This window comes from Symphalangus syndactylus, chromosome 4, assembly GCF_028878055.3.
Source record: "Symphalangus syndactylus isolate Jambi chromosome 4, NHGRI_mSymSyn1-v2.1_pri, whole genome shotgun sequence".
Taxonomy (NCBI): Eukaryota; Metazoa; Chordata; class Mammalia; order Primates; family Hylobatidae; genus Symphalangus; species Symphalangus syndactylus.
In genome coordinates, this window is record NC_072426.2 from 4,202,679 (window position 1) to 4,346,857 (window position 144,179).

Below are 144,179 nucleotides of genomic sequence, written 5' to 3' on the forward strand. Positions count from 1 at the left end.
TGAGCATTCAGCTAACAGAGTTAAACCATACTTTTGATTGAGCAGTTTTGAAACACTCTGTCTGTAGAAAATGCAACTGGACATTCGCAGCACTAAGTGGGTAATAGTGGAAAAAAGAATATGTTCAAATATAAACTACACAGAAGCATTGTATGAAACTTCTTTCTGTTCTGTGCATTCAACTAACAGAGTTGAACCTTACTTTTGGTTGAGCCGTTCTGAAACTCTCTTTCTGTAGAAACTGCAATTGGACATTCTGAGCGCTAAGAGGCCTATATTGGGAAAAAGAATGTCTACAAATAAAAACTACACAGAAGAATTGTGTGAAACTACTTTCTGTTCTGTTTGTTCAACTAAAAGAGTTGAACCTTAGTTTTGATTGAGCCGTTCTGAAACACTCTTTCTGTAGAAAATGCAAGTGGAGATTCGGAGCGCTAAGAGGGTAATAGTGGAAAAAGGAATGTCTCCAAATATAAACTACACAGAATCATTCTGTGAAACTTCTTTCTGATCTGTGCATTCAGCTAACAGAGTTAAACCATACTTTTGATTGTGCAGATCTGAACACTCTTTCTGTAGAAAATGCAACTGGACATTTGGAGCGCTAAGAGAGTAGTAGTGGAAAAAGGAATATATTCAAATATAAACTACACAGAAGCATTCTGTGAAACTTCTTTCTGATCTGAGCATTCAGCTAACAGAGATAAACCATACTTTTGATTGAGCAGTTTTGAAACACTCTGTCTGTAGAATATGCAACTGGACATTCGTAGCGCTAAGTGGGTAATAGTGGAAAAAAGAATATGTTCAAATATAAACTACACAGAAGCATTGTATGAAACTTCTTTCTGTTCTGTGCATTCAACTAACAGAGTTGAACCTTACTTTTGATTGAGCCTTTCTGAAACACTCTTTCTGTAGAAACTGCAATTGGACATTCTGAGCGCTAAGAGGCCTCTATTGGGAAAAATAATATCTTCAAATAAAAACTACACAGAAGCATTGTGTGAAAGTTATTTCTGATATGTTCATTAAGCTAACAGAGTTAAACCATACTTTTGATTGCGCAGTTCTGAACACTCTTTCTGTAGAAAATGCAAGTGGACATTCGGAGCGCTAATAGGGTAATAGTGGAAAAAGGAATATATTCAACTATAAACTACACAGTAGCATTCTGTGAAAATTCTTTCTGTTCTGTGCATTCAACTAACAGTGTTGAACCTTACTTTTGATTGAGCCGTTCTGAAACACTCTTTCTGTAGAAACTGCAATTGGACAAGCTAAGCGCTAAGAGGCCTACATTGGGAAAAAGAATATATTCAAATAAAAAGTACACAGATGCATTCTGTGAAACTTATTTCTGATCTGTAAATTCAGTTAACAGAGATAAAACATATTTTTGATTGAGCAGTTATGAAAAACTCTTTTTGTAGAAAATGCAAGTGGAGATTCGGAGCGCTAAGTGGGTAATAGTGGAAAAAGGAATGTCTTCAAATATAAACTACACGGAATCATTCGGTGAAACTTCTTTCTGATCTGTGCATTCAGCTGACAGAGTTAAACCATACTTTTGATTGAGCGGATCTGAACACTCTTTCTGTAGAAAATGCAACTGGACATTTGGAGCGCTAAGAGCGTAGTAGTGGAAAAAGGAATATATTCAAATATAAACTACACAGAAGCATTCTGTGAAACTTCTTTCTGATCTGAGAATTCAGCTAACAGAGTTAAACCATACTTTTGATTGAGCAGTTTTGAAACACTCTCTCTGTAGAAAATGCAACTGGACATTCGTAGCGCTAAGTGGGTAATAGTGGAAAAAAGAATATGTTCAAATATAAACTACACAGAAGCATTTTATGAAACTACTTTCTGTTCTGTGCATTCAACTAACAGAGTTGAACCTTACTTTTGATTGAGCCTTTCTGAAACACTCTTTCTGTAGAAACTGCAATTGGACATTCTGAGCGCTAAGAGGCCTATATTGGGAAAAATAATATCTTCAAATAGAAACTACACAGAAGCATTTTGTGAAAATTATTTCTGATATGTTCATTAAGCTAACAGAGTTAAACCATACTTTTGATTGCGCAGTTCTGAACACTCTTTCTGTAGAAAATGCAAGTTGACATTCGGAGCGCTAAGAGGGTAATAGTGGAAAAAGGAATATATTCAAATATAAACTACACAGTAGCATTCTGTGAAAATTCTTTCTGTTCTGTGCATTCAACTAACAGAGTTGAACCTTACTTTTGATTGAGCCGTTCTGAAACACTCTTTCTGTAGAAACTGCAATTGGACATGCTAAGCGCTAAGAGGCCTACATTGGGAAAAAGAATATCTTCAAATAAAAACTACACAGATGCATTCTGTGAAACTTATTTCTGATCTGTAAATTCAGTTAACAGAGATAAAACATATTTTTCATTGAGCAGTTATGAAACACTCTTTTTGTAGAAAATGCAAGTGGAGATTCGGAGCGCTAAGAGGGTAATAGTGGAAAAAGGAATGTCTTCAAATATAAACTACACAGAATCATTCGGTGAAACTTCTTTCTGATCTCTGCATTCAGCTAACAGAGTTAAACCATACTTTTGATGGAGCAGATCTGAAAACTCTTTCTGTAGAAAATGCAACTGGACATTTGGAGCGCTAAGAGAGTAGTAGTGGAAAAAGGAATATATTCAAATAGAAACTACACAGAAGCATTCTGTGAAACTTCTTTCTGATCTGAGCATTCAGCTAACAGAGTTAAACCATACTTTTGATTGAGCAGTTTTGAAACACTCTGTCTGTAAAAAATGCAACTGGACATTCGTAGCGCTAAGTGGGTAATAGTGGAAAAAAGAATATGTTCAAATATAAACTACACAGAAGCATTGTATGAAACTTCTTTCTGTTCTGTGCATTCAACTAACAGAGTTGAACCTTACTTTTGATTGAGCCTTTCTGAAACACTCTTTCTGTAGAAACTGCAATTGGACATTCTGAGCGCTAAGAGGCCTCTATTGGGAAAAATAATATCTTCAAATAAAAACTACACAGAAGAATTGTGTGAAACTTATTTCTGATATGCTCATTAAGCTAACAGAGTTAAACCATTCTTTTGATTGCGCAGTTCTGAACACTCTTTCTGTAGAAAATGCAAGTGGACATTCGGAGCGCTAATAGGGTAATAGTGGAAAAAGGAATATATTCAACTATAAACTACACAGTAGCATTCTGTGAAAATTCTTTCTGTTCTGTGCATTCAACTAACAGAGTTGAACCTTACTTTTGATTGAGCCGTTCTGAAACACTCTTTCTGTAGAAACTGCAATTGGACAAGCTAAGCGCTAAGAGGCCTACATTGGGAAAAAGAATATCTTCAAATAAAAACTACACAGATGCATTCTGTGAAACTTATTTCTGATCTGTAAATTCAGTTAACAGAGATAAAACATATTTTTGATTGAGCAGTTATGAAACACTCTTTTTGTAGAAAATGCAAGTGGAGATTCGGAGCGCTAAGTGGGTAATAGTGGAAAAAGGAATGTCTTCAAATATAAACTACACGGAATCATTCGGTGAAACTTCTTTCTGATCTGTGCATTCAGCTAACAGAGTTAAACCATACTTTTGATTGAGCAGATCTGAACACTCTTTCTGTAGAAAATGCAACTGGACATTTGGAGCGCTAAGAGCGTAGTAGTGGAAAAAGGAATATATTCAAATATAAACTACACAGAAGCATTCTGTGAAACTTCTTTCTGATCTGAGCATTCAGCTAACAGAGTTAAACCATACTTTTGATTGAGCAGTTTTGAAACACTCTGTCTGTAGAAAATGCAACTGGACATTCGTAGCGCTAAGTGGGTAATAGTGGAAAAAAGAATATGTTCAAATATAAACTACACAGAAGCATTGTATGAAACTTCTTTCTGTTCTGTGCATTCAACTAACAGAGTTGAACCTTACTTTTGATTGAGCCGTTCTGAAACACTCTTTCTGTAGAAACTGCAATTGGACATTGTGAGCGCTAAGAGGCCTATATTGGGAAAAAGAATGTCTACAAATAAAAACTACACAGAAGAATTGTGTGAAACATCTTTCTGTTCTGTTTGTTCAACTAAAAGAGTTGAACCTTAGTTTTGATTGAGCCGTTCTGAAACACTCTTTCTGTAGAAAATGCAAGTGGAGATTCGGAGCGCTAAGAGGGTAATAGTGGAAAAAGGAATGTCTCCAAATATAAACTACACAGAATCATTCTGTGAAACTTCTTTGTGATCTGTGCATTCACCTAACAGAGTTAAACCATACTTTTGATTGAGCAGATCTGAACACTCTTTCTGTAGAAAATGCAACTTGACATTTGGAGCGCTAAGAAAGTAGTAGTGGAAAAAGGAATATATTCAAATATAAACTACACAGAAGCATTCTGTGAAACTTCTTTCTGATCTGAGCATTCAGCTAATAGAGTTAAACCATACTTTTGATTGAGCAGTTTTGAAACACTCTGTCTGTAGAAAATGCAACTGGACATTCGTAGCGCTAAGTGGGTAATAGTGGAAAAAAGAATATGTTCAAATATAAACTACACAGAAGCATTTTATGAAACTTCTTTCTGTTCTGTGCATTCAACTAACAGAGTTGAACCTTACTTTTGATTGAGCCTTTCTGAAACACTCTTTCTGTAGAAACTGCAATTGGACATTCTGAGCGCTAAGAGGCCTCTATTGGGAAAAATAATATCTTCAAATAGAAACTACACAGAAGCATTTTGTGAAACTTATTTCTGATATGTTCATTAAGCTAACAGAGTTAAACCATACTTTTGATTGCGCAGTTCTGAACACTCTTTCTGTAGAAAATGCAAGTTGACATTCGGAGCGCTAAGAGGGTAATAGTGGAAAAAGGAATATATTCAAATATAAACTACACAGTAGCATTCTGTGAAAATTCTTTCTGTTCTGTGCATTCAACTAACAGAGGTGAACCTTACTTTTGATTGAGCCGTTCTGAAACACTCTTTCTGTAGAAACTGCAATTGGACATGCTAAGCGCTAAGAGGCCTACATTGGGAAAAAGAATATCTTCAAATAAAAACTACACAGATGCATTCTGTGAAACTTATTTCTGATCTGTAAATTCAGTTAACAGAGATAAAACATATTTTTCATTGAGCAGTTATGAAACACTCTTTTTTTTTAGAAAATGCAAGTGGAGTTTCGGAGCGCTAAGAGGGTAATAGTGGAAAAAGGAATGTCTTCAAATATAAACTACACAGAATCATTCGGTGAATCTTCTTTCTGATCTCTGCATTCAGCTAACAGAGTTAAACCATACTTTTGATTGAGCAGATCTGAACACTCTTTCTGTAGAAAATGCAACTGGACATTTGGAGCGCTAAGAGAGTAGTAGTGGAAAAAGTAATATATTCAAATTGAAACTACACAGAAACATTCTGTGAAACTTCTTTCTGATCTGAGCATTCAGCTAACAGAGTTAAACCATACTTTTGATTGAGCAGTTTTGAAACACTCTGTCTGTAGAAAATGCAACTGGACATTCGTAGCGCTAAGTGGGTAATAGTGGAAAAAAGAATATGTTCAAATATAAACTACACAGAAGCATTCTATGAAACTTCTTTCTGTTCTGTGCATTCAACTAACAGAGTTGAACCTTACTTTTGATTGAGCCTTTCTTAAACACTCTTTCTGTAGAAACTGCAATTGGACATTCTGAGCGCTAAGAGGCCTCTATTGGGAAAAATAATATCTTCAAATAAAAACTACACAGAAGCATTGTGTGAAACTTATTTCTGATATGTTCATTAAGCTAACAGAGTTAAACCATACTTTTGATTGCGCAGTTCTGAACACTCTTTCTGTAGAAAATGCAAGTGGACATTCGGAGCGCTAAGAGGGTAATAGTGGAAAAAGGAATATATTCAAATATAAACTACACAGTAGCATTCTGTGAAAATTCTTTCTGTTCTGTGCATTCAACTAACAGAGTTGAACCTTACTTTTGATTGAGCCGTTCTGAAACACTCTTTCTGTAGAAACTGCAATTGGACATGCTAAGCGCTAAGAGGCCTACATTGGGAAAAAGAATATCTTCAAATAAAAACTACACAGATGCATTCTGTGAAGCTTATTTCTGATCTGTAAATTCAGTTAACAGAGATAAAACATATTTTTGATTGAGCAGTTATGAAACACTGTTTTTGTAGAAAATGCAAGTGGAGATTCGGAGCGCTAAGTGGGTAATAGTGGAAAAAGGAATGTCTTCAAATATAAACTACACGGAATCATTCGGTGAAACTTCTTTCTGATCTGTGCATTCAGCTAACAGAGTTAAACCATACTTTTGATTGAGCGGATCTGAACACTCTTTCTGTAGAAAATGCAACTGGACATTTGGAGCGCTAAGAGCGTAGTAGTGGAAAAAGGAATATATTCAAATATAAACTACACAGAAGCATTCTGTGAAACTTCTTTCTGATCTGAGCATTCAGCTAACAGAGTTAAACCATACTTTTGATTGAGCAGTTTTGAAACACTCTGTCTGTAGAAAATGCAACTGGACATTCGCAGCACTAATTGGGTAATAGTGGAAAAAAGAATATGTTCAAATATAAACTACACAGAAGCATTGTATGAAACTAGTTTCTGTTCCGTGCATTCAACTAACAGAGTTGAACCTTACTTTTGGTTGAGCCGTTCTGAAACACTCTTTCTGTAGAAACTGCAATTGGACATTCTGAGCGCTAAGAGGCCTATATTGGGAAAAAGAATGTCTACAAATAAAAACTACACAGAAGAATTGTGTGAAACTACTTTCTGTTCTGTTTGTTCAACTAAAAGAGTTGAACCTTAGTTTTGATTGAGCCGTTCTGAAACACTCTTTCTGTAGAAAATGCAAGTGGAGATTCGGAGCGCTAAGAGGGTAATAGTGGAAAAAGGAATGTCTCCAAATATAAACTACACAGAATCATTCTGTGAAACTTCTTTCTGATCTGTGCATTCAGCTAACAGTGTTAAACCATACTTTTGATTGTGCAGATCTGAACACTCTTTCTGTAGAAAATGCAACTGGACATTTGGAGCGCTAAGAGATAGTAGTGGAAAAAGGAATTTATTCAAATAGAAACTACACAGAAGCATTCTGTGAAACTTCTTTCTGATCTGAGCATTCAGCTAACAGAGTTAAACCATACTTTTGATTGAGCAGTTTTGAAACACTCTGTCTGTAGAAAATGCAACTGGACATTCGTAGCGCTAAGTGGGTAATAGTGGAAAAAAGAATATGTTCAAATATAAACTACACAGAAGCATTGTATGAAACTTCTTTCTGTTCTGTGCATTCAACTAACAGAGTTGAACCTTACTTTTGATTGAGCCTTTCTGAAACACTCTTTCTGTAGAAACTGCAATTGGACATTCTGAGCGCTAAGAGGCCTCTATTGGGAAAAATAATATCTTCAAATAAAAACTACACAGAAGCATTGTGTGAAACTTATTTCTGATATGTTCATTAAGCTAACAGAGTTAAACCATACTTTTGATTGCGCAGTTCTGAACACTATTTCTGTAGAAAATGCAAGTGGACATTCGGAGCGCTAATAGGGTAATAGTGGAAAAAGGAATATATTCAACTATAAACTACACAGTAGCATTCTGTGAAAATTCTTTCTGTTCTGTGCATTCAACTAACAGAGTTGAACCTTACTTTTGATTGAGCCGTTCTGAAACACTCTTTCTGTAGAAACTGCAATTGGACATTCTGAGCGCTAAGAGGCCTATATTGGGAAAAAGAATGACTACAAATAAAAACTACACAGAAGAATTGTGTGAAACATCTTTCTGTTCTGTTTGTTCAACTAAAAGAGTTGAACCTTAGTTTTGATTGAGCCGTTCTGAAACAATCTTTCTGTAGAAAATGCAAGTGGAGATTCGGAGTGCTAAGAGGGTAATAGTGGAAAAAGGAATGTCTTCAAATATAAACTACACAGAATCATTCGGTGAATCTTCTTTCTGATCTCTGCATTCAGCTAACAGAGTTAAACCATACTTTTGATTGAGCAGATCTGAACACTCTTTCTGTAGAAAATGCAACTGGACATTTGGAGCGCTAAGAGAGTAGTAGTGGAAAAAGGAATATATTCAAATAGAAACTACACAGAAGCATTCTGTGAAACTTCTTTCTGATCTGAGCATTCAGCTAACAGAGTTAAACCATACTTTTGATTGAGCAGTTTTGAAACACTGTCTGTAGAAAATGCAACTGGACATTCGTAGCGCTAAGTGGGTAATAGTGGAAAAAAGAATATGTTCAAATATAAACTACACAGAAGCATTCTATGAAACTTCTGTTTGTTCTGTGCATTCAACTAACAGAGTTGAACCTTACTTTTGATTGAGCCTTTCTGAAACACTCTTTCTGTAGAATCAGCAATTGGACATTCTGAGCGCTAAGAGGCCTCTATTGGGAAAAATAATAACTTCAAATAAAAACTACACAGAAGCATTGTGTGAAACTTATTTCTGATATGTTCATTAAGCTAACAGAGTTAAACCATACTTTTGATTGCGCAGTTCTGAACACTCTTTCTGTAGAAAATGCAAGTGGACATTCGGAGCGCTAAGAGGGTAATAGTGGAAAAAGGAATATATTCAAATATAAACTACACAGTAGCATTCTGTGAAAATTCTTTCTGTTCTGTGCATTCAACTAACAGAGTTGAACCTTACTTTTGATTGAGCCGTTCTGAAACACTCTTTCTGTAGAAACTGCAATTGGACAAACTAAGCGCTAAGAGGCCTACATTGGGAAAAAGAATATCTTCAAATAAAAACTACACAGATGCATTCTGTGAAACTTATTTCTGATCTGTAAATTCAGTTAACAGAGATAAAACATATTTTTGATTGAGCAGTTATGAAAAACACTTTTTGTAGAAAATGCAAGTGGAGATTCGGAGCGCTAAGTGGGTAATAGTGGAAAAAGGAATGTCTTCAAATATAAACTACACGGAATCATTCGGTGAAACTTCTTTCTGATCTGTGCATTCAGCTAACAGAGTTAAACCATACTTTTGATTGAGCAGATCTGAACACTCTTTCTGTAGAAAATGCAACTGGACATTTGGAGCGCTAAGAGCGTAGTAGTGGAAAAAGACATATATTCAAATATAAACTACACAGAAGCATTCTGTGAAACTTCTTTCTGATCTGAGCATTCAGCTAACAGAGTTAAACCATACTTTTGATTGAGCAGTTTTGAAACACTCTGTCTGTAGAAAATGCAACTGGACATTCGTAGCGCTAAGTGGGTAATAGTGGAAAAAAGAATATGTTCAAATATAAACTACACAGAAGCATTGTATGAAACTTCTTTCTGTTCTGTGCATTCAACTAACAGAGTTGAACCTTACTTTTGATTGAGCCGTTCTGAAACACTCTTTCTGTAGAAACTGCAATTGGACATTCTGAGCGCTAAGAGGCCTATATTGGGAAAAAGAATATCTACAAATAAAAACTACACAGAAGAATTGTGTGAAACAACTTTCTGTTCTGTTTGTTCAACTAAAAGAGTTGAACCTTAGTTTTGATTGAGCCGTTCTGAAACACTCTTTCTGTAGAAAATGCAAGTGGAGATTCGGAGCGCTAAGAGGGTAATAGTGGAAAAAGGAATGTCTCCAAATATAAACTACACAGAATCATTCTTTGAAACTTCTTTGTGATCTGTGCATTCAGCTAACAGAGTTAAACCATACTTTTGATTGAGCAGATCTGAACACTCTTTCTGTAGAAAATGCAACTTGACATTTGGAGCGCTAAGAAAGTAGTAGTGGAAAAAGGAATATATTCAAATATAAACTACACAGAAGCATTCTGTGAAACTTCTTTCTGATCTGAGCATTCAGCTAACAGAGTTAAACCATACTTTTGATTGAGCAGTTTTGAAACACTCTGTCTGTAGAAAATGCAACTGGACATTCGTAGCGCTAAGTGGGTAATAGTGGAAAAAAGAATATGTTCAAATATAAACTACACAGAAGCATTGTATGAAACTTCTTTCTGTTCTGTGCATTCAACTAACAGAGTTGAACCTTACTTTTGATTAAGCCTTTCTGAAACACTCTTTCTGTAGAAACTGCAATTGGACATTCTGAGCGCTAAGAGGCCTCTATTGGGAAAAATAATATCTTCAAATAGAAACTACACAGAAGCATTTTGTGAAACTTATTTCTGATATGTTCATTAAGCTAACAGAGTTAAACCATACTTTTGATTGCGCAGTTCTGAACACTATTTCTGTAGAAAATGCAAGTGGACATTCGGAGCGCTAATAGGGTAATAGTGGAAAAAGGAATATATTCAACTATAAACTACACAGTAGCATTCTGTGAAAATTCTTTCTGTTCTGTGCATTCAACTAACAGAGTTGAACCTTACTTTTGATTGAGCCGTTCTGAAACACTCTTTCTGTAGAAACTGCAATTGGACATTCTGAGCGCTAAGAGGCCTATATTGGGAAAAAGAATGACTACAAATAAAAACTACACAGAAGAATTGTGTGAAACATCTTTCTGTTCTGTTTGTTCAACTAAAAGAGTTGAACCTTAGTTTTGATTGAGCCGTTCTGAAACAATCTTTCTGTAGAAAATGCAAGTGGAGATTCGGAGTGCTAAGAGGGTAATAGTGGAAAAAGGAATGTCTTCAAATATAAACTACACAGAATCATTCGGTGAATCTTCTTTCTGATCTCTGCATTCAGCTAACAGAGTTAAACCATACTTTTGATTGAGCAGATCTGAACACTCTTTCTGTAGAAAATGCAACTGGACATTTGGAGCGCTAAGAGAGTAGTAGTGGAAAAAGGAATATATTCAAATAGAAACTACACAGAAGCATTCTGTGAAACTTCTTTCTGATCTGAGCATTCAGCTAACAGAGTTAAACCATACTTTTGATTGAGCAGTTTTGAAACACTGTCTGTAGAAAATGCAACTGGACATTCGTAGCGCTAAGTGGGTAATAGTGGAAAAAAGAATATGTTCAAATATAAACTACACAGAAGCATTCTATGAAACTTCTGTTTGTTCTGTGCATTCAACTAACAGAGTTGAACCTTACTTTTGATTGAGCCTTTCTGAAACACTCTTTCTGTAGAATCAGCAATTGGACATTCTGAGCGCTAAGAGGCCTCTATTGGGAAAAATAATAACTTCAAATAAAAACTACACAGAAGCATTGTGTGAAACTTATTTCTGATATGTTCATTAAGCTAACAGAGTTAAACCATACTTTTGATTGCGCAGTTCTGAACACTCTTTCTGTAGAAAATGCAAGTGGACATTCGGAGCGCTAAGAGGGTAATAGTGGAAAAAGGAATATATTCAAATATAAACTACACAGTAGCATTCTGTGAAAATTCTTTCTGTTCTGTGCATTCAACTAACAGAGTTGAACCTTACTTTTGATTGAGCCGTTCTGAAACACTCTTTCTGTAGAAACTGCAATTGGACAAACTAAGCGCTAAGAGGCCTACATTGGGAAAAAGAATATCTTCAAATAAAAACTACACAGATGCATTCTGTGAAACTTATTTCTGATCTGTAAATTCAGTTAACAGAGATAAAACATATTTTTGATTGAGCAGTTATGAAAAACACTTTTTGTAGAAAATGCAAGTGGAGATTCGGAGCGCTAAGTGGGTAATAGTGGAAAAAGGAATGTCTTCAAATATAAACTACACGGAATCATTCGGTGAAACTTCTTTCTGATCTGTGCATTCAGCTAACAGAGTTAAACCATACTTTTGATTGAGCAGATCTGAACACTCTTTCTGTAGAAAATGCAACTGGACATTTGGAGCGCTAAGAGCGTAGTAGTGGAAAAAGACATATATTCAAATATAAACTACACAGAAGCATTCTGTGAAACTTCTTTCTGATCTGAGCATTCAGCTAACAGAGTTAAACCATACTTTTGATTGAGCAGTTTTGAAACACTCTGTCTGTAGAAAATGCAACTGGACATTCGTAGCGCTAAGTGGGTAATAGTGGAAAAAAGAATATGTTCAAATATAAACTACACAGAAGCATTGTATGAAACTTCTTTCTGTTCTGTGCATTCAACTAACAGAGTTGAACCTTACTTTTGATTGAGCCGTTCTGAAACACTCTTTCTGTAGAAACTGCAATTGGACATTCTGAGCGCTAAGAGGCCTATATTGGGAAAAAGAATGTCTACAAATAAAAACTACACAGAAGAATTGTGTGAAACAACTTTCTGTTCTGTTTGTTCAACTAAAAGAGTTGAACCTTAGTTTTGATTGAGCCGTTCTGAAACACTCTTTCTGTAGAAAATGCAAGTGGAGATTCGGAGCGCTAAGAGGGTAATAGTGGAAAAAGGAATGTCTCCAAATATAAACTACACAGAATCATTCTTTGAAACTTCTTTGTGATCTGTGCATTCAGCTAACAGAGTTAAACCATACTTTTGATTGAGCAGATCTGAACACTCTTTCTGTAGAAAATGCAACTTGACATTTGGAGCGCTAAGAAAGTAGTAGTGGAAAAAGGAATATATTCAAATATAAACTACACAGAAGCATTCTGTGAAACTTCTTTCTGATCTGAGCATTCAGCTAACAGAGTTAAACCATACTTTTGATTGAGCAGTTTTGAAACACTCTGTCTGTAGAAAATGCAACTGGACATTCGTAGCGCTAAGTGGGTAATAGTGGAAAAAAGAATATGTTCAAATATAAACTACACAGAAGCATTGTATGAAACTTCTTTCTGTTCTGTGCATTCAACTAACAGAGTTGAACCTTACTTTTGATTAAGCCTTTCTGAAACACTCTTTCTGTAGAAACTGCAATTGGACATTCTGAGCGCTAAGAGGCCTCTATTGGGAAAAATAATATCTTCAAATAGAAACTACACAGAAGCATTTTGTGAAACTTATTTCTGATATGTTCATTAAGCTAACAGAGTTAAACCATACTTTTGATTGCGCAGTTCTGAACACACTTTCTGTAGAAAATGCAAGTTGACATTCGGAGCGCTAAGAGGGTAATAGTGGAAAAAGGAATATATTCAAATATAAACTACACAGTAGCATTCTGTGAAAATTATTTCTGTTCTGTGCATTCAACTAACAGAGTTGAACCTTACTATTGATTGAGCCGTTCTGAAACACTCTTTCTGTAGAAACTGCAATTGGACATGCTAAGCGCTAAGAGGCCTACATTGGGAAAAAGAATATCTTCAAATAAAAACTACACAGATGCATTCTGTGAAACTTATTTCTGATCTGTAAATTCAGTTAACAGAGATAAAACATATTTTTCATTGAGCAGTTATGAAACACTCTTTTTTTTTAGAAAATGCAAGTGGAGATTCGGAGCGCTAAGAGGGTAATAGTGGAAAAAGGAATGTCTCCAAATATAAACTACACAGAATAATTCTGTGAAACTTTTTTCTGATCTGTGCATTCAGCTAACAGATTTAAACCATACTTTTGATTGAGCAGATCTGAACACTCTTTCTGTAGAAAATGCAACTGGACATTTGGAGCGCTAAGAGAGTAGTAGTGGAAAAAGGAATATATTCAAATATAAACTACACAGAAGCATTCTGTAAAACTTCTTTCTGATCTGAGCATTCAGCTAACAGAGTTAAACCATACTTTTGATTGAGCAGTTTTGAAACACTCTGTCTGTAGAAAATGCAACTGGACATTCGTAGCACTAAGTGGGTAATAGTGGAAAAAAGGATATGTCCAAATATAAACTACACAGAAGCATTGTATGAAACTTCTTTCTGTTCTGTGCATTCAACTAACAGAGTTGAACCTTACTTTTGATTGAGCCGTTCTGAAACACTCTTTCTGTAGAAACTGCAATTGGACATTCTGAGCGCTAAGAGGCCTATATTGGGAAAAAGAATGTCTACAAATAAAAACTACACAGAAGAATTGTGTGAAACTTCTTTCTGTTCTGTTTGTTCAACTAAAAGAGTTGAACCTTAGTTTTGATTGAGCCGTTCTGAAACAGTCTTTCTGTAGAAAAAGCAAGTGGAGATTCGGAGCGCTAAGAGGGTAATAGTGGAAAAAGGAATGTCTCCAAATATAAACTACACAGAATCATTCTGTGAAACTTCTTTCTGATCTGTGCATTCAGCTAACAGAATTAAAACATACTTTTGATTGAGCAGATCTGAACACTCTTTCTGTAGAAAATGCAACTGGACATTAGGAGCGCTAAGAGCGTAGTGGTGGAAAAAGGAATATATTCAAATATAAACTACACAGAAGCATTCTGTGAAACTTCTTTCTGATCTGAGAATTCAGCTAACAGAGTTAAACCATACTTTTGATTGAGCAGTTTTGAAACACTCTGTCTGTAGAACATGCAACTGGACATTCGTAGCGCTAAGTGGGTAATAGTTGAAAAAAGGATATGTCCAAATATAAACTACACAGAAGCATTGTATGAAACTTCTTTCTGTTCTGTGCATTCAACTAACAGAGTTTAACCTTACTTTTGATTGAGCCGTTCTGAAACACTCTTTCTGTAGAAACTGCAATTGGACATTCTGAGCGCTAAGACGCCTATATTGGGAAAAAGAATGTCTACAAATAAAAACTACACAGAAGAATTGTGTGAAACTTCTTTCTGTTCTGTTTGTTCAACTAAAAGGGTTGAACCTTAGTTTTGATTGAGCCGTTCTGAAACACTCTTTCTGTAGAAAATGCAAGTGGAGATTCGGAGCGCTAAGAGGGTAATAGTGGAAAAAGGAATGTCTCCAAATATAAACTACACAGAATCATTCTGTGAAACTTGTTTCTGATCTGTGCATTCAGCTAACAGTGTTAAACCATATTTTTGATTGAGCAGATCTGAACACTCTTTCTGTAGAAAATGCAACTGGACATTTGGAGCGCTAAGAGAGTAGTAGTGGAAAAAGGAATATATTCAAATATAAACTACACAGAAGCATTCTGTGAAACTTCTTTCTGATCTGAGCATTCAGCTAACAGAGTTAAACCATACTTTTGATTGGGCAGTTTTGAAACACTCTGTCTGTAGAAAATGCAACTGGACATTCGTAGCGCTAAGTGGGTAATAGTGGAAAAAAGGATATGTCCAAATATAAACTACACAGAAGCATTGTATGAAACTTCTTTCTGTTCTGTGCATTCAACTAACAGTGTTGAACCTTACTTTTGATTGAGCCGTTCTGAAACACTCTTTCTGTAGAAACTGCAATTGGACATTCTGAGCGCTAAGAGGCCTATATTGGGAAAAAGAATGTCTACAAATAAAAACTACACAGAAGAATTGTGTGAAACTTCTTTCTCTTCTGTTTGTTCAACTAAAAGAGTTGAACCATAGTTTTGATTGAGCCGTTCTGAAGCACTCTTTCTTTAGAAAATGCAAGTGGAGATTCGGAGCGCTAAGAGGGTAATAGTGGAAAAAGGAATGTCTCCAAATATAAACTACACAGAATCATTCTGTGAAACTTCTTTCTGATCTGTGCATTCAGCTAACAGAATTAAACCATACTTTTGATTGAGCAGATCTGAACACTCTTTCTGTAGAAAATGCAACTGGACATTAGGAGCGCTAAGAGCGTAGTAGTGGAAAAAGGAATATATTCAAATATAAACTACACAGAAGCATTCTGTGAAACTTCTTTCTGATCTGAGCATTCAGCTAACAGAGTTAAACCATACTTTTGATTGAGCAGTTTTGAAACACTCTGTCTGTAGAAAATGCAACTGGACATTCGTAGCGCTAAGTGGGTAATAGTGGAAAAAAGGATATGTTCAAATATAAACTACACAGAAGCATTGTATGAAACTTCTTTCTGTTCTGTGCATTCAACTAACAGAGTTGAACCTTACTTTTGATTGAGCCGTTCTGAAACACTCTTTCTGTAGAAACTGCAATTGGACATTCTGAGCGCTAAGAGGCCTATATTGGGAAAAAGAATGTCTACAAATAAAAACTACACAGAAGAATTGTGTGAAACTTCTTTCTGTTCTGTTTGTTCAACTAAAAGAGTTGAACCTTAGTTTTGATTGAGCCGTTCTGAAACACTCTTTCTGTAGAAAATGCAAGTGGAGATTCGGAGCGCTAAGAGGGTAATAGTGGAAAAAGGAATGTCTTCAAATATAAACTACACAGAATCATTCGGTGAAACTTCTTTCTGATCTGTGCATTCAGCTAACAGAGTTAAACCATACTTTTGATTGAGCAGATCTGAACACTCTTTCTGTAGAAAATGCAACTGGACATTTGGAGCGCTAAGAGCATAGTAGTGGAAAAAAGGAATATATTCAAATATAAACTACACAGAAGCATTCTGTGAAACTTTTTTCTGATCTGAGCATTCAGCTAACAGTGTTAAACCATACTTTTGATTGAGCAGTTTTGAAACACTCTGTCTGTAGAAAATGCAACTGGACATTCGTAGCGCTAAGTGGGTAATAGTGGAAAAAAGAATATCTTCAAATATAAACTACACAGAAGCATTGTATGAAACTTCTTTCTGTTCTGTGCATTCAACTAACAGAGTTGAACCTTACTTTTGATTGAGCCGTTCTGAAACACTCTTTCTGTAGAAACTGCAATTGGACATTCTGAGCGCTAAGAGGCCTATATTGGGAAAAAGAATGTCTACAAATAAAAACTACACAGAAGAATTGTGTGAAACTTCTTTCTGTTCTGTTTGTTCAACTAAAAGAGTTGAACCTTAGTTTTGATTGAGCCGTTCTGAAACACTCTTTCTGTAGAAAATGCAATGGAGGTTCGTAGCGCTAAGTGGGTAATAGTGGAAAAAAGAATATCTTCAAATATAAACTACACAGAAGCATTGTATGAAACTTCTTTCTGTTCTGTGCATTCAACTAGCAGAGTTGAACCTTACTTTTGATTGAGCCGTTGTGAAACACTCTTTCTGTAGAAACTGCAATTGGACATTCTGAGCACTAAGAGGCCTATATTGGGAAAATGAATGTCTACAAATAAAAACTACACAGAAGAATTGTGTGAAACTTCTTTCTGTTCTGTTTGTTCAACTAAAAGAGTTGAACCTTAGTTTTGATTGAGCCGTTCTGAAACACTCTTTCTGTAGAAAATGCAAGTGGAGATTCGGAGCGCTAAGAGGGTAATAGAGGAAAAAGGAATGTCTCCAAATATAAACTACTCAGAATCATTCTGTGAAACTTCTTTCTGATCTGTGCATTCTGCTAACAGAGTTAAACCATACTTTTGATTGAGCAGATCTGAACTCTCTTTCTGTAGAAAATGCAACTGGACATTTGGAGCGCTAAGAGAGTAGTAGTGGAAAAAGGAATATATTCAAATATAAACTACACAAAAGCATTCTGTGAAACTTCTTTCTGATCTGAGCATTCAGCTAACAGAGTTAAACCATACTTTTGATTGAGCAGTTTTGAAACACTCTGTCTGTAGAAAATGCAACTGGACATTCGTAGCGCTAAGTGGGTAATTGTGGAAAAAAGAATATGTTCAAATATAAACTAAACAGAAGCAGTGTATGAAACTTCTTTCTGTTCTGTGCATTCAACTAACAGAGTTGAACCTTACTTTTGATTGAGCCTTTCTGAAACGCTCTTTCTGTAGAAACTGCAATTGGACATTCTGAGCGCTAAGAGGCATATATTGGGAAAAATAATATCTTAAAATAAAAACTACACAGAAGCATTGTGTGAAACTTATTTCTGATATGTTCATTAAGCTAACAGAGTTAAACCATACTTTTGATTGCGCAGTTCTGAACACTCTTTCTGTAGAAAATGCAAGTCGACATTCGGAGCGCTAAGAGGGTAATAGTGGAAAAAGGAATATATTCAAATATAAACTACACAGTAGCATTCTGTGAAAATTCTTTCTGTTCTGTGCATTCAACTAACAGAGTTGAACCTTACTTTTGATTGAGCCGTTCTGAAACACTCTTTCTGTAGAAACTGCAATTGGACATGCTAAGCGCTAAGAGGCCTACATTGGGAAAAAGAATATCTTCAAATAAAAACGACACAGATGCATTCTGTGAAACTTATTTCTGATCTGTAAATTCAGTTAACAGAGATAAAACATATTTTTGATTGAGCAGTTATGAAACACTCTTTTTGTAGAAAATGCAAGTGGAGATTCGGAGCGCTAAGAGGGTAATAGTGGAAAAAGGAATGTCTTCAAATATAAACTACACAGAATCATTCGGTGAAACTTCTTTCTGATCTGTGCATTCAGCTAACAGAGTTAAACCATACTTTTGATTGAGCAGATCTGAACACTCTTTCTGTAGAAAATGCAACTGGACATTTGGAGCGCTAAGAGCGTAGTAGTGGAAAAAGGAATATATTCAAATATAAACTACACAGAAACATTCTGTGAAACTTCTTTCTGATCTGAGCATTCAGCTAACAGAATTAAACCATACTTTTGATTGAGCAGTTTTGAAACACTCTGTCTGTAGAAAATGCAACTGGACATTCGTAGCGCTAAGTGGGTAATAGTGGAAAAAAGAATATGTTCAAATATAAACTACACAGAAACATTGTATGAAACTTCTTTCTGTTCTGTGCATTCAACTAACAGAGTTGAACCTTACTTTTGATTGAGCCGTTCTGAAACACTCTTTCTGTAGAAACTGCAATTGGACATTCTGAGCGCTAAGAGGCCTATATTGGGAAAAAGAATGTCTACAAATAAAAACTACACAGAAGTATTGTGTGAAACTTCTTTCTGTTCTCTTTGTTCAACTAAATGAGTTGAACCTTAGTTTTGATTGAGCCGTTCTGAAACACTCTTTCTGTAGAAAATGCAATGGAGTTTCGGAGCCCTAAGAGGGTAATAGTGGAAAAAGGAATATATTCAAATATAAACTACTCAGTAGCATTCTGTGAAAATTCTTTCTGTTCTGTGCATTCAACTAACAGAGTTGAACCTTACTTTTGATTGAGCCGTTCTGAAACACTCTTTCTGTAGAAACTGCAATTGGACATTCTAAGCGCTAAGAGGCCTACATTGGGAAAAATAATATCTTCAAATAAAAACTACACAGATGCATTCTGTGAAACTTATTTCTGATCTGTAAATTCAGTTAACAGAGATAAAACATATTTTTGATTGAGCAGTTATGAAACACTCTTTTTGTAGAAAATGCAAGTGGAGATTCGGAGCGCTAAGTGGGTAATAGTGGAAAAAGGAATGTCTTCAAATATAAACTACACAGAATCATTCAGTGAAACTTCTTTCTGATCTGTGCATTCAGCTAACAGAGTTAAACCATACTTTTGATTGAGCAGATCTGAACACTCTTTCTGTAGAAAATGCAACTGGACATTTGGAGCGCTAAGAGCGTAGTAGTGGAAAAAAGGAATATACACAAATATAAACTACACAGAAGCATTCTGTGAAACTTTTTTCTGATCTGAGCATTCAGCTAACAGAGTTAAACCATACTTTTGATTGAGCAGTTTTGAAACACTCTGTCTGTAGAAAATGCAACTGGACATTCGTAGCGCTAAGTGGGTAATAGTGGAAAAAAGAATATCTTCAAATATAAACTACACAGAAGCATTGTATGAAACTTCTTTCTGTTCTGTGCATTCAACTAACAGAGTTGAACCTTACTTTTGGTTGAGCCGTTCTGAAACACTCTTTCTGTAGAAACTGCAATTGGACATTCTGAGCGCTAAGAGGCCTATATTGGGAAAAAGAATGTCTACAAATAAAAACTACACAGAAGAATTGTGTGAAACTACTTTCTGTTCTGTTTGTTCAACTAAAAGAGTTGAACCTTAGTTTTGATTGAGCCGTTCTGAAACACTCTTTCTGTAGAAAATGCAAGTGGAGATTCGGAGCGCTAAGAGGGTAATAGTGGAAAAAGGAATGTCTCCAAATATAAACTACACAGAATCATTCTGTGAAACTTCTTTCTGATCTGTGCATTCAGCTAACAGAGTTAAACCATACTTTTGATTGAGCAGATCTGAACACTCTTTCTGTAGAAAATGCAACTGGACATTTGGAGCGCTAAGAGAGTAGTAGTGGAAAAAGGAATGTATTCAAATATAAACTACACAGAAGCATTCTGTGAAACTTCTTTCTGATCTGAGCATTCAGCTAACAGAGTTAAACCATACTTTTGATTGAGCAGTTTTGAAACACTCTGTCTGTAGAAAATGCAACTGGACATTCGTAGCGCTAAGTGGGTAATAGTGGAAAAAAGAATATGTTCAAATATAAACTACACAGAAGCATTGTATGAAACTTCTTTCTGTTCTGTGCATTCAACTAACAGAGTTGAACCTTACTTTTGATTGAGCCTTTCTGAAACACTCTTTCTGTAGAAACTGCAATTGGACATTCTGAGCGCTAAGAGGCCTCTATTGGGAAAAATAATATCTTCAAATAGAAACTACACAGAAGCATTTTGTGAAACTTATTTCTGATATGTTCATTAAGCTAACAGAGTTAAACCATACTTTTGATTGCGCAGTTCTGAACACTCTTTCTGTAGAAAATGCAAGTTGACATTCGGAGCGCTAAGAGGGTAATAGTGGAAAAAGGAATATATTCAAATATAAACTACACAGTAGCATTCTGTGAAAATTCTTTCTGTTCTGTGCATTCAACTAACAGAGTTGAACCTTACTTTTGATTGAGCCGTTCTGAAACACTCTTTCTGTAGAAACTGCAATTGGACATGCTAAGCGCTAAGAGGCCTACATTGGGAAAAAGAATATCTTCAAATAAAAACTACACAGATGCATTCTGTGAAACTTATTTCTGATCTGTAAATTCAGTTAACAGAGATAAAACATATTTTTCATTGAGCAGTTATGAAACACTCTTTTTTTTTAGAAAATGCAAGTGGAGATTCGGAGCGCTAAGAGGGTAATAGTGGAAAAAGGAATGTCTTCAAATATAAACTACACAGAATCATTCGGTGAATCTTCTTTCTGATCTCTGCATTCAGCTAACAGAGTTAAACCATACTTTTGATGGAGCAGATCTGAACACTCTTTCTGTAGAAAATGCAACTGGACATTTGGAGCGCTAAGAGAGTAGTAGTGGAAAAAGGAATATATTCAAATAGAAACTACACAGAAGCATTCTGTGAAACTTCTTTCTGATCTGAGCATTCAGCTAACAGAGTTAAACCATACTTTTGATTGAGCAGTTTTGAAACACTCTGTCTGTAGAAAATGCAACTGGACATTCGTAGCGATAAGTGGGTAATAGTGGAAAAAAGAATATGTTCAAATATAAACTACACAGAAGCATTCTATGAAACTTCTTTCTGTTCTGTGCATTCAACTAACAGAGTTGAACCTTACTTTTGATTGAGCCTTTCTGAAACACTCTTTCTGTAGAAACTGCAATTGGACATTCTGAGCGCTAAGAGGCCTCTATTGGGAAAAATAATATCTTCAAATAAAAACTACACAGAAGCATTGTGTGAAACTTATTTCTGATATGTTCATTAAGCTAACAGAGTTAAACGATACTTTTGATTGCGCCGTTCTGAACACTCTTTCTGTAGAAAATGCAAGTGGACATTCGGAGCGCTAAGAGGGTAATAGTGGAAAAAGGAATATATTCAAATATAAACTACACAGTAGCATTCTGTGAAAATTCTTTCTGTTCTGTGCATTCAACTAACAGAGTTGAACCTTACTTTTGATTGAGCCGTTCTGAAACACTCTTTCTGTAGAAACTGCAATTGGACATGCTAAGCGCTAAGAGGCCTACATTGGGAAAAAGAATATCTTCAAATAAAAACTACACAGATGCATTCTGTGAAGCTTATTTCTGATCTGTAAATTCAGTTAACAGAGATAAAACATATTTTTGATTGAGCAGTTATGAAACACTGTTTTTGTAGAAAATGCAAGTGGAGATTCGGAGCGCTAAGTGGGTAAGAGTGGAAAAAGGAATGTCTTCAAATATAAACTACACGGAATCATTCGGTGAAACTTCTTTCTGATCTGTGCATTCAGCTAACAGAGTTAAACCATACTTTTGATTGAGCGGATCTGAACACACTTTCTGTAGAAAATGCAACTGGACATTTGGAGGGCTAAGAGCGTAGTAGTGGAAAAAGGAATATATTCAAATATAAACTACACAGAAGCATTCTGTGAAACTTCTTTCTGATCTGAGCATTCAGCTAACAGAGTTAAACCATACTTTTGATTGAGCAGTTTTGAAACACTCTGACTGTAGAAAATGCAACTGGACATTCGTAGCGCTAAGTGGGTAATAGTGGAATAAGCATATGTTCAAATATAAACTACACAGAAGCATTGTATGAAACTTCTTTCTGTTCTGTGCATTCAACTAACAGAGTTGAACCTTACTTTTGGTTGAGCCGTTCTGAAACACTCTTTCTGTAGAAACTGCAATTGGACATTCTGAGCGCTAAGAAGCCTATATTGGGAAAAAGAATGTCTACAAATAAAAACTACACAGAAGAATTGTGTGAAACTACTTTCTGTTCTGTTTCTTCAACTAAAAGTGTTGAACCTTAGTTTTGATTGAGCCGTTCTGAAACACTCTTTCTGTAGAAAATGCAAGTGGAGATTCAGAGCGCTAAGAGGGTAATAGTGGAAAAAGGAATGTCTCCAAATATAAACTACACATAATCATTCTGTGAAACTTCTTTCTGATATGTGCATTCAGCTAACAGAGTTAAACCATACTTTTGATTGAGCAGATCTGAACACTCTTTCTGTAGAAAATGCAACTGGACATTTGGAGCGCTAAGAGAGTAGTAGTGGAAAAAGGAATATATTCAAATATAAACTACACAGAAGCATTCTGTGAAACTTCTTTCTGATCTGAGCATTCAGCTAACAGAGTTAAACCATACTTTTGATTGAGCAGTTTTGAAACACTCTGTCTGTAGAAAATGCAACTGGACATTCGTAGCGCTAAGTGGGTAATAGTGGAAAAAAGAATATGTTCAAATATAAACTACTCAGAAGCATTGTATGAAACTTCTTTCTGTTCTGTGCATTCAACTAACAGAGTTGAACCTTACTTTTGATTGAGCCTTTCTAAAACACTCTTTCTGTAGAAAGTGCAATTGTACATTCTGAGCGCTAAGAGGCCTCTATTGGGAAAAATAATATCTTCAAATAAAAACTACACAGAAGCATTGTGTGAAACTTATTTCTGATATGTTCATTAAGCTAACAGAGTTAAACCATACATTTGATTGCGCAGTTCTGAACCCTCTTTCTGTAGAAAATGCAAGTGGACATTCGGAGCGCTAATAGGGTAATAGTGGAAAAAGGAATATATTCAAATATAAACTACACAGTAGCATTCTGTGAAAATTCTTTCTGTTCTGTGCATTCAACTAACAGAGTTGAACCTTACTTTTCATTGAGCCGTTCTGAAACACTCTTTCTGTACAAACTGCAATTGGACAAGCTAAGCGCTAAGAGGCCTACATTGGGAAAAAGAATATCTTCAAATAAAAACTACACAGATGCATTCTGTGAAACTTATTTCTGATCTGTAAATTCAGTTAACAGAGATAAAACATATTTTTGATTGAGCAGTTATGAAAAACACTTTTTGTAGAAAATGCAAGTGGAGATTCGGAGCGCTAAGTGGGTAATAGTGGAAAAAGGAATGTCTTCAAATATAAACTACACGGAATCATTCGGTGAAACTTCTTTCTGATCTGTGCATTCAGCTAACAGAGTTAAACCATACTTTTGATTGAGCAGATCTGAACACTCTTTCTGTAGAAAATGCAACTGGACATTTGGAGCGCTAAGAGCGTAGTAGTGGAAAAAAGAATATATTCAAATATAAACTACAGAGAAGCATTCTTTGAAACTTCTTTCTGATCTGAGCATTCAGCTAACAGAGTTAAACCATACTTTTGATTGAGCAGTTTTGAAACACTCTGTCTGTAGAAAATGCAACTGGACATTCGTAGCGCTAAGTGGGTAATAGTGGAAAAAAGAATATGTTCAAATATAAACTACACAGAAGCATTGTATGAAACTTCTTTCTGTTCTGTGCATTCAACTAACAGAGTTGAACCTTACTTTTGATTGAGCCGTTCTGAAACACTCTTTCTGTAGAAACTGCAATTGGACATTCTGAGCGCTAAGAGGCCTATATTGGGAAAAAGAATTTCTACAAATAAAAACTACACAGAAGAATTGTGTGAAACTTCTTTCTGTTCTGTTTGTTCAACTAAAAGAGTTGAACCTTAGTTTTGATTGAGCCGTTCTGAAACACTCTTTCTATAGAAAATGCAAGTGGAGATTCGGAGCGCTAAGAGGGTAATAGTGGAAAAAGGAATGTCTCCAAATAAAAACTACACAGAATAATTCTGTGAAACTTCTTTCTGATCTGTGCATTCAGCTAACAGAGTTAAACCATACTTTTGATTGAGCAGATCTGAACACTCTTTCTGTAGAAAATGCAACTGGACATTTGGAGCGCTAAGAGCGTAGTAGTGGAAAAAGGAATATATTCAAATATAAACTACACAGAAGCATTCTGTGAAACTTTTTTCTGATCTGAGCATTCAGCTAACAGAGTTAAACCATACTTTTGATTGAGCAGTTTTGAAACACTCTGTCTGTAGAAAATGCAAATGGACATTCGTAGCGCTAAGTGGGTAATAGTGGAAAAAAGAATATGTTCAAATATAAACTACACAGAAGCATTGTATGAAACTTCTTTCTGTTCTGTGCATTCAACTAACAGAGTTGAACCTTACTTTTGATTGAGCCTTTCTGAAACGCTCTTTCTGTAGAAACTGCAATTGGACATTCTGAGCGCTAAGAGGCCTATATTGGGAAAAATAATATATTCAAATAAAAACTACACAGAAGCATTGTGTGAAACTTATTTCTGATATGTTCATTAAGCTAACAGAGTTAAACCATACTTTTGATTGCGCAGTTCTGAACACTCTTTCTGTAGAAAATGCAAGTGGACATTCGGAGCGCTAATAGGGTAATAGTGGAAAAAGGAATATATTCAAATATAAACTACACAGTAGCATTCTGTGAAAATTCTTTCTGTTCTGTGCATTCAACTAACAGAGTTGAACCTTACTTTTGATTGAGCCGTTCTGAAACACTCTTTCTGTAGAAACTGCAATTGGACAAGCTAAGCGCTAAGAGGCCTACATTGGGAAAAAGAATATCTTCAAATAAAAACTACACAGATGCATTCTGTGAAACTTATTTCTGATCTGTAAATTCAGTTAACAGAGATAAAACATATTTTTGATTGAGCAGTTATGAAAAACACTTTTTGTAGAAAATGCAAGTGGAGATTCGGAGCGCTAAGTGGGTAATAGTGGAAAAAGGAATGTCTTCAAATATAAACTACACGGAATCATTCGGTGAAACTTCTTTCTGATCTGTGCATTCAGCTAACAGAGTTAAACCATACTTTTGATTGAGCAGATCTGAACACTCTTTCTGTAGAAAATGCAACTGGACATTTGGAGCGCTAAGAGCGTAGTAGTGGAAAAAGGAATATATTCAAATATAAACTACACAGAAGCATTCTGTGAAACTTCTTTCTGATCTGAGCATTCAGCTAACAGAGTTAAACCATACTTTTGATTGAGCAGTTTTGAAACACTCTGTCTGTAGAAAATGCAACTGGACATTCGTAGCGCTAAGTGGGTAATAGTGGAAAAAAGAATATGTTCAAATATAAACTACACAGAAGCATTGTATGAAACTTCTTTCTGTTCTGTGCATTCAACTAACAGAGTTGAACCTTACCTTTGATTGAGCCGTTCTGAAACACTCTTTCTGTAGAAACTGCAATTGGACATTCTGAGCGCCAAGAGGCCTATATTGGGAAAAAGAATGTCTACAAATAAAAACTACACAGAAGAATTGTGTGAAACAACTTTCTGTTCTGTTTGTTCAACTAAAAGAGTTGAACCTTAGTTTTGATTGAGCCGTTCTGAAACACTCTTTCTGTAGAAAATGCAAGTGGAGATTCGGAGTGCTAAGAGGGTAATAGTGGAAAAAGGAATGTCTCCAAATATAAACTACACAGAATCATTCTGTGAAACTTCTTTGTGATCTGTGCATTCAGCTAACAGAGTTAAACCATACTTTTGATTGAGCAGATCTGAACACTCTTTCTGTAGAAAATGCAACTTGACATTTGGAGCGCTAAGAAAGTAGTAGTGGAAAAAGGAATATATTCAAATATAAACTACACAGAAGCATTCTGTGAAACTTCTTTCTGATCTGAGCATTCAGCTAACAGAGTTAAACCATACTTTTGATTGAGCAGTTTTGAAACACTCTGTCTGTAGAAAATGCAACTGGACATTCGTAGCGCTAAGTGGGTAATAGTGGAAAAAAGAATATGTTCAAATATAAACTACACAGAAGCATTGTATGAAACTTCTTTCTGTTCTGTGCATTCAACTAACAGAGTTGAACCTTACTTTTGATTGAGCCTTTCTGAAACACTCTTTCTGTAGAAACTGCAATTGGACATTGTGAGCGCTAAGAGGCCTCTATTGGGAAAAATAATATCTTCAAATAGAAACTACACAGAAGCATTTTGTGAAACTTATTTCTGATATGTTCATTAAGCTAACAGAGTTAAACCATACTTTTGATTGCGCAGTTCTGAACACACTTTCTGTAGAAAATGCAAGTTGACATTCGGAGCGCTAAGAGGGTAATAGTGGAAAAAGGAATATATTCAAATATAAACTACACAGTAGCATTCTGTGAAAATTCTTTCTGCTCTGTGCATTCAACTAACAGAGTTGAACCTTACTTTTGATTGAGCCGTTCTGAAACACTCTTTCTGTAGAAACTGCAATTGGACATGCTAAGCCCTAAGAGGCCTACATTGGGAAAAAGAATATCTTCAAATAAAAACTACACAGATGCATTCTGTGAAACTTATTTCTGATCTGTAAATTCAGTTAACAGAGATAAAACATATTTTTCATTGAGCAGTTATGAAACACTCTTTTTTTTTAGAAAATGCAAGTGGAGATTCGGAGCGCTAAGAGGGTAATAGTGGAAAAAGGAATGTCTCCAAATATAAACTACACAGAATAATTCTGTGAAACTTTTTTCTGATCTGTGCATTCAGCTAACAGACTTAAACCATACTTTGGATTGAGCAGATCTGAACACTCTTTCTGTAGAAAATGCAACTGGACATTTGGAGCGCTAAGAGAGTAGTAGTGGAAAAAGGAATATATTCAAATATAAACTACACAGAAGCATTCTGTGAAACATCTTTCTGATCTGAGCATTCAGCTAACAGAGTTAAACCATACTTTTGATTGAGCAGTTTTGAAACACTCTGTCTGTAGAAAATGCAACTGGACATTCGTAGCACTAAGTGGGTAATAGTGGAAAAAAGGATATGTCCAAATATAAACTACACAGAAGCATTGTATGAAACTTCTTTCTGTTCTGTGCATTCAACTAACAGAGTTGAACCTTACTTTTGCTTGAGCCGTTCTGAAACACTCTTTCTGTAGAAACTGCAATTGGACATTCTGAGCGCTAAGAGGCCTATATTGGGAAAAAGAATGTCTACAAAAAAAAACTACACAGAAGAATTGTGTGAAACTTTTTTCTGTTCTGTTTGTTCAACTAAAAGAGTTGAACCTTAGTTTTGATTGAGCCGTTCTGAAACACTCTTTCTTTAGAAAATGCAAGTGGAGATTCGGAGCGCTAAGAGGGTAATAGTGGAAAAAGGAATGTCTCCAAATATAAACTACACAGAATCATTCTGTGAAACTTCTTTCTGATCTGTGCATTCAGCTAACAGAATTAAAACATACTTTGATTGAGCAGATCTGAACACTCTTTCTGTAGAAAATGCAACTGGACATTAGGAGCGCTAAGAGCGTAGTGGTGGAAAAAGGAATATATTCAAATATAAACTACACAGAAGCATTCTGTGAAACTTCTTTCTGATCTGAGCATTCAGCTAACAGAGTTAAACCATACTTTTGATTGAGCAGTTTTGAAACACTCTGTCTGTAGAACATGCAACTGGACATTCGTAGCGCTAAGTGGGTAATAGTTGAAAAAAGGATATGTCCAAATATAAACTACACAGAAGCATTGTATGAAACTTCTTTCTGTTCTGTGCATTCAACTAACAGAGTTGAACCTTACTTTTGATTGAGCCGTTCTGAAACACTCTTTCTGTATAAACTGCAATTGGACATTCTGAGCGCTAAGACGCGTATATTGGGAAAAAGAATGTCTACAAATAAAAACTACACAGAAGAATTGTGTGAAACTTCTTTCTGTTCTGTTTGTTCAACTAAAAGAGTTGAACCTTAGTTTTGATTGAGCCGTTCTGAAACACTCTTTCTGTAGAAAATGCAATGGAGATTCGTAGCGCTAAGTGGGTAATAGTGGAAAAAAGAATATCTTCAAATATAAACTACACAGAAGCATTGTATGAAACTTCTTTCTGTTCTGTGCATTCAACTAACAGAGTTGAACCTTACTTTTGATTGAGCCGTTCTGAAACACTCTTTCTGTATAAACTGCAATTGGACATTCTGAGCGCTAAGACGCCTATACTGGGAAAAAGAATGTCTACAAATAAAAACTACACAGAAGAATTGTGTTAAACTTCTTTCTGTTCTGTTTGTTCAACTAAAAGAGTTGAACCTTAGTTTTGATTGAGCCGTTCTGAAACACTCTTTCTGTAGAAAATGCAAGTGGAGATTCGGAGGGCTAAGAGGGTAATAGTGGAAAAAGGAATGTCTCCAAATATAAACTACACAGAATCATTCTGTGAAACTTGTTTCTGATCTGTGCATTCAGCTAACAGTGTTAAACCATACTTTTGATTGAGCAGATCTGAACACTCTTTCTGTAGAAAATGCAACTGGACATTTGGAGCGCTAAGAGCGTAGTAGTGGAAAAAGGAATATATTCAAATATAAACTACACAGAAGCATTCTGTGAAACTTCTTTCTGATCTGAGCATTCAGCTAACAGAGTTAAACCATACTTTTGATTGGGCAGTTTTGAAACACTCTGTCTGTAGAAAATGCAACTGGAAATTCGTAGCGCTAAGTGGGTAATAGTGGAAAAAAGGATATGTCCAAATATAAACTACACAAAAGCATTGTATGAAACTTCTTTCTGTTCTGTGCATTCAACTAACAGTGTTGAACCTTACTTTTGATTGAGCCGTTCTGAAACACTCTTTCTGTAGAAACTGCAATTGGACATTCTGAGCGCTAAGTGGCCTATATTGGGAAAAAGAATGTCTACAAATAAAAACTACACAGAAGAATTGTGTGAAACTTCTTTCTCTTCTGTTTGTTCAACTAAAAGAGTTGAACCATAGTTTTGATTGAGCCGTTCTGAAACACTTTCTTTAGAAAATGCAAGTGGAGATTCGGAGCGCTAAGAGGGTAATAGTGGAAAAAGGAATGTCTCCAAATATAAACTACACAGAATCATTCTGTGAAACTTCTTTCTGATCTGTGCATTCAGCTAACAGAATTAAACCATACTTTTGATTGAGCAGATCTGAACACTCTTTCTGTAGAAAATGCAACTGGACATTAGGAGCGCTAAGAGCGTAGTAGTGGAAAAAGGAATATATTCAAATATAAACTACACAGAAGCATTCTGTGAAACTTCTTTCTGATCTGAGCATTCAGCTAACAGAGTTAAACCATACTTTTGATTGAGCAGTTTTGAAACACTCTGTCTGTAGAAAATGCAACTGGACATTCGTAGCGCTAAGTGGGTAATAGTGGAAAAAAGGATATGTTCAAATATAAACTACACAGAAGCATTGTATGAAACTTCTTTCTGTTCTGTGCATTCAACTAACAGAGTTGAACCTTACTTTTGATTGAGCCGTTCTGAAACACTCTTTCTGTAGAAACTGCAATTGGACATTCTGAGCGCTAAGAGGCCTATATTGGGAAAATGAATGTCTACAAATAAAAACTACACAGAAGAATTGTGTGAAACTTCTTTCTGTTCTGTTTGTTCAACTAAAAGAGTTGAACCTTAGTTTTGATTGAGCCGTTCTGAAACACTCTTTCTGTAGAAAATGCAAGTGGAGATTCGGAGCGCTAAGAGGGTAATAGTGGAAAAAGGAATGTCTCCAAATATAAACTACACAGAATCATTCTGTGAAACTTCTTTCTGATCTGTGCATTCAGCTAACAGAGTTAAACCATACTTTTGATTGAGCAGATCTGAACTCTCTTTCTGTAGAAAATGCAACTGGACATTTGGAGCGCTAAGAGAGTAGTAGTGGAAAAAGGAATATATTCAAATATAAACTACACAAAAGCATTCTGTGAAACTTCTTTCTGATCTGAGCATTCAGCTAACAGAGTTAAACCATACTTTTGATTGAGCAGTTTTGAAACACTCTGTCTGTAGAAAATGCAACTGGACATTCGTAGCGCTAAGTGGGTAATTGTGGAAAAAAGAATATGTTCAAATATAAACTACACAGAAGCAGTGTATGAAACTTCTTTCTGTTCTGTGCATTCAACTAACAGAGTTGAACCTTACTTTTGATTGAGCCTTTCTGAAACACTCTTTCTGTAGAAACTGCAATTGGACATTCTGAGCGCTAAGAGGCCTATATTGGGAAAAATAATATCTTCAAATAAAAACTACACAGAAGCATTGTGTGAAACTTATTTCTGATATGTTCATTAAGCTAACAGAGTTAAACCATACTTTTGATTGCGCAGTTCTGAACACTCTTTCTGTAGAAAATGCAAGTTGACATTCGGAGCGCTAAGAGGGTAATAGTGGAAAAAGGAATATATTCAAATATAAACTACACAGTAGCATTCTGTGAAAATTCTTTCTGTTCTGTGCATTCAACTAACAGAGTTGAACCTTACTTTTGATTGAGCCGTTCTGAAACACTCTTTCTGTAGAAACTGCAATTGGACTTGCTAAGCGCTAAGAGGCCTACATTGGGAAAAAGAATATCTTCAAATAAAAACTACACAGATGCATTCTGTGAAACTTATTTCTGATCTGTAAATTCAGTTAACAGAGATAAAACATATTTTTGATTGAGCAGTTATGAAACACTCTTTTTGTAGAAAATGCAAGTGGAGATTCGGAGCGCTAAGAGGGTAATAGTGGAAAAAGGAATGTCTTCAAATATAAACTACACAGAATCATTTGGTGAAACTTCTTTCTGATCTGTGCATTCAGCTAACAGAGTTAAACCATACTTTTGATTGAGCAGATCTGAACACTCTTTCTGTAGAAAATGCAACTGGACATTTGGAGCGCTAAGAGCGTAGTAGTGGAAAAAGGAATATATTCAAATATAAACTACACAGAAGCATTCTGTGAAACTTCTTTCTGATCTGAGCATTCAGCTAACAGAGTTAAACCATACTTTTGATTGAGCAGTTTTGAAACACTCTGTCTGTAGAAAATGCAACTGGACATTCGTAGCGCTAAGTGGGTAATAGTGGAAAAAAGAATATGTTCAAATATAAACTACACAGAAGCATTGTATGCAACTTCTTTCTGTTCTGTGCATTCAACTAACAGAGTTGAACCTTACTTTTGATTGAGCCTTTCTGAAACGCTCTTTCTGTAGAAACTGCAATTGGACATTCTGAGCGCTAAGAGGCCTATATTGGGAAAAATAATATCTTCAAATAAAAACTACACAGAAGCATTGTGTGAAACTTATTTCTGATATGTTCATTAAGCTAACAGAGTTAAACCATACTTTTGATTGCGCAGTTCTGAACACTCTTTCTGTAGAAAATGCAAGTTGACATTCGGAGCGCTAAGAGGGTAATAGTGGAAAAAGGAATATATTCAAATATAAACTACACAGTAGCATTCTGTGAAAATTCTTTCTGTTCTGTGCATTCAACTAACAGAGTTGAACCTTACTTTTGATTGAGCCGTTCTGAAACACTCTTTCTGTAGAAACTGCAATTGGACTTGCTAAGCGCTAAGAGGCCTACATTGGGAAAAAGAATATCTTCAAATAAAAACTACACAGATGCATTCTGTGAAACTTATTTCTGATCTGTAAATTCAGTTAACAGAGATAAAACATATTTTTGATTGAGCAGTTATGAAACACTCTTTTTGTAGAAAATGCAAGTGGAGATTCGGAGCGCTAAGAGGGTAATAGTGGAAAAAGGAATGTCTTCAAATATAAACTACACAGAATCATTTGGTGAAACTTCTTTCTGATCTGTGCATTCAGCTAACAGAGTTAAACCATACTTTTGATTGAGCAGATCTGAACACTCTTTCTGTAGAAAATGCAACTGGACATTTGGAGCGCTAAGAGCGTAGTAGTGGAAAAAGGAATATATTCAAATATAAACTACACAGAAGCATTCTGTGAAACTTCTTTCTGATCTGAGCATTCAGCTAACAGAGTTAAACCATACTTTTGATTGAGCAGTTTTGAAACACTCTGTCTGTAGAAAATGCAACTGGACATTCGTAGCGCTAAGTGGGTAATAGTGGAAAAAAGAATATGTTCAAATATAAACTACACAGAAGCATTGTATGCAACTTCTTTCTGTTCTGTGCATTCAACTAACAGAGTTGAACCTTACTTTTGATTGAGCCTTTCTGAAACGCTCTTTCTGTAGAAACTGCAATTGGACATTCTGAGCGCTAAGAGGCCTATATTGGGAAAAATAATATCTTCAAATAAAAACTACACAGAAGCATTGTGTGAAACTTATTTCTGATATGTTCATTAAGCTAACAGAGTTAAACCATACTTTTGATTGCGCAGTTCTGAACACTCTTTCTGTAGAAAATGCAAGTGGACATTCGGAGCGCTAAGAGGGTAATTGTTGGAAAAGGAATATATTCAAATATAAACTACACAGTAGCATTCTGTGAAAATTCTTTCTGTTCTGTGCATTCAACTAACAGAGTTGAACCTTACTTTTGATTGAGCCGTTCTGAAACACTCTTTCTGTAGAAACTGCAATTGGACATGCTAAGCGCTAAGAGGCCTACATTGGGAAAAAGAATATCTTCAAATAAAAACTACACAGATGCATTCTGTGAAACTTTTTTCTGATCTGTAAATTCAGTTAACAGAGATAAAACATATTTTTGATTGAGCAGTTATGAAACACTCTTTTTGTAGAAAATGCAAGTGGAGATTCGGAGCGCTAAGAGGGTAATAGTGGAAAAAGGAATGTCTTCAAATATAAACTACACAGAATCATTCGGTGAAACTTATTTCTGATCTGTGCATTCAGCTAACAGAGTTAAACCATACTTTTGATTGAGCAGAACTGAACACTCTTTCTGTAGAAAATGCAACTGGACATTTGGAGCGCTAAGAGCGTAGTAGTGGAAAAAGGAGTATATTCAAATATAAACTACACAGAAGCATTCTGTGAAACTTCTTTCTGATCTGAGCATTCAGCTAACAGAGTTAAACCATACTTTTGATTGAGCAGTTTTGAAACACTCTGTCTGTAGAAAATGCAACTGGACATTCGTAGCGCTAAGTGGGTAATAGTGGAAAAAAGAATATGTTCAAATATAAACTACACAGAATCATTGTATGAAACTTCTTTCTGTTCTGTGCATTCAACTAACAGAGTTGAACCTTACTTTTGATTGAGCCGTTCTGAAACACTCTTTCTGTAGAAACTGCAATTGGACATTCTGAGCGCTAAGAGGCCTATATTGGGAAAAAGAATGTCTACAAATAAAAAGTACACAGAAGAATTGTGTGAAACTTCTTTCTGTTCTGTTTGTTCAACTAAAAGAGTTGAACCTTAGTTTTGATTGAGCCGTTCTGAAACACTCTTTCTGTAGAAAATGCAATGGAGTTTCGGAGCGATAAGAGGGTAATAGTGGAAAAAGGAATATATTCAAATATAAACTACTCAGTAGCATTCTGTGAAAATTCTTTCTGTTCTGTGCATTCAACTAACAGGGTTGAACCTTACTTTTGATTGAGCCGTTCTGAAACACTCTTTCTGTAGAAACTGCAATTGGACATGCTAAGCGCTAAGAGGCCTACATTGGGAAAAATAATATCTTCAAATAAAAACTACACAGATGCATTCTGTGAAACTTATTTCTGATCTGTAAATTCAGTTAACAGAGATAAAACATATTTTTGATTGAGCAGTTATGAAACACTCTTTTTGTAGAAAATGCAAGTGGAGATTCGGAGCGCTAAGAGGGTAATAGTGGAAAAAAGAATGTCTCCAAATATAAACTACTCAGAATCATTCTGTGAAACTTCTTTCTGATCTGTGCATTCAGCTAACAGAGTTAAACCATACTTTTGATTGAGCAGATCTGAACTCTCTTTCTGTAGAAAATGCAACTGGACATTTGGAGCGCTAAGAGAGTAGTAGTGGAAAAAGGAATATATTCAAATATAAACTACACAAAAGCATTCTGTGAAACTTGTTTCTGATCTGAGCATTCAGCTAACAGAGTTAAACCATACTTTTGATTGAGCAGTTTTGAAACACTCTGTCTGTAGAAAATGCAACTGGACATTCGTAGCGCTAAGTGGGTAATTGTTGAAAAAAGAATATGTTCAAATATAAACTACACAGAAGCATTGTATGAAACTTCTTTCTGTTCTGTGCATTCAACTAACAGAGTTGAACCTTACTTTTGATTGAGCCTTTCTGAAACACTCTTTCTGTAGAAACTGCAATTGGACATTCTGAGCCCGAAGAGGCCTATATTGGGAAAAATAATATCTTAAAATAAAAACTACACAGAATCATTGTGTGAAACTTATTTCTGATATGTTCATTAAGCTAACAGAGTTAAACCATACTTTTGATTGCGCAGTTCTGAACACTCTTTCTGTAGAAAATGCAAGTGGACATTAGGAGCGCTAAGAGGGTAATAGTGGAAAAAGGAATATATTCAAATATAAACTACACAGTAGCATTCTGTGAAAATTCTTTCTGTTCTGTGCATTCAACTAACAGAGTTGAACCTTACTTTTGATTGAGCCGTTCTGAAACACTCTTTATGTAGAAACTGCAATTGGACATGCTAAGCGCTAAGAGGCCTACATTGGGAAAAAGAATATCTTCAAATAAAAACTACACAGATGCATTCTGTGAAACATATTTCTCATCTGTAAATTCAGTTAACAGAGATAAAACATATTTTTGATTGAGCAGTTATGAAACACTCTTTTTGTAGAAAATGCAAGTGGAGATTCGGAGCGCTAAGAGGGTAATAGTGGAAAAAGGAATGTCTTCAAATATAAACTACACAGAATCATTTGGTGAAACTTCTTTCTGATCTGTGCATTCAGCTAACAGAGTTAAACCATACTTTTGATTTAGCAGATCTGAACACTCTTTCTGTAGAAAATGCAACTGGACATTTGGAGCGCTAAGAGCGTAGTAGTGGAAAAAGGAATATATTCAAATATAAACTACACAGAAGCATTCTGTGAAACTTCTTTCTGATCTGAGCATTCAGCTAACAGAGTTAAACCATACTTTTGATTGAGCAGTTTTGAAACACTCTGTCTGTAGAAAATGCAAATGGACATTCGTAGCGCTAAGTGGGTAATAGTGGAAAAAAGAATATGTTCAAATATAAACTACACAGAAGCATTGTATGAAACTTCTTTCTGTTCTGTGCATTCAACTAACAGAGTTGAAGCTTACTTTTGATTGAGCCTTTCTGAAACACTCTTTCTGTAGAAACTGCAATTGGACATTCTGAGCGCTAAGAGGCCTATATTGGGAAAAATAATATCTTCAAATAAAAACTACACAGAAACATTGTGTGAAACTTATTTCTGATATGTTCATTAAGCTAACAGAGTTAAACCATACTTTTGATTGCGCAGTTCTGAACACTATTTCTGTAGAAAATGCAAGTGGACATTCGGAGCGCTAAGAGGGTAATAGTGGAAAAAGGAATATATTCAAATATAAACTACACAGTAGCATTCTGTGAAAATACTTACTCTTCTGTGCATTCAACTAACAGAGTTGAACCTTACTTTTGATTGAGCCGTTCTGAAACACTCTTTCTGTAGAAACTGCAATTGGACATGCTAAGCGCTAAGAGGCCTACATTGGGAAAAAGAATATCTTCAAATAAAAACTACACAGATGCATTCTGTGAAACTTTTTTCTGATCTGTAAATTCAGTTAACAGAGATAAAACATATTTTTGATTGAGCAGTTATGAAACACTCTTTTTGTAGAAAATGCAAGTGGAGATTCGGAGCGCTAAGAGGGTAATAGTGGAAAAAGGAATGTCTTCAAATATAAACTACACAGAATCATTCGGTGAAACTTATTTCTGATCTGTGCATTCAGCTAACAGAGTTAAACCATACTTTTGATTGAGCAGAACTGAACACTCTTTCTGTAGAAAATGCAACTGGACATTTGGAGCGCTAAGAGCGTAGTAGTGGAAAAAGGAGTATATTCAAATATAAACTACACAGAAGCATTCTGTGAAACTTCTTTCTGATCTGAGCATTCAGCTAACAGAGTTAAACCATACTTTTGATTGAGCAGTTTTGAAACACTCTGTCTGTAGAAAATGCAACTGGACATTCGTAGCGCTAACTGGGTAATAGTGGAAAAAAGAATATGTTCAAATATAAACTACACAGAATCATTGTATGAAACTTCTTTCTGTTCTGTGCATTCAACTAACAGAGTTGAACCTTACTTTTGATTGAGCCGTTCTGAAACACTCTTTCTGTAGAAACTGCAATTGGACATTCTGAGCGCTAAGAGGCCTATATTGGGAAAAAGAATGTCTACAAATAAAAAGTACACAGAAGAATTGTGTGAAACTTCTTTCTGTTCTGTTTGTTCAACTAAAAGAGTTGAACCTTAGTTTTGATTGAGCCGTTCTGAAACACTCTTTCTGTAGAAAATGCAATGGAGTTTCGGAGCGATAAGAGGGTAATAGTGGAAAAAGGAATATATTCAAATATAAACTACTCAGTAGCATTCTGTGAAAATTCTTTCTGTTCTGTGCATTCAACTAACAGGGTTGAACCTTACTTTTGATTGAGCCGTTCTGAAACACTCTTTCTGTAGAAACTGCAATTGGACATGCTAAGCGCTAAGAGGCCTACATTGGGAAAAATAATATCTTCAAATAAAAACTACACAGATGCATTCTGTGAAACTTATTTCTGATCTGTAAATTCAGTTAACAGAGATAAAACATATTTTTGATTGAGCAGTTATGAAACACTCTTTTTGTAGAAAATGCAAGTGGAGATTCGGAGCGCTAAGAGGGTAATAGTGGAAAAAGGAATGTCTCCAAATATAAACTACTCAGAATCATTCTGTGAAACTTCTTTCTGATCTGTGCATTCAGCTAACAGAGTTAAACCATACTTTTGATTGAGCAGATCTGAACTCTCTTTCTGTAGAAAATGCAACTGGACATTTGGAGCGCTAAGAGAGTAGTAGTGGAAAAAGGAATATATTCAAATATAAACTACACAAAAGCATTCTGTGAAACTTGTTTCTGATCTGAGCATTCAGCTAACAGAGTTAAACCATACTTTTGATTGAGCAGTTTTGAAACACTCTGTCTGTAGAAAATGCAACTGGACATTCGTAGCGCTAAGTGGGTAATTGTTGAAAAAAGAATATGTTCAAATATAAACTACACAGAAGCATTGTATGAAACTTCTTTCTGTTCTGTGCATTCAACTAACAGAGTTGAACCTTACTTTTGATTGAGCCTTTCTGAAACACTCTTTCTGTAGAAACTGCAATTGGACATTCTGAGCCCGAAGAGGCCTATATTGGGAAAAATAATATCTTAAAATAAAAACTACACAGAATCATTGTGTGAAACTTATTTCTGATATGTTCATTAAGCTAACAGAGTTAAACCATACTTTTGATTGCGTAGTTCTGAACACTCTTTCTGTAGAAAATGCAAGTGGACATTCGGAGCGCTAAGAGGGTAATAGTGGAAAAAGGAATATATTCAAATATAAACTACACAGTAGCATTCTGTGAAAATTCTTTCTGTTCTGTGCATTCAACTAACAGAGTTGAACCTTACTTTTGATTGAGCCGTTCTGAAACACTCTTTATGTAGAAACTGCAATTGGACATGCTAAGCGCTAAGAGGCCTACATTGGGAGAAAGAATATCTTCAAATAAAAACTACACAGATGCATTCTGTGAAACATATTTCTCATCTGTAAATTCAGTTAACAGAGATAAAACATATTTTTGATTGAGCAGTTATGAAACACTCTTTTTGTAGAAAATGCAAGTGGAGATTCGGAGCGCTAAGAGGGTAATAGTGGAAAAAGGAATGTCTTCAAATATAAACTACACAGAATCATTTGGTGAAACTTCTTTCTGATCTGTGCATTCAGCTAACAGAGTTAAACCATACTTTTGATTTAGCAGATCTGAACACTCTTTCTGTAGAAAATGCAACTGGACATTTGGAGCGCTAAGAGCGTAGTAGTGGAAAAAGGAATATATTCAAATATAAACTACACAGAAGCATTCTGTGAAACTTCTTTCTGATCTGAGCATTCAGCTAACAGAGTTAAACCATACTTTTGATTGAGCAGTTTTGAAACACTCTGTCTGTAGAAAATGCAAATGGACATTCGTAGCGCTAAGTGGGTAATAGTGGAAAAAAGAATATGTTCAAATATAAACTACACAGAAGCATTGTATGAAACTTCTTTCTGTTCTGTGCATTCAACTAACAGAGTTGAAGCTTACTTTTGATTGAGCCTTTCTGAAACACTCTTTCTGTAGAAACTGCAATTGGACATTCTGAGCGCTAAGAGGCCTATATTGGGAAAAATAATATCTTCAAATAAAAACTACACAGAAACATTGTGTGAAACTTATTTCTGATATGTTCATTAAGCTAACAGAGTTAAACCATACTTTTGATTGCGCAGTTCTGAACACTATTTCTGTAGAAAATGCAAGTGGACATTCGGAGCGCTAAGAGGGTAATAGTGGAAAAAGGAATATATTCAAATATAAACTACACAGTAGCATTCTGTGAAAATACTTTCTCTTCTGTGCATTCAACTAACAGAGTTGAACCTTACTTTTGATTGAGCCGTTCTGAAACACTCTTTCTGTAGAAACTGCAATTGGACATGCTAAGCGCTAAGAGGCCTACATTGGGAAAAAGAATATCTTCAAATAAAAACTACACAGATGCATTCTGTGAAACTTATTTCTGATCTGTAAATTCAGTTAACAGAGATAAAACATATTTTTGATTGAGCAGTTTTGAAACACTCTTTTTGTAGAAAATGCAAGTGGAGATTCGGAGCGCTAAGTGGGTAATAGTGGAAAAAGGAATGTCTTCAAATATAAACTACACGGAATCATTCGGTGAAACTTCTTTCTGATCTGTGCATTCAGCTAACAGAGTTAAACCATACTTTTGATTGAGCAGATCTGAACACTCTTTCTGTAGAAAATGCAACTGGACATTTGGAGCGCTAAGAGCGTAGTAGTGGAAAAAGGAATATATTCAAATATAAACTACAGAGAAGCATTCTGTGAAACTTCTTTCTGATCTGAGAATTCAGCTAACAGAGTTAAACCATACTTTTGATTGAGCAGTTTTGAAACACTCTGTCTGTAGAAAATGCAACTGGACATTCGTAGCGCTAAGTGGGTAATAGTGGAAAAAAGAATATGTTCAAATATAAACTACACAGAAGCATTGTATGAAACTTCTTTCTGTTCTGTGCATTCAACTAACAGAGTTGAACCTTACTTTTGATTGAGCCGTTCTGAAACACTCTTTCTGTAGAAACTGCAATTGGACATTCTGAGCGCTAAGAGGCCTATATTGGGAAAAAGAATGTCTACAAATAAAAACTACACAGAAGAATTGTGTGAAACTTCTTTCTGTTCTGTTTGTTCAACTAAAAGAGTTGAACCTTAGTTTTGATTGAGCCGTTCTGAAACACTCTTTCTATAGAAAATGCAAGTGGAGATTCGGAGCGCTAAGAGGGTAATAGTGGAAAAAGTAATGTCTCCAAATATAAACTACACAGAATCATTCTGTGAAACTTCTTTCTGATCTGTGCATTCAGCTAACAGAGTTAAACCATACTTTTGATTGAGCAGATCTGAACACTCTTTCTGTAGAAAATGCAACTGGACATTTGGAGCGCTAAGAGCGTAGTAGTGGAAAAAGGAATATATTCAAATATAAACTACACAGAAGCATTCTGTGAAACTTTTTTCTGATCTGAGCATTCAGCTAACAGAGTTAAACCATACTTTTGATTGAGCAGTTTTGAAACACTCTGTCTGTAGAAAATGCAACTGGACATTCGTAGCGCTAAGTGGGTAATAGTGGAAAAAAGAATATGTTCAAATATAAACTACACAGAAGCATTGTATGAAACTTCTTTCTGTTCTGTGCATTCAACTAACAGAGTTGAACCTTACTTTTGATTGAGCCTTTCTGAAACACTCTTTCTGTAGAAAGTGCAATTGTACATTCTGAGCGCTAAGAGGCCTCTATTGGGAAAAATAATATCTTCAAATAAAAACTACACAGAAGCATTGTGTGAAACTTATTTCTGATATGTTCATTAAGCTAACAGAGTTAAACCATACATTTGATTGCGCAGTTCTGAACCCTCTTTCTGTAGAAAATGCAAGTGGACATTCGGAGCGCTAATAGGGTAATAGTGGAAAAAGGAATATATTCAAATATAAACTACACAGTAGCATTCTGTGAAAATTCTTTCTGTTCTGTGCATTCAACTAACAGAGTTGAACCTTACTTTTGATTGAGCCGTTCTGAAACACTCTTTCTGTAGAAACTGCAATTGGACAAGCTAAGCGCTAAGAGGCCTACATTGGGAAAAAGAATATCTTCAAATAAAAACTACACAGATGCATTCTGTGAAACTTATTTCTGATCTGTAAATTCAGTTAACAGAGATAAAACATATTTTTGATTGAGCAGTTATGAAAAACACTTTTTGTAGAAAATGCAAGTGGAGATTCGGAGCGCTAAGTGGGTAATAGTGGAAAAAGGAATGTCTTCAAATATAAACTACACGGAATCATTCGGTGAAACTTCTTTCTGATCTGTGCATTCAGCTAACAGAGTTAAACCATACTTTTGATTGAGCAGATCTGAACACTCTTTCTGTAGAAAATGCAACTGGACATTTGGAGCGCTAAGAGCGTAGTAGTGGAAAAAGGAATATATTCAAATATAAACTACAGAGAAGCATTCTGTGAAACTTCTTTCTGATCTGAGCATTCAGCTAACAGAGTTAAACCATACTTTTGATTGAGCAGTTTTGAAACACTCTGTCTGTAGAAAATGCAACTGGACATTCGTAGCGCTAAGTGGGTAATAGTGGAAAAAAGAATATGTTCAAATATAAACTACACAGAAGCATTGTATGAAACTTCTTTCTGTTCTGTGCATTCAACTAACAGAGTTGAACCTTACTTTTGATTGAGCCGTTCTGAAACACTCTTTCTGTAGAAACTGCAATTGGACATTCTGAGCGCTAAGAGGCCTATATTGGGAAAAAGAATGTCTACAAATAAAAACTACACAGAAGAATTGTGTGAAACATCTTTCTGTTCTGTTTGTTCAACTAAAAGAGTTGAACCTTAGTTTTGATTGAGCCGTTCTGAAACACTCTTTCTATAGAAAATGCAAGTGGAGATTCGGAGCGCTAAGAGGGTAATAGTGGAAAAAGGAATGTCTCCAAATATAAACTACACAGAATCATTCTGTGAAACTTCTTTCTGATCTGTGCATTCAGCTAACAGAGTTAAACCATACTTTTGATTGAGCAGATCTGAACACTCTTTCTGTAGAAAATGCAACTGGACATTTGGAGCGCTAAGAGCGTAGTAGTGGAAAAAGGAATATATTCAAATATAAACTACACAGAAGCATTCTGTGAAACTTTTTTCTGATCTGAGCATTCAGCTAACAGAGTTAAACCATACTTTTGATTGAGCAGTTTTGAAACAATCTGTCTGTAGAAAATGCAACTGGACATTCGTAGCGCTAAGTGGGTAATAGTGGAAAAAAGAATATGTTCAAATATAAACTACTCAGAAGCATTGTATGAAACTTCTTTCTGTTCTGTGCATTCAACTAACAGAGTTGAACCTTACTTTTGATTGAGCCTTTCTGAAACACTCTTTCTGTAGAAAGTGCAATTGTACATTCTGAGCGCTAAGAGGCCTCTATTGGGAAAAATAATATCTTCAAATAAAAACTACACAGAAGCATTGTGTGAAACTTATTTCTGATATGTTCATTAAGCTAACAGAGTTAAACCATACATTTGATTGCGCAGTTCTGAACCCTCTTTCTGTAGAAAATGCAAGTGGACATTCGGAGCGCTAATAGGGTAATAGTGGAAAAAGGAATATATTCAAATATAAACTACACAGTAGCATTCTGTGAAAATTCTTTCTGTTCTGTGCATTCAACTAACAGAGTTGAACCTTACTTTTGATTGAGCCGTTCTGAAACACTCTTTCTGTAGAAACTGCAATTGGACATGCTAAGCGCTAAGAGGCCTACATTGGGAAAAAGAATATCTTCAAATAAAAACTACACAGATGCATTCTGTGAAACTTTTTTCTGATCTGTAAATTCAGTTAACAGAGATAAAACATATTTTTGATTGAGCAGTTATGAAACACTCTTTTTGTAGAAAATGCAAGTGGAGATTCGGAGCGCTAAGAGGGTAATAGTGGAAAAAGGAATGTCTTCAAATATAAACTACACAGAATCATTCGGTGAAACTTATTTCTGATCTGTGCATTCAGCTAACAGAGTTAAACCATACTTTTGATTGAGCAGAACTGAACACTCTTTCTGTAGAAAATGCAACTGGACATTTGGAGCGCTAAGAGCGTAGTAGTGGAAAAAGGAGTATATTCAAATATAAACTACACAGAAGCATTCTGTGAAACTTCTTTCTGATCTGAGCATTCAGCTAACAGAGTTAAACCATACTTTTGATTGAGCAGTTTTGAAACACTCTGTCTGTAGAAAATGCAACTGGACATTCGTAGCGCTAAGTGGGTAATAGTGGAAAAAAGAATATGTTCAAATATAAACTACACAGAATCATTGTATGAAACTTCTTTCTGTTCTGTGCATTCAACTAACAGAGTTGAACCTTACTTTTGATTGAGCCGTTCTGAAACACTCTTTCTGTAGAAACTGCAATTGGACATTCTGAGCGCTAAGAGGCCTATATTGGGAAAAAGAATGTCTACAAATAAAAAGTACACAGAAGAATTGTGTGAAACTTCTTTCTGTTCTGTTTGTTCAACTAAAAGAGTTGAACCTTAGTTTTGATTGAGCCGTTCTGAAACACTCTTTCTGTAGAAAATGCAATGGAGTTTCGGAGCGATAAGAGGGTAATAGTGGAAAAAGGAATATATTCAAATATAAACTACTCAGTAGCATTCTGTGAAAATTCTTTCTGTTCTGTGCATTCAACTAACAGGGTTGAACCTTACTTTTGATTGAGCCGTTCTGAAACACTCTTTCTGTAGAAACTGCAATTGGACATGCTAAGCGCTAAGAGGCCTACATTGGGAAAAATAATATCTTCAAATAAAAACTACACAGATGCATTCTGTGAAACTTATTTCTGATCTGTAAATTCAGTTAACAGAGATAAAACATATTTTTGATTGAGCAGTTATGAAACACTCTTTTTGTAGAAAATGCAAGTGGAGATTCGGAGCGCTAAGAGGGTAATAGTGGAAAAAAGAATGTCTCCAAATATAAACTACTCAGAATCATTCTGTGAAACTTCTTTCTGATCTGTGCATTCAGCTAACAGAGTTAAACCATACTTTTGATTGAGCAGATCTGAACTCTCTTTCTGTAGAAAATGCAACTGGACATTTGGAGCGCTAAGAGAGTAGTAGTGGAAAAAGGAATATATTCAAATATAAACTACACAAAAGCATTCTGTGAAACTTGTTTCTGATCTGAGCATTCAGCTAACAGAGTTAAACCATACTTTTGATTGAGCAGTTTTGAAACACTCTGTCTGTAGAAAATGCAACTGGACATTCGTAGCGCTAAGTGGGTAATTGTTGAAAAAAGAATATGTTCAAATATAAACTACACAGAAGCATTGTATGAAACTTCTTTCTGTTCTGTGCATTCAACTAACAGAGTTGAACCTTACTTTTGATTGAGCCTTTCTGAAACACTCTTTCTGTAGAAACTGCAATTGGACATTCTGAGCCCGAAGAGGCCTATATTGGGAAAAATAATATCTTAAAATAAAAACTACACAGAATCATTGTGTGAAACTTATTTCTGATATGTTCATTAAGCTAACAGAGTTAAACCATACTTTTGATTGCGCAGTTCTGAACACTCTTTCTGTAGAAAATGCAAGTGGACATTAGGAGCGCTAAGAGGGTAATAGTGGAAAAAGGAATATATTCAAATATAAACTACACAGTAGCATTCTGTGAAAATTCTTTCTGTTCTGTGCATTCAACTAACAGAGTTGAACCTTACTTTTGATTGAGCCGTTCTGAAACACTCTTTATGTAGAAACTGCAATTGGACATGCTAAGCGCTAAGAGGCCTACATTGGGAAAAAGAATATCTTCAAATAAAAACTACACAGATGCATTCTGTGAAACATATTTCTCATCTGTAAATTCAGTTAACAGAGATAAAACATATTTTTGATTGAGCAGTTATGAAACACTCTTTTTGTAGAAAATGCAAGTGGAGATTCGGAGCGCTAAGAGGGTAATAGTGGAAAAAGGAATGTCTTCAAATATAAACTACACAGAATCATTTGGTGAAACTTCTTTCTGATCTGTGCATTCAGCTAACAGAGTTAAACCATACTTTTGATTTAGCAGATCTGAACACTCTTTCTGTAGAAAATGCAACTGGACATTTGGAGCGCTAAGAGCGTAGTAGTGGAAAAAGGAATATATTCAAATATAAACTACACAGAAGCATTCTGTGAAACTTCTTTCTGATCTGAGCATTCAGCTAACAGAGTTAAACCATACTTTTGATTGAGCAGTTTTGAAACACTCTGTCTGTAGAAAATGCAAATGGACATTCGTAGCGCTAAGTGGGTAATAGTGGAAAAAAGAATATGTTCAAATATAAACTACACAGAAGCATTGTATGAAACTTCTTTCTGTTCTGTGCATTCAACTAACAGAGTTGAAGCTTACTTTTGATTGAGCCTTTCTGAAACACTCTTTCTGTAGAAACTGCAATTGGACATTCTGAGCGCTAAGAGGCCTATATTGGGAAAAATAATATCTTCAAATAAAAACTACACAGAAACATTGTGTGAAACTTATTTCTGATATGTTCATTAAGCTAACAGAGTTAAACCATACTTTTGATTGCGCAGTTCTGAACACTATTTCTGTAGAAAATGCAAGTGGACATTCGGAGCGCTAAGAGGGTAATAGTGGAAAAAGGAATATATTCAAATATAAACTACACAGTAGCATTCTGTGAAAATACTTACTCTTCTGTGCATTCAACTAACAGAGTTGAACCTTACTTTTGATTGAGCCGTTCTGAAACACTCTTTCTGTAGAAACTGCAATTGGACATGCTAAGCGCTAAGAGGCCTACATTGGGAAAAAGAATATCTTCAAATAAAAACTACACAGATGCATTCTGTGAAACTTTTTTCTGATCTGTAAATTCAGTTAACAGAGATAAAACATATTTTTGATTGAGCAGTTATGAAACACTCTTTTTGTAGAAAATGCAAGTGGAGATTCGGAGCGCTAAGAGGGTAATAGTGGAAAAAGGAATGTCTTCAAATATAAACTACACAGAATCATTCGGTGAAACTTATTTCTGATCTGTGCATTCAGCTAACAGAGTTAAACCATACTTTTGATTGAGCAGAACTGAACACTCTTTCTGTAGAAAATGCAACTGGACATTTGGAGCGCTAAGAGCGTAGTAGTGGAAAAAGGAGTATATTCAAATATAAACTACACAGAAGCATTCTGTGAAACTTCTTTCTGATCTGAGCATTCAGCTAACAGAGTTAAACCATACTTTTGATTGAGCAGTTTTGAAACACTCTGTCTGTAGAAAATGCAACTGGACATTCGTAGCGCTAACTGGGTAATAGTGGAAAAAAGAATATGTTCAAATATAAACTACACAGAATCATTGTATGAAACTTCTTTCTGTTCTGTGCATTCAACTAACAGAGTTGAACCTTACTTTTGATTGAGCCGTTCTGAAACACTCTTTCTGTAGAAACTGCAATTGGACATTCTGAGCGCTAAGAGGCCTATATTGGGAAAAAGAATGTCTACAAATAAAAAGTACACAGAAGAATTGTGTGAAACTTCTTTCTGTTCTGTTTGTTCAACTAAAAGAGTTGAACCTTAGTTTTGATTGAGCCGTTCTGAAACACTCTTTCTGTAGAAAATGCAATGGAGTTTCGGAGCGATAAGAGGGTAATAGTGGAAAAAGGAATATATTCAAATATAAACTACTCAGTAGCATTCTGTGAAAATTCTTTCTGTTCTGTGCATTCAACTAACAGGGTTGAACCTTACTTTTGATTGAGCCGTTCTGAAACACTCTTTCTGTAGAAACTGCAATTGGACATGCTAAGCGCTAAGAGGCCTACATTGGGAAAAATAATATCTTCAAATAAAAACTACACAGATGCATTCTGTGAAACTTATTTCTGATCTGTAAATTCAGTTAACAGAGATAAAACATATTTTTGATTGAGCAGTTATGAAACACTCTTTTTGTAGAAAATGCAAGTGGAGATTCGGAGCGCTAAGAGGGTAATAGTGGAAAAAGGAATGTCTTCAAATATAAACTACACAGAATCATTTGGTGAAACTTCTTTCTGATCTGTGCATTCAGCTAACAGAGTTAAACCATACTTTTGATTTAGCAGATCTGAACACTCTTTCTGTAGAAAATGCAACTGGACATTTGGAGCGCTAAGAGCGTAGTAGTGGAAAAAGGAATATATTCAAATATAAACTACACAGAAGCATTCTGTGAAACTTCTTTCTGATCTGAGCATTCAGCTAACAGAGTTAAACCATACTTTTGATTGAGCAGTTTTGAAACACTCTGTCTGTAGAAAATGCAAATGGACATTCGTAGCGCTAAGTGGGTAATAGTGGAAAAAAGAATATGTTCAAATATAAACTACACAGAAGCATTGTATGAAACTTCTTTCTGTTCTGTGCATTCAACTAACAGAGTTGAAGCTTACTTTTGATTGAGCCTTTCTGAAACACTCTTTCTGTAGAAACTGCAATTGGACATTCTGAGCGCTAAGAGGCCTATATTGGGAAAAATAATATCTTCAAATAAAAACTACACAGAAACATTGTGTGAAACTTATTTCTGATATGTTCATTAAGCTAACAGAGTTAAACCATACTTTTGATTGCGCAGTTCTGAACACTATTTCTGTAGAAAATGCAAGTGGACATTCGGAGCGCTAAGAGGGTAATAGTGGAAAAAGGAATATATTCAAATATAAACTACACAGTAGCATTCTGTGAAAATACTTACTCTTCTGTGCATTCAACTAACAGAGTTGAACCTTACTTTTGATTGAGCCGTTCTGAAACACTCTTTCTGTAGAAACTGCAATTGGACATGCTAAGCGCTAAGAGGCCTACATTGGGAAAAAGAATATCTTCAAATAAAAACTACACAGATGCATTCTGTGAAACTTTTTTCTGATCTGTAAATTCAGTTAACAGAGATAAAACATATTTTTGATTGAGCAGTTATGAAACACTCTTTTTGTAGAAAATGCAAGTGGAGATTCGGAGCGCTAAGAGGGTAATAGTGGAAAAAGGAATGTCTTCAAATATAAACTACACAGAATCATTCGGTGAAACTTATTTCTGATCTGTGCATTCAGCTAACAGAGTTAAACCATACTTTTGATTGAGCAGAACTGAACACTCTTTCTGTAGAAAATGCAACTGGACATTTGGAGCGCTAAGAGCGTAGTAGTGGAAAAAGGAGTATATTCAAATATAAACTACACAGAAGCATTCTGTGAAACTTCTTTCTGATCTGAGCATTCAGCTAACAGAGTTAAACCATACTTTTGATTGAGCAGTTTTGAAACACTCTGTCTGTAGAAAATGCAACTGGACATTCGTAGCGCTAACTGGGTAATAGTGGAAAAAAGAATATGTTCAAATATAAACTACACAGAATCATTGTATGAAACTTCTTTCTGTTCTGTGCATTCAACTAACAGAGTTGAACCTTACTTTTGATTGAGCCGTTCTGAAACACTCTTTCTGTAGAAACTGCAATTGGACATTCTGAGCGCTAAGAGGCCTATATTGGGAAAAAGAATGTCTACAAATAAAAAGTACACAGAAGAATTGTGTGAAACTTCTTTCTGTTCTGTTTGTTCAACTAAAAGAGTTGAACCTTAGTTTTGATTGAGCCGTTCTGAAACACTCTTTCTGTAGAAAATGCAATGGAGTTTCGGAGCGATAAGAGGGTAATAGTGGAAAAAGGAATATATTCAAATATAAACTACTCAGTAGCATTCTGTGAAAATTCTTTCTGTTCTGTGCATTCAACTAACAGGGTTGAACCTTACTTTTGATTGAGCCGTTCTGAAACACTCTTTCTGTAGAAACTGCAATTGGACATGCTAAGCGCTAAGAGGCCTACATTGGGAAAAATAATATCTTCAAATAAAAACTACACAGATGCATTCTGTGAAACTTATTTCTGATCTGTAAATTCAGTTAACAGAGATAAAACATATTTTTGATTGAGCAGTTATGAAACACTCTTTTTGTAGAAAATGCAAGTGGAGATTCGGAGCGCTAAGAGGGTAATAGTGGAAAAAGGAATGTCTCCAAATATAAACTACTCAGAATCATTCTGTGAAACTTCTTTCTGATCTGTGCATTCAGCTAACAGAGTTAAACCATACTTTTGATTGAGCAGATCTGAACTCTCTTTCTGTAGAAAATGCAACTGGACATTTGGAGCGCTAAGAGAGTAGTAGTGGAAAAAGGAATATATTCAAATATAAACTACACAAAAGCATTCTGTGAAACTTGTTTCTGATCTGAGCATTCAGCTAACAGAGTTAAACCATACTTTTGATTGAGCAGTTTTGAAACACTCTGTCTGTAGAAAATGCAACTGGACATTCGTAGCGCTAAGTGGGTAATTGTTGAAAAAAGAATATGTTCAAATATAAACTACACAGAAGCATTGTATGAAACTTCTTTCTGTTCTGTGCATTCAACTAACAGAGTTGAACCTTACTTTTGATTGAGCCTTTCTGAAACACTCTTTCTGTAGAAACTGCAATTGGACATTCTGAGCCCGAAGAGGCCTATATTGGGAAAAATAATATCTTAAAATAAAAACTACACAGAATCATTGTGTGAAACTTATTTCTGATATGTTCATTAAGCTAACAGAGTTAAACCATACTTTTGATTGCGTAGTTCTGAACACTCTTTCTGTAGAAAATGCAAGTGGACATTCGGAGCGCTAAGAGGGTAATAGTGGAAAAAGGAATATATTCAAATATAAACTACACAGTAGCATTCTGTGAAAATTCTTTCTGTTCTGTGCATTCAACTAACAGAGTTGAACCTTACTTTTGATTGAGCCGTTCTGAAACACTCTTTATGTAGAAACTGCAATTGGACATGCTAAGCGCTAAGAGGCCTACATTGGGAGAAAGAATATCTTCAAATAAAAACTACACAGATGCATTCTGTGAAACATATTTCTCATCTGTAAATTCAGTTAACAGAGATAAAACATATTTTTGATTGAGCAGTTATGAAACACTCTTTTTGTAGAAAATGCAAGTGGAGATTCGGAGCGCTAAGAGGGTAATAGTGGAAAAAGGAATGTCTTCAAATATAAACTACACAGAATCATTTGGTGAAACTTCTTTCTGATCTGTGCATTCAGCTAACAGAGTTAAACCATACTTTTGATTTAGCAGATCTGAACACTCTTTCTGTAGAAAATGCAACTGGACATTTGGAGCGCTAAGAGCGTAGTAGTGGAAAAAGGAATATATTCAAATATAAACTACACAGAAGCATTCTGTGAAACTTCTTTCTGATCTGAGCATTCAGCTAACAGAGTTAAACCATACTTTTGATTGAGCAGTTTTGAAACACTCTGTCTGTAGAAAATGCAAATGGACATTCGTAGCGCTAAGTGGGTAATAGTGGAAAAAAGAATATGTTCAAATATAAACTACACAGAAGCATTGTATGAAACTTCTTTCTGTTCTGTGCATTCAACTAACAGAGTTGAAGCTTACTTTTGATTGAGCCTTTCTGAAACACTCTTTCTGTAGAAACTGCAATTGGACATTCTGAGCGCTAAGAGGCCTATATTGGGAAAAATAATATCTTCAAATAAAAACTACACAGAAACATTGTGTGAAACTTATTTCTGATATGTTCATTAAGCTAACAGAGTTAAACCATACTTTTGATTGCGCAGTTCTGAACACTATTTCTGTAGAAAATGCAAGTGGACATTCGGAGCGCTAAGAGGGTAATAGTGGAAAAAGGAATATATTCAAATATAAACTACACAGTAGCATTCTGTGAAAATACTTTCTCTTCTGTGCATTCAACTAACAGAGTTGAACCTTACTTTTGATTGAGCCGTTCTGAAACACTCTTTCTGTAGAAACTGCAATTGGACATGCTAAGCGCTAAGAGGCCTACATTGGGAAAAAGAATATCTTCAAATAAAAACTACACAGATGCATTCTGTGAAACTTATTTCTGATCTGTAAATTCAGTTAACAGAGATAAAACATATTTTTGATTGAGCAGTTTTGAAACACTCTTTTTGTAGAAAATGCAAGTGGAGATTCGGAGCGCTAAGTGGGTAATAGTGGAAAAAGGAATGTCTTCAAATATAAACTACACGGAATCATTCGGTGAAACTTCTTTCTGATCTGTGCATTCAGCTAACAGAGTTAAACCATACTTTTGATTGAGCAGATCTGAACACTCTTTCTGTAGAAAATGCAACTGGACATTTGGAGCGCTAAGAGCGTAGTAGTGGAAAAAGGAATATATTCAAATATAAACTACAGAGAAGCATTCTGTGAAACTTCTTTCTGATCTGAGCATTCAGCTAACAGAGTTAAACCATACTTTTGATTGAGCAGTTTTGAAACACTCTGTCTGTAGAAAATGCAACTGGACATTCGTAGCGCTAAGTGGGTAATAGTGGAAAAAAGAATATGTTCAAATATAAACTACACAGAAGCATTGTATGAAACTTCTTTCTGTTCTGTGCATTCAACTAACAGAGTTGAACCTTACTTTTGATTGAGCCGTTCTGAAACACTCTTTCTGTAGAAACTGCAATTGGACATTCTGAGCGCTAAGAGGCCTATATTGGGAAAAAGAATGTCTACAAATAAAAACTACACAGAAGAATTGTGTGAAACTTCTTTCTGTTCTGTTTGTTCAACTAAAAGAGTTGAACCTTAGTTTTGATTGAGCCGTTCTGAAACACTCTTTCTATAGAAAATGCAAGTGGAGATTCGGAGCGCTAAGAGGGTAATAGTGGAAAAAGTAATGTCTCCAAATATAAACTACACAGAATCATTCTGTGAAACTTCTTTCTGATCTGTGCATTCAGCTAACAGAGTTAAACCATACTTTTGATTGAGCAGATCTGAACACTCTTTCTGTAGAAAATGCAACTGGACATTTGGAGCGCTAAGAGCGTAGTAGTGGAAAAAGGAATATATTCAAATATAAACTACACAGAAGCATTCTGTGAAACTTTTTTCTGATCTGAGCATTCAGCTAACAGAGTTAAACCATACTTTTGATTGAGCAGTTTTGAAACACTCTGTCTGTAGAAAATGCAACTGGACATTCGTAGCGCTAAGTGGGTAATAGTGGAAAAAAGAATATGTTCAAATATAAACTACACAGAAGCATTGTATGAAACTTCTTTCTGTTCTGTGCATTCAACTAACAGAGTTGAACCTTACTTTTGATTGAGCCTTTCTGAAACACTCTTTCTGTAGAAAGTGCAATTGTACATTCTGAGCGCTAAGAGGCCTCTATTGGGAAAAATAATATCTTCAAATAAAAACTACACAGAAGCATTGTGTGAAACTTATTTCTGATATGTTCATTAAGCTAACAGAGTTAAACCATACATTTGATTGCGCAGTTCTGAACCCTCTTTCTGTAGAAAATGCAAGTGGACATTCGGAGCGCTAATAGGGTAATAGTGGAAAAAGGAATATATTCAAATATAAACTACACAGTAGCATTCTGTGAAAATTCTTTCTGTTCTGTGCATTCAACTAACAGAGTTGAACCTTACTTTTGATTGAGCCGTTCTGAAACACTCTTTCTGTAGAAACTGCAATTGGACAAGCTAAGCGCTAAGAGGCCTACATTGGGAAAAAGAATATCTTCAAATAAAAACTACACAGATGCATTCTGTGAAACTTATTTCTGATCTGTAAATTCAGTTAACAGAGATAAAACATATTTTTGATTGAGCAGTTATGAAAAACACTTTTTGTAGAAAATGCAAGTGGAGATTCGGAGCGCTAAGTGGGTAATAGTGGAAAAAGGAATGTCTTCAAATATAAACTACACGGAATCATTCGGTGAAACTTCTTTCTGATCTGTGCATTCAGCTAACAGAGTTAAACCATACTTTTGATTGAGCAGATCTGAACACTCTTTCTGTAGAAAATGCAACTGGACATTTGGAGCGCTAAGAGCGTAGTAGTGGAAAAAGGAATATATTCAAATATAAACTACAGAGAAGCATTCTGTGAAACTTCTTTCTGATCTGAGCATTCAGCTAACAGAGTTAAACCATACTTTTGATTGAGCAGTTTTGAAACACTCTGTCTGTAGAAAATGCAACTGGACATTCGTAGCGCTAAGTGGGTAATAGTGGAAAAAAGAATATGTTCAAATATAAACTACACAGAAGCATTGTATGAAACTTCTTTCTGTTCTGTGCATTCAACTAACAGAGTTGAACCTTACTTTTGATTGAGCCGTTCTGAAACACTCTTTCTGTAGAAACTGCAATTGGACATTCTGAGCGCTAAGAGGCCTATATTGGGAAAAAGAATGTCTACAAATAAAAACTACACAGAAGAATTGTGTGAAACATCTTTCTGTTCTGTTTGTTCAACTAAAAGAGTTGAACCTTAGTTTTGATTGAGCCGTTCTGAAACACTCTTTCTATAGAAAATGCAAGTGGAGATTCGGAGCGCTAAGAGGGTAATAGTGGAAAAAGGAATGTCTCCAAATATAAACTACACAGAATCATTCTGTGAAACTTCTTTCTGATCTGTGCATTCAGCTAACAGAGTTAAACCATACTTTTGATTGAGCAGATCTGAACACTCTTTCTGTAGAAAATGCAACTGGACATTTGGAGCGCTAAGAGCGTAGTAGTGGAAAAAGGAATATATTCAAATATAAACTACACAGAAGCATTCTGTGAAACTTTTTTCTGATCTGAGCATTCAGCTAACAGAGTTAAACCATACTTTTGATTGAGCAGTTTTGAAACAATCTGTCTGTAGAAAATGCAACTGGACATTCGTAGCGCTAAGTGGGTAATAGTGGAAAAAAGAATATGTTCAAATATAAACTACTCAGAAGCATTGTATGAAACTTCTTTCTGTTCTGTGCATTCAACTAACAGAGTTGAACCTTACTTTTGATTGAGCCTTTCTGAAACACTCTTTCTGTAGAAAGTGCAATTGTACATTCTGAGCGCTAAGAGGCCTCTATTGGGAAAAATAATATCTTCAAATAAAAACTACACAGAAGCATTGTGTGAAACTTATTTCTGATATGTTCATTAAGCTAACAGAGTTAAACCATACATTTGATTGCGCAGTTCTGAACCCTCTTTCTGTAGAAAATGCAAGTGGACATTCGGAGCGCTAATAGGGTAATAGTGGAAAAAGGAATATATTCAAATATAAACTACACAGTAGCATTCTGTGAAAATTCTTTCTGTTCTGTGCATTCAACTAACAGAGTTGAACCTTACTTTTGATTGAGCCGTTCTGAAACACTCTTTCTGTAGAAACTGCAATTGGACAAGCTAAGCGCTAAGAGGCCTACATTGGGAAAAAGAATATCTTCAAATAAAAACTACACAGATGCATTCTGTGAAACTTATTTCTGATCTGTAAATTCAGTTAACAGAGATAAAACATATTTTTGATTGAGCAGTTATGAAAAACACTTTTTGTAGAAAATGCAAGTGGAGATTCGGAGCGCTAAGTGGGTAATAGTGGAAAAAGGAATGTCTTCAAATATAAACTACACGGAATCATTCGGTGAAACTTCTTTCTGATCTGTGCATTCAGCTAACAGAGTTAAACCATACTTTTGATTGAGCAGATCTGAACACTCTTTCTGTAGAAAATGCAACTGGACATTTGGAGCGCTAAGAGCGTAGTAGTGGAAAAAGGAATATATTCAAATATAAACTACAGAGAAGCATTCTGTGAAACTTCTTTCTGATCTGAGCATTCAGCTAACAGAGTTAAACCATACTTTTGATTGAGCAGTTTTGAAACACTCTGTCTGTAGAAAATGCAACTGGACATTCGTAGCGCTAAGTGGGTAATAGTGGAAAAAAGAATATGTTCAAATATAAACTACACAGAAGCATTGTATGAAACTTCTTTCTGTTCTGTGCATTCAACTAACAGAGTTGAACCTTACTTTTGATTGAGCCGTTCTGAAACACTCTTTCTGTAGAAACTGCAATTGGACATTCTGAGCGCTAAGAGGCCTATATTGGGAAAAAGAATGTCTACAAATAAAAACTACACAGAAGAATTGTGTGAAACTTCTTTCTGTTCTGTTTGTTCAACTAAAAGAGTTGAACCTTAGTTTTGATTGAGCCGTTCTGAAACACTCTTTCTATAGAAAATGCAAGTGGAGATTCGGAGCGCTAAGAGGTTAATAGTGGAAAAAGGAATGTCTCCAAATATAAACTACACAGAATCATTCTGTGAAACTTCTTTCTGATCTGTGCATTCAGCTAACAGAGTTAAACCATACTTTTGATTGAGCAGATCTGAACACTCTTTCTGTAGAAAATGCAACTGGACATTTGGAGCGCTAAGAGCGTAGTAGTGGAAAAAGGAATATATTCAAATATAAACTACACAGAAGCATTCTGTGAAACTTTTTTCTGATCTGAGCATTCAGCTAACAGAGTTAAACCATACTTTTGATTGAGCAGTTTTGAAACACTCTGTCTGTAGAAAATGCAAATGGACATTCGTAGCGCTAAGTGGGTAATAGTGGAAAAGAGAATATGTTCAAATATAAACTACACAGAAGCATTGTATGAAACTTCTTTCTGTTCTGTGCATTCAACTAACAGAGTTGAACCTTACTTTTGATTGAGCCTTTCTGAAACGCTCTTTCTGTAGAAACTGCAATTGGACATTCTGAGCGCTAAGAGGCCTATATTGGGAAAAATAATATATTCAAATAAAAACTACACAGAAGCATTGTGTGAAACTTATTTCTGATATGTTCATTAAGCTAACAGAGTTAAACCATACTTTTGATTGCGCAGTTCTGAACACTCTTTCTGTAGAAAATGCAAGTGGACATTCGGAGCGCTAATAGGGTAATAGTGGAAAAAGGAATATATTCAAATATAAACTACACAGTAGCATTCTGTGAAAATTCTTTCTGTTCTGTGCATTCAACTAACAGAGTTGAACCTTACTTTTGATTGAGCCGTTCTGAAACACTCTTTCTGTAGAAACTGCAATTGGACAAGCTAAGCGCTAAGAGGCCTACATTGGGAAAAAGAATATCTTCAAATAAAAACTACACAGATGCATTCTGTGAAACTTATTTCTGATCTGTAAATTCAGTTAACAGAGATAAAACATATTTTTGATTGAGCAGATCTGAACACTCTTTCTGTAGAAAATGCAACTGGACATTAGGAGCGCTAAGAGCGTAGTGGTGGAAAAAGGAATATATTCAAATATAAACTACACAGAAGCATTCTGTGAAACTTCTTTCTGATCTGAGCATTCAGCTAACAGAGTTAAACCATACTTTTGATTGAGCAGTTTTGAAACACTCTGTCTGTAGAAAATGCAACTGGACATTTGGAGCGCTAAGAGAGTAGTAGTGGAAAAAGGAATATATTCAAATAGAAACTACACAGAAGCATTCTGTGAAACTTCTTTCTGATCTGAGCATTCAGCTAACAGAGTTAAACCATACTTTTGATTGAGCAGTTTTGAAACACTCTGTCTGTAAAAAATGCAACTGGACATTCGTAGCGCTAAGTGGGTAATAGTGGAAAAAAGAATATGTTCAAATATAAACTACACAGAAGCATTGTATGAAACTTCTTTCTGTTCTGTGCATTCAACTAACAGAGTTGAAACTTACTTTTGATTGAGCCTTTCTGAAACACTCTTTCTGTAGAAACTGCAATTGGACATTCTGAGCGCTAAGAGGCCTCTATTGGGAAAAATAATATCTTCAAATAAAAACTACACAGAAGCATTGTGTGAAACTTATTTCTGATATGTTCATTAAGCTAACAGAGTTAAACCATACTTTTGATTGCGCAGTTCTGAACACTCTTTCTGTAGAAAATGCAAGTGGACATTCGGAGCGCTAAGAGGGTAATAGTGGAAAAAGGAATATATACAAATATAAACTACACAGTAGCATTCTGTGAAAATTCTTTCTGTTCTGTGCATTCAACTAACAGAGTTGAACCTTACTTTTGATTGAGCCGTTCTGAAACACTGTTTCTGTAGAAACTGCAATTGGACATGCTAAGCGCTAAGAGGTCTACATTGGGAAAAAGAATATCTTCAAATAAAAACTACACAGATGCATTCTGTGAAACTTATTTCTGATCTGTAAATTCAGTTAACAGAGATAAAACATATTTTTGATTGAGCAGTTATGAAACACTTTTTTGTAGAAAATGCAAGTGGAGATTCGGAGCGCTAAGAGGGTAATAGTGGAAAAAGTAATGTCTTCAAATATAAACTACACAGAATCATTCGGTGAAACTTCTTTCTGATCTGTGCATTCAACTAACAGAGTTAAACCATACTTTTGATTGAGCAGATCTGATCACTCTTTCTGTGGAAAATGCGACTGGACATTTGGAGCGCTAAGAGCGTAGTAGTGGAAAAAGGAGTATATTCAAATATAAACTACACAGAAGCATTCTGTGAAACTACTTTCTGATCTGAGCATTCAGCTAACAGAGTTAAACCATACTTTTGATTGAGCAGTTTTGAAACACTCTGTCTGTAGAAAATGCAACTGGACATTCGCAGCACTAATTGGGTAATAGTGGAAAAAAGAATATGTTCAAATATAAACTACACAGAAGCATTGTATGAAACTTCTTTCTGTTCCGTGCATTCAACTAACAGAGTTGAACCTTACTTTTGGTTGAGCCGTTCTGAAACACTCTTTCTGTAGAAACTGCAATTGGACATTCTGAGCGCTAAGAGGCCTATATTGGGAAAAAGAATGTCTACAAATAAAAACTACACAGAAGAATTGTGTGAAACTACTTTCTGTTCTGTTTGTTCAACTAAAAGAGTTGAACCTTAGTTTTGATTGAGCCGTTCTGAAACACTCTTTCTGTAGAAAATGCAAGTGGAGATTCGGAGCGCTAAGAGGGTAATAGTGGAAAAAGGAATGTCTCCAAATATAAACTACACAGAATCATTCTGTGAAACTTCTTTCTGATCTGTGCATTCAGCTAACAGTGTTAAACCATACTTTTGATTGTGCAGATCTGAACACTCTTTCTGTAGAAAATGCAACTGGACATTTGGAGCGCTAAGAGAGTAGTAGTGGAAAAAGGAATATATTCAAATATAAACTACACAGAAGCATTCTGTGAAACTTCTTTCTGATCTGAGCATTCAGCTAACAGAGTTAAACCATACTTTTGATTGAGCAGTTTTGAAACACTCTGTCTGTAGAAAATGCAAATGGACATTCGTAGCGCTAAGTGGGTAATAGTGGAAAAGAGAATATGTTCAAATATAAACTACACAGAAGCATTGTATGAAACTTCTTTCTGTTCTGTGCATTCAACTAACAGAGTTGAACCTTACTTTTGATTGAGCCTTTCTGAAACGCTCTTTCTGTAGAAACTGCAATTGGACATTCTGAGCGCTAAGAGGCCTATATTGGGAAAAATAATATATTCAAATAAAAACTACACAGAAGCATTGTGTGAAACTTATTTCTGATATGTTCATTAAGCTAACAGAGTTAAACCATACTTTTGATTGCGCAGTTCTGAACACTCTTTCTGTAGAAAATGCAAGTGGACATTCGGAGCGCTAATAGGGTAATAGTGGAAAAAGGAATATATTCAAATATAAACTACACAGTAGCATTCTGTGAAAATTCTTTCTGTTCTGTGCATTCAACTAACAGAGTTGAACCTTACTTTTGATTGAGCCGTTCTGAAACACTCTTTCTGTAGAAACTGCAATTGGACAAGCTAAGCGCTAAGAGGCCTACATTGGGAAAAAGAATATCTTCAAATAAAAACTACACAGATGCATTCTGTGAAACTTATTTCTGATCTGTAAATTCAGTTAACAGAGATAAAACATATTTTTGATTGAGCAGATCTGAACACTCTTTCTGTAGAAAATGCAACTGGACATTAGGAGCGCTAAGAGCGTAGTGGTGGAAAAAGGAATATATTCAAATATAAACTACACAGAAGCATTCTGTGAAACTTCTTTCTGATCTGAGCATTCAGCTAACAGAGTTAAACCATACTTTTGATTGAGCAGTTTTGAAACACTCTGTCTGTAGAAAATGCAACTGGACATTTGGAGCGCTAAGAGAGTAGTAGTGGAAAAAGGAATATATTCAAATAGAAACTACACAGAAGCATTCTGTGAAACTTCTTTCTGATCTGAGCATTCAGCTAACAGAGTTAAACCATACTTTTGATTGAGCAGTTTTGAAACACTCTGTCTGTAAAAAATGCAACTGGACATTCGTAGCGCTAAGTGGGTAATAGTGGAAAAAAGAATATGTTCAAATATAAACTACACAGAAGCATTGTATGAAACTTCTTTCTGTTCTGTGCATTCAACTAACAGAGTTGAAACTTACTTTTGATTGAGCCTTTCTGAAACACTCTTTCTGTAGAAACTGCAATTGGACATTCTGAGCGCTAAGAGGCCTCTATTGGGAAAAATAATATCTTCAAATAAAAACTACACAGAAGCATTGTGTGAAACTTATTTCTGATATGTTCATTAAGCTAACAGAGTTAAACCATACTTTTGATTGCGCAGTTCTGAACACTCTTTCTGTAGAAAATGCAAGTGGACATTCGGAGCGCTAAGAGGGTAATAGTGGAAAAAGGAATATATACAAATATAAACTACACAGTAGCATTCTGTGAAAATTCTTTCTGTTCTGTGCATTCAACTAACAGAGTTGAACCTTACTTTTGATTGAGCCGTTCTGAAACACTGTTTCTGTAGAAACTGCAATTGGACATGCTAAGCGCTAAGAGGTCTACATTGGGAAAAAGAATATCTTCAAATAAAAACTACACAGATGCATTCTGTGAAACTTATTTCTGATCTGTAAATTCAGTTAACAGAGATAAAACATATTTTTGATTGAGCAGTTATGAAACACTTTTTTGTAGAAAATGCAAGTGGAGATTCGGAGCGCTAAGAGGGTAATAGTGGAAAAAGTAATGTCTTCAAATATAAACTACACAGAATCATTCGGTGAAACTTCTTTCTGATCTGTGCATTCAACTAACAGAGTTAAACCATACTTTTGATTGAGCAGATCTGAACACTCTTTCTGTGGAAAATGCGACTGGACATTTGGAGCGCTAAGAGCGTAGTAGTGGAAAAAGGAGTATATTCAAATATAAACTACACAGAAGCATTCTGTGAAACTACTTTCTGATCTGAGCATTCAGCTAACAGAGTTAAACCATACTTTTGATTGAGCAGTTTTGAAACACTCTGTCTGTAGAAAATGCAACTGGACATTCGCAGCACTAATTGGGTAATAGTGGAAAAAAGAATATGTTCAAATATAAACTACACAGAAGCATTGTATGAAACTTCTTTCTGTTCCGTGCATTCAACTAACAGAGTTGAACCTTACTTTTGGTTGAGCCGTTCTGAAACACTCTTTCTGTAGAAACTGCAATTGGACATTCTGAGCGCTAAGAGGCCTATATTGGGAAAAAGAATGTCTACAAATAAAAACTACACAGAAGAATTGTGTGAAACTACTTTCTGTTCTGTTTGTTCAACTAAAAGAGTTGAACCTTAGTTTTGATTGAGCCGTTCTGAAACACTCTTTCTGTAGAAAATGCAAGTGGAGATTCGGAGCGCTAAGAGGGTAATAGTGGAAAAAGGAATGTCTCCAAATATAAACTACACAGAATCATTCTGTGAAACTTCTTTCTGATCTGTGCATTCAGCTAACAGTGTTAAACCATACTTTTGATTGTGCAGATCTGAACACTCTTTCTGTAGAAAATGCAACTGGACATTTGGAGCGCTAAGAGAGTAGTAGTGGAAAAAGGAATATATTCAAATATAAACTACACAGAAGCATTCTGTGAAACTTCTTTCTGATCTGAGCATTCAGCTAACAGAGTTAAACCATACTTTTGATTGAGCAGTTTTGAAACACTCTGTCTGTAGAAAATGCAACTGGACATTCGTAGCGCTAAGTGGGTAATAGTGGAAAAAAGAATATGTTCAAATATAAACTACACAGAAGCATTGTATGAAACTTCTTTCTGTTCTGTGCATTCAACTAACAGAGTTGAACCTTACTTTTGATTGAGCCTTTCTGAAACACTCTTTCTGTACAAACTGCAATTGGACATTCTGAGCGCTAAGAGGACTCTATTGGGAAAAATAATATCTTCAAATAAAAACTACACAGAAGCATTGTGTGAAACTTATTTCTGATATGTTCATTAAGCTAACAGAGTTAAACCATACTTTTGATTGCGCAGTTCTGAACACTATTTCTGTAGAAAATGCAAGTGGACATTCGGAGCGCTAATAGGGTAATAGTGGAAAAAGGAATATATTCAACTATAAACTACACAGTAGCATTCTGTGAAAATTCTTTCTGTTCTGTGCATTCAACTAACAGAGTTGAACCTTACTTTTGATTGAGCCGTTCTGAAACACTCTTTCTGTAGAAACTGCAATTGGACATTCTGAGCGCTAAGAGGCCTATATTGGGAAAAAGAATGACTACAAATAAAAACTACACAGAAGAATTGTGTGAAACATCTTTCTGTTCTGTTTGTTCAACTAAAAGAGTTGAACCTTAGTTTTGATTGAGCCGTTCTGAAACAATCTTTCTGTAGAAAATGCAAGTGGAGATTCGGAGCGCTAAGAGGGTAATAGTGGAAAAAGGAATGTCTTCAAATATAAACTACACAGAATCATTCGGTGAATCTTCTTTCTGATCTCTGCATTCAGCTAACAGAGTTAAACCATACTTTTGATTGAGCAGATCTGAACACTCTTTCTGTAGAAAATGCAACTGGACATTTGGAGCGCTAAGAGAGTAGTAGTGGAAAAAGGAATATATTCAAATAGAAACTACACAGAAGCATTCTGTGAAACTTCTTTCTGATCTGAGCATTCAGCTAACAGAGTTAAACCATACTTTTGATTGAGCAGTTTTGAAACACTCTGTCTGTAGAAAATGCAACTGGACATTCGTAGCGCTAAGTGGGTAATAGTGGAAAAAAGAATATGTTCAAATATAAACTACACAGAAGCATTGTATGAAACTTCTTTCTGTTCTGTGCATTCAACTAACAGAGTTGAACCTTACTTTTGATTGAGCCTTTCTGAAACACTCTTTCTGTAGAAACTGCAATTGGACATTCTGAGCGCTAAGAGGCCTCTATTGGGAAAAATAATATCTTCAAATAAAAACTACACAGAAGCATTGTGTGAAACTTATTTCTGATATGTTCATTAAGCTAACAGAGTTAAACCATACTTTTGATTGCGCAGTTCTGAACACTCTTTCTGTAGAAAATGCAAGTGGACATTCGGAGCGCTAATAGGGTAATAGTGGAAAAAGGAATATATTCAACTATAAACTACACAGTAGCATTCTGTGAAAATTCTTTCTGTTCTGTGCATTCAACTAACAGAGTTGAACCTTACTTTTGATTGAGCCGTTCTGAAACACTCTTTCTGTAGAAACTGCAATTGGACAAGCTAAGCGCTAAGAGGCCTACATTGGGAAAAAGAATATCTTCAAATAAAAACTACACAGATGCATTCTGTGAAACTTATTTCTGATCTGTAAATTCAGTTAACAGAGATAAAACATATTTTTGATTGAGCAGTTATGAAACACTCTTTTTGTAGAAAATGCAAGTGGAAATTCGGAGCGCTAAGTGGGTAATAGTGGAAAAAGGAATGTCTTCAAATATAAACTACACGGAAACATTCGGTGAAATTTCTTTCTGATCTGTGCATTCAGCTAACAGAGTTAAACCATACTTTTGATTGAGCAGATCTGAACACTCTTTCTGTAGAAAATGCAACTGGACATTTGGAGCTCTAAGAGCGTAGTAGTGGAAAAAGGAATATATTCAAATATAAACTACACAGAAGCATTCTGTGAAACTTCTTTCTGATCTGAGCATTCAGCTAACAGAGTTAAACCATACTTTTGATTGAGCAGTTTTGAAACACTCTGTCTGTAGAAAATGCAACTGGACATTCGTAGCGCTAAGTGGGTAATAGTGGAAAAAAGAATATGTTCAAATATAAACTACACAGAAGCATTGTATGAAACTTCTTTCTGTTCTGTGCATTCAACTAACAGAGTTGAACCTTACTTTTGATTGAGCCGTTCTGAAACACTCTTTCTGTAGAAACTGCAATTGGACATTCTGAGCGCTAAGAGGCCTATATTGGGAAAAAGAATGTCTACAAATAAAAACTACACAGAAGAATTGTGTGAAACTTCTTTCTGTTCTGTTTGTTCAACTAAAAGAGTTGAACCTTAGTTTTGATTGAGCCGTTCTGAAACACTCTTTCTATAGAAAATGCAAGTGGAGATTCGGAGCGCTAAGAGGGTAATAGTGGAAAAAGTAATGTCTCCAAATATAAACTACACAGAATCATTCTGTGAAACTTCTTTCTGATCTGTGCATTCAGCTAACAGAGTTAAACCATACTTTTGATTGAGCAGATCTGAACACTCTTTCTGTAGAAAATGCAACTGGACATTTGGAGCGCTAAGAGCGTAGTAGTGGAAAAAGGAATATATTCAAATATAAACTACACAGAAGCATTCTGTGAAACTTTTTTCTGATCTGAGCATTCAGCTAACAGAGTTAAACCATACTTTTGATTGAGCAGTTTTGAAACACTCTGTCTGTAGAAAATGCAACTGGACATTCGTAGCGCTAAGTGGGTAATAGTGGAAAAAAGAATATGTTCAAATATAAACTACACAGAAGCATTGTATGAAACTTCTTTCTGTTCTGTGCATTCAACTAACAGAGTTGAACCTTACTTTTGATTGAGCCTTTCTGAAACACTCTTTCTGTAGAAAGTGCAATTGTACATTCTGAGCGCTAAGAGGCCTCTATTGGGAAAAATAATATCTTCAAATAAAAACTACACAGAAGCATTGTGTGAAACTTATTTCTGATATGTTCATTAAGCTAACAGAGTTAAACCATACATTTGATTGCGCAGTTCTGAACCCTCTTTCTGTAGAAAATGCAAGTGGACATTCGGAGCGCTAATAGGGTAATAGTGGAAAAAGGAATATATTCAAATATAAACTACACAGTAGCATTCTGTGAAAATTCTTTCTGTTCTGTGCATTCAACTAACAGAGTTGAACCTTACTTTTGATTGAGCCGTTCTGAAACACTCTTTCTGTAGAAACTGCAATTGGACAAGCTAAGCGCTAAGAGGCCTACATTGGGAAAAAGAATATCTTCAAATAAAAACTACACAGATGCATTCTGTGAAACTTATTTCTGATCTGTAAATTCAGTTAACAGAGATAAAACATATTTTTGATTGAGCAGTTATGAAAAACACTTTTTGTAGAAAATGCAAGTGGAGATTCGGAGCGCTAAGTGGGTAATAGTGGAAAAAGGAATGTCTTCAAATATAAACTACACGGAATCATTCGGTGAAACTTCTTTCTGATCTGTGCATTCAGCTAACAGAGTTAAACCATACTTTTGATTGAGCAGATCTGAACACTCTTTCTGTAGAAAATGCAACTGGACATTTGGAGCGCTAAGAGCGTAGTAGTGGAAAAAGGAATATATTCAAATATAAACTACAGAGAAGCATTCTGTGAAACTTCTTTCTGATCTGAGCATTCAGCTAACAGAGTTAAACCATACTTTTGATTGAGCAGTTTTGAAACACTCTGTCTGTAGAAAATGCAACTGGACATTCGTAGCGCTAAGTGGGTAATAGTGGAAAAAAGAATATGTTCAAATATAAACTACACAGAAGCATTGTATGAAACTTCTTTCTGTTCTGTGCATTCAACTAACAGAGTTGAACCTTACTTTTGATTGAGCCGTTCTGAAACACTCTTTCTGTAGAAACTGCAATTGGACATTCTGAGCGCTAAGAGGCCTATATTGGGAAAAAGAATGTCTACAAATAAAAACTACACAGAAGAATTGTGTGAAACATCTTTCTGTTCTGTTTGTTCAACTAAAAGAGTTGAACCTTAGTTTTGATTGAGCCGTTCTGAAACACTCTTTCTATAGAAAATGCAAGTGGAGATTCGGAGCGCTAAGAGGGTAATAGTGGAAAAAGGAATGTCTCCAAATATAAACTACACAGAATCATTCTGTGAAACTTCTTTCTGATCTGTGCATTCAGCTAACAGAGTTAAACCATACTTTTGATTGAGCAGATCTGAACACTCTTTCTGTAGAAAATGCAACTGGACATTTGGAGCGCTAAGAGCGTAGTAGTGGAAAAAGGAATATATTCAAATATAAACTACACAGAAGCATTCTGTGAAACTTTTTTCTGATCTGAGCATTCAGCTAACAGAGTTAAACCATACTTTTGATTGAGCAGTTTTGAAACAATCTGTCTGTAGAAAATGCAACTGGACATTCGTAGCGCTAAGTGGGTAATAGTGGAAAAAAGAATATGTTCAAATATAAACTACTCAGAAGCATTGTATGAAACTTCTTTCTGTTCTGTGCATTCAACTAACAGAGTTGAACCTTACTTTTGATTGAGCCTTTCTGAAACACTCTTTCTGTAGAAAGTGCAATTGTACATTCTGAGCGCTAAGAGGCCTCTATTGGGAAAAATAATATCTTCAAATAAAAACTACACAGAAGCATTGTGTGAAACTTATTTCTGATATGTTCATTAAGCTAACAGAGTTAAACCATACATTTGATTGCGCAGTTCTGAACCCTCTTTCTGTAGAAAATGCAAGTGGACATTCGGAGCGCTAATAGGGTAATAGTGGAAAAAGGAATATATTCAAATATAAACTACACAGTAGCATTCTGTGAAAATTCTTTCTGTTCTGTGCATTCAACTAACAGAGTTGAACCTTACTTTTGATTGAGCCGTTCTGAAACACTCTTTCTGTAGAAACTGCAATTGGACAAGCTAAGCGCTAAGAGGCCTACATTGGGAAAAAGAATATCTTCAAATAAAAACTACACAGATGCATTCTGTGAAACTTATTTCTGATCTGTAAATTCAGTTAACAGAGATAAAACATATTTTTGATTGAGCAGTTATGAAAAACACTTTTTGTAGAAAATGCAAGTGGAGATTCGGAGCGCTAAGTGGGTAATAGTGGAAAAAGGAATGTCTTCAAATATAAACTACACGGAATCATTCGGTGAAACTTCTTTCTGATCTGTGCATTCAGCTAACAGAGTTAAACCATACTTTTGATTGAGCAGATCTGAACACTCTTTCTGTAGAAAATGCAACTGGACATTTGGAGCGCTAAGAGCGTAGTAGTGGAAAAAGGAATATATTCAAATATAAACTACAGAGAAGCATTCTGTGAAACTTCTTTCTGATCTGAGCATTCAGCTAACAGAGTTAAACCATACTTTTGATTGAGCAGTTTTGAAACACTCTGTCTGTAGAAAATGCAACTGGACATTCGTAGCGCTAAGTGGGTAATAGTGGAAAAAAGAATATGTTCAAATATAAACTACACAGAAGCATTGTATGAAACTTCTTTCTGTTCTGTGCATTCAACTAACAGAGTTGAACCTTACTTTTGATTGAGCCGTTCTGAAACACTCTTTCTGTAGAAACTGCAATTGGACATTCTGAGCGCTAAGAGGCCTATATTGGGAAAAAGAATGTCTACAAATAAAAACTACACAGAAGAATTGTGTGAAACTTCTTTCTGTTCTGTTTGTTCAACTAAAAGAGTTGAACCTTAGTTTTGATTGAGCCGTTCTGAAACACTCTTTCTATAGAAAATGCAAGTGGAGATTCGGAGCGCTAAGAGGTTAATAGTGGAAAAAGGAATGTCTCCAAATATAAACTACACAGAATCATTCTGTGAAACTTCTTTCTGATCTGTGCATTCAGCTAACAGAGTTAAACCATACTTTTGATTGAGCAGATCTGAACACTCTTTCTGTAGAAAATGCAACTGGACATTTGGAGCGCTAAGAGCGTAGTAGTGGAAAAAGGAATATATTCAAATATAAACTACACAGAAGCATTCTGTGAAACTTTTTTCTGATCTGAGCATTCAGCTAACAGAGTTAAACCATACTTTTGATTGAGCAGTTTTGAAACACTCTGTCTGTAGAAAATGCAAATGGACATTCGTAGCGCTAAGTGGGTAATAGTGGAAAAGAGAATATGTTCAAATATAAACTACACAGAAGCATTGTATGAAACTTCTTTCTGTTCTGTGCATTCAACTAACAGAGTTGAACCTTACTTTTGATTGAGCCTTTCTGAAACGCTCTTTCTGTAGAAACTGCAATTGGACATTCTGAGCGCTAAGAGGCCTATATTGGGAAAAATAATATATTCAAATAAAAACTACACAGAAGCATTGTGTGAAACTTATTTCTGATATGTTCATTAAGCTAACAGAGTTAAACCATACTTTTGATTGCGCAGTTCTGAACACTCTTTCTGTAGAAAATGCAAGTGGACATTCGGAGCGCTAATAGGGTAATAGTGGAAAAAGGAATATATTCAAATATAAACTACACAGTAGCATTCTGTGAAAATTCTTTCTGTTCTGTGCATTCAACTAACAGAGTTGAACCTTACTTTTGATTGAGCCGTTCTGAAACACTCTTTCTGTAGAAACTGCAATTGGACAAGCTAAGCGCTAAGAGGCCTACATTGGGAAAAAGAATATCTTCAAATAAAAACTACACAGATGCATTCTGTGAAACTTATTTCTGATCTGTAAATTCAGTTAACAGAGATAAAACATATTTTTGATTGAGCAGATCTGAACACTCTTTCTGTAGAAAATGCAACTGGACATTAGGAGCGCTAAGAGCGTAGTGGTGGAAAAAGGAATATATTCAAATATAAACTACACAGAAGCATTCTGTGAAACTTCTTTCTGATCTGAGCATTCAGCTAACAGAGTTAAACCATACTTTTGATTGAGCAGTTTTGAAACACTCTGTCTGTAGAAAATGCAACTGGACATTTGGAGCGCTAAGAGAGTAGTAGTGGAAAAAGGAATATATTCAAATAGAAACTACACAGAAGCATTCTGTGAAACTTCTTTCTGATCTGAGCATTCAGCTAACAGAGTTAAACCATACTTTTGATTGAGCAGTTTTGAAACACTCTGTCTGTAAAAAATGCAACTGGACATTCGTAGCGCTAAGTGGGTAATAGTGGAAAAAAGAATATGTTCAAATATAAACTACACAGAAGCATTGTATGAAACTTCTTTCTGTTCTGTGCATTCAACTAACAGAGTTGAAACTTACTTTTGATTGAGCCTTTCTGAAACACTCTTTCTGTAGAAACTGCAATTGGACATTCTGAGCGCTAAGAGGCCTCTATTGGGAAAAATAATATCTTCAAATAAAAACTACACAGAAGCATTGTGTGAAACTTATTTCTGATATGTTCATTAAGCTAACAGAGTTAAACCATACTTTTGATTGCGCAGTTCTGAACACTCTTTCTGTAGAAAATGCAAGTGGACATTCGGAGCGCTAAGAGGGTAATAGTGGAAAAAGGAATATATACAAATATAAACTACACAGTAGCATTCTGTGAAAATTCTTTCTGTTCTGTGCATTCAACTAACAGAGTTGAACCTTACTTTTGATTGAGCCGTTCTGAAACACTGTTTCTGTAGAAACTGCAATTGGACATGCTAAGCGCTAAGAGGTCTACATTGGGAAAAAGAATATCTTCAAATAAAAACTACACAGATGCATTCTGTGAAACTTATTTCTGATCTGTAAATTCAGTTAACAGAGATAAAACATATTTTTGATTGAGCAGTTATGAAACACTTTTTTGTAGAAAATGCAAGTGGAGATTCGGAGCGCTAAGAGGGTAATAGTGGAAAAAGTAATGTCTTCAAATATAAACTACACAGAATCATTCGGTGAAACTTCTTTCTGATCTGTGCATTCAACTAACAGAGTTAAACCATACTTTTGATTGAGCAGATCTGAACACTCTTTCTGTGGAAAATGCGACTGGACATTTGGAGCGCTAAGAGCGTAGTAGTGGAAAAAGGAGTATATTCAAATATAAACTACACAGAAGCATTCTGTGAAACTACTTTCTGATCTGAGCATTCAGCTAACAGAGTTAAACCATACTTTTGATTGAGCAGTTTTGAAACACTCTGTCTGTAGAAAATGCAACTGGACATTCGCAGCACTAATTGGGTAATAGTGGAAAAAAGAATATGTTCAAATATAAACTACACAGAAGCATTGTATGAAACTTCTTTCTGTTCCGTGCATTCAACTAACAGAGTTGAACCTTACTTTTGGTTGAGCCGTTCTGAAACACTCTTTCTGTAGAAACTGCAATTGGACATTCTGAGCGCTAAGAGGCCTATATTGGGAAAAAGAATGTCTACAAATAAAAACTACACAGAAGAATTGTGTGAAACTACTTTCTGTTCTGTTTGTTCAACTAAAAGAGTTGAACCTTAGTTTTGATTGAGCCGTTCTGAAACACTCTTTCTGTAGAAAATGCAAGTGGAGATTCGGAGCGCTAAGAGGGTAATAGTGGAAAAAGGAATGTCTCCAAATATAAACTACACAGAATCATTCTGTGAAACTTCTTTCTGATCTGTGCATTCAGCTAACAGTGTTAAACCATACTTTTGATTGTGCAGATCTGAACACTCTTTCTGTAGAAAATGCAACTGGACATTTGGAGCGCTAAGAGAGTAGTAGTGGAAAAAGGAATATATTCAAATATAAACTACACAGAAGCATTCTGTGAAACTTCTTTCTGATCTGAGCATTCAGCTAACAGAGTTAAACCATACTTTTGATTGAGCAGTTTTGAAACACTCTGTCTGTAGAAAATGCAAATGGACATTCGTAGCGCTAAGTGGGTAATAGTGGAAAAGAGAATATGTTCAAATATAAACTACACAGAAGCATTGTATGAAACTTCTTTCTGTTCTGTGCATTCAACTAACAGAGTTGAACCTTACTTTTGATTGAGCCTTTCTGAAACGCTCTTTCTGTAGAAACTGCAATTGGACATTCTGAGCGCTAAGAGGCCTATATTGGGAAAAATAATATATTCAAATAAAAACTACACAGAAGCATTGTGTGAAACTTATTTCTGATATGTTCATTAAGCTAACAGAGTTAAACCATACTTTTGATTGCGCAGTTCTGAACACTCTTTCTGTAGAAAATGCAAGTGGACATTCGGAGCGCTAATAGGGTAATAGTGGAAAAAGGAATATATTCAAATATAAACTACACAGTAGCATTCTGTGAAAATTCTTTCTGTTCTGTGCATTCAACTAACAGAGTTGAACCTTACTTTTGATTGAGCCGTTCTGAAACACTCTTTCTGTAGAAACTGCAATTGGACAAGCTAAGCGCTAAGAGGCCTACATTGGGAAAAAGAATATCTTCAAATAAAAACTACACAGATGCATTCTGTGAAACTTATTTCTGATCTGTAAATTCAGTTAACAGAGATAAAACATATTTTTGATTGAGCAGATCTGAACACTCTTTCTGTAGAAAATGCAACTGGACATTAGGAGCGCTAAGAGCGTAGTGGTGGAAAAAGGAATATATTCAAATATAAACTACACAGAAGCATTCTGTGAAACTTCTTTCTGATCTGAGCATTCAGCTAACAGAGTTAAACCATACTTTTGATTGAGCAGTTTTGAAACACTCTGTCTGTAGAAAATGCAACTGGACATTTGGAGCGCTAAGAGAGTAGTAGTGGAAAAAGGAATATATTCAAATAGAAACTACACAGAAGCATTCTGTGAAACTTCTTTCTGATCTGAGCATTCAGCTAACAGAGTTAAACCATACTTTTGATTGAGCAGTTTTGAAACACTCTGTCTGTAAAAAATGCAACTGGACATTCGTAGCGCTAAGTGGGTAATAGTGGAAAAAAGAATATGTTCAAATATAAACTACACAGAAGCATTGTATGAAACTTCTTTCTGTTCTGTGCATTCAACTAACAGAGTTGAAACTTACTTTTGATTGAGCCTTTCTGAAACACTCTTTCTGTAGAAACTGCAATTGGACATTCTGAGCGCTAAGAGGCCTCTATTGGGAAAAATAATATCTTCAAATAAAAACTACACAGAAGCATTGTGTGAAACTTATTTCTGATATGTTCATTAAGCTAACAGAGTTAAACCATACTTTTGATTGCGCAGTTCTGAACACTCTTTCTGTAGAAAATGCAAGTGGACATTCGGAGCGCTAAGAGGGTAATAGTGGAAAAAGGAATATATACAAATATAAACTACACAGTAGCATTCTGTGAAAATTCTTTCTGTTCTGTGCATTCAACTAACAGAGTTGAACCTTACTTTTGATTGAGCCGTTCTGAAACACTGTTTCTGTAGAAACTGCAATTGGACATGCTAAGCGCTAAGAGGTCTACATTGGGAAAAAGAATATCTTCAAATAAAAACTACACAGATGCATTCTGTGAAACTTATTTCTGATCTGTAAATTCAGTTAACAGAGATAAAACATATTTTTGATTGAGCAGTTATGAAACACTTTTTTGTAGAAAATGCAAGTGGAGATTCGGAGCGCTAAGAGGGTAATAGTGGAAAAAGTAATGTCTTCAAATATAAACTACACAGAATCATTCGGTGAAACTTCTTTCTGATCTGTGCATTCAACTAACAGAGTTAAACCATACTTTTGATTGAGCAGATCTGAACACTCTTTCTGTGGAAAATGCGACTGGACATTTGGAGCGCTAAGAGCGTAGTAGTGGAAAAAGGAGTATATTCAAATATAAACTACACAGAAGCATTCTGTGAAACTACTTTCTGATCTGAGCATTCAGCTAACAGAGTTAAACCATACTTTTGATTGAGCAGTTTTGAAACACTCTGTCTGTAGAAAATGCAACTGGACATTCGCAGCACTAATTGGGTAATAGTGGAAAAAAGAATATGTTCAAATATAAACTACACAGAAGCATTGTATGAAACTTCTTTCTGTTCCGTGCATTCAACTAACAGAGTTGAACCTTACTTTTGGTTGAGCCGTTCTGAAACACTCTTTCTGTAGAAACTGCAATTGGACATTCTGAGCGCTAAGAGGCCTATATTGGGAAAAAGAATGTCTACAAATAAAAACTACACAGAAGAATTGTGTGAAACTACTTTCTGTTCTGTTTGTTCAACTAAAAGAGTTGAACCTTAGTTTTGATTGAGCCGTTCTGAAACACTCTTTCTGTAGAAAATGCAAGTGGAGATTCGGAGCGCTAAGAGGGTAATAGTGGAAAAAGGAATGTCTCCAAATATAAACTACACAGAATCATTCTGTGAAACTTCTTTCTGATCTGTGCATTCAGCTAACAGTGTTAAACCATACTTTTGATTGTGCAGATCTGAACACTCTTTCTGTAGAAAATGCAACTGGACATTTGGAGCGCTAAGAGAGTAGTAGTGGAAAAAGGAATATATTCAAATATAAACTACACAGAAGCATTCTGTGAAACTTCTTTCTGATCTGAGCATTCAGCTAACAGAGTTAAACCATACTTTTGATTGAGCAGTTTTGAAACACTCTGTCTGTAGAAAATGCAACTGGACATTCGTAGCGCTAAGTGGGTAATAGTGGAAAAAAGAATATGTTCAAATATAAACTACACAGAAGCATTGTATGAAACTTCTTTCTGTTCTGTGCATTCAACTAACAGAGTTGAACCTTACTTTTGATTGAGCCTTTCTGAAACACTCTTTCTGTACAAACTGCAATTGGACATTCTGAGCGCTAAGAGGCCTCTATTGGGAAAAATAATATCTTCAAATAAAAACTACACAGAAGCATTGTGTGAAACTTATTTCTGATATGTTCATTAAGCTAACAGAGTTAAACCATACTTTTGATTGCGCAGTTCTGAACACTATTTCTGTAGAAAATGCAAGTGGACATTCGGAGCGCTAATAGGGTAATAGTGGAAAAAGGAATATATTCAACTATAAACTACACAGTAGCATTCTGTGAAAATTCTTTCTGTTCTGTGCATTCAACTAACAGAGTTGAACCTTACTTTTGATTGAGCCGTTCTGAAACACTCTTTCTGTAGAAACTGCAATTGGACATTCTGAGCGCTAAGAGGCCTATATTGGGAAAAAGAATGACTACAAATAAAAACTACACAGAAGAATTGTGTGAAACATCTTTCTGTTCTGTTTGTTCAACTAAAAGAGTTGAACCTTAGTTTTGATTGAGCCGTTCTGAAACAATCTTTCTGTAGAAAATGCAAGTGGAGATTCGGAGCGCTAAGAGGGTAATAGTGGAAAAAGGAATGTCTTCAAATATAAACTACACAGAATCATTCGGTGAATCTTCTTTCTGATCTCTGCATTCAGCTAACAGAGTTAAACCATACTTTTGATTGAGCAGATCTGAACACTCTTTCTGTAGAAAATGCAACTGGACATTTGGAGCGCTAAGAGAGTAGTAGTGGAAAAAGGAATATATTCAAATAGAAACTACACAGAAGCATTCTGTGAAACTTCTTTCTGATCTGAGCATTCAGCTAACAGAGTTAAACCATACTTTTGATTGAGCAGTTTTGAAACACTCTGTCTGTAGAAAATGCAACTGGACATTCGTAGCGCTAAGTGGGTAATAGTGGAAAAAAGAATATGTTCAAATATAAACTACACAGAAGCATTGTATGAAACTTCTTTCTGTTCTGTGCATTCAACTAACAGAGTTGAACCTTACTTTTGATTGAGCCTTTCTGAAACACTCTTTCTGTAGAAACTGCAATTGGACATTCTGAGCGCTAAGAGGCCTCTATTGGGAAAAATAATATCTTCAAATAAAAACTACACAGAAGCATTGTGTGAAACTTATTTCTGATATGTTCATTAAGCTAACAGAGTTAAACCATACTTTTGATTGCGCAGTTCTGAACACTCTTTCTGTAGAAAATGCAAGTGGACATTCGGAGCGCTAATAGGGTAATAGTGGAAAAAGGAATATATTCAACTATAAACTACACAGTAGCATTCTGTGAAAATTCTTTCTGTTCTGTGCATTCAACTAACAGAGTTGAACCTTACTTTTGATTGAGCCGTTCTGAAACACTCTTTCTGTAGAAACTGCAATTGGACAAGCTAAGCGCTAAGAGGCCTACATTGGGAAAAAGAATATCTTCAAATAAAAACTACACAGATGCATTCTGTGAAACTTATTTCTGATCTGTAAATTCAGTTAACAGAGATAAAACATATTTTTGATTGAGCAGTTATGAAACACTCTTTTTGTAGAAAATGCAAGTGGAAATTCGGAGCGCTAAGTGGGTAATAGTGGAAAAAGGAATGTCTTCAAATATAAACTACACGGAAACATTCGGTGAAATTTCTTTCTGATCTGTGCATTCAGCTAACAGAGTTAAACCATACTTTTGATTGAGCAGATCTGAACACTCTTTCTGTAGAAAATGCAACTGGACATTTGGAGCTCTAAGAGCGTAGTAGTGGAAAAAGGAATATATTCAAATATAAACTACACAGAAGCATTCTGTGAAACTTCTTTCTGATCTGAGCATTCAGCTAACAGAGTTAAACCATACTTTTGATTGAGCAGTTTTGAAACACTCTGTCTGTAGAAAATGCAACTGGACATTCGTAGCGCTAAGTGGGTAATAGTGGAAAAAAGAATATGTTCAAATATAAACTACACAGAAGCATTGTATGAAACTTCTTTCTGTTCTGTGCATTCAACTAACAGAGTTGAACCTTACTTTTGATTGAGCCGTTCTGAAACACTCTTTCTGTAGAAACTGCAATTGGACATTCTGAGCGCTAAGAGGCCTATATTGGGAAAATGAATGTCTACAAATAAAAACTACACAGAAGAATTGTGTGAAACTTCTTTCTGTTCTGTTTGTTCAACTAAAAGAGTTGAACCTTAGTTTTGATTGAGCCGTTCTGAAACACTCTTTCTATAGAAAATGCAAGTGGAGATTCGGAGCGCTAAGAGGGTAATAGTGGAAAAAGGAATGTCTCCAAATATAAACTACACAGAATCATTCTGTGAAACTTCTTTCTGATCTGTGCATTCAGCTAACAGAGTTAAACCATACTTTTGATTGAGCAGATCTGCACACTCTTTCTGTAGAAAATGCAACTGGACATTTGGAGCGCTAAGAGCGTAGTAGTGGAAAAAGGAATATATTCAAATATAAACTACACAGAAGCATTCTGTGAAACTTTTTTCTGATCTGAGCATTCAGCTAACAGAGTTAAACCATACTTTTGATTGAGCAGTTTTGAAACACTCTGTCTGTAGAAAATGCAAATGGACATTCGTAGCGCTAAGTGGGTAATAGTGGAAAAGAGAATATGTTCAAATATAAACTACACAGAAGCATTGTATGAAACTTCTTTCTGTTCTGTGCATTCAACTAACAGAGTTGAACCTTACTTTTGATTGAGCCTTTCTGAAACGCTCTTTCTGTAGAAACTGCAATTGGACATTCTGAGCGCTAAGAGGCCTATATTGGGAAAAATAATATATTCAAATAAAAACTACACAGAAGCATTGTGTGAAACTTATTTCTGATATGTTCATTAAGCTAACAGAGTTAAACCATACTTTTGATTGCGCAGTTCTGAACACTCTTTCTGTAGAAAATGCAAGTGGACATTCGGAGCGCTAATAGGGTAATAGTGGAAAAAGGAATATATTCAAATATAAACTACACAGTAGCATTCTGTGAAAATTCTTTCTGTTCTGTGCATTCAACTAACAGAGTTGAACCTTACTTTTGATTGAGCCGTTCTGAAACACTCTTTCTGTAGAAACTGCAATTGGACAAGCTAAGCGCTAAGAGGCCTACATTGGGAAAAAGAATATCTTCAAATAAAAACTACACAGATGCATTCTGTGAAACTTATTTCTGATCTGTAAATTCAGTTAACAGAGATAAAACATATTTTTGATTGAGCAGATCTGAACACTCTTTCTGTAGAAAATGCAACTGGACATTAGGAGCGCTAAGAGCGTAGTGGTGGAAAAAGGAATATATTCAAATATAAACTACACAGAAGCATTCTGTGAAACTTCTTTCTGATCTGAGCATTCAGCTAACAGAGTTAAACCATACTTTTGATTGAGCAGTTTTGAAACACTCTGTCTGTAGAAAATGCAACTGGACATTTGGAGCGCTAAGAGAGTAGTAGTGGAAAAAGGAATATATTCAAATAGAAACTACACAGAAGCATTCTGTGAAACTTCTTTCTGATCTGAGCATTCAGCTAACAGAGTTAAACCATACTTTTGATTGAGCAGTTTTGAAACACTCTGTCTGTAAAAAATGCAACTGGACATTCGTAGCGCTAAGTGGGTAATAGTGGAAAAAAGAATATGTTCAAATATAAACTACACAGAAGCATTGTATGAAACTTCTTTCTGTTCTGTGCTTTCAACTAACAGAGTTGAAACTTACTTTTGATTGAGCCTTTCTGAAACACTCTTTCTGTAGAAACTGCAATTGGACATTCTGAGCGCTAAGAGGCCTCTATTGGGAAAAATAATATCTTCAAATAAAAACTACACAGAAGCATTGTGTGAAACTTATTTCTGATATGTTCATTAAGCTAACAGAGTTAAACCATACTTTTGATTGCGCAGTTCTGAACACTCTTTCTGTAGAAAATGCAAGTGGACATTCGGAGCGCTAAGAGGGTAATAGTGGAAAAAGGAATATATTCAAATATAAACTACACAGTAGCATTCTGTGAAAATTCTTTCTGTTCTGTGCATTCAACTAACAGAGTTGAACCTTACTTTTGATTGAGCCGTTCTGAAACACTGTTTCTGTAGAAACTGCAATTGGACATGCTAAGCGCTAAGAGGTCTACATTGGGAAAAAGAATATCTTCAAATAAAAACTACACAGATGCATTCTGTGAAACTTATTTCTGATCTGTAAATTCAGTTAACAGAGATAAAACATATTTTTGATTGAGCAGTTATGAAACACTTTTTTGTAGAAAATGCAAGTGGAGATTCGGAGCGCTAAGAGGGTAATAGTGGAAAAAGTAATGTCTTCAAATATAAACTACACAGAATCATTCGGTGAAACATCTTTCTGATCTGTGCATTCAACTAACAGAGTTAAACCATACTTTTGATTGAGCAGATCTGAACACTCTTTCTGTAGAAAATGCGACTGGACATTTGGAGCGCTAAGAGCGTAGTAGTGGAAAAAGGAGTATATTCAAATATAAACTACACAGAAGCATTCTGTGAAACTACTTTCTGATCTGAGCATTCAGCTAACAGAGTTAAACCATACTTTTGATTGAGCAGTTTTGAAACACTCTGTCTGTAGAAAATGCAACTGGACATTCGCAGCACTAATTGGGTAATAGTGGAAAAAAGAATATGTTCAAATATAAACTACACAGAAGCATTGTATGAAACTAGTTTCTGTTCCGTGCATTCAACTAACAGAGTTGAACCTTACTTTTGGTTGAGCCGTTCTGAAACACTCTTTCTGTAGAAACTGCAATTGGACATTCTGAGCGCTAAGAGGCCTATATTGGGAAAAAGAATGTCTACAAATAAAAACTACACAGAAGAATTGTGTGAAACTACTTTCTGTTCTGTTTGTTCAACTAAAAGAGTTGAACCTTAGTTTTGATTGAGCCGTTCTGAAACACTCTTTCTGTAGAAAATGCAAGTGGAGATTCGGAGCGCTAAGAGGGTAATAGTGGAAAAAGGAATGTCTCCAAATATAAACTACACAGAATCATTCTGTGAAACTTCTTTCTGATCTGTGCATTCAGCTAACAGTGTTAAACCATACTTTTGATTGTGCAGATCTGAACACTCTTTCTGTAGAAAATGCAACTGGACATTTGGAGCGCTAAGAGAGTAGTAGTGGAAAAAGGAATATATTCAAATATAAACTACACAGAAGCATTCTGTGAAACTTCTTTCTGATCTGAGCATTCAGCTAACAGAGTTAAACCATACTTTTGATTGAGCAGTTTTGAAACACTCTGTCTGTAGAAAATGCAACTGGACATTCGTAGCGCTAAGTGGGTAATAGTGGAAAAAAGAATATGTTCAAATATAAACTACACAGAAGCATTGTATGAAACTTCTTTCTGTTCTGTGCATTCAACTAACAGAGTTGAACCTTACTTTTGATTGAGCCTTTCTGAAACACTCTTTCTGTACAAACTGCAATTGGACATTCTGAGCGCTAAGAGGCCTCTATTGGGAAAAATAATATCTTCAAATAAAAACTACACAGAAGCATTGTGTGAAACTTATTTCTGATATGTTCATTAAGCTAACAGAGTTAAACCATACTTTTGATTGCGCAGTTCTGAACACTATTTCTGTAGAAAATGCAAGTGGACATTCGGAGCGCTAATAGGGTAATAGTGGAAAAAGGAATATATTCAACTATAAACTACACAGTAGCATTCTGTGAAAATTCTTTCTGTTCTGTGCATTCAACTAACAGAGTTGAACCTTACTTTTGATTGAGCCGTTCTGAAACACTCTTTCTGTAGAAACTGCAATTGGACATTCTGAGCGCTAAGAGGCTTTTATTGGGAAAAAGAATGACTACAAATAAAAACTACACAGAAGAATTGTGTGAAACATCTTTCTGTTCTGTTTGTTCAACTAAAAGAGTTGAACCTTAGTTTTGATTGAGCCGTTCTGAAACAATCTTTCTGTAGAAAATGCAAGTGGAGATTCGGAGCGCTAAGAGGGTAATAGTGGAAAAAGGAATGTCTTCAAATATAAACTACACAGAATCATTCGGTGAATCTTCTTTCTGATCTCTGCATTCAGCTAACAGAGTTAAACCATACTTTTGATTGAGCAGATCTGAACACTCTTTCTGTAGAAAATGCAACTGGACATTTGGAGCGCTAAGAGAGTAGTAGTGGAAAAAGGAATATATTCAAATAGAAACTACACAGAAGCATTCTGTGAAACTTCTTTCTGATCTGAGCATTCAGCTAACAGAGTTAAACCATACTTTTGATTGAGCAGTTTTGAAACACTCTGTCTGTAGAAAATGCAACTGGACATTCGTAGCGCTAAGTGGGTAATAGTGGAAAAAAGAATATGTTCAAATATAAACTACACAGAAGCATTGTATGAAACTTCTTTCTGTTCTGTGCATTCAACTAACAGAGTTGAACCTTACTTTTGATTGAGCCTTTCTGAAACACTCTTTCTGTAGAAACTGCAATTGGACATTCTGAGCGCTAAGAGGCCTCTATTGGGAAAAATAATATCTTCAAATAAAAACTACACAGAAGCATTGTGTGAAACTTATTTCTGATATGTTCATTAAGCTAACAGAGTTAAACCATACTTTTGATTGCGCAGTTCTGAACACTCTTTCTGTAGAAAATGCAAGTGGACATTCGGAGCGCTAATAGGGTAATAGTGGAAAAAGGAATATATTCAACTATAAACTACACAGTAGCATTCTGTGAAAATTCTTTCTGTTCTGTGCATTCAACTAACAGAGTTGAACCTTACTTTTGATTGAGCCGTTCTGAAACACTCTTTCTGTAGAGACTGCAATTGGACAAGCTAAGCGCTAAGAGGCCTACATTGGGAAAAAGAATATCTTCAAATAAAAACTACACAGATGCATTCTGTGAAACTTATTTCTGATCTGTAAATTCAGTTAACAGAGATAAAACATATTTTTGATTGAGCAGTTATGAAACACTCTTTTTGTAGAAAATGCAAGTGGAAATTCGGAGCGCTAAGTGGGTAATAGTGGAAAAAGGAATGTCTTCAAATATAAACTACACGGAAACATTCGGTGAAACTTCTTTCTGATCTGTGCATTCAGCTAACAGAGTTAAACCATACTTTTGATTGAGCAGATCTGAACACTCTTTCTGTAGAAAATGCAACTGGACATTTGGAGCGCTAAGAGCGTAGTAGTTGAAAAAGGAATATATTCAAATATAAACTACACAGAAGCATTCTGTGAAACTTCTTTCTGATCTGAGCATTCAGCTAACAGAGTTAAACCATACTTTTGATTGAGCAGTTTTGAAACACTCTGTCTGTAGAAAATGCAACTGGACATTCGTAGCGCTAAGTGGGTAATAGTGGAAAAAAGAATATGTTCAAATATAAACTACACAGAAGCATTGTATGAAACTTCTTTCTGTTCTGTGCATTCAACTAACAGAGTTGAACCTTACTTTTGATTGAGCCGTTCTGAAACACTCTTTCTGTAGAAACTGCAATTGGACATTCTGAGCGCTAAGAGGCCTATATTGGGAAAAAGAATGTCTACAAATAAAAACTACACAGAAGAATTGTGTGAAACTTCTTTCTGTTCTGTTTGTTCAACTAAAAGAGTTGAACCTTAGTTTTGATTGAGCCGTTCTGAAACACTCTTTCTGTAGAAAATGCAAGTGGAGATTCAGAGCGCTAAGAGGGTAATAGTGGAAAAAGGAATATATTCAACTATAAACTACACAGTAGCATTCTGTGAAAATTCTTTCTGTTCTGTGCATTCAACTAACAGAGTTGAACCTTACTTTTGATTGAGCCGTTCTGAAACACTCTTTCTGTAGAAACTGCAATTGGACATTCTGAGCGCTAAGAGGCCTATATTGGGAAAAAGAATGACTACAAATAAAAACTACACAGAAGAATTGTGTGAAACATCTTTCTGTTCTGTTTGTTCAACTAAAAGAGTTGAACCTTAGTTTTGATTGAGCCGTTCTGAAACAATCTTTCTGTAGAAAATGCAAGTGGAGATTCGGAGCGCTAAGAGGGTAATAGTGGAAAAAGGAATGTCTTCAAATATAAACTACACAGAATCATTCGGTGAATCTTCTTTCTGATCTCTGCATTCAGCTAACAGAGTTAAACCATACTTTTGATTGAGCAGATCTGAACACTCTTTCTGTAGAAAATGCAACTGGACATTTGGAGCGCTAAGAGAGTAGTAGTGGAAAAAGGAATATATTCAAATAGAAACTACACAGAAGCATTCTGTGAAACTTCTTTCTGATCTGAGCATTCAGCTAACAGAGTTAAACCATACTTTTGATTGAGCAGTTTTGAAACACTCTGTCTGTAGAAAATGCAACTGGACATTCGTAGCGCTAAGTGGGTAATAGTGGAAAAAAGAATATGTTCAAATATAAACTACACAGAAGCATTGTATGAAACTTCTTTCTGTTCTGTGCATTCAACTAACAGAGTTGAACCTTACTTTTGATTGAGCCTTTCTGAAACACTCTTTCTGTAGAAATTGCAATTGGACATTCTGAGCGCTAAGAGGCCTCTATTGGGAAAAATAATATCTTCAAATAAAAACTACACAGAAGCATTGTGTGAAACTTATTTCTGATATGTTCATTAAGCTAACAGAGTTAAACCATACTTTTGATTGCGCAGTTCTGAACACTCTTTCTGTAGAAAATGCAAGTGGACATTCGGAGCGCTAATAGGGTAATAGTGGAAAAAGGAATATATTCAACTATAAACTACACAGTAGCATTCTGTGAAAATTCTTTCTGTTCTGTGCATTCAACTAACAGAGTTGAACCTTACTTTTGATTGAGCCGTTCTGAAACACTCTTTCTGTAGAAACTGCAATTGGACAAGCTAAGCGCTAAGAGGCCTACATTGGGAAAAAGAATATCTTCAAATAAAAACTACACAGATGCATTCTGTGAAACTTATTTCTGATCTGTAAATTCAGTTAACAGAGATAAAACATATTTTTGATTGAGCAGTTATGAAACACTCTTTTTGTAGAAAATGCAAGTGGAAATTCGGAGCGCTAAGTGGGTAATAGTGGAAAAAGGAATGTCTTCAAATATAAACTACACGGAAACATTCGGTGAAACTTCTTTCTGATCTGTGCATTCAGCTAACAGAGTTAAACCATACTTTTGATTGAGCAGATCTGAACACTCTTTCTGTAGAAAATGCAACTGGACATTTGGAGCGCTAAGAGCGTAGTAGTGGAAAAAGGAATATATTCAAATATAAACTACACAGAAGCATTCTGTGAAACTTCTTTCTGATCTGAGCATTCAGCTAACAGAGTTAAACCATACTTTTGATTGAGCAGTTTTGAAACACTCTGTCTGTAGAAAATGCAACTGGACATTCGTAGCGCTAAGTGGGTAATAGTGGAAAAAAGAATATGTTCAAATATAAACTACACAGAAGCATTGTATGAAACTTCTTTCTGTTCTGTGCATTCAACTAACAGAGTTGAACCTTACTTTTGATTGAGCCGTTCTGAAACACTCTTTCTGTAGAAACTGCAATTGGACATTCTGAGCGCTAAGAGGCCTATATTGGGAAAAAGAATGTCTACAAATAAAAACTACACAGAAGAATTGTGTGAAACTTCTTTCTGTTCTGTTTGTTCAACTAAAAGAGTTGAACCTTAGTTTTGATTGAGCCGTTCTGAAACACTCTTTCTGTAGAAAATGCAAGTGGAGATTCGGAGCGCTAAGAGGGTAATAGTGGAAAAAGGAATGTCTCCAAATATAAACTACACAGAATCATTCTGTGAAACTTCTTTCTGATCTGTGCATTCAGCTAACAGAGTTAAACCATACTTTTGATTGAGCAGATCTGAACTCTCTTTCTGTAGAAAATGCAACTGGACATTTGGAGCGCTAAGAGAGTAGTAGTGGAAAAAGGAATATATTCAAATATGAACTACACAGAAGCATTCTGTGAAACTTCTTTCTGATCTGAGCATTCAGCTAACAGAGTTAAACCATACTTTTGATTGAGCAGTTTTGAAACACTCTGTCTGTAGAAAATGCAACTGGACATTCGTAGCGCTAAGTGGGTAATAGTGGAAAAAAGAATATGTTCAAATATAAACTACACAGAAGCATTGTATGAAACTTCTTTCTGTTCCGTGCATTCAACTAACAAAGTTGAACCTTACTTTTGATTGAGCCTTTCTGAAACACTCTTTCTGTAGAAACTGCAATTGGACATTCTGAGCGCTAAGAGGCCTATATTGGGAAAAATAATATCTTCAAATAAAAACTACACAGAAGCATTGTGTGAAACTTATTTCTGATATGTTCATTAAGCTAACAGAGTTAAACCATACTTTTGATTGTGCAGTTCTGAACACTCTTTCTGTAGAAAATGCAAGTGGACATTCGGAGCGCTAAGAGGGTAATAGTGGAAAAAGGAATATATTCAAATATAAACTACACAGTAGCATTCTGTGAAAATTCTTTCTGTTCTGTGCATTCAACTAACAGTGTTGAACCTTACTTTTGATTGAGCCGTTCTGAAACACTCTTTCTGTAGAAACTGCAATTGGACATGCTAAGCGCTAAGAGGCCTACATTGGGAAAAAGAATATCTTCAAATAAAAGCTACACAGATGCATTCTGTGAAACTTATTTCTGATCTGTAAATTCAGTTAACAGAGATAAAACATATTTTTGATTGAGCAGTTATGAAACACTCTTTTTGTAGAAAATGCAAGTGGAGATTCGGAGCGCTAAGAGGGTAATAGTGGAAAAAGGAATGTCTTCAAATATAAACTACACAGAATCATTCGGTGAAACTTCTTTCTGATCTGTGCATTCAGCTAACAGAGTTAAACCATACTTTTGATTGAGCAGATCTGAACACTCTTTCTGTAGATAATGCAACTGGACATTTGGAGCGCTAAGAGCGTAGTAGTGGAAAAAAGGAATATATTCAAATATAAACTACACAGAAGCATTCTGTGAAACTTTTTTCTGATCTGAGCATTCAGCTAACAGTGTTAAACCATACTTTTGATTGAGCAGTTTTGAAACACTCTGTCTGTAGAAAATGCAACTGGACATTCGTAGCGCTAAGTGGGTAATAGTGGAAAAAAGAATATCTTCAAATATAAACTACACAGAAGCATTGTATGAAACTTCTTTCTGTTCTGTGCATTCAACTAACAGAGTTGAACCTTACTTTTGATTGAGCCGTTCTGAAACACTCTTTCTGTAGAAACTGCAATTGGACATTCTGAGCGCTAAGAGGCCTATATTGGGAAAAAGAATGTCTACAAATAAAAACTACACAGAAGAATTGTGTGAAACTTCTTTCTGTTCTGTTTGTTCAACTAAAAGAGTTGAAACTTAGTTTTGATTGAGCCGTTCTGAAACACTCTTTCTGTAGAAAATGCAATGGAGATTCGTAGCGCTAAGTGGGTAATAGTGGAAAAAAGAATATCTTCAAATATAAACTACACAGAAGCATTGTATGAAACTTCTTTCTGTTCTGTGCATTCAACTAACAGAGTTGAACCTTACTTTTGATTGAGCCGTTCTGAAACACTCTTTCTGTATAAACTGCAATTGGACATTCTGAGCGCTAAGACGCCTATACTGGGAAAAAGAATGTCTACAAATAAAAACTACACAGAAGAATTGTGTGAAACTTCTTTCTGTTCTGTTTGTTCAACTAAAAGAGTTGAACCTTAGTTTTGATTGAGCCGTTCTGAAACACTCTTTCTGTAGAAAATGCAAGTGGAGATTCGGAGGGCTAAGAGGGTAATAGTGGAAAAAGGAATGTCTCCAAATATAAACTACACAGAATCATTCTGTGAAACATGTTTCTGAACTGTGCATTCAGCTAACAGTGTTAAACCATACTTTTGATTGAGCAGATCTGAGCAATCTTTCTGTAGAAAATGCAACTGGACATTTGGAGCGCTAAGAGCGTAGTAGTGGAAAAAGGAATATATTCAAATATAAACTACACAGAAGCATTCTGTGAAACTTCTTTCTGATCTGAGCATTCAGCTAACAGAGTTAAACCATACTTTTGATTGGGCAGTTTTGAAACACTCTGTCTGTAGAAAATGCAACTGGACATTCGTAGCGCTAAGTGGGTAATAGTGGAAAAAAGGATATGTCCAAATATAAACTACACAAAAGCATTGTATGAAACTTCTTTCTGTTCTGTGCATTCAACTAACAGTGTTGAACCTTACTTTTGATTGAGCCGTTCTGAAACACTCTTTCTGTAGAAACTGCAATTGGACATTCTGAGCGCTAAGTGGCCTATATTGGGAAAAAGAATGTCTACAAATAAAAACTACACAGAAGAATTGTGTGAAACTTCTTTCTCTTCTGTTTGTTCAACTAAAAGAGTTGAACCATAGTTTTGATTGAGCCGTTCTGAAACACTTTCTTTAGAAAATGCAAGTGGAGATTCGGAGCGCTAAGAGGGTAATAGTGGAAAAAGGAATGTCTTCAAATATAAACTACACAGAATCATTTGGTGAAACTTCTTTCTGATCTGTGCATTCAGCTAACAGAGTTAAACCATACTTTTGATTGAGCAGATCTGAACACTCTTTCTGTAGAAAATGCAACTGGACATTTGGAGCGCTAAGAGCGTAGTAGTGGAAAAAGGAATATATTCAAATATAAACTACACAGAAGCATTCTGTGAAACTTCTTTCTGATCTGAGCATTCAGCTAACAGAGTTAAACCATACTTTTGATTGAGCAGTTTTGAAACACTCTGTCTGTAGAAAATGCAACTGGACATTCGTAGCGCTAAGTGGGTAATAGTGGAAAAAAGAATATGTTCAAATATAAACTACACAGAAGCATTGTATGAAACTTCTTTCTGTTCTGTGCATTCAACTAACAGAGTTGAACCTTACTTTTGATTGAGCCTTTCTGAAACACTCTTTCTGTAGAAACTGCAATTGGACATTCTGAGCGCTAAGAGGCCTATATTGGGAAAAATAATATCTTCAAATAAAAACTACACAGAAACATTGTGTGAAACTTATTTCTGATATGTTCATTAAGCTAACAGAGTTAAACCATACTTTTGATTGCGCAGTTCTGAACACTATTTCTGTAGAAAATGCAAGTGGACATTCGGAGCGCTAAGAGGGTAATAGTGGAAAAAGGAATATATTCAAATATAAACTACACAGTAGCATTCTGTGAAAATACTTTCTCTTCTGTGCATTCAACTAACAGAGTTGAACCTTACTTTTGATTGAGCCGTTCTGAAACACTCTTTCTGTAGAAACTGCAATTGGACATGCTAAGCGCTAAGAGGCCTACATTGGGAAAAAGAATATCTTCAAATAAAAACTACACAGATGCATTCTGTGAAACTTATTTCTGATCTGTAAATTCAGTTAACAGAGATAAAACATATTTTTGATTGAGCAGTTATGAAACACTCTTTTTGTAGAAAATGCAAGTGGATATTCGGAGCGCTAAGAGGGTAATAGTGGAAAAAGGAATGTCTTCAAATATAAACTACACAGAATCATTCGGTGAAACTTCTTTCTGATCTGTGCATTCAGCTAACAGAGTTAAACCATACTTTTGATTGAGCAGATCTGAACACTCTTTCTGTAGAAAATGCAACTGGACATTTGGAGCGCTAAGAGCGTAGTAGTGGAAAAAGGAATATATTCAAACATAAACTACACAGAAGCATTCTGTGAAACTTATTTCTGATCTGAGCATTCAGCTAACAGAGTTAAACCATACTTTTGATTGAGCAGTTTTGAAACACTCTGTCTGTAGAAAATGCAACTGGACATTCGTAGCGCTAAGTGGGTAATAGTGGAAAAAAGAATATCTTCAAATATAAACTACACAGAAGCATTGTATGAAACTTCTTTCTGTTCTGTGCATTCAACTAACAGAGTTGAACCTTACTTTTGATTGAGCCGTTCTGAAACACTCTTTCTGTAGAAACTGCAATTGGACATTCTGAGCGCTAAGAGGCCTATATTGGGAAAAAGAATGTCTACAAATAAAAACTACACAGAAGAATTGTGTGAAACTTCTTTCTGTTCTCTTTGTTCAACTAAAAGAGTTGAACCTTAGTTTTGATTGAGCCGTTCTGAAACACTCTTTCTGTAGAAAATGCAATGGAGTTTCGGAGCGCTAAGAGGGTAATAGTGGAAAAAGGAATATATTCAAATATAAACTACTCAGTAGCATTCTGTGAAAATTCTTTCTGTTCTGTGCATTCAACTAACAGAGTTGAACCTTACTTTTGATTGAGCCGTTCTGAAACACTCTTTCTGTAGAAACTGCAATTGGACATGCTAAGCGCTAAGAGGCCTACATTGGGAAAAATAATATCTTCAAATAAAAACTACACAGATGCATTCTGTGAAACTTATTTCTGATCTGTAAATTCAGTTAACAGAGATAAAACATATTTTTGATTGAGCAGATATGAAACACTCTTTTTGTAGAAAATGCAAGTGGAGATTCGGAGCGCTAAGAGGGTAATAGTGGAAAAAGGAATGTCTTCAAATATAAACTACACAGAATCATTCAGTGAAAGTTCTTTCTGATCTGTGCATTCAGCTAACAGAGTTAAACCATACTTTTGATTGAGCAGATCTGAACACTCTTTCTGTAGAAAATGCAACTGGACATTTGGAGCGCTAAGAGCGTAGTAGTGGAAAAAAGGAATATATTCAAATATAAACTACACAGAAGCATTCTGTGAAACTTTTTTCTGATCTGAGCATTCAGCTAACAGAGTTAAACCATACTTTTGATTGAGCAGTTTTGAAACACTCTGTCTGTAGAAAATGCAACTGGACATTCGTAGCGCTAAGTGGGTAATAGTGGAAAAAAGAATATCTTCAAATATAAACTACACAGAAACATTGTATGAAACTTCTTTCTGTTCTGTGCATTCAACTAGCAGAGTTGAACCTTACTTTTGATTGAGCCGTTCTGAAACACTCTTTCTGTAGAAACTGCAATTGGACATTCTGAACGCTAAGAGGCCTATATTGGGAAAATGAATGTCTACAAATAAAAACTACACAGAAGAATTGTGTGAAACTTCTTTCTGTTCTGTTTGTTCAACTAAAAGAGTTGAACCTTAGTTTTGATTGAGCCGTTCTGAAACACTCTTTCTGTAGAAAATGCAAGTGGAGATTCGGAGCGCTAAGAGGGTAATAGTGGAAAAAGGAATGTCTCCAAATATAAACTACTCAGAATCATTCTGTGAAACTTATTTCTGATCTGTGCATTCAGCTAACAGAGTTAAACCATACTTTTGATTGAGCAGATCTGAACTCTCTTTCTGTAGAAAATGCAACTGGACATTTGGAGCGCTAAGAGAGTAGAAGTGGAAAAAGGAATATATTCAAATATAAACTACACAAAAGCATTCTGTGAAACTTCTTTCTGATCTGAGCATTCAGCTAACAGAGTTAAACCATACTTTTGATTGAGCAGTTTTGAAACACTCTGTCTGTAGAAAATGCAACTGGACATTCGTAGCGCTAAGTGGGTAATTGTGGAAAAAAGAATATGTTCAAATATAAACTACACAGAAGCAGTGTATGAAACTTCTTTCTGTTCTGTGCATTCAACTAACAGAGTTGAACCTTACTTTTGATTGAGCCTTTCTGAAACACTCTTTGTGTAGAAACTGCAATTGGACATTCTGAGCGCTAAGAGGCCTATATTGGGAAAAATAATATCTTAAAATAAAAACTACACAGAAGCATTGTGTGAAACTTATTTCTGATATGTTCATTAAGCTAACAGAGTTAAACCATACTTTTGATTGCGCAGTTCTGAACACTCTTTCTGTAGAAAATGCAAGTGGACATTCGGAGCGCTAAGAGGGTAATAGTGGAAAAAGGAATATATTCAAATATAAACTACACAGTAGCATTCTGTGAAAATTCTTTCTGTTCTGTGCATTCAACTAACAGAGTTGAACCTTACTTTTGATTGAGCCGTTCTGAAACACTCTTTATGTAGAAACTGCAATTGGACATGCTAAGCGCTAAGAGGACTACATTGGGAAAAAGAATATCTTCAAATAAAAACTACACAGATGCATTCTGTGAAACTTATTTCTGATCTGTAAATTCAGTTAACAGAGATAAAACATATTTTTGATTGAGCAGTTATGAAACACTCTTTTTGTAGAAAATGCAAGTGGAGATTCGGAGCGCTAAGAGGGTAATAGTGGAAAAAGGAATGTCTTCAAATATAAACTACACAGAATCATTTGGTGAAACTTCTTTCTGATCTGTGCATTCAGCTAACAGAGTTAAACCATACTTTTGATTGAGCAGATCTGAACACTCTTTCTGTAGAAAATGCAACTGGACATTTGGAGCGCTAAGAGCGTAGTAGTGGAAAAAGGAATATATTCAATATAAACTACACAGAAGCATTCTGTGAAACTTCTTTCTGATCTGAGCATTCAGCTAACAGAGTTAAACCATACTTTTGATTGAGCAGTTTTGAAACACTCTGTCTGTAGAAAATGCAACTGGACATTCGTAGCGCTAAGTGAGTAATAGTGGAAAAAAGAATATGTTCAAATATAAACTACACAGAAGCATTGTATGAAACTTCTTTCTGTTCTGTGCATTCAACTCACAGAGTTGAACCTTACTTTTGATTGAGCCTTTCTGAAACACTCTTTCTGTAGAAACTGCAATTGGACATTCTGAGCGCTAAGAGGTCTATATTGGGAAAAATAATATCTTCAAATAAAAACTACACAGAAGCATTGCGTGAAACTTATTTCTGATATGTTCATTAAGCTAACAGAGTTAAACCATACTTTTGATTGCGCAGTTCTGAACACTCTTTCTGTAGAAAATGCAAGTGGACATTCGGAGCGCTAAGAGGGTAATATTGGAAAAAGGAATATATTCAAATATAAACTACACAGTAGCATTCTGTGAAAATTGTTTCTGTTCTGTGCATTCAACTAACAGAGTTGAACCTTACTTTTGATTGAGCCATTCTGAAACACTCTTTCTGTAGAAACTGCAATTGGACATGCTAAGCGCTAAGAGGCCTACATTGGGAAAAAGAATATCTTCAAATAAAAACTACACAGATGCATTCTGTGAAACTTATTTCTGATCTGTAAATTCAGTAAACAGAGATAAAACATATTTTTGATTGAGCAGTTATTAAACACTCTTTTTGTAGAAAATGCAAGTGGAGATTCGGAGCGCTAAGAGGGTAATAGTGGAAAAAGGAATGTCTTCAAATATAAACTACACAGAATCATTCGGTGAAACTTCTTTCTGATCTGTGCATTCAGCTAACAGAGTTAAACCATACTTTTATTGAGCAGATCTGAACACTCTTTCTGTAGAAAATGCAACTGGACATTTGGAGCGCTAAGAGCGTAGTAGTGGAAAAAGGAATATATTCAAATATAAACTACACAGAAGCATTCTGTGAAACTTCTTTCTGATCTGAGCATTCAGCTAACAGAGTTCAACCATACTTTTGATTGAGCAGTTTTGAAACACTCTGTCTGTAGAAAATGCAACTGGACATTCATAGCGCTAAGTGGGTAATAGTGGAAAAAAGAATATCTTCAAATATAAACTACACAGAAGCATTGTATGAAACTTCTTTCTGTTCTGTGCATTCAACTAACAGAGTTGAACCTTACTTTTGATTGAGCCGTTCTGAAACACTCTTTCTGTAGAAACTGCAATTGGACATTCTGAGCGCTAAGAGGCCTATATTGGGAAAAAGAATGTCTACAAATAAAAACTACACAGAAGAATTGTGTGAAACTTCTTTCTGTTCTCTTTGTTCAACTAAAAGAATTGAACCTTAGTTTTGATTGAGCCGTTCTGAAACACTCTTTCTGTAGAAAATGCAATGGAGATTCGGAGCGCTAAGAGGGTAATAGTGGAAAAAGGAATATATTCAAATATAAACTACACAGTAGCATTCTGTGAAAATTCCTTCTGTTCTGTGCTTTCAACTAACAGAGTTGAACCTTACTTTTGATTGAGCCGTTCTGAAACACTCTTTCTGTAGAAACTGCAATTGGACATGCTAAGCGCTAAGAGGCCTACATTGGGAAAAAGAATATCTTCAAATAAAAACTACACAGATGCATTCTGTGAAACTTATTTCTGATATGTAAATTCAGTTAACAGAGATAAAACATATTTTTGATTGAGCAGTTATGAAACACTCTTTTTGTAGAAAATGCAAGTGGAGATTCGGAGCGCTAAGATGGTAATAGTGGAAAAAGGAATGTCTTCAAATATAAACTAAACAGAATCATTCGGTGAAACTTCTTTCTGATCTGTGCATTCAGCTAACAGAGTTAAACCATACTTTAATTGAGCAGATCTGAACACTCTTTCTGTAGAAAATGCAACTGGACATTTGGAGCGCTAAGAGCGTATAGTGGAAGAAGGAATATGTTCAAATATAAACTACACAGAAGCATTCTGTGAAACTTCTTTCTGATCTGAGCATTCAGCTAACAGAGTTAAACCATACTTTTGATTGAGCAGTTTTGAAACACTCTGTCTGTAGAAAATGCAACTGGACATTCGTAGCGCTAAGTGGGTAATAGTGGAAAAAAGAATATGTTCAAATATAAACTACACAGAAGCATTGTATGAAACTTCTTTCTGTTCTGTGCATTCAACTAACAGAGTTGAACCTTACTTTTGATTGAGCCTTTCTGAAACACTCTTTCTGTAGAAACTGCAATTGGACACTCTGAGTGCTAAGAGGCCTATAATGGGAAAAATAATATCTTCAAATAAAAACTACACAGAAGAATTGTGTGAAACTTATTTCTGATATGTTCATTAAGCTAACAGAGTTAAACCATACTTTTGATTGCGCAGTTCTGAACACTCTTTCTGTAGAAAATGCAAGTGGACATTCGGAGCGCTAAGAGGGTAATAGTGGAAAAAGGAATATATTCAAATATAAACTACACAGTAGCATTCTGTGAAAATACTTTCTGTTCTGTGCATTCAACTAACAGAGTTGAACCTTACTTTTGATTGAGCCGTTCTGAAACACTCTTTCTGTAGAAACTGCAATTGGACATGCTAAGCGCTAAGAGGCCTACATTGGGAAAAAGAATATCTTCAAATAAAAACTACACAGATGCATTCTGTGAAACTTATTTCTGATCTGTAAATTCAGTTAACAGAGATAAAACATATTTTTGATTGAGCAGTTATGAAACACTCTTTTTGTAGAAAATGCAAGTGGAGATTCAGAGCGCTAAGAGGGTAATAGTGGAAAAAGGAATGTCTTCAAATATAAACTACACAGAATCATTCGGTGAAACTTCTTTCTGATCTGTGCATTCAGCTAACAGAGTTAAACCATACTTTTGATTGAGCAGATCTGAACACTCTTTCTGTAGAAAATGCAACTGGACATTTGGAGCGCTAAGAGCGTAGTAGTGGAAAAAGGAATATATTCAAATATAAACTACACAGAAGCATTCTGTGAAACTTCTTTCTGATCTGAGCATTCAGCTAACAGAGTTAAACCATACTTTTGATTGAGCAGTTTTGAAACACTCTGTCTGTAGAAAATGCAACTGGACATTCGTAGCGCTAAGTGGGTAATAGTGGAAAAAAGAATATGTTCAAATATAAACTACACAGAAGCATTGTATGAAACTTCTTTCTGTTCTGTGCATTCAACTAACAGAGTTGAACCTTACTTTTGATTGAGCCTTTCTGAAACGCTCTTTCTGTAGAAACTGCAATTGGACATTCTGAGCGCTAAGAGGCCTATATTGGGAAAAATAATATCTTCAAATAAAAACTACACAGAAGCATTGTGTGAAACTTATTTCTGATATGTTCATTAAGCTAACAGAGTTAAACCATACATTTGATTGCGCAGTTCTGAACACTCTTTCTGTAGAAAATGCAAGTGGACATTCGGAGCGCTTAGAGGGTAATAGTGGAAAAAGGAATGTATTCAAATATAAACTACACAGTAGCATTCTGTGAAAATTCTTTCTGTTCTGTGCATTCATCTAAAAGAGTTGAACCTTACTTTTGATTGAGCCGTTCTTAAACACTCTTTCTGTAGAAACTGCAATTGGACATGCTAAGCGCTAAGAGGCCTACATTGGGAAAAAGAATATCTTCAAATAAAAACTACACAGATGCATTCTGTGAAACTTATTTCTGATCTGTAAATTCAGTTAACAGAGATAAAACATATTTTTGATTGAGCAGTTATGAAACACTCTTTTTGTAGAAAATGCAAATGGAGATTCGGAGCGCTAAGAGGGTAATAGTGGAAAAAGGAATGTCTTCAAATATAAACTACACAGAATCATTCGGTGAAACTTCTTTCTGATCTGTGCATTCAGCTAACAGAGTTAAACCATACTTTTGATTGAGCAGATCTGAACACTCTTTCTGTAGAAAATGCAACTGGACATTTGGAGCGCTAAGAGCGTAGTAGTGGAAAAAGTAATATATTCAAATATAAACTACACAGAAGCATTCTGTGAAACTTCTTTCTGATCTGAGCATTCAGCTAACAGAGTTAAACCATACTTTTGATTGAGCAGTTTTGAAACACTCTGTCTGTAGAAAATGCAACTGGACATTCGTAGCGCTAAGTGGGTAATAGTGGAAAAAAGAATATGTTCAAATATAAACTACACAGAAGCATTGTATGAAACTTCTTTCTGTTCTGTGCATTCAACTAACAGAGTTGAACCTTACTTTTGATTGAGCCGTTCTGAAACACTCTTTCTGTAGAAACTGCAATTGGACATTCTGAGCGCTAAGAGGCCTGTATTGGGAAAAAGAATGTCTACAAATAAAAACTACACAGAAGAATTGTGTGAAACTTCTTTCTGTTCTCTTTGTTCAACTAAAAGAGTTGAACCTTAGTTTTGATTGAGCCGTTCTGAAACACTCTTTCTGTAGAAAATGCAATGGAGTTTCGGAGCGCTAAGAGGGTAATAGTGGAAAAAGGAATATATTCAAATATAAACTACTCAGTAGCATTCTGTGAAAATTCTTTCTGTTCTGTGCATTCAACTAACAGAGTTGAACCTTACTTTTGATTGAGCCGTTCTGAAACACTCTTTCTGTAGAAAGTGCAATTGGACATGCTAAGCGCTAAGAGGCCTACATTGGGAAAAATAATATCTTCAAATAAAAACTACACAGATGCATTCTGTGAAACTTATTTCTGATCTGTAAATTCAGTTAACAGAGATAAAACATATTTTTGATTGAGCAGTTATGAAACACTCTTTTTGTAGAAAATGCAATTGGAGATTCGGAGCGCTAAGAGGGTAATAGTGGAAAAAGGAATGTCTTCAAATATAAACTACACAGAATCATTCAGTGAAACTTCTTTCTGATCTGTGCATTCAGCTAACAGAGTTAAACCATAATTTTGATTGAGCAGATCTCAACACTCTTTCTGTAGAAAATGCAACTGGACATTTGGAGCGCTAAGAGCGTAGTAGTGGAAAAAAGGAATATATTCAAATATAAACTACACAGAAGCATTCTGTGAAACTTTTTTCTGATCTGAGCATTCAGCTAACAGAGTTAAACCATACTTTTGATTGAGCAGTTTTGAAACACTCTGTCTGTAGAAAATGCAACTGGACATTCGTAGCGCTAAGTGGGTAATAGTGGAAAAAAGAATATCTTCAAATATAAACTACACAGAAGCATTGTATGAAACTTATTTCTGTTCTGTGCATTCAACTAGCAGAGTTGAACCTTACTTTTGATTGAGCCGTTCTGAAACACTCTTTCTGTAGAAACTGCAATTGGACATTCTGAGCGCTAAGAGGCCTATATTGGGAAAAAGAATGTCTACAAATAAAAACTACACAGAAGAATTGTTTGAAACTTCTTTCTGTTCTCTTTGTTCAACTAAAAGAGTTGAACCTTAGTTTTGATTGAGCCGTTCTGAAACACTCTTTCTGTAGAAAATGCAATGGAAATTCGGAGCGCTAAGAGGGTAATAGTGGAAAAAGGAATATATTCAAATATAAACTACACAGTAGCATTCTGTGAAAATTCTTACTGTTCTGTGCATTCAACTAACAGATTTGAACCTTACTTTTGATTGAGCCGTTCTGAAACACTCTTTCTGTAGAAACTGCAATTGGACATGCTAAGCGCTAAGAGGCCTACATCGGGAAAAAGAATATCTTCAAATAAAAACTACACAGATGCATTCTGTGAAACTTATTTCTGATCTGTAAATTCAGTTAACAGAGATAAAACATATTTTTGATTGAGCAGTTATGAACCACTCTTTTTGTAGAAAATGCAAGTGGAGATTCGGAGCGCTAAAATGGTAATAGTGGAAAAAGGAATGTCTTCAAATATAAACTAAACAGAATCATTCGGTGAAACTTCTTTCTGATCTGTGCATTCAGCTAACAGAGTTAAACCATACTTTTGATTGAGCAGATCTGAACACTCTTTCTGTAGAAAATGCAACTGGACATTTTGAGCGCTAAGAGCGTAGTAGTGGAAAAAGGAATATATTCAAATATAAACTACACAGAAGCATTCTGTGAAACTTCTTTCTGATCTGAGCATTCAGCTAACAGAGTTAAACCATACTTTTGATTGAGCAGTTTTGAAACACTCTGTCTGTAGAAAATGCAACTGGACATTCGTAGCGCTAAGTGGTTAATAGTGGAAAAAAGAATATGTTCAAATATAAACTACACAGAAGCATTGTATGAAACTTCTTTCTGTTCTGTGCATTCAACTAACAGAGTTGAACCTTACTTTTGATTGAGCCTTTCTGAAACACTCTTTCTGTAGAAACTGCAATTGGACATTCTGAGCGCTAAGAGGATTATAATGGGAAAAATATTATCTTCAAATAAAAACTACACAGAAGCATTGTTTGAAACTTATTTCTGATATGTTCATTAAGCTAACAGAGTTAAACCATTCTTTTGATTGCGCAGTTCTGAACACTCTTTCTGTAGAAAATGCAAGTGGACATTCGGAGCGCTAAGAGGGTAATAGTGGAAAAAGGAATATATTCAAATATAAACTACACAGTAGCATTCTGTGAAAATACTTTCTGTTCTGTGCATTCAACTAACAGAGTTGAACCTTACTTTTGATTGAGCCGTTCTGAAACACTCTTTCTGTAGAAACTGCAATTGGACAAGCTAAGCGCTAAGAGGCCTACATTGGGAAAAAGAATATCTTCAAATAAAAACTACACAGATGCATTCTGTGAAACTTATTTCTGATCTGTAAATTCAGTTAACAGAGATAAAACATATTTTTGACTGAGCAGTTATGAAACACTCTTTTTGTAGAAAATGCAAGTGGAGATTCAGAGCGCTAAGAGGGTAATAGTGGAAAAAGGAATGTCTTCAAATATAAACTACACAGAATCATTTGGTGAAATTTCTTTCTGATCTGTGCATTCAGCTAACAGAGTTAAACCATACTTTTGATTGAGCAGATCTGAACACTCTTTCTGTAGAAAATGCAACTGGACATTTGGAGCGCTAAGAGCGTAGTAGTGGAAAAAGGAATATATTCAAATATAAACTACACAGAAGCATTCTGTGAAACTTCTTTCTGATCTGAGCATTCAGCTAACAGAGTTAAACCATACTTTTGATTGAGCAGTTTTGAAACACTCTGTCTGTAGAAAATGCAACTGGACATTCGTAGCGCTAAGTGGGTAATAGTGGAAAAAAGAATATCTTCAAATATAAACTACACAGAAGCATTGTATGAAACTTATTTCTGTTCTGTGCATTCAACTAGCAGAGTTGAACCTTACTTTTGATTGAGCCGTTCTGAAACACTCTTTCTGTAGAAACTGCAATTGGACATTCTGAGCGCTAAGAGGCCTATATTGGGAAAAAGAATGTCTACAAATAAAAACTACACAGAAGAATTGTGTGAAACTTCTTTCTGTTCTCTTTGTTCAACTAAAAGAGTTGAACCTTAGTTTTGATTGAGCCGTTCTGAAACACTCTTTCTGTAGAAAATGCAATGGAGATTCGGAGCGCTAAGAGGGTAATAGTGGAAAAAGGAATATATTCAAATATAAACTACACAGTAGCATTCTGTGAAAATTCTTTCTGTTCTGTGCATTCAACTAACAGAGTTGAACCTTACTTTTGATTGAGCCGTTCTGAAACACTCTTTCTGTAGAAACTGCAATTGGACATGCTAAGCGCTAAGAGGCCTACATCGGGAAAAAGAATATCTTCAAATAAAAACTACACAGATGCATTCTGTGAAACTTATTTCTGATCTGTAAATTCAGTTAACAGAGATAAAACATATTTTTGATTGAGCAGTTATGAAACACTCTTTTTGTAGAAAATGCAAGTGGAGATTCGGAGCGCTAAAATGGTAATAGTGGAAAAAGGAATGTCTTCAAATATAAACTAAACAGAATCATTCGGTGAAACTTCTATCTGATCTGTGCATTCAGCTAACAGAGTTAAACCATACTTTTGATTGAGCAGATCTGAACACTCTTTCTGTAGAAAATGCAACTGGACATTTGGAGCGCTAAGAGCGTAGTAGTGGAAAAAGTAATATATTCAAATATAAACTACACAGAAGCATTCTGTGAAACTTCTTTCTGATCTGAGCATTCAGCTAACAGAGTTAAACCATACTTTTGATTGAGCAGTTTTGAAACACTCTGTCTGTAGAAAATGCAACTGGACATTCGTAGCGCTAAGTGGTTAATAGTGGAAAAAAGAATATATTCAAATATAAACTACACAGAAGCATTGTATGAAACTTCATTCTGTTCTGTGCATTCAACTAACAGAGTTGAACCTTAGTTTTGATTGAGCCTTTCTGAAACACTCTTTCTGTAGAAACTGCAATTGGACATTCTGAGCGCTAAGAGGCCTATAATGGGAAAAATATTATCTTCAAATAAAAACTACACAGAAGCATTGTGTGAAACTTATTTCTGATATGTTCATTAAGCTAACAGAGTTAAACCATTCTTTTGATTGCGCAGTTCTGAACACTCTTTCTGTAGAAAATGCAAGTGGACATTCGGAGCGCTAAGAGGGTAATAGTGGAAAAAGGAATATATTCAAATATAAACTACACAGTAGCATTCTGTGAAAATACTTTCTGTTCTGTGCATTCAACTAACAGAGTTGAACCTTACTTTTGATTGAGCCGTTCTGAAACACTCTTTCTGTAGAAACTGCAATTGGACATGCTAAGCGCTAAGAGGCCTACATTGGGAAAAAGAATATCTTCAAATAAAAACTACACAGATGCATTCTGTGAAACTTATTTCTGATCTGTAAATTCAGTTAACAGAGATAAATCATATTTTTGATTGAGCAGTTATGAAACACTCTTTTTGTAGAAAATGCAAGTGGAGATTCAGAGCGCTAAGAGGGTAATAGTGGAAAAAGGAATGTCTTCAAATATAAACTACACAGAATCATTCGGTGAAACTTCTTTCTGATCTGTGCATTCAGCTAACAGAGTTAAACCATACTTTTGATTGAGCAGATCTGAACACTCTTTCTGTAGAAAATGCAACTGGACATTTGGAGCGCTAAGAGCGTAGTAGTGGAAAAAGGAATATATTCAAATATAAACTACACAGAAGCATTCTGTGAAACTTCTTTCTGATCTGAGCATTCAGCTAACAGAGTTAAACCATACTTTTGATTGAGCAGTTTTGAAACACTCTGTCTGTAGAAAATGCAACTGGACATTCGTAGCGCTAAGTGGGTAATAGTGGAAAAAAGAATATATTCAAATATAAACTACACAGAAGCATTGTATGAAACTTCTTTCTGTTCTGTGCATTCAACTAACAGAGTTGAACCTTACTTTTGATTGAGCTGTTCTGAAACACTCTTTCTGTAGAAACTGCAATTGGACATTCTGAGCGCTAAGAGGCCTATATTGGGAAAAAGAATGTCTACAAATAAAAACTACACAGAAGAATTGTGTGAAACTTCTTTCTGTTCTCTTTGTTCAACTAAAAGAGTTGAACCTTAGTTTTGATTGAGCCGTTCTGAAACACTCTTTCTGTAGAAAATGCAATGGAGATTCGGAGCGCTAAGAGGGTAATAGTGGAAAAAGGAATATATTCAAATATAAACTACACAGTAGCATTCTGTGAAAATTCTTTCTGTTCTGTGCATTCAACTAACAGAGTTGAACCTTACTTTTGATTGAGCCGTTCTGAAACACTCTTTCTGTAGAAACTGCAATTGGACATGCTAAGCGCTAAGAGGCCTACATCGGGAAAAAGAATATCTTCAAATAAAAACTACACAGATGCATTCTGTGAAACTTATTTCTGATCTGTAAATTCAGTTAACAGAGATAAAACATATTTTTGATTGAGCAGTTATGAAACACTCTTTTTGTAGAAAATGCAAGTGGAGATTCGGAGCGCTAAGATGGTAATAGTGGAAAAAGGAATGTCTTCAAATATAAACTAAACAGAATCATTCGGTGAAACTTCTTTCAGATCTGTGCATTCAGCTAACAGAGTTAAACCATACTTTTGATTGAGCAGATCTGAACACTCTTTCTGTAGAAAATGCAACTGGACATTTGGAGCGCAAAGAGCGTAGTAGTGGAAAAAGGAATATATTCAAATATAAACTACACAGAAGCATTCTGTGAAACTTCTTTCTGATCTGAGCATTCAGCTAACAGAGTTAAACCATACTTTTGATTGAGCAGTTTTGAAACACTCTGTCTGTAGAAAATGCAACTGGACATTCGTAGCGCTAAGTGGGTAATAGTGGAAAAAAGAATATGTTCAAATATAAACTACACAGAAGCATTGAATGAAACTTCTTTCTGTTCTGTGCATTCAACTAACAGAGTTGAACCTTACTTTTGATTGAGCCTTTCTGAAACACTCTTTCTGTAGAAACTGCAATTGGACACTCTGAGCGCTAAGAGGCCTATAATGGGAAAAATAATATCTTCAAATAAAAACTACACAGAAGCATTGTGTGAAACTTATTTCTGATATGTTCATTAAGCTAACAGAGTTAAACCATACCTTTGATTGCGCAGTTCTGAACACTCTTTCTGTAGAAAATGCAAGTGGACATTCGGAGCGCTAAGAGTGTAAGAGTGGAAAAAGGAATATATTCAAATATAAACTACACAGTAGCATTCTGTGAAAATACTTTCTGTTCTGTGCATTCAACTAACAGAGTTGAACCTTACTTTTGATTGAGCCGTTCTGAAACACTCTTTCTGTAGAAACTGCAATTGGACATGCTAAGCGCTAAGTGGCCTACATTGGGAAAAAGAATATCTTCAAATAAAAACTACACAGATGCATTCTGTGAAACTTATTTCTGATCTGTAAATTCAGTTAACAGAGATAAAACATATTTTTGATTGAGCAGTTATGAAACACTCTTTTTGTAGAAAATGCAAGTGGAGATTCGGAGCGCTAAGAGGGTAATAGTGGAAAAAGGAATGTCTTCAAATATAAACTACACAGAATCATTCGGTGAAACTTCTTTCTGATCTGTGCATTCAGCTAACAGAGTTAAACCATACTTTTGATTGAGCAGATCTGAACACTCTTTCTGTAGAAAATGCAACTGGACATTTGGAGCGCTAAGAGCGTAGTAGTGGAAAAAGGAATATATTCAAATATAAACTACACAGAAGCATTCTGTGAAACTTCTTTCTGATCTGAGCATTCAGCTAACAGAGTTAAACCATACTTTTGATTGAGCAGTTTGAAACACTCTGTCTGTAGAAAATGCAACTGGACATTCGTAGCGCTAAGTGGGTAATAGTGGAAAAAAGAATATGTTCAAATATAAACTACACAGAAGCATTGTATGAAACTTCTTTCTGTTCTGTGCATTCAACTAACAGAGTTGAACCTTACTTTTGATTGAGCCTTTCTGAAACACTCTTTCTGTAGAAACTGCAATTGGACATTCTGAGCGCTAAGAGGCCTATATTGGGAAAAATAATATCTTCAAATAAAAACTACACAGAAGCATTGTGTGAAACTTATTTCTGATATGTTCATTAAGCTAACAGAGTTAAACCATACTTTTGATTGCGCAGTTCTGAACACTCTTTCTGTAGAAAATGCAAGTGGACATTCGGAGCGCTAAGAGGGTAATAGTGGAAAAAGGAATATATTCAAATATAAACTACACAGTAGCATTCTGTGAAAATTCTTTCTGTTCTGTGCATTCAACTAACAGAGTTGAACCTTACTTTTGATTGAGCCGTTCTGAAACACTCTTTCTGTAGAAACTGCAATTGGACATGCTAAGCGCTAAGAGGCCTACATTGTGAAAAAGAATATCTTCAAATAAAAACTACACAGATGCATTCTGTGAAACTTATTTCTGATCTGTAAATTCAGTTAACAGAGATAAAACATATTTTTGATTGAGCAGTTATGAAACACTCTTTTTGTAGAAAATGCAAGTGGAGATTTGGAGCGCTAAGAGGGTAATAGTGGAAAAAGGAATGTCTTCAAATATAAACTACACAGAATCATTCGGTGAAACTTCTTTCTGATCTGTGCATTCAGCTAACAGAGTTAAACCATACTTTTGATTGAGCAGATCTGAACACTCTTTCTGTAGAAAATGCAACTGGCCATTTGGAGCGCTAAGTGCGTAGTAGTGGAAAAAAGGAATATATTCAAATATAAACTACACAGAAGCATTCTGTGAAAGTTTTTTCTGATCTGAGCATTCAGGTAACAGAGTTAAACCATACTTTTGATTGAGCAGTTTTGAAACACTCTGTCTGTAGAAAATGCAACTGGACATTCGTAGCGCTAAGTGGGTAATATTGGAAAAAAGAATATGTTCAAATATAAACTACACAGAAGCATTGTATGAAACTTCTTTCTGTTCTGTGCATTCAACTAACAGAGTTGAACCTTACTTTTGATTGAGCCGTTCTGAAACACTCTTTCTGTAGAAACTGCAATTGGACATTCTGAGCGCTAAGAGGCCTATATTGGGAAAAAGAATGTCTACAAATAAAAACTACACAGAAGAATTGTGTGAAACTTCTTTCTGTTCTGTTTGTTCAACTAAAAGAGTTGAACCTTAGTTTTGATTGAGCCGTTCTGAAACACTCTTTCTGTAGAAAATGCAAGTGGAGATTCGGAGCGCTAAGAGGGTAATAGTGGAAAAAGGAATGTCTCCAAATATAATCTACACAGAATCATTCTGTGAAACTTCTTTCTGATCTGTGCATTCAGCTAACAGAGTTAAACCATACTTTTGATTGAGCAGATCTGAACTCTCTTTCTGTAGAAAATGCAACTGGACATTTGGAGCTCTAAGAGAGTAGTAGTGGAAAAAGGAATATATTCAAATATAAACTACACAGAAGCATTCTGTGAAACTTCTTTCTGATCTGAGCATTCAGCAAACAGAGTTAAACCATACTTTTGATTGAGCAGTTTTGAAACACTCTGTCTGTAGAAAATGCAACTGGACATTCGTAGCGCTAAGTGGTTAATAGTGGAAAAAAGAATATGTTCAAATATAAACTACACAGAAGCATTGTATGAAACTTCTTTCTGTTCTGTGCATTCAACTAACAGAGTTGAACCTTACTTTTGATTGAGCCTTTCTGAAACACTCTTTCTGTAGAAACTGCAATTGGACATTCTGAGCGCTAAGAGGATTATAATGGGAAAAATATTATCTTCAAATAAAAACTACACAGAAGCATTGTGTGAAACTTATTTCTGATATGTTCATTAAGCTAACAGAGTTAAACCATACTTTTGATTGCGCAGTTCTGAACACTCTTTCTGTAGAAAATGCAACTGGACATTTGGAGCGCTAAGAGCGTAGTAGTGGAAAAAGGAATATATTCAAATATAAACTACACAGAAGCATTCTGTGAAACTTCTTTCTGATCTGAGCATTCAGCTAACAGAGTTAAACCATACTTTTGATTGAGCAGTTTTGAAACACTCTGTCTGTAGAAAATGCAACTGGACATTCGTAGCGCTAAGTGGGTAATAGTGGAAAAAAGAATATCTTCAAATATAAACTACACAGAAGCATTGTATGAAACTTATTTCTGTTCTGTGCATTCAACTAGCAGAGTTGAACCTTACTTTTGATTGAGCCGTTCTGAAACACTCTTTCTGTAGAAACTGCAATTGGACATTCTGAGCGCTAAGAGTCCTATATTGGGAAAAAGAATGTCTACAAATAAAAACTACACAGAAGAATTGTGTGAAACTTCTTTCTGTTCTCTTTGTTCAACTAAAAGAGTTGAACCTTAGTTTTGATTGAGCCGTTCTGAAACACTCTTTCTGTAGAAAATGCAATGGAGATTCGGAGCGCTAAGAGGGTAATAGTGGAAAAAGGAATATATTCAAATATAAACTACACAGTAGCATTCTGTGAAAATTCTTTCTGTTCTGTGCATTCAACTAACAGAGTTGAACCTTACTTTTGATTGAGCCGTTCTGAAACACTCTTTCTGTAGAAACTGCAATTGGACATGCTAAGCGCTAAGAGGCCTACATCGGGAAAAAGAATATCTTCAAATAAAAACTACACAGATGCATTCTGTGAAACTTATTTCTGATCTGTAAATTCAGTTAACAGAGATAAAACATATTTTTGATTGAGCAGTTATGAAACACTCTTTTTGTAGAAAATGCAAGTGGAGATTCGGAGCGCTAAGATGGTAATAGTGGAAAAAGGAATGTCTTCAAATATAAACTAAACAGAATCATTCGGTGAAACTTCTGTCTGATCTGTGCATTCAGCTAACAGAGTTAAACCATACTTTTGATTGAGCAGATCTGAACACTCTTTCTGTAGAAAATGCAACTGGACATTTGGAGCGCTAAGAGCGTAGTAGTGGAAAAAGTAATATATTCAAATATAAACTACACAGAAGCATTCTGTGAAACTTCTTTCTGATCTGAGCATTCAGCTAACAGAGTTAAACCATACTTTTGATTGAGCAGTTTTGAAACACTCTGTCTGTAGAAAATGCAACTGGACATTCGTAGCGCTAAGTGGTTAATAGTGGAAAAAAGAATATGTTCAAATATAAACTACACAGAAGCATTGTATGAAACTTCTTTCTGATCTGTGCATTCAACTAACAGAGTTGAACCTTAGTTTTGATTGAGCCTTTCTGAAACACTCTTTCTGTAGAAACTGCAATTGGACATTCTGAGCGCTAAGAGGCCTATAATGGGAAAAATATTATCTTCAAATAAAAACTACACAGAAGCATTGTGTGAAACTTATTTCTGATATGTTCATTAAGCTAACAGAGTTAAACCATTCTTTTGATTGCGCAGTTCTGAACACTCTTTCTGTAGAAAATGCAAGTGGACATTCGGAGCGCTAAGAGGGTAATAGTGGAAAAAGGAATATATTCAAATATAAACTACACAGTAGCATTCTGTGAAAATACTTTCTGTTCTGTGCATTCAACTAACAGAGTTGAACCTTACTTTTGATTGAGCCGTTCTGAAACACTCTTTCTGTAGAAACTGCAATTGGACATGCTAAGCGCTAAGAGGCCTACATTGGGAAAAAGAATATCTTCAAATAAAAACTACACAGATGCATTCTGTGAAACTTATTTCTGATCTGTAAATTCAGTTAACAGAGATAAATCATATTTTTGATTGAGCAGTTATGAAACACTCTTTTTGTAGAAAATGCAAGTGGAGATTCAGAGCGCTAAGAGGGTAATAGTGGAAAAAGGAATGTCTTCAAATATAAACTACACAGAATCATTCGGTGAAACTTCTTTCTGATCTGTGCATTCAGCTAACAGAGTTAAACCATACTTTTGATTGAGCAGATCTGAACACTCTTTCTGTAGAAAATGCAACTGGACATTTGGAGCGCTAAGAGCGTAGTAGTGGAAAAAGGAATATATTCAAATATAAACTACACAGAAGCATTCTGTGAAACTTCTTTCTGATCTGAGCATTCAGCTAACAGAGTTAAACCATACTTTTGATTGAGCAGTTTTGAAACACTCTGTCTGTAGAAAATGCAACTGGACATTCGTAGCGCTAAGTGGGTAATAGTGGAAAAAAGAATATGTTCAAATATAAACTACACAGAAGCATTGTATGAAACTTCTTTCTGTTCTGTGCATTCAACTAACAGTGTTGAACCTTACTTTTGATTGAGCTGTTCTGAAACACTCTTTCTGTAGAAACTGCAATTGGACATTCTGAGCACTAAGAGGCCTATATTGGGAAAAAGAATGTCTACAAATAAAAACTACACAGAAGAATTGTGTGAAACTTCTTTCTGTTCTCTTTGTTCAACTAAAAGAGTTGAACCTTAGTTTTGATTGAGCCGTTCTGAAACACTCTTTCTGTAGAAAATGCAATGGAGATTCGGAGCGCTAAGAGGGTAATAGTGGAAAAAGGAATATATTCAAATATAAACTACACAGTAGCATTCTGTGAAAATTCTTTCTGTTCTGTGCATTCAACTAACAGAGTTGAACCTTAATTTTGATTGAGCCGTTCTGAAACACTCTTTCTGTAGAAACTGCAATTGGACATGCTAAGCGCTAAGAGGCCTACATCGGGAAAAAGAATATCTTCAAATAAAAACTACACAGATGCATTCTGTGAAACTTATTTCTGATCTGTAAATTCAGTTAACAGAGATAAAACATATTTTTGATTGAGCAGTTATGAAACACTCTTTTTGTAGAAAATGCAAGTGGAGATTCGGAGCGCTAAGATGGTAATAGTGGAAAAAGGAATGTCTTCAAATATAAACTAAACAGAATCATTCGGTGAAACTTCTTTCTGATCTGTGCATTCAGCTAACAGAGTTAAACCATACTTTTGATTGAGCAGATCTGAACACTCTTTCTGTAGAAAATGCAACTGGACATTTGGAGCGCTAAGAGCGTAGTAGTGGAAAAAGGAATATATTCAAATATAAACTACACAGAAGCATTCTGTGAAACTTCTTTCTGATCTGAGCATTCAGCTAACAGAGTTAAACCATACTTTTGATTGAGCAGTTTTGAAACACTCTGTCTGTAGAAAATGCAACTGGACATTCGTAGCGCTAAGTGGTTAATAGTGGAAAAAAGAATATGTTCAAATATAAACTACACAGAAGCATTGTATGAAACTACTTTCTGTTCTGTGCATTCAACTAACAGAGTTGAACCTTACTTTTGATTGAGCCTTTCTGAAACACTCTTTCTGTAGAAACTGCAATTGGACATTCTGAGCGCTAAGAGGCCTATAATGGGAAAAATATTATCTTCAAATAAAAACTACACAGAAGCATTGTGTGAAACTTATTTCTGATATGTTCCTTAAGCTAACAGAGTTAAACCATTCTTTTGATTGCGCAGTTCTGAACACTCTTTCTGTAGAAAATGCAAGTGGACATTCGGAGCGCTAAGAGTGTAATAGTGGAAAAAGGAATATATTCAAATATAAACTACACAGTAGCATTCTGTGAAAATACTTTCTGTTCTGTGCATTCAACTAACAGAGTTGAACCTTACTTTTGATTGAGCCGTTCTGAAACACTCTTTCTGTAGAAACTGCAATTGGACATGCTAAGCGCTAAGAGGCCTACATTGGGAAAAAGAATATCTTCAAATAAAAACTACACAGATGCATTCTGTGAAACTTATTTCTGATCTGTAAATTCAGTTAACAGAGATAAAACATATTTTTGATTGAGCAGTTATGAAACACTCTTTTTGTAGAAAATGCAAGTGGAGATTCAGAGCGCTAAGAGGGTAATAGTGGAAAAAGGAATGTCTTCAAATATAAACTACACAGAATCATTCGGTGAAACTTCTTTCTGATCTGTGCATTCAGCTAACAGAGTTAAACCATACTTTTGATTGAGCAGATCTGAACACTCTTTCTGTAGAAAATGCAACTGGACATTTGGAGCACTAAGAGCGTAGTAGTGGAAAAAGTAATATATTCAAATATATACTACACAGAATCATTCTGTGAAACTTCTTTCTGATCTGAGCATTCAGCTAACAGAGTTAAACCATACTTTTGATTGAGCAGTTTTGAAACACTCTGTCTGTAGAAAATGCAACTGGACATTCGTAGCGCTAAGTGGGTAAGAGTGGAAAAAAAATATGTTCAAATATAAACTACACAGAAGCATTGTATGAAACTTCTTTCTGTTCTGTGCATTCAACTAACAGAGTTGAACCTTACTTTTGATTGAGCCGTTCTGAAACACTCTTTCTGTAGAAACTGCAATTGGACATGCTAAGCGCTAAGAGGCCTACATTGTGAAAAAGAATATCTTCAAATAAAAACTACAAAGATGCATTCTGTGAAACTTATTTCTGATCTGTAAATTCAGTTAACAGAGATAAAACATATTTTTGATTGAGCAGTTATGAAACACTCTTTTTGTAGAAAATGCAAGTGGAGATTCGGAGCGCTAAGAGGGTAATAGTGGAAAAAGGAATGTCTTCAAATATAAACTAAAGAGAATCATTCGGTGAAACATTTTTCTGATCTGTGCATTCAGCTAACAGAGTTAAACCATACTTTTGATTGAGCAGATCTGAACACTCTTTCTGTAGAAAATGCAACTGGACATTTGGAGCGCTAAGAGCGTAGTAGTGGAAAAAGGAATATATTCAAATATAAACTACACAGAAGCATTCTGTGAAACTTCTTTCTGATCTGAGCATTCAGCTAACAGAGTTAAACCATACTTTTGATTGAGCAGTTTTGAAACACTCTGTCTGTAGAAAATGCAACTGGACATTCGTAGCGCTAAGTGGGTAATAGTGGAAAAAAGAATATGTTCAAATATAAACTACACAGAAGCATTGAATGAAACTTCTTTCTGTTCTGTGCATTCAACTAACAGAGTTGAACCTTACTTTTGATTGAGCCTTTCTGAAACACTCTTTCTGTAGAAACTGCAATTGGACACTCTGAGCGCTAAGAGGCCTATAATGGGAAAAATAATATCTTCAAATAAAAACTACACAGAAGCATTGTGTGAAACTTATTTCTGATATGTTCATTAAGCTAACAGAGTTAAACCATACTTTTGATTGCGCAGTTCTGAACACTCTTTCTGTAGAAAATGCAAGTGGACATTCGGAGCGCTAAGAGGGTAATAGTGGAAAAAGGAATATATTCATATATAAACTACACAGTAGCATTCTGTGAAAATTCTTTCTGTTCTGTGCATTCAACTAACAGAGTTGAACCTTACTTTTGATTGAGCCGTTCTGAAACACTCTTTCTGTAGAAACTGCAATTGGACATGCTAAGCGCTAAGAGGCCTACATTGTGAAAAAGAATATCTTCAAATAAAAACTACACAGATGCATTCTGTGAAACTTATTTCTGATCTGTAAATTCAGTTAACAGAGATAAAACATATTTTTGATTGAGCAGTTATGAAACACTCTTTTTGTAGAAAATGCAAGTGGAGATTTGGAGCGCTAAGAGGGTAATAGTGGAAAAAGGAATGTCTTCAAATATAAACTACACAGAATCATTCGGTGAAACTTCTTTCTGATCTGTGCATTCAGCTAACAGAGTTAAACCATACTTTTGATTGAGCAGATCTGAACACTCTTTCTGTAGAAAATGCAACTGGCCATTTGGAGCGCTAAGTGCGTAGTAGTGGAAAAAAGGAATATATTCAAATATAAACTACACAGAAGCATTCTGTGAAAGTTTTTTCTGATCTGAGCATTCAGGTAACAGAGTTAAACCATACTTTTGATTGAGCAGTTTTGAAACACTCTGTCTGTAGAAAATGCAACTGGACATTCGTAGCGCTAAGTGGGTAATATTGGAAAAAAGAATATGTTCAAATATAAACTACACAGAAGCATTGTATGAAACTTCTTTCTGTTCTGTGCATTCAACTAACAGAGTTGAACCTTACTTTTGATTGAGCCGTTCTGAAACACTCTTTCTGTAGAAACTGCAATTGGACATTCTGAGCGCTAAGAGGCCTATATTGGGAAAAAGAATGTCTACAAATAAAAACTACACAGAAGAATTGTGTGAAACTTCTTTCTGTTCTGTTTGTTCAACTAAAAGAGTTGAACCTTAGTTTTGATTGAGCCGTTCTGAAACACTCTTTCTGTAGAAAATGCAAGTGGAGATTCGGAGCGCTAAGAGGGTAATAGTGGAAAAAGGAATGTCTCCAAATATAATCTACACAGAATCATTCTGTGAAACTTCTTTCTGATCTGTGCATTCAGCTAACAGAGTTAAACCATACTTTTGATTGAGCAGATCTGAACTCTCTTTCTGTAGAAAATGCAACTGGACATTTGGAGCTCTAAGAGAGTAGTAGTGGAAAAAGGAATATATTCAAATATAAACTACACAGAAGCATTCTGTGAAACTTCTTTCTGATCTGAGCATTCAGCTAACAGAGTTAAACCATACTTTTGATTGAGCAGTTTTGAAACACTCTGTCTGTAGAAAATGCAACTGGACATTCGTAGCGCTAAGTGGGTAATAGTGGAAAAAAGAATATGTTCAAATATAAACTACACAGAAGCATTGTATGAAACTTCTTTCTGTTCTGTGCATTCAACTAACAGAGTTGAACCTTACTTTTGATTGAGCCTTTCTGAAACGCTCTTTCTGTAGAAACTGCAATTGGACATTCTGAGCGCTAAGAGGCCTATATTGGGAAAAATAATATCTTCAAATAAAAACTACACAGAAGCATTGTGTGAAACTTATTTCTGATATGTTCATTAAGCTAACAGAGTTAAACCATACTTTTGATTGCGCAGTTCTGAACACTCTTTCTGTAGAAAATGCAAGTGGACATTCGGAGCGCTAAGAGGGTAATAGTGGAAAAAGGAATATATTCAAATATAAACTACACAGTAGCATTCTGTGAAAATTCTTTCTGTTCTGTGCATTCAACTAACAGAGTTGAACCTTACTTTTGATTGAGCCGTTCTGAAACACTCTTTCTGTAGAAACTGCAATTGGACATGCTAAGCGCTAAGAGGCCTACATTGTGAAAAAGAATATCTTCAAATAAAAACTACACAGATGCATTCTGTGAAACTTATTTCTGATCTGTAAATTCAGTTAACAGAGATAAAACATATTTTTGATTGAGCAGTTATGAAACACTCTTTTTGTAGAAAATGCAAGTGGAGATTTGGAGCGCTAAGAGGGTAATAGTGGAAAAAGCAATGTCTTCAAATATAAACTACACAGAATCATTCTGTGAAACTTCTTTCTGATCTGTGCATTCAGCTAACAGAGTTAAACCATACTTTTGATTGAGCAGATCTGAACACTCTTTCTGTAGAAAATGCAACTGGCCATTTTGAGCGCTAAGTGCGTAGTAGTGGAAAAAAGGAATATATTCAAATATAAACTACACAGAAGCATTCTGTGAAAGTTTTTTCTGATCTGAGCATTCAGGTAACAGAGTTAAACCATACTTTTGATTGAGCAGTTTTGAAACACTCTGTCTGTAGAAAATGCAACTGGACATTCGTAGCGCTAAGTGGGTAATATTGGAAAAAAGAATATGTTCAAATATAAACTACACAGAAGCATTGTATGAAACTTCTTTCTGTTCTGTGCATTCAACTAACAGAGTTGAACCTTACTTTTGATTGAGCCGTTCAGAAACACTCTTTCTGTAGAAACTGCAATTGGACATTCTGAGCGCTAAGAGGCCTATATTGGGAAAAAGAATGTCTACAAATAAAAACTACACAGAAGAATTGTGTGAAACTTCTTTCTGTTCTGTTTGTTCAACTAAAAGAGTTGAACCTTAGTTTTGATTGAGCCGTTCTGAAACACTCTTTCTGTAGAAAATGCAAGTGGAGATTCGGAGCGCTAAGAGGGTAATAGTGGAAAAAGGAATGTCTCCAAATATAATCTACACAGAATCATTCTGTGAAACTTCTTTCTGATCTGTGCATTCAGCTAACAGAGTTAAACCATACTTTTGATTGAGCAGATCTGAACTCTCTTTCTGTAGAAAATGCAACTGGACATTTGGAGCTCTAAGAGAGTAGTAGTGGAAAAAGGAATATATTCAAATATAAACTACACAGAAGCATTCTGTGAAACTTCTTTCTGATCTGAGCATTCAGCTAACAGAGTTAAACCATACTTTTGATTGAGCAGTTTTGAAACACTCTGTCTGTAGAAAATGCAACTGGACATTCGTAGCGCTAAGTGGGTAATTGTGGAAAAAAGAATATGTTCAAATATAAACTACACAGAATCAGTGTATGAAACTTCTTTCTGTTCTGTGCATTCAACTAACAGAGTTGAACCTTACTTTTGATTGAGCCTTTCTGAAACACTCTTTCTGTAGAAACTGCAATTGGACATTCTGAGCGCTAAGAGGCCTCTATTGGGAAAAATAATATCTTCAAATAAAAACTACACAGAAGCATTGTGTGAAACTTATTTCTGATATGTTCATTAAGCTAACAGAGTTAAACCATACTTTTGATTGCGCAGTTCTGAACACTCTTTCTGTAGAAAATGCAAGTGGACATTCGGAGCGCTAAGAGGGTAATAGTGGAAAAAGGAATATATTCAAATATAAACTACACAGTAGCATTCTGTGAAAATTCTTCCTGTTCTGTGCATTCAACTAACAGAGTTGAACCTTACTTTTGATTGAGCCGTTCTGAAACACTCTTTCTGTAGAAACTGCAATTAGACATGCTAAGCGCTAAGAGGCCTACATTGGGAAAAAGAATATCTTCAAATAAAAACTACACAGATGCATTCTGTGAAACTTATTTCTGATCTGTAAATTCAGTTAACAGAGATAAAACATATTTTTGTTTGAGCAGTTATGAAACACTCTTTTTGTAGAAAATGCAAGTGGAGATTCGGAGCGCTAAGAGGGTAATAGTGGAAAAAGGAATGTCTTCAAATATAAACTACACAGAATCATTCGGTGAAACTTCTTTCTGATCTGTGCATTCAGCTAACAGAGTTAAACCATACTTTTGATTGAGCAGATCTGAACACTCTTTCTGTAGAAAATGCAACTGGACATTTGGAGCGCTAAGAGCGTAGTAGTGGAAAAAGGAATATATTCAAATATAAACTACACAGAAGCATTCTGTGAAACTTCTTTCTGATCTGAGCATTCAGCTAACAGAGTTAAACCATACTTTTGATTGAGCAGTTTTGAAACACTCTGTCTGTAGAAAATGCAACTGGACATTTGTAGCGCTAATTGGGTAATAGTGGAAAAAAGAATATGTTCAAATATAAACTACACAGAAGCATTGTATGAAACTTCTTTCTGTTCTGTGCATTCAACTAACAGAGTTGAACCTTACTTTTGATTGAGCCGTTCTGAAACACTCTTTCTGTAGAAACTGCAATTGGACATTCTGAGCGCTAAGAGGCCTATATTTGGAAAAAGAATGTCTACAAATAAAAACTACACAGAAGAATTGTGTGAAACTTCTTTCTGTTCTGTTTGTTCAACTAAAAGAGTTGAACCTTAGTTTTGATTGAGCCGTTCTGAAACACTCTTTCTGTAGAAAATGCAAGTGGAGATTCGGAGCGCTAAGAGGGTAATAGTGGAAAAAGGAATGTCTCCAAATATAAACTACACAGAATCATTCGGTGAAACTTTTTTCTGAACTGTGCATTCAGCTAACAGAGTTAAACCATACTTTTGATTGAGCAGATCTGAACACTCTTTCTGTAGAAAATGCAACTGGAGATTTGGAGCGCTAAGAGAGTAGTAGTGGAAAAAGGAATATATTCAAATATAAACTACACAGAAGCATTCTGTGAAACTTCTTTCTGATCTGAGCATTCAGCTAACAGAGTTAAACCATACTTTGGATTGAGCAGATTTGAAACACTCTGTCTGTAGAAAATGCAACTGGACATTCGTAGCGCTAAGTGGGTAATAGTGGAAAAAAGAATATGTTCAAATATAAGCTACACAGAAGCATTGTATGAAACTTCTTTCTGTTCTGTGCATTTAAATAACAGAGTTGAACCTTACTTTTGATTGAGCCTTTCTGAAACACTCTTTCTGTAGAAACTGCAATTGGACATTCTGAGCGCTAAGAGGCCTATATTGGGAAAAATAATATCTTCAAATAAAAACTACACAGAAGCATTGTGTGAAACTTATTTCTGATATGTTCATTAAGCTAACAGAGTTAAACCATACTTTTGATTGCGCAGTTCTGAACACTCTTTCTGTAGAAAATGCAAGTGGACATTCGGAGCGCTAAGAGGGTAATAGTGGAAAAAGGAATATATTCAAATATAAACTACACAGTAGCATTCTGTGAAAATTCTTTCTGTTCTGTGCATTCAACTAACAGAGTTGAACCCTACTTTTGAATGAGCCGTTCTGAAACACTCTTTCTGTAGAAACTGCAATTGGACATGCTAAGCGCTAAGAGGCCTACATTGGGGAAAAGAATATCTTCAAAGAAAAACTATACAGATGCATTCTGTGAAACTTATTTCTGATCTGTAAATTCAGTTAACAGAGACAAAACATATTTTTGATTGAGCAGTTATGAAACACTCTTTTTGTAGAAAATGCAAGTGGAGATTCGGAGCGCTAAGAGGGTAATAGTGGAAAAAGGAATGTCTTCAAATATAAACTACACAGAATCATTCGGTGAAACTTCTTTCTGATCTGTGCATTCAGCTAACAGAGTTAAACCATAGTTTTGATTGAGCAGATCTGAACACTCTTTCTGTAGAAAATGCAACTGGACATTTGGAGCGCTAAGAGCGTAGTAGTGGAAAAAGAAATATATTCAAATATAAACTACACAGAAGCATTCTGTGAAAATTCTTTCTGATCTGAGCATTCAGCTAACAGAGTTAAACCATACTTTTGATTGAGCAGTTTTGAAACACTCTGTCTGTAGAAAATGCAACTGGACATTCGTAGCGCTAAGTGGGTAATAGTGGAAAAAAGAATATGTTCAAATATAAACTACACAGAAGCATTGTATGAAACTTCTTTCTGTTCTGTGCATTCAACTAACAGAGTTGAACCTTACTTTTGATTGAGCCGTTCTGAAACACTCTTTCTGTAGAAACTGCAATTGGACATTCTGAGGGCTAAGAGGCCTATATTGGGAAAAAGAATGTCTACAAATAAAAACTACACAGAAGAATTGTGTGAAACACCTTTTTGTTCTGTTTGTTCAACTAAAAGAGTTGAACCTTAGTTTTGATTGAGCCGTTCTGAAACACTCTTTCTGTAGAAAATGCAAGTGGAGATTCGGAGCGCTAAGAGGGTAATAGTGGAAAAAGGAATGTCTCCAAATATAAACTACACAGAATCATTCTGTGAAACTTCTTTCTGATCTGTGCATTCAGCTAACAGAGTTAAACCATACTTTTGATTGAGCAGATCTGAACACTCTTTCTGTAGAAAATGCAACTGGACATTTGGAGCGCTAAGAGAGTAGTAGTGGAAAAAGTAATATATTCAAATATAAACTACACAGAAGCATTCTGTGAAACTTCTTTCTGATCTGAGCATTCAGCTAACAGAGTTAAACCATACTTTTGATTGAGCAGTTTTGAAACACTCTGTCTGTAGAAAATGCAACTGGACATTCGTAGCGCTAAGTGGGTAATAGTGGAGAAAAGAATATGTTCAAATATAAACTACACAGAAGCATTGTATGAAACTTCTTTCTGTTCTGTGCATTCAACTAACAGAGTTGAACCTTACTTTTGATTGAGCCTTTCTGAAACACTCTTTCTGTAGAAACTGCAATTGGACATTCTGAGCGCTAAGAGGCCTCTATTGGGAAAAATAATATCTTCAAATAAAAACTACACAGAAGCATTGTGTGAAACTTATTTCTGATATCTCCTTTAAGCTAACAGAGTTAAACCATACTTTTGATTGCGCAGTTCTGAACACTCTTTCTGTAGAAAATGCAAGTGGACATTCGGAGCGCTAAGAGGGTAATAGTGGAAAAAGGTATATATTCAAATATAAACTACACAGTAGCATTCTGTGAAAATTCTTTCTGTTCTGTGCATTCAACTAACAGATTTGCACCTTACTTTTGATTGAGCCGTTCTGAAACACTCTTTCTGTAGAAACTGCAATTGGACATGCTAAGCGCTAAGAGGCCTACATTGGGAAAAAGAATATCTTCAAATAAAACCTACACAGATGCATTCTGTGAAACTTATTTCTGATCTGTAAATTCAGTTAACAGAGATAAAACATATTTTTGATTGAGCAGTTATGAAACACTCTTTTTGTAGAAAATGCAAGTGGAGATTCGGAGCGCTAAGAGGGTAATAGTGGAAAAAGGAATGTCTTCAAATATAAACTACACAGAATCATTCTGTGAAATTTCTTTCTGATCTGTGCATTCAGCTAACAGAGTTAAACCATACTTTTGATTGAGCAGATCTGATCACTCTTTCTGTAGATAGTGCAACTGGACATTTGGAGCGCTAAGAGAGTAGTAGGGGAAAAAGGAATATATTCAAATATAAACTACACAGAAGCATTCTGTGAAACTTCTTTCTGATCTGAGCATTCAGCTAACAGAGTTAAACCATACTTTTGATTGAGCAGTTTTGAAACACTCTGTCTGTAGAAAATGCAACTGGACATTCGTAGCGCTACGTGGGTAATAGTGGAAAAAAGAATATGTTCAAATATAAGCTACACAGAAGCATTGTATGAAACTTCTTTCTCTTCTGTGCATTCAACTAACAGAGTTGAACCTTACTTTTGATTGAGCCTTTCTGAAACACTCTTTCTGTAGAAACTGCAATTGGACATTCTGAGCGCTAAGAGGCCTATATTGGGAAAAATAATATCTTCAAATAAAAACTACACAGAAGCATTGTGTGAAACTTATTTCTGATATGTTCATTAAGCTAACAGAGTTAAACCATACTTTTGATTGCGCAGTTCTGAATACTCTTTCTGTAGAAAATGCAAGTGGACATTCGGAGCGCTAAGAGGGTAATAGTGGAAAAAGGAATATATTCAAATATAAACTACACAGTAGCATTCTGTGAAAATTCTTTCTGTTCTGTGCATTCAACTAACAGAGTTGAACCCTACTTTTGATTGAGCTGTTCTGAAACACTCTTTCTGTAGAAACTGCAATTGGACATGCTAAGCGCTAAGAGGCCTACATTGGGGAAAAGAATATCTTCAAATAAAAACTATACAGATGCATTCTGTGAAACTTATTTCTGATCTGTAAATTCAGTTAACAGAGATAAAACATATTTTTGATTGAGCAGTTATGAAACACTCTTTTTGTAGAAAATGCAAGTGGAGATTCGGAGCGCTAAGAGGGTAATAGTGGAAAAAGGAATGTCTTCAAATATAAACTACACAGAATCATTCGGTGAAACTTCTTTCTGATCTGTGCATTCAGCTAACAGAGTTAAACCATAGTTTTGATTGAGCAGATCTGAACACTCTTTCTGTAGAAAATGCAACTGGACATTTGGAGCGCTAAGAGCGTAGTAGTGGAAAAAGAAATACATTCAAATATAAACTACACAGAAGCATTCTGTGAAAATTCTTTCTGATCTGAGCATTCAGCTAACAGAGTTAAACCATACTTTTGATTGAGCAGTTTTGAAACACTCTGTCTGTAGAAAATGCAACTGGACATTCGTAGCGCTAAGTGGGTAATAGTGGAAAAAAGAATATATTCAAATACAAACTACACAGAAGCATTGTATGAAACTTCTTTCTGTTCTGTGCATTCAACTAACAGAGTTGAACCTTACTTTTGATTGAGCCGTTCTGAAACACTCTTTCTGTAGAAACTGCAATTGGACATTCTGAGCGCGAAGAGGCCTATATTGGGAAAAAGAATGTCTACAAATAAAAACTACACAGAAGAATTGTGTGAAACTCCTTTCTGTTCTGTTTGTTCAACTAAAAGAGTTGAACCTTAGTTTTGATTGAGCCGTTCTGAAACACTCTTTCTGTAGAAAATGCAAGTGGAGATTCGGAGCGCTAAGAAGGTAATAGTGGAAAAAGGAATGTCTCCAAATATAAACTACACAGAATCATTCTGTGAAACTTCTTTCTGATCTGTGCATTCAGCTAACAGAGTTAAACCATACTTTTGATTGAGCAGATCTGAACACTCTTTCTGTAGAAAATGCAACTGGACATTTGGAGCGCTAAGAGAGTAGTAGTGGAAAAAGGAATATATTCAAATATAAACTACACAGAATCATTCTGTGAAACTTCTTTCTGATCTGAGCATTCAGCTAACAGAATTAAACCATACTTTTGATTGAGCAGTTTTGAAACACTCTGTCTGTAGAAAATGCAACTGGACATTCCTAGCGCTAAGTGGGTAATAGTGGAAAAAAGTATATGTTCAAATATAAACTACACAGAAGCATTGTATGAAACTTCTTTCTGTTCTGTGCATTCAACTAACAGAGTTGAACCTTACTTTTGATTGAGCCTTTCTGAAACACTCTTTCCGTAGAAACTGCAATTGGACATTCTGAGCGCTAAGAGGCCTCTATTGGGAAAAATAATATCTTCAAATAAAAACTACACAGAAGCATTGTGTGAAACTTATTTCTGATATGTTCTTTAAGCTAACAGAGTTAAACCATACTTTTGATTGCGCAGTTCTGAACACTCTTTCTGTAGAAAATGCAAGTGGACATTCGGAGCGCTAAGAGGGTAATAGTGGAAAAAGGTATATATTCAAATATAAACTACACAGTAGCATTCTGTGAAAATTCTTTCTGTTCTGTGCATTCAACTAACAGATTTGCACCTTACTTTTGATTGAGCCGTTCTGAAACACTCTTTCTGTAGAAACTGCAATTGGACATGCTTAGCGCTAAGAGGCCTACATTGGGAAAAAGAATATCTTCAAATAAAAACTACACAGATGCATTCTGTGAAACTTATTTCTGATCTGTAAATTCAGTTAACAGAGATAAAACATATTTTTGATTGAGCAGTTATGAAACAATCTTTTTGTAGAAAATGCAAGTGGAGATTCGGAGCGCTAAGGGGGTAATAGTGGAAAAAGGAATGTCTTCAAATATAAACTACACAGAATCATTCGGTGAAACTTCTTTCTGATCTGTGCATTCAGCTAACAGAGTTAAACCATACTTTTGATTGAACAGATCTGATCACTCTTTCTGTAGAAAGTGCAACTGGACATTTGGAGCGCTAAGAGATTAGTAGTGGAAAAAGGAATATATTCAAATATAAACTACACAGAAGCATTCTGTGAAACTTCTTTCTGATCTGAGCATTCAGCTAACAGAGTTAAACCATACTTTTGATTGAGCAGTTTTGAAACACTCTGTCTGTGGAAAATGCAACTGGACGTTCGTAGCGCTAAGTGGGTAATAGTGGAAAAAAGAATATGTTCAAATATAAGCTACACAGAAGCATTGTATGAAACTTCTTTCTGTTCTGTGCATTCAACTAACAGAGTTGAACCTTACTTTTGATTGAGCCTTTCTGAAACACTCTTTCTGTAGAAACTGCAATTGGACATTCTGAGCGCTAAGAGGCCTCTATTGGGAAAAATAATATCTTCAAATAAAAACTACACAGAAGCATTGTGTGAAACTTCTTTCTGATATGTTCATTAAGCTAACAGAGTTAAACCATACTTTTGATTGCGCAGTTCTGAACACTCTTTCTGTAGAAAATGCAAGTGGACATTCGGAGCGCTAAGAGGGTAATAGTGGAAAAAGGAATATATTCAAATATAAACTACACAGTAGCATTCTGTGAAAATTCTTTCTGTTCTGTGCATTCAACTAACAGAGTTGAACCCTACTTTTGATTGAGCCGTTCTGAAACACTCTTTCTGTAGAAACTGCAATTGGACATGCTAAGCGCTAAGAGGCCTACATTGGGGAAAAGAATATCTTCAAATAAAAACTATACAGATGCATTCTGTGAAACTTATTTCTGATCTGTAAATTCAGTTAACAGAGATAAAACATATTTTTGATTGAGCAGTTATGAAACACTCTTTTTGTAGAAAATGCAAGTGGAGATTCGGAGCGCTAAGAGGGTAATAGTGGAAAAAGAAATGTCTTCAAATATAAACTACATAGAATCATTCGGTGAAACTTCTTTCTGATCTGTGCATTCAGCTAACAGAGTTAAACCATACTTTTGATTGAGCAGATCTGAACACTCTTTCTCTAGAAAATGCAACTGGACATTTGGAGCGCTTAGAGCGTAGTAGTGGAAAAAAAATATATTCAAATATAAACTACACAGAAGCATTCTGTGAAAATTCTTTCTGATCTGAGCATTCAGCTAACAGAGTTAAACCATACTTTTGATTGAGCAGTTTTGAAACTCTCTGTCTGTAGAAAATGCAACTGGACATTCGTAGCGCTAAGTGGGTAATAGTGGAAAAAAGAATATGTTCAAATATAAACTACACAGAAGCATTGTATGAAACTTCTTTCTGTTCTGTGCATTCAACTTACAGAGTTGAACCTTACTTTTGATTGAGCCGTTCTGAAACACTCTTTCTGTAGAAACTGCAATTGGACATTCTGAGCGCTAAGAGGCCTATATTGGGAAAAAGAATGTCTACAAATAAAAACTACACAGAAGAATTGTGTGAAACTCCTTTCTGTTCTGTTTGTTCAACTAAAAGAGTTGAACCTTAGTTTTGATTGAGCCGTTCTGAAACACTCTTTCTGTAGAAAATGCAAGTGGAGATTCGGAGCGCTAAGAGGGTAATAGTGGAAAAGGGAATGTCTCCAAATATAAACTACACAGAATCATTCTGTGAAACTTCTTTCTGATCTGTGCATTCAGCTAACAGAGTTAAACCATACTTTTGATTGAGCAGATCTGAACACTCTTTCTGTAGAAAATGCAACTGGACATTTGGAGCGCTAAGAGAGTAGTAGTGGAAAAAGGAATATATTCAAATATAAACTACACAGAAGCATTCTGTGAAACTTCTTTCTGATCTGAGCATTCAGCTAACAGAGTTAAACCATAGTTCTGATTGAGCAGTTTTGAAACACTCTGTCTGTAGAAAATGCAACTGGACATTCGTAGCGCTAAGTGGGTAATAGTGGAAAAAAGAATATGTTCAAATATAAGCTACACAGAAGCATTGTATGAAACTCCTTTCTGTTCTGTGCATTCAACTAACAGAGTTGAACCTTACTTTTGATTGAGCCTTTCTGAAACACTCTTTCTGTAGAAACTGCAATTGGACATTCTGAGCGCTAAGAGGCCTATATTGGGAAAAATAATATCTTCAAATAAAAACTACACAGAAGCATTGTGTGAAACTTATTTCTGATATGTTCATTAAGCTAACAGAGTTAAACCATACTTTTGATTGCGCAGTTCTGAACACTCTTTCTGTAGAAAATGCAAGTGGACATTCGGAGCGCTAAGAGGGTAATAGTGGAAAAAGGAATATATTCAAATATAAACTACACAGTAGCATTCTGTGAAAATTCTTTCTGTTCTGTGCATTCAACTAACAGAGTTGAACCCTACTTTTGATTGAGCCGTTCTGAAACACTCTTTCTGTAGAAACTGCAATTGGACATGCTAAGCGCTAAGAGGCCTACATTGGGGAAAATAATATCTTCAAATAAAAACTATACAGATGCATTCTGTGAAACTTATTTCTGATCTGTAAATTCAGTTAACAGAGATAAAACATATTTTTGATTGAGCAGTTATGAAACACTCTTTTTGTAGAAAATGCAAGTGTAGATTCGGAGCGCTAAGAGGGTAATAGTGGAAAAAGGAATGTCTTCAAATATAAACTACACAGAATCATTCGGTGAAACTTCTTTCTGATCTGTGCATTCAGCTAACAGAGTTAAACCATACTTTTGATTGAGCAGATCTGAACACTCTTTCTGTAGAAAATGCAACTGGACATTTGGAGCGCTAAGAGCGTAGTAGTGGAAAAAGAAATATATTCAAATATAAACTACACAGAAGCATTCTGTGAAAATTCTTTCTGATCTGAGCATTCAGCTAACAGAGTTAAACCATACTTTTGATTGAGCAGTTTTGAAACACTCTGTCTGTAGAAAATGCAACTGGACATTCGTAGCGCTAAGTGGGTAATAGTGGAAAAAAGAATATGTTCAAATATAAACTACACAGAAGCATTGTATGAAACTTCTTTCTGTTCTGTGCATTCAACTAACAGAGTTGAACCTTACTTTTGATTGAGCCGTTCTGAAACACTCTTTCTGTAGAAACTGCAATTGGACATTCTGAGCGCTAAGAGGCCTATATTGGGAAAAAGAATGTCTACAAATAAAAACTACACAGAAGAATTGTGTGAAACTCCTTTCTGTTCTGTTTGTTCAATTAAAAGAGTTGAACCTTAGTTTTGATTGAGCCGTTCTGAAACACTCTTTCTCTAGAAAATGCAAGTGGAGATTCGGAGCGCTAAGAGGGTAATAGTGGAAAAAGGAATGTCTCCAAATATAATCTACACAGAATGATTCTGTGAAACTTCTTTCTGATCTGTGCATTCAGCTAACAGAGTTAAACCATACTTTTGATTGAGCAGATCTGAACACTCTTTCTGTAGAAAATGCAACTGGACATTTGGAGCGCTAAGAGAGTAGTAGTGGAAAAAGTAATATATTCAAATATAAACTACACAGAAGCATTCTGTGAAACTTCTTTCTGATCTGAGCATTCAGCTAACAGAGTTAAACCATACTTTTGATTGAGCAGTTTTGAAACACTCTGTCTGTAGAAAATGCAACTGGACATTCGTAGCGCTAAGTGGGTAATAGTGGAAAAAAGAATATGTTCAAATATAAACTTCACAGAAGCATTGTATGAAACTTCTTTCTGTTCTGTGCATTCAACTAAGAGAGTTGAACCTTACTTTTGATTGAGCCTTTCTGAAACACTCTTTCTGTAGAAACTGCAATTGGACATTCTGAGCGCTAAGAGGCCTCTACTGGGAAAAATAAAATCTTCAAATAAAAACTACACAGAAGCATTGTGTGAAACATATTTCTGATATGTTCTTTAAGCTAACAGAGTTAAACCATACTTTTGATTGCGCAGTTCTGAACACTCTTTCTGTAGAAAATGCAAGTGGACATTCGGAGCGCTAAGAGGGTAATAGTGGAAAAAGGAATATATTCAAATATAAACTACACAGTAGCATTCTGTGAAAATTCTTTCTGTTCTGTGCATTCAACTAACAGATTTGCACCTTACTTTTGGTTGAGCCGTTGTGAAACACTCTTTCTGTAGAAACTGCAATTGGACATGCTAAGCGCTAAGAGGCCTACATTGGGAAAAAGAATATCTTCAAATAAAAACTACACAGATGCATTCTGTGAAACTTATTTCTGATCTGTAAATTCAGTTAACAGAGATAAAACATATTTTTGATTGAGCAGTTATGAAACACTCTTTTTGTAGAAAATGCAAGTGGAGATTCGGAGCGCTAAGAGGGTAATAGTGGAAAAAGGAATGTCTTCAAATATAAACTACACAGAATCATTCGGTGAAAATTCTTTCTGATCTGTGCATTCAGCTAACAGAGTTAAACCATACTTTTGATTGAGCAGATCTGATCACTCTTTCTGTAGAAAATGCAACTGGACATTTGGAGCGCTAAGAGCGTAGTAGTGGAAAAAGGAATATATTCAAATATAAACTACACAGAAGCCTTCTGTGAAACTTCTTTCTGATCTGAGCATTCAGCTAACAGAGTTAAACCATACTTTTGATTCAGCAGTTTTGAAACACTCTGTCTGTAGAAAATGCAACTGGACATTCGTAGCTCTAAGTGGGTAATAGTGGAAAAAAGAATATGTTCAAATATAAACTACACAGAAGCATTGTATGAAACTTATTTCTGTTCTCTGCATTCAACTAACAGAGTTGAACCTTACTTTTGATTGAGCCGTTCTGAAACACTCTTTCTGTAGAAACTGCAATTGGACATTCTGAGCGCTAAGAGGCCTATATTGGGAAAAAGAATGTCTACAAATAAAAACTACACAGAAGAATTGTGTGAAACTCCTTTCTGTTCTGTTTGTTCAACTAAAAGAGTTGAACCTTAGTTTTGATTGAGCCGTTCTGAAACACTCTTTCTGTAGAAAATGCAAGTGGAGATTCGGAGCGCTAAGAGGGTAATAGTGGAAAAAGGAATGTCTCCAAATATAATCTACACAGAATCATTCTGTGAAACTTCTTTCTGATCTGTGCATTCAGCTAACAGAGTTAAACCATACTTTTGATTGAGCAGATCTGAACACTCTTTCTGTAGAAAATGCAACTGGACATTTGGAGCGCTAAGAGAGTAGTAGTGGAAAAAGTAATATATTCAAATATAAACTACACAGAAGCATTCTGTGAAACTTCTTTCTGATCTGAGCATTCAGCTAACAGAGTTAAACCATACTTTTGATTGAGCAGTTTTGAAACACTCTGTCTGTAGAAAATGCAACTGGACATTCGTAGCGCTAAGTGGGTAATAGTGGAAAAAAGAATATGTTCAAATATAAACTACACAGAAGCATTGTATGAAACTTCTTTCTGTTCTGTGCATTCAACTAACAGAGTTGAACCTTACTTTTGATTGAGCCTTTCTGAAACACTCTTTCTGTAGAAACTGCAATTGGACATTCTGAGTGCTAAGAGGCCTCTACTGGGAAAAATAATATCTTCAAATAAAAACTACACAGAAGCATTGTGTGAAACTTATTTCTGATATGTTCTTTAAGCTAACAGAGTTAAACCATACTTTTGATTGCGCAGTTCTGAACACTCTTTCTGTAGAAAATGCAAGTGGACATTCGGAGCGCTAAGAGGGTAATAGTGGAAAAAGGAATATATTCAAATATAAACTACACAGTAGCATTCTGTGAAAATTCTTTCTGTTCTCTGCATTCAACTAACAGAGTTGAACCTTACTTTTGATTGAGCCGTTCTGAAACACTCTTTCTGTAGAAACTGCAATTGGACATTCTGAGCGCTAAGAGGCCTATATTGGGAAATAGAATGTCTACAAATAAAAACTACACAGAAGAATTGTGTGAAACTCCTTTCTGTTCTGTTTGTTCAAATAAAGAGTTGAACCTTAGTTTTGATTGAGCCGTTCTGAAACACTCTTTCTGTAGAAAATGCAAGTGGAGATTCGGAGCGCTAAGAGGCCTATATTGGGAAAAATAATATCTTCAAATAAAAACTACACAGAAGCATTGTGTGAAACTTATTTCTGATATGTTCATTAAGCTAACAGAGTTAAACCATACTTTTGATTGCGCAGTTCTGAACACTCTTTCTGTAGAAAATGCAAGTGGACATTCGGAGCGCTAAGAGGGTAATAGTGGAAAAAGGAATATATTCAAATATAAACTACACAGTAGCATTCTGTGAAAATTCTTTCTGTTCTGTGCATTCAACTAACAGAGTTGAACCTTACTTTTGATTGAGCCGTTCTGAAACACTCTTTCTGTAGAAACTGCAATTGGACATGCTAAGCGCTAAGAGGCCTACATTGGGAAAAAGAATATCTTCAAATAAAAACTATACAGATGCATTCTGTGAAACTTATTTCTGATCTGTAAATTCAGTTAACAGAGATAAAACATATTTTTGATTGAGCAGTTATGAAACACTCTTTTTGTAGAAAATGCAAGTGGAGATTCGGAGCGCTAAGAGGGTAATAGTGGAAAAAGGAATGTCTTCAAATATACACTACACAGAATCATTCGGTGAATCTTCTTTCTGATCTGTGCATTCAGCTAACAGTGTTAAACCATACTTTTGATTGAGCAGATCTGAACACTCTTTCTGTAGAAACTGCAATTGGACATTCTGAGCGCTAAGAGGCCTATATTGGGAAAAAGAATGTCTACAAATAAAAACTACACAGAAGAATTGTGTGAAACTCCTTTCTGTTCTGTTTGTTCAACTAAAAGAGTTGAACCTTAGTTTTGATTGAGCCGTTCTGAAACACTCTTTCTGTAGAAAATGCAAGTGGAGATTCGGAGCGCTAAGAGGGTAATAGTGGAAAAAGAATGTCTCCAAATATAATCTACACAGAATCATTCTGTGAAACTTCTTTCTGATCTGTGCATTCAGCTAACAGAGTTAAACCATACTTTTGATTGAGCAGATCTGAACACTCTTTCTGTAGAAAATGCAACTGGACATTTGGAGCGCTAAGAGAGTAGTAGTGGAAAAAGTAATATATTCAAATATAAACTACACAGAAGCATTCTGTGAAACTTCTTTCTGATCTGAGCATTCAGCTAACAGAGTTAAACCATACTTTTGATTGAGCAGTTTTGAAACACTCTGTCTGTAGAAAATGCAACTGGACATTCGTAGCGCTAAGTGGGTAATAGTGGAAAAAAGAATATGTTCAAATATAAACTACACAGAAGCATTGTATGAAACTTCTTTCTGTTCTGTGCATTCAACTAACAGAGTTGAACCTTACTTTTGATTGAGCCTTTCTGAAACACTCTTTCTGTAGAAACTGCAATTGGACATTCTGAGCGCTAAGAGGCCTCTACTGGGAAAAATAATATCTTCAAATAAAAACTACACAGAAGCATTGTGTGAAACTTATTTCTGATATGTTCTTTAAGCTAACAGAGTTAAACCATACTTTTGATTGCGCAGTTCTGAACACTCTTTCTGTAGAAAATGCAAGTGGACATTCGGAGCGCTAAGAGGGTAATAGTGGAAAAAGGAATATATTCAAATATAAACTACACAGTAGCATTCTGTGAAAATTCTTTCTGTTCTGTGCATTCAACTAACAGATTTGCACCTTACTTTTGGTTGAGCCGTTCTGAAACACTCTTTCTGTAGAAACTGCAATTGGACATGCTAAGCGCTAAGAGGCCTACATTGGGAAAAAGAATATCTTCAAATAAAAACAATACAGATGCATTCTGTGAAACTTATTTCTGATCTGTAAATTCAGTTAACAGAGATAAAACATATTTTTGATTGAGCAGTTATGAAACACTCTTTTTGTAGAAAATGCAAGTGGAGATTCGGAGCGCTAAGAGGGTAATAGTGGAAAAAGGAATGTCTTCAAATATAAACTACACAGAATCATTCGGTGAAACTTCTTTCTGATCTGTGCATTCAGCTAACAGAGTTAAACCATACTTTTGATTGAGCAGATCTGATCACTCTTTCTGTAGAAAATGCAACTGGACATTTGGAGCGCTAAGAGCGTAGTAGTGGAAAAAGGAATATATTCAAATATAAACTACACAGAAGCCTTCTGTGAAACTATTTTCTGATCTGAGCATTCAGCTAACAGAGTTAAACCATACTTTTGATTCAGCAGTTTTGAAACACTCTGTCTGTAGAAAATGCAACTGGACATTCGTAGCGCTAAGCGGGTAATAGTGGAAAAAAGAATATGTTCAAATATAAACTACACAGAAGCATTGTATGAAACTTCTTTCTGTTCTCTGCATTCAACTAACAGAGTTGAACCTTACTTTTGATTGAGCCGTTCTGAAACACTCTTTCTGTAGAAACTGCAATTGGACATTCTGAGCGCTAAGAGGCCTATATTGGGAAAAAGAATGTCTACAAATAAAAACTACACAGAAGAATTGTGTGAAACTCCTTTCTGTTCTGTTTGTTCAAATAAAGAGTTGAACCTTAGGTTTGATTGAGCCGTTCTGAAACACTCTTTCTGTAGAAAATGCAAGTGGAGATTCGGAGCGCTAAGAGGCCTATATTGGGAAAAATAATATCTTCAAATAAAAACTACACAGAAGCATTGTGTGAAACTTATTTCTGATATGTTCATTAAGCTAACACAGTTAAACCATACTTTTGATTGCGCAGTTCTGAACACTCTTTCTGTAGAAAATGCAAGTGGACATTCGGAGCGCTAAGAGGGTAATAGTGGAAAATGGAATATATTCAAATATAAACTACACAGTAGCATTCTGTGAAAATACTTTCTGTTCTGTGCATTCAACTAACAGAGTTGAACCCTACTTTTGATTGAGCCGTTCTGAAACACTCTTTCTGTAGAAACTGCAATTGGACATGCTAAGCGCTAAGAGGCCTACATTGGGAAAAAGAATATCTTCAAATAAAAACTATACAGATGCATTCTGTGAAACTTATTTCTGATCTGTAAATTCAGTTAACAGAGATAAAACATATTTTTGATTGAGCAGTTATGAAACACTCTTTTTGTAGAAAATGCAAGTGGAGATTCGGAGCGCTAAGAGGGTAATAGTGGAAAAAGGAATGTCTTCAAATATAAACTACACAGAATCATTCGGTGAAACTTCTTTCTGATCTGTGCATTCAGCTAACAGAGTTAAACCATACTTTTGATTGAGCAGATCTGAACACTCTTTCTGTAGAAAATGCAACTGGACATTTGGAGCGCTAAGAGCGTAGTAGTGGAAAAAGTAATATATTCAAATATAAACTACACAGAAGCATTCTGTGAAAATTCTTTCTGATCTGAGCATTCAGCTAACAGAGTTAAACCATACTTTTGATTGAGCAGTTTTGAAACACTCTGTCTGTAGAAAATGCAACTGGACATTCGTAGCGCTAAGTGGGTAATAGTGGAAAAAAGAATATGTTCAAATATAAACTACACAGAAGCATTGTATGAAACTTCTTTCTGTTCTGTGCATTCAACTAACAGAGTTGAAACTTACTTTTGATTGAGCAGATCTGAACACTCTTTCTGTAGAAACTGCAATTGGACATTCTGAGCGCTAAGAGGCCTATATTGGGAAAAAGAATGTCTACAAATAAAAACTACACAGAAGAATTGTGTGAAACTTCTTTCTGTTCTGTTTGTTCAACTAAAAGAGTTGAACCTTAGTTTTGATTGAGCCGTTCTGAAACACTCTTTCTGTAGAAAATGCAAGTGGAGATTCGGAGCGCTAAGAGGGTAATAGTGGAAAAAGGAATGTCTCCAAATATAATCTACACAGAATCATTCTGTGAAACTTCTTTCTGATCTGTGCATTCAGCTAACAGAGTTAAACCATACTATTGATTGAGCAGATCTGAACACTCTTTCTGTAGAAAATGCAACTGAACATTTGGAGCGCTAAGAGAGTAGTAGTGGAAAAAGTAATATATTCAAATATAAACTACACAGAAGCATTCTGTGAATCTTCTTTCTGATCTGAGCATTCAGCTAACAGAGTTAAACCATACTTTAGATTGAGCAGTTTTGAAACACTCTGTCTGTAGAAAATGCAACTGGACATTCGTAGCGCTAAGTGGGTAATAGTGGAAAAAAGAATATGTTCAAATATAAACTACACAGAAGCATTGTATGAAACTTCTTTCTGTTCTGTGCATTCAACTAACAGAGTTGAACCTTACTTTTGATTGAGCCTTTCTGAAACACTCTTTCTGTAGAAACTGCAATTGGACATTCTGAGCGCTAAGAGGCCTCTACTGGGAAAAATAATATCTTCAAATAAAAACTACACAGAAGCATTGTGTGAAACTTATTTCTGATATGTTCTTTAAGCTAACAGAGTTAAACCATACTTTTGATTGCGCAGTTCTGAACACTCTTTCTGTAGAAAATGCAAGTGGACATTCGGAGCGCTAAGAGGGTAATAGTGGAAAAAGGAATATATTCAAATATAAACTACACAGTAGCATTCTGTGAAAATTCTTTCTGTTCTGTGCATTCAACTAACAGATTTGCACCTTACTTTTGGTTGAGCCGTTCTGAAACACTCTTTCTGTAGAAACTGCAATTGGACATGCTAAGCGCTAAGAGGCCTACATTGGGAAAAAGAATATCTTCAAATAAAAACAACACTGATGCATTCTGTGAAACTTATTTCTGATCTGTAAATTCAGTTAACAGAGATAAAACTTATTTTTGATTGAGCAGTTATGAAACACTCTTTTTGTAGAAAATGCAAGTGGAGATTCGGAGCGCTAAGAGGGTAATAGTGGAAAAAGGAATGTCTTCAAATATAAACTACACAGAATCATTCGGTGAAACTTCTTTCTGATCTGTGCATTCAGCTAACAGAGTTAAACCATACTTTTGATTGAGCAGATCTGATCACTCTTTCTGTAGAAAATGCAACTGGACATTTGGAGCGCTAAGAGCGTAGTAGTGGAAAAAGGAATATATTCAAATATAAACTACACAGAAGCCTTCTGTGAAACTATTTTCTGATCTGAGCATTCAGCTAACAGAGTTAAACCATACTTTTGATTCAGCAGTTTTGAAACACTCTGTCTGTAGAAAATGCAACTGGACATTCGTAGCGCTAAGTGGGTAATAGTGGAAAAAAGAATATGTTCAAATATAAACTACACAGAAGCATTGTATGAAACTTCTTTCTGTTCTCTGCATTCAACTAACAGAGTTGAACCTTACTTTTGATTGAGCCGTTCTGAAACACTCTTTCTGTAGAAACTGCAATTGGACATTCTGAGCGCTAAGAGGCCTATATTGGGAAAAAGAATGTCTACAAATAAAAACTACTCAGAAGAATTGTGTGAAACTCCTTTCTGTTCTGTTTGTTCAAATAAAGAGTTGAACCTTAGTTTTGATTGAGCCGTTCTGAAACACTCTTTCTGTAGAAAATGCAAGTGGAGATTCGGAGCGCTAAGAGGCCTATATTGGGAAAAATAATATCTTCAAATAAAAACTACACAGAAGCATTGTGTGAAACTTATTTCTGATATGTTCATTAAGCTAACACAGTTAAACCATACTTTTGATTGCGCAGTTCTGAACACTCTTTCTGTAGAAAATGCAAGTGGACATTCGGAGCGCTAAGAGGGTAATAGTGGAAAATGGAATATATTCAAATATAAACTACACAGTAGCATTCTGTGAAAATACTTTCTGTTCTGTGCATTCAACTAACAGAGTTGAACCCTACTTTTGATTGAGCCGTTCTGAAACACTCTTTCTGTAGAAACTGCAATTGGACATGCTAAGCGCTAAGAGGCCTACATTGGGAAAAAGAATATCTTCAAATAAAAACTATACAGATGCATTCTGTGAAACTTATTTCTGATCTGTAAATTCAGTTAACAGAGATAAAACATATTTTTGATTGAGCAGTTATGAAACACTCTTTTTGTAGAAAATGCAAGTGGAGATTCGGAGCGCTAAGAGGTTAATAGTGGAAAAAGGAATGTCTTCAAATATAAACTACACAGAATCATTCGGTGAAACTTCTTTCTGATCTGTGCATTCAGCTAACAGAGTTAAACCATACTTTTGATTGAGCAGATCTGAACACTCTTTCTGTAGAAAATGCAACTGGACATTTGGAGCGCTAAGAGCGTAGTAGTGGAAAAAGTAATATATTCAAATATAAACTACACAGAAGCATTCTGTGAAACTTCTTTCTGATCTGAGCATTCAGCTAACAGAGTTAAACCATACTTTTGATTGAGCAGTTTTGAAACACTCTGTCTGTAGAAAATGCAACTGGACATTCGTAGCGCTAAGTGGGTAATAGTGGAAAAAAGAATATGTTCAAATATAAACTACACAGAAGCATTGTATGAAACTTCTTTCTGTTCTGTGCATTCAACTAACAGAGTTGAACCTTACTTTTGATTGAGCCGTTCTGAAACACTCTTTCTGTAGAAACTGCAATTGGACATTCTGAGCGCTAAGAGGCCTATATTGGGAAAAAGAATGTCTACAAATAAAAACTACACAGAAGAATTGTGTGAAACTCCTTTCTGTTCTGTTTGTTCAACTAAAAGAGTTGAACCTTAGTTTTGATTGAGCCGTTCTGAAACACTCTTTCTGTAGAAAATGCAACTGGAGATTCGGAGCGCTAAGAGGGTAATAGTGGAAAAAGGAATGTCTCCAAATATAAACTACACAGAATCATTCTGTGAATCTTCTTTCTGATCTGTGCATTCAGCTAACAGAGTTAAACCATACTTTTGATTGAGCAGATCTGAACACTCTTTCTGTAGAAAATGCAACTGGACATTTGGAGCGCTAAGAGAGTAGTAGTGGAAAAAGGAATATATTCAAATATAAACTACACAGAAGCATTCTGTGAAACTTCTTTCTGATCTGAGCATTCAGCTAACAGAATTAAACCATACTTTTGATTGAGCAGTTTTGAAACACTCTGTCTGTAGAAAATGCAACTGGACATTCCTAGCGCTAAGTGGGTAATAGTGGAAAAAAGAATATGTTCAAATATAAACTACACAGAAGCATTGTATGAAACTTCTTTCTGTTCTGTGCATTCAACTAACAGAGTTGAACCTTACTTTTGATTGAGCCTTTCTGAAACACTCTTTCCGTAGAAACTGCAATTGGACATTCTGAGCGCTAAGAGGCCTCTATTGGGAAAAATAATATCTTCAAATAAAAACTACACAGAAGCATTGTGTGAAACTTATTTCTGATATGTTCTTTAAGCTAACAGAGTTAAACCATACTTTTGATTGCGCAGTTCTGAACACTCTTTCTGTAGAAAATGCAAGTGGACATTCGGAGCGCTAAGAGGGTAATAGTGGAAAAAGGAATATATTCAAATATAAACTACACAGTAGCATTCTGTGAAAATTCTTTCTGTTCTGTGCATTCAACTAACAGATTTGCACCTTACTTTTGGTTGAGCCGTTCTGAAACACTCTTTCTGTAGAAACTGCAATTGGACATGCTAAGCGCTAAGAGGCCTACATTGGGAAAAAGAATATCTTCAAATAAAAACTACACAGATGCATTCTGTGAAACTTATTTCTGATCTGTAAATTCAGTTAACAGAGATAAAACATATTTTTGATTGAGCAGTTATGAAACACTCTTTTTGTAGAAAATGCAAGTGGAGATTCGGAGCGCTAAGAGGGTAATAGTGGAAAAAGGAATGTCTTCAAATATAAACTACACAGAATCATTCGGTGAAACTTCTTTCTGATCTGTGCATTCAGCTAACAGAGTTAAACCATACTTTTGATTGAGCAGATCTGATCACTCTTTCTGTAGAAAATGCAACTGGACATTTGGAGCGCTAAGAGCTTAGTAGTGGAAAAAGGAATATATTCAAATATAAACTCCACAGAAGCCTTCTGTGAAACTTCTTTCTGATCTGAGCATTCAGCTAACAGAGTTAAACCATACTTTTGATTGAGCAGTTTTGAAACACTCTGTCTGTAGAAAATGCAACTGGACATTCGTAGCGCTAAGTGGGTAATAGTGGAAAAAAGAATATGTTCAAATATAAACTACACAGAAGCATTGTATGAAACTTCTTTCTGTTCTCTGCATTCAACTAACAGAGTTGAACCTTACTTTTGATTGAGCCGTTCTGAAACACTCTTTCTGTAGAAACTGCAATTGGACATTCTGAGCGCTAAGAGGCCTATATTGGGAAAAAGAATGTCTACAAATAAAAACTACACAGAAGAATTGTGTGAAACTCCTTTCTGTTCTGTTTGTTCAAATAAAGAGTTGAACCTTAATTTTGATTGAGCCGTTCTGAAACACTCTTTCTGTAGAAAATGCAAGTGGAGATTCGGAGCGCTAAGAGGCCTATATTGGGAAAAATAATATCTTCAAATAAAAACTACACAGAAGCATTGTGTGAAACTTATTTCTGATATGTTCATTAAGCTAACAGAGTTAAACCATACATTTGATTGCGCAGTTCTGAACACTCTTTCTGTAGAAAATGCAAGTGGACATTCGGAGCACTAAGAGGGTAATAGTGGAAAAAGGAATATATTCAAATATAAACTACACAGTAGCATTCTGTGAAAATTCTTTCTGTTCTCTGCATTCAACTAACAGAGTTGAACCCTACTTTTGATTGAGCCGTTCTGAAACACTCTTTCTGTAGAAACTGCAATTGGACATGCTAAGCGCTAAGAGGCCTACATTGGGAAAAAGAATATCTTCAAATAAAAACTATACAGATGCATTCTGTGAAACTTATTTCTGATCTGTAAATTCAGTTAACAGAGATAAAACATATTTTTGATTGAGCAGTTATGAAACACTCTTTTTGTAGAAAATGCAAGTGGAGATTCGGAGCGCTAAGAGGGTAATAGTGGAAAAAGGAATGTCTTCAAATATAAACTACACAGAATCATTCGGTGAAACTTCTTTCTGATCTGTGCATTCAGCTAACAGAGTTAAACCATACTTTTGATTGAGCAGATCTGAACTCTCTTTCTGTAGAAAATGCAACTGGACATTTGGAGCGCTAAGAGCGTAGTAGTGGAAAAAGTAATATATTCAAATATAAACTACACAGAAGCATTCTGTGAAAATTCTTTCTGATCTGAGCATTCAGCTAACAGAGTTAAACCAAACTTTTGATTGAGCAGTTTTGAAACACTCTGTCTGTAGAAAATGCAACTGGACATTCGTAGCGCTAAGTGGGTAATAGTGGAAAAAAGAATATGTTCAAATATAAACTACACAGAAGCATTGTATGAAACTTCTTTCTGTTCTGTGCATTCAACTAACAGAGTTGAACCTTACTTTTGATTGAGCCGTTCTGAAACACTCTTTCTGTAGAAACTGCAATTGGACATTCTGAGCGCTAAGAGGCCTATATTGGGAAAAAGAATGTCTACAAATAAAAACTACACAGAAGAATTGTGTGAAACTAATTTCTGTTCTGATTGTTCAACTAAAAGAGTTGAACCTTAGTTTTGATTGAGCCGTTCTGAAACACTCTTTCTGTAGAAAATGCAAGTGGAGATTCGGAGCGCTAAGAAGGTAATAGTGGAAAAAGGAATGTCTCCAAATATAAACTACACAGAATCATTCTGTGAAACTTCTTTCTGATCTGTGCATTCAGCTAACAGAGTTAAACCATACTTTTGATTGAGCAGATCTGAACACTCTTTCTGTAGAAAATGCAACTGGACATTTGGAGCGCTAAGAGAGTAGTAGCGGAAAAAGGAATATATTCAAATATAAACTACACAGAAGCATTCTGTGAAACTTCTTTCTGATCTGAGCATTCAGCTAACAGAGTTAAACCATACTTTTGATTGAGCAGTTTTGAAACACTCTGTCTGTAGAAAATGCAACTGGACATTCGTAGCGCTAAGTGGGTAATAGGGGAAAAAAGAATATGTTCAAATATAAACTACACAGAAGCATTGTATGAAACTTCTTTCTGTTCTGTGCATTCAACTAACAGAGTTGAACCTTACTTTTGACTGAGCCTTTCTGAAACACTCTTTCTGTAGAAACTGCAATTGGACATTCTGAGCGCTAAGAGGCCTATATTGGGAAAAATAATATCTTCAAATAAAAACTACACAGAAGCATTGTGTGAAACTTATTTCTGATATGTTCATTAAGCTAACAGAGTTAAACCATACTTTTGATTGCGCAGTTCTGAACACTCTTTCTGTAGAAAATGCAAGTGGACATTCGGAGCGCTAAGAGGGTAATAGTTGAAAAAGGAATATATTCAAATATAAACTACACAGTAGCATTCTGTGAAAACTCTTTCTGTTCTGTGCATTCAGCTAACAGAGTTGAACCTTACTTTTGATTGAGCCGTTCTGAAACACTCTTTCTGTAGAAACTGCAATTGGACATGCTAAGCGCTAAGAGGCCTACACTGGGAAAAAGAATATCTTCAAATAAAAACTACACAGATGCATTCTGTGAAACTTATTTCTGATCTGTAAATTCAGTTAACAGAGATAAAACATATTTTTGATTGAGCAGTTATGAAACACCCTTTTTGTAGAAAATGCAAGTGGAGATTCGGAGCGCTAAGAGGGTAATAGTGGAAAAAGGAATATGTTCAAATATAAACTACACAGAAGCATTGTATGAAACTTATTTCTGTTCTGTGCATTCAACTAACAGAGTTGAACCTTACTTTTGATTGAGCCGTTCTGAAACACTCTTTCTGTAGAAACTGCAATTGGACATGCTAAGCGCTAAGAGGCCTACATTGGGAAAAAGAATATCTTCAAATAAAAACTACACAGATGCATTCTGTGAAACTTATTTCTGATCTGTAAATTCAGTTAACAGAGATAAAACATATTTTTGATTGAGCAGTTATGAAACACTCTTTTTGTAGAAAATGCAAGTGGAGATTCGGAGCGCTAAGTGGGTAATAGTGGAAAAAGGAATGTCTCCAAATATAAACTACACAGAATCATTCTGTGAAACTTCTTTCTGATCTGTGCATTCAGCGAACAGAGTTAAACCATACTTTTGATTGAGCAGATCTGAACACTCTTTCTGTAGAAAATGCAACTGGACATTTGGAGCGCTAAGAGAGTAGTAGTGGAAAAAGGAATATATTCAAATATAAACTACACAGAAGCATTCTGTGAAACTTCTTTCTGATCTGAGCATTCAGCTAACAGAGGTAAACCATACTTTTGATTGAGCAGTTTTGAAACACTCTGTCTGTAGAAAATGCAACTGGACATTCGTAGCGCTAAGTGTGTAATAGTGGAAAAAAGAATATGTTCAAATATAAACTACACAGAAGCATTGTATGAAACTTCTTTCTGTTCTGTGCATTCAACTAACAGAGTTGAACCTTACTTTTGATTGAGCCTTTCTGAAACACTCTTTCTGTAGAAACTGCAATTGGACATTCTGAGCGCTAAGAGGCCTCTATTGGGAAAAATAATATCTTCAAATAAAAACTACACAGAAGCATTGTGTGAAACTTATTTCTGATATGTTCATTAAGCTAACAGAGTTAAACCAAACTTTTGATTGCGCAGTTCTGTACACTCTTTCTGTAGAAAATGCAAGTGGACATTCGGAGCGCTAAGAGGGTAATAGTGGAAAAAGGAATATATTCAAATATAAACTACACACTAGCATTCTGTGAAAATTCTTTCTGTTCTGTGCATTCAACTAAAAGAGTTGAACCTTACTTTTGATTGAGCCGTTCTGAAACACTCTTTCTGTAGAAACTGCAATTGGACATGCTAAGCGCTAAGAGGCCTACATTGGGAAAAAGAATATCTTCAAATAAAAACTACACAGATGCATTCTGTGAAACTTATTTCTGATCTGTAAATTCAGTTAACACAGATAAAACATATTTTTGATTGAGCAGTTATGAAACACTCTTTTTGTAGAAAATGCAAGTGGAGATTCGGAGGGCTAAGAGGGTAATAGTGGAAAAAGGAATGTCTTCAAATATAAACTACACAGAATCATTCGGTGAAACTTCTTTCTGATCTGTGCATTCAGCTAACAGAGTTAAACCATACTTTTGATTGAGCAGATCTGAACACTCTTTCTGTTGAAAATGCAACTGGACATTTGGAGCGCGAAGAGCGTAGTAGTGGAAAAAGGAATATATTCAAATATAAAGTACACAGAAGCATTCTGTGAAACTTCTTTCTGATCTGAGCATTCAGCTAACAGAGTTAAACCATACTTTTGATTGAGCAGTTTTGAAACACTCTGTCTGTAGAAAATGCAACTGGACATTCGTAGCGCTAAGTGGGTAATAGTGGAAAAAAGAATATGTTCAAATATAAACTACACAGAAGCATTGTATGAAACTTCTTTCTGTTCTGTGCATTCAACTAACAGAGTTGAACCTTACTTTTGATTGAGCCGTTCTGAAACACTCTTTCTGTAGAAAGTGCAATTGGACATTCTGAGCGCTAAGAGGCCTATTTTGGGAAAAAGAATGTCTACAAATAAAAACTACACAGAAGAATTGTGTGAAACTTCTTTCTGTTCTGTTTGTTCAACTAAAAGAGTTGAACCTTAGTTTTGATTGAGCCGTTCTGAAACACTCTTTCTGTAGAAAATGCAAGTGGAGATTCGGAGCGCTAAGGGGGTAATAGTGGAAAAAGGAATGTCTCCAATTATAAACTACACAGAATCATTCTGTGAAACTTCTTTCTGATCTGTGCATTCAGCTAACAGAGTTAAACCATACTTTTGATTGAGCAGATCTGAACACTCTTTCTGTAGAAAATGCAACTGGACATTTGGAGCGCTAAGAGAGTAGTAGTGGAAAAAGGAATATATTCAAATATAAACTACACAGAAGCATTCTGTGAAACTTCTTTCTGATCTGAGCATTCAGCTAACAGAGGTAAACCATACTTTTGATTGAGCAGTTTTGAAACACTCTGTCTGTAGAAAATGCAACTGGACATTCGTAGCGCTAAGTGTGTAATAGTGGAAAAAAGAATATGTTCAAATATAAACTACACAGAAGCATTGTATGAAACTTCTTTCTGTTCTGTGCATTCAACTAACAGAGTTGAACCTTACTTTTGATTGAGCCTTTCTGAAACACTCTTTCTGTAGAAACTGCAATTGGACATTCTGAGCGCTAAGAGGCCTCTATTGGGAAAAATAATATCTTCAAATAAAAACTACACAGAAGCATTGTGTGAAACTTATTTCTGATATGTTCATTAAGCTAACAGAGTTAAACCATACTTTTGATTGCGCAGTTCTGTACACTCTTTCTGTAGAAAATGCAAGTGGACATTCGGAGCGCTAAGAGGGTAATAGTGGAAAAAGGAATATATTCAAATATAAACTACACACTAGCATTCTGTGAAAATTCTTTCTGTTCTGTGCATTCAACTAACAGAGTTGAACCTTACTTTTGATTGAGCCGTTCTGAAACACTCTTTCTGTAGAAACTGCAATTGGACATGCTAAGCGCTTAGATTCCTACATTGGGAAAAAGAATATCTTCAAATAAAAACTACACAGATGCATTCTGTGAAACTTATTTCTGATCTGTAAATTCAGTTAACAGAGATAAAACATATTTTTGATTGAGCAGTTATGAAACACTCTTTTTGTAGAAAATGCAAGTGGAGATTCGGAGTGCTAAGAGGGTAATAGTGGAAAAAGGAATGTCTTCAAATATAAACTACACAGAATCATTCGGTGAAACTTCTTTCTGATCTGTGAATTCAGCTAACAGAGGTAAACCATACTTTTGATTGAGCAGATCTGAACACTCTTTCTGTTGAAAATGCAACTGGACATTTTGAGCGCTAAGAGCGTAGTAGTGGAAAAAGGAATATATTCAAATATAAAGTACACAGAAGCATTCTGTGAAACTTCTTTCTGATCTGAGCATTCAGCTAACAGAGTTAAACCATACTTTTGATTGAGCAGTTTTGAAACACTCTGTCTGTAGACAATGCAACTGGACATTCGTAGCGCTAAGTGGGTAATAGTGGAAAAAAGAATATGTTCAAATATAAACTACACAGAAGCATTGTATGAAACTTCTTTCTGTTCTGTGCATTCAACTAACAGAGTTGAACCTTACTTTTGATTGAGCCGTTCTGAAACACTCTTTCTGTAGAAAGTGCAATTGGACATTCTGAGCGCTAAGAGGCCTATATTGGGAAAAAGAATGTCTACAAATAAAAACTACACAGAAGAATTGTGTGAAACTTCTTTCTGTTCTGTTTGTTCAACTAAAAGAGTTGAACCTTAGTTTTGATTGAGCCGTTCTGAAACACTCTTTCTGTAGAAAATGCAAGTGGACATTCGGAGCGCTAAGAGGGTAATAGTGGAAAAAGGAATATATTCAAATATAAACTACACAGTAGCATTCTGTGAAAATTCTTTCTGTTCTGTGCATTCAACTAACAGAGTTGAAACTTACTTTTGATTGAGCCGTTCTGAAACACTCTTTCTGTAGAAACTGCAATTGGACATGCAAAGCGCTAAGAGGCCTACATTGGGAAAAAGAATATCTTCAAATAAAAACTACACAGATGCATTCTGTGGAACTTATTTCTGATCTGTAAATTCAGTTAACAGAGATAAAACATATTTTTGATTGAGCAGTTATGAAACACTCTTTTTGTATAAAATGCAAGTGGAGATTCGGAGCGCTAAGGGGGTAATAGTGGAAAAAGGTATGTCTTCATGTATAAACTACACAGAATCATTCGGTGAAACTTCTTTCTGTTCCGTGCATTCAGCTAACAGAGTTAAACCATACTTTTGATTGAGCAGATCTGAACACTCTTTCTGTTGAAAATGCAACTGGACATTTGGAGCGCTAAGAGCGTAGTAGTGGATAAAGGAATATATTCAAATATAAACTACACAGAATCATTCTGTGAAACTTCTTTCTGATCTGAGCATTCAGCTAACAGAGTTAAACCATACTTTTGATTGAGCAGTTTTGAAACACTCTGTCTGTAGAAAATACAACTGGACATTCGTAGCGCTAAGTGGGTAATAGTGGAAAAAAGAATATGTTCAAATATAAACTACACAGAAGCATTGTATGAAACTTCTTTCTGTTCTGTGCATTCAACTAACAGAGTTGAACCTTACTTTTGATTGAGCCGTTCTGAAACACACTTTCTATATAAACTGCAATTGGTCATTCTGAGCGCTAAGAGGCCTATATTGGGAAAAAGAATGTCTACAGATAAAAACTACACAGAAGAATTGTGTGAAACTTCTTTCTGTTCTGTTTCTTCAACTAAAAGTGTTGAACCTTAGTTTTGATTGAGCCGTTCTGTAACAGTCTTTCTGTAGAAAATGCAAGTGGAGATTCGGAACGCTAAGAGGGTAATAGTGGAGAAAGGAATGTCTCCAAATATAAACTACACAGAATCATTCTGTGAAACTTCTTTCTGATCTGTGCATTCAGCTAACAGAGTTAAACCATACTTTTGATTGAGCAGATCTGAACACTCTTTCTGTAGAAAATGCAACTGGACATTTGGAGCGCTAAGAGAGTAGTAGTGGAAAAAGGAATATATTCAAATATAAACTACACAGAAGCATTCTGTGAAACTTCTTTCTGATCTGAGCATTCAGCTAACAGAGGTAAACCATACTTTTGATTGAGCAGTTTTGAAACACTCTGTCTGTAGAAAATGCAACTGGACATTCGTAGCGCTAAGTGGGTAATAGTGGAAAAAGGAATGTCTCCAAATATAAACTACACAGAATCATTCTGTGAAACTTCTTTCTGTTCTGTGCATTCAACTAACAGAGTTGAACCTTACTTTTGATTGAGCCTTTCTGAAACACTCTTTCTGTAGAAACTGCAATTGGACATTCTGAGCGCTAAGAGGCCTCTATTGGGAAAAATAATATCTTCAAATAAAAACTACACAGAAGCATTGTGTGAAACTTATTTCTGATATGTTCATTAAGCTAACAGAGTTAAACCATACTTTTGATTGCGCAGTTCTGAACACTCTTTCTGTAGAAAATGCAAGTGGACATTCGGAGCGCTAAGAGGGTAATAGTGGATAAAGGAATATATTCAAATATAAACTACACAGTATCATTCTGTGAAAATTCTTTCTGTTCTGTGCATTCAACTAACAGAGTTGAACCTTACTTTTGATTGAGCCGTTCTGAAACACTCTTTCTGTAGAAACTGCAATTGGACATGCTAAGCGCTAAGAGGCCTACATTGGGAAAAAGAATATCTTCAAATAAAAACTACACAGATGCATTCTGTGGAACTTATTTCTGATCTGTAAATTCAGTTAACAGAGATAAAACATATTTTTGATTGAGCAGTTATGTAACACTCTTTTTGTAGAAAATGCAAGTGGAGATTCGGAGCGCTAAGGGGGTAATAGTGGAAAAAGGAATGTCTTCAAATATAAACTACACAGAATCATTCGGTGAAACTTCTTTCTGATCTGTGCATTCAGCTAACAGAGTTAAACCATACTTTTGATTGAGCAGATCTGAACACTCTTTCTGTTGAAAATGCAACTGGACATTTGGAGCGCTAAGAGCGTAGTAGTGGAAAAAGGAATATATTCAAATATAAAGTACACAGAAGCATTCTGTGAAACTTCTTTCTGCTCTGAGCATTCAGCTAACAGAATTAAACCATACTTTTGATTGAGCAGTTTTGAAACACTCTGTCTGTAGAAAATGCAACTGGACATTCGTAGCGCTAAGTGGGTAATAGTGGAAAAAAGAATATGTTCAAATATAAACTACACAGAAGCATTGTATGAAACTTCTTTCTGTTCTGTGCATTCAACTAACAGAGTTGAACCTTACTTTTGATTGAGCCGTTCTGAAACACTCTTTCTGTAGAAACTGCAATTGGACATTCTGAGCGCTAAGAGGCCTATATTGGGAAAAAGAATGTCTACAAATAAAAACTACACAGAAGAATTGTGTGAAACTTCTTTCTGTTCTGTTTGTTCAACTAAAAGAGTTGAACCTTAGTTTTGATTGAGCCGTTCTGAAACACTCTTTCTGTAGAAAATGCAAGTGGAGATTCGGAGCGCTAAGGGGGTAATAGTGGAAAAAGGAATGTCTCCAAATATAAACTACACAGAATCATTCTGTGAAACTTTTTTCTGATCTGTGCATTCAGCTAACAGAGTTAAACCATACTTTTGATTGAGCAGATCTGAACACTCTTTCTGTAGAAAATGCAACTGGACATTTGGAGCGCTAAGAGAGTAGTAGTGGAAAAAGGAATATATTCAAATATAAACTACACAGAAGCATTCTGTGAAACTTCTTTCTGATCTGAGCATTCAGCTAACAGAGTTAAACCATACTTTTGATTGAGCAGTTTTGAAACACTCTGTCTGTAGAAAATGCAACTGGACATTCGTAGCGCTAAGTGGGTAATAGTGGAAAAAAGAATATGTTCAAATATAAACTAAACAGAAGCATTGTATGAAACTTCTTTCTGTTCTGTGCATTCAACTAACAGAGTTGAACCTTACTTTTGATTGAGCCTTTCTGAAACACTCTTTCTGTAGAAACTGCAATTGGACATTCTGAGCGCTAAGAGGTCTCTATTGGGAAAAATAATATCTTCAAATAAAAACTACACAGAAGCATTGTGTGAAACTTATTTCTGATATGTTCATTAAGCTAACAGAGTTAAACCATACTTTTGATTGCGCAGTTCTGAACACTCTTTCTGTAGAAAATGCAAGTGGACATTCGGAGCGCTAAGAGGGTAATAGTGGAAAAAGGAATATATTCAAATATAAACTACACAGTAGCATTCTGTGAAAATTCTTTCTGTTCTGTGCATTCAACTAACAGAGTTGAACCTTACTTTTGATTGAGCCGTTCTGAAACACTCTTTCTGTAGAAACTGCAATTGGACATGCTAAGCGCTAAGAGGCCTACATTGGGAAAAAGAATATCTTCAAATAAAAACTACACAGATGCATTCTGTGGAACTTATTTCTGATCTGTAAATTCAGTTAACAGAGATAAAACATATTTTTGATTGAGCAGTTATGAAACACTCTTTTTGTAGAAAATGCAAGTGGAGATTCGGAGCGCTAAGAGGGTAATAGTGGAAAAAGGAATGTCTTCAAATATAAACTACACAGAATCATTCGGTGAAACTTCTTTCTGATCTGTGCATTCAGCTAACAGAGTTAAACCATACTTTTGATTGAGCAGATCTGAACACTCTTTCTGTTGAAAATGCAACTGGACATTTGGAGCGCTAAGAGCGTAGTAGTGGAAAAAGGAATATATTCAAATATAAACTACACAGAAGCATTCTGTGAAACTTCTTTCTGATCTGAGCATTCAGCTAACAGAGTTAAACCATACTTTTGATTGAGCAGTTTTGAAACACTCTGTCTGTAGAAAATGCAACTGGACATTCGTAGCGCTAAGTGGGTAATAGTGGAAAAAAGAATATGTTCAAATATAAACTACACAGAAGCATTGTATGAAACTTCTTTCTGTTCTGTGCATTCAACTAACAGAGTTGAACCTTACTTTTGATTGAGCCTTTCTGAAACACTCTTTCTGTAGAAACTGCAATTGGACATTCTGAGCGCGAAGAGGCCTCTATTGGGAAAAATAATATCTTCAAATAAAAACTACACAGAAGCATTGTGTGAAACTTATTTCTGATATGTTCATTAAGCTAACAGAGTTAAACCATACTTTTGATTGCGCAGTTCTGAACACTCTTTCTGTAGAAAATGCAAGTGGACATTCGGAGCGCTAAGAGGGTAATAGTGGAAAAAGGAATATATTCAAATATAAACTACACACTAGCATTCTGTGAAAATTCTTTCTGTTCTGTGCATTCAACTAACAGAGTTGAACCTTACTTTTGATTGAGCCGTTCTGAAACACTCTTTCTGTAGAAACTGCAATTGGACATGCTAAGCGCTAAGAGGCCTACATTGGGAAAAAGAATATCTTCAAATAAAAATTACACAGATGCATTCTGTGGAACTTATTTCTGATCTGTAAATTCAGTTAACAGAGATAAAACATATTTTTGATTGAGCAGTTATGTAACACTCTTTTTGTAGAAAATGCAAGTGGAGATTCGGAGCGCTAAGGGGGTAATAGTGGAAAAAGGAATGTCTTCAAATATAAACTACACAGAATCATTCGGTGAAACTTCTTTCTGATCTGTGCATTCAGCTAACAGAATTAAACCATACTTTTGATTGAGCAGATCTGAACATTCTTTCTGTTGAAAATGCAACTGGACATTTGGAGCGCTAAGAGCGTACTAGTGGAAAAAGGAATATATTCAAATATAAACTACACAGAATCATTCTGTGAAACTTCTTTCTCATCTGAGCATTCAGCTAACAGAGTTAAACCATACTTTTGATTGAGCAGTTTTGAAACACTCTGTCTGTAGAAAATGCAAATGGACATTCGTAGCGCTAAGTGGGTAATAGTGGAAAAAAGAATATGTTCAAATATAAACTACACAGAAGCATTGTATGAAACTTCTTTCTGTTCTGTGCATTCAACTAACAGAGTTGAACCTTACTTTTGATTGAGCCGTTCTGAAACACACTTTCTGTAGAATCTGCAATTGGACATTCTGAGCGCTAAGAGGCCTATATTGGGAAAAAGAATGTCTACAAATAAAAACTACACAGAAGAATTGTGTGAAACTTCTTTCTGTTCTGTTTGTTCAACTAAAAGAGTTGAACCTTAGTTTTGATTGAGCCGTTCTGTAACAGTCTTTCTGTAGAAAATTCAAGTGGAGATTCGGAGCGCTAAGAGGGTAATAGTGGAAAAAGGAATGTCTCCAAATATAAACTACACAGAATCATTCTGTGAAACTTCTTTCTGATCTGTGCATTCAGCTAACAGAGTTAAACCATACTTTTGATTGAGCAGATCTGAACACTCTTTCTGTAGAAAATGCAACTGGACATTTGGAGCGCTAAGAGAGTAGTAGTGGAAAAAGGAATATATTCAAATATAAACTACACAGAAGCATTCTGTGAAACTTCTTTCTGATCTGAGCATTCAGCTAACAGAGGTAAACCATACTTTTGATTGAGCAGTTTTGAAACACTCTGTCTGTAGAAAATGCAACTGGACATTCGTAGCGCTAAGTGTGTAATAGTGGAAAAAAGAATATGTTCAAATATAAACTACACAGAAGCATTGTATGAAACTTCTTTCTGTTCTGTGCATTCAACTAACAGAGTTGAACCTTACTTTTGATTGAGCCTTTCTGAAACACTCTTTCTGTAGAAACTGCAATTGGACATTCTGAGCGCTAAGAGGCCTCTATTGGGAAAAATAATATCTTCAAA